General features: G+C 32.7%; 3 protein-coding genes, 7 long non-coding RNA genes and 2 pseudogenes across 12 annotated transcripts in view; 7 read left to right on the plus strand and 5 right to left on the minus strand.

Annotated features, from left to right (window-relative positions):
• The window catches only part of LOC126772003 (uncharacterized), a 2,542-nt gene extending 2,381 nt beyond the window's left edge, over window positions 1-161 (plus strand). For both annotated transcript variants that reach the window (XR_007669596.1, XR_007669597.1), the window contains exon 3: window positions 1-161. This exon is cut by the window's left edge. This is a non-coding gene — a long non-coding RNA (uncharacterized LOC126772003).
• A 6,129-nt stretch (window positions 162-6,290) lies between these two features.
• On the minus strand, window positions 6,291-7,397 carry LOC126771997 (uncharacterized). Its single transcript, XR_007669590.1, has 3 exons — window positions 7,289-7,397; window positions 6,998-7,193; window positions 6,291-6,546 (listed from the first exon to the last, which is right to left on the minus strand). It is a non-coding gene; the product is annotated as an uncharacterized LOC126771997 (long non-coding RNA).
• A 20,388-nt stretch (window positions 7,398-27,785) lies between these two features.
• On the plus strand, window positions 27,786-38,322 carry LOC126772061 (uncharacterized). Its single transcript, XM_050492236.1, has 5 exons — window positions 27,786-27,843; window positions 29,202-29,581; window positions 30,344-30,456; window positions 31,104-31,200; window positions 38,287-38,322. Exons 1-5 carry the CDS (start codon window positions 27,786-27,788, stop codon window positions 38,320-38,322), a joined length of 684 nt encoding a protein of 227 aa, XP_050348193.1.
• Window positions 38,323-39,945: 1,623 nt separating this feature from the next.
• On the minus strand, window positions 39,946-40,808 carry LOC126772063 (uncharacterized; annotated as a pseudogene).
• A 5,071-nt stretch (window positions 40,809-45,879) lies between these two features.
• LOC126772014 (uncharacterized) lies at window positions 45,880-47,148 on the plus strand. The gene is made up of 4 exons (XR_007669610.1): window positions 45,880-45,999; window positions 46,073-46,182; window positions 46,263-46,419; window positions 47,081-47,148. It is a non-coding gene; the product is annotated as an uncharacterized LOC126772014 (long non-coding RNA).
• Window positions 47,149-52,312: 5,164 nt separating this feature from the next.
• LOC126771987 (uncharacterized) lies at window positions 52,313-55,056 on the minus strand. Its single transcript, XM_050492189.1, has 3 exons — window positions 54,996-55,056; window positions 53,358-53,737; window positions 52,313-52,550 (listed from the first exon to the last, which is right to left on the minus strand). The coding sequence occupies exons 1-3, from the start codon at window positions 55,054-55,056 to the stop codon at window positions 52,431-52,433; spliced, it is 561 nt and encodes a 186-aa protein (XP_050348146.1). The 3' UTR covers window positions 52,313-52,430.
• Window positions 55,057-57,337: 2,281 nt separating this feature from the next.
• Window positions 57,338-58,301, plus strand: LOC126772010 (uncharacterized). Its single transcript, XR_007669606.1, has 3 exons — window positions 57,338-57,506; window positions 57,593-57,668; window positions 58,057-58,301. It is a non-coding gene; the product is annotated as an uncharacterized LOC126772010 (long non-coding RNA).
• Window positions 58,302-58,870: 569 nt separating this feature from the next.
• LOC126772002 (uncharacterized) lies at window positions 58,871-62,608 on the plus strand. The gene is made up of 3 exons (XR_007669595.1): window positions 58,871-59,447; window positions 62,121-62,253; window positions 62,450-62,608. It is a non-coding gene; the product is annotated as an uncharacterized LOC126772002 (long non-coding RNA).
• Window positions 62,609-65,166: 2,558 nt separating this feature from the next.
• Window positions 65,167-66,195, minus strand: LOC126771993 (uncharacterized). The gene is made up of 3 exons (XR_007669587.1): window positions 66,084-66,195; window positions 65,793-65,988; window positions 65,167-65,393 (listed from the first exon to the last, which is right to left on the minus strand). It is a non-coding gene; the product is annotated as an uncharacterized LOC126771993 (long non-coding RNA).
• Window positions 66,196-89,897: 23,702 nt separating this feature from the next.
• LOC126772064 (uncharacterized) lies at window positions 89,898-117,944 on the plus strand. The gene is made up of 12 exons (XM_050492237.1): window positions 89,898-89,955; window positions 91,298-91,680; window positions 92,439-92,551; window positions 92,982-93,078; window positions 102,029-102,086; window positions 103,421-103,803; window positions 104,562-104,674; window positions 114,263-114,294; window positions 115,537-115,916; window positions 116,679-116,791; window positions 117,439-117,582; window positions 117,786-117,944. The coding sequence occupies exons 1-12, from the start codon at window positions 89,898-89,900 to the stop codon at window positions 117,922-117,924; spliced, it is 2,013 nt and encodes a 670-aa protein (XP_050348194.1). The 3' UTR covers window positions 117,925-117,944.
• An 11,399-nt stretch (window positions 117,945-129,343) lies between these two features.
• LOC126772018 (uncharacterized) lies at window positions 129,344-130,103 on the plus strand. Of its 2 annotated transcripts, none has more exons than XR_007669617.1 (2): window positions 129,344-129,542; window positions 129,940-130,103. It is a non-coding gene; the product is annotated as an uncharacterized LOC126772018 (long non-coding RNA). The 2 variants fall into 2 exon arrangements; XR_007669616.1 differs by having other exon boundaries at window positions 129,948-130,103.
• Window positions 130,104-136,707: 6,604 nt separating this feature from the next.
• Window positions 136,708-144,179, minus strand: part of LOC126772065 (uncharacterized) — a 10,175-nt pseudogene continuing 2,703 nt past the window's right edge.

Below are 144,179 nucleotides of genomic sequence, written 5' to 3' on the forward strand. Positions count from 1 at the left end.
CAAGCACGTATACATCAAGGCTCCCTCGAAAACTGGGTCCTCGTTTTTCAACTACAAAAAGAGGTTTTCTGTAGTATTGATGTGTTTAGCTGATGCCAGAAGAAAAATCATTATGATTGATGTGGGCTCTATGGGGAGATTTTCTGACGCAGGAATTTTTGATAACAGCGTTTTTGGGAAAAGTCTAAAAGAGAAGAGATTAAATTTACCTGCGCCGGCACCATTGTATCAAGGTGGCGCAAAAATTCCGTTCGTATTCATAGGAGACGAAGCTTTCCCATTAATTGAAAATTTTATGAGGCCATACCCACGTGATAAGACTAAACACAGAAAGAAAAATATTTAATTACCGATTATCTAGAGCACGTCGCATTGTTGAGGCAACTTTCGGTGTATTGACGAGAAAATGGTACGTGTATCGTAAAGACTTCGAATGCAAAATAGAAACTGTTGACAAGGCAATAAAAGCAATATGTGTTTTGCACAATTTTTTAATTCAAAGACAACCAGATTATATAAACAATATTGAAAGTAACATGGAGCAAACATTATTATCTGTTGATGATATTACAGAAACACAACATTCTAGTAACGATGGATATGAAGTTCGCGAAATGTATTGTTCATACTTCAATAATCAGGGGAAGGTTCCATGGCAAGATTCTAGAATTTTGAAAAGAATCTCTAATCAGTAATATGGTTTAGGTATCGGATATTATTTAGGTATTCTTCAGTTAAATAAAAAAAAATATAGTTTAGTTAGCATCATATTTTAACTCGACTTGTATGGCACTGAGCATCTTTTGTTTAAATGATCGAAAAAATATATGAACATACGCCTACTAGAGGGTATTATAGAATAAAGATTTATAATATTACTTACCATGCGATATTTTTGTTTCAATGATTATTTGGTTCCACGCAGCATCTTTTGTTTCATTGCATTTGTAAAATTTTGAAGACGTGTTCCAAATGCACGGAAACTTTTTCACACTATCGATAAGTTTTTCATCCATTTTCTTCACTACGTCGTCCACAAATGCACTAGTCAGACTACGCTGGTCACTGGCACACTGCGGGGCGCGAGCGCAGCCCGCACTCGCTTCCCCGCTCCACTTCCCCGCTCCGCTTCCCCGCTCCGCCACCCTACTCCGCATCTCCGCTCCGCTTACCGGTTTTGTATGAATTTTTAAACAAGTTCGCAATTCCCTGTCCACTAAAGAGGAGCGGAGATTTTGTGCAATCTTATTGGTTAATATTTATCCGTTTCTCCGCTCCGCTGCCTCGCTCCGCTCCGGTGGACAGGCAGCTATAATATTCAAGATGTAGGATATAATTAGTGTCACTTTGCCTCAAACTGAAAACTATTCTGCGACACCAAATGGTAAAATAAAGGATATTAATAAAAATGATTAAATTAAAAATAAAACTCTTTATAATTCTAGCTACTCATTCCTTAACTGGAAAGCAAGCACCGGCGTTTGTGAACAAACCACCGAAAAAGCAATTGGGCCCCAAATTAGTAGACGATATTGTCAACACCGTCGCTGAAAAGTGCAATGTTCCTAAAAGGATTAGGTTGGTATTCATATTTTAATCCCATAACTTTTGTACCTTTCAACTTTTTAATTTTAAGATATTTTATTAATGGAATATTTTTGTGTTATACCATCTAACAAAAGAAACAGATAACATAAAACTAATTATTAGAATTAATTAAGTAAATGAAAAAATATGTTTTTGTAGTCCGAAGACTGTGTTAATAAAATTACAGGAGCGCCATTACGACGAAATGTTCGGACGAAGCAAAGTTATATAAAAATCGTCAAAGGTTCAGAAAAAGCACGAACAACAAAACTGAGAGAACGTTCCGCCATCTTCTGAGAAGCGGACGAATCCACCACAGTTGAGATTAAAGAGACAAAGATCTAATATCAATTTGTACCATTTATTAATCAATTAAAATATGTAATTACTTTTAAATAAAGTATAAAATATACTAATAGCTTTTTTGACAAAATAATAAATCAAGTTTAAATTTAAATGTCATGACCAAAAAACTGCGGTTAACTGTAGCTATGTATATGAAAATAAAGCATAACGGTATCTTTTATCAAACATTGTAAAGCAGTGTGATGGATTAATCTTGAAACTTTCTCTGTATAAAAAGAGTCGTACGTACTTAGTTACTTAACTCAAAATAATATTAAAATTTTCGCAATTCGTAGCACTGGTACAGGTACGATACGAATAAAATAATAGCTTTACAATTTTACCTATATTTTTATTATACATTTGCCCTCCATAGATTGGAGACATATTTGAGGCTACAACAATGTTCGTTAAGATTTGCTTATAGTAGGTATGCCCTAGTAACCATGTTATAAAGTTCGATGTAATTATTAGTATGTTACAATAATAATCAATGAATCGGTAATCTAAAGTTATAGCCAGACAGTTGTCTGACTATACATTTTCTTTTTTACGTAGAAGGCCATTCTATTATGCATTTTTTATACTTCGTCACTAGATGGCGTCGCAGAACATCGATATCTACGCCGTTCAACCGAATTCCGTCCAATTATTATATGTGTGTAAATCTTTTGTCCCTTATCGCGTAATTAGTTTTATCAAGGTCGGATACTCAAGTAGCGAAACAAACTGGACAGTTGGTGCGTTCATTGTGTGACAAACGATTCTAACCCTGTGAAAAGACAGAAATAATCCTTATATGGAAGATTATACAATCTTCGATATAAAAACGACCACGGTTTTATCCCTAAATGTAGTTTCTCAGTGATGATTTTTTATGCCATAGCATGACGCAACCTTATATTGCATTAAAATCCTGAAGATAATAGGATTTTCCAGTTTTTATCATTCATAACTTATAACTATTTATCATGTAAGTTGCTGACAGCGAAACCTAATAAAATGTCTCGATTTTAGATTTAAAATTGCGACTCGATGACAATGTAAACAAATAAATACGGAGTCCAATAATAAAATTAAATGCTTCGTTATCTATAAATATGTTATTTTAATTTATTCTTTATCCTATTTAACATTCTCTTTGAATTTATTAAATATGCATTCCAACTCAAGAGGTTAACAAAGAATATATGTGGCAAACATGTTTTATAAATAATTTAATTGAGTGTTTTAGATTGCAACATCTGAGGAGAATGCTAATCCAGTACCATATATAGATACTGAAACACTATTGATAACGGAAACAAAAACAAACAATGCAACGGTTTTTGGGTGTAGTTGGAAAACCAAAAATATTTTAATTAAAAAATAAATAAAAAGTAAAATTTAACCTCATTTTGTTTTAATTAAATCCTGAAAATTATTTATCTCCCAAAACAGGGAATGCAGTTACTATGACAACATTATATGCATAAATTGACATACTATCTTTGTTTCAATCGCGGTTGCACGGGGACTTGGTCCGTTAGTTTCTTTGTCGACGTCAAGAATCTAACGTTTTAGTTTTCCAAATATACTGTTAACCACCCATGGTGGGACAAGGAATGTTGGCATTTATGATCTGTAAAAAGTTAAATGTTAATATTTTCAATTTAACTTTTTAGCTTTTATTTGATAGTTTGCTCTTTTACATAATACTATGTTTTAAGAACGAATTATGATAACATATGAAGAGTTTTCTATCAATGAGATAGGCCTGCCATACCAAATTTTAATTAATGTATTTAATATAGAAAAAAAATCAGATCAGATTTAAAAACGGCGTTATTCCCGTGCCCATAATGAATATCACAGATTATTTTATATCTCAACCGTAGGCAGACAAACTAATGCTATGATCTCAACCAATTATATCATGTCTATTGAACGTCAAAAATTGGTTATTTGTATTTACTCCTCTAGTAGTTAGATTAGGCTATCGGTAGATGTAATGTAAGGAGTAAAACTTAATATATTGAAACAAAAGGTGAGCCAGGATAGCGAAAGAAGTGTTGTGTTGTTATAAACAATATTCATTAAAGAGGCAGAGTAACCACCCTGTTCAAGTTCAACAATAATTATGATTGTTCATTGTAAATACATCGCTTTTTATACAAAAGTTAAATCATTATAATGTCGGTCGTTGTAAAAATCATATCACGAAGTTAAATAACATTAAAACAAAATTTATAATCAAATTAACTTCAATAAATATTAGGTTATTCTAAATTATATACGCGTTGGTCGTAGCGTTGTGTTTAACACTCGGCCATCCTGAAACTGCCGTGCCCCACGGCTGGTAGAGTTTTCACCGGCATCGGATATCTGGAAAAAAAATGCAGGCCAAAAGTATATCGTTTCATATTAATGTTACTAATTAGTAATATGTTATTTTTCTGTTACTTATTATTGAAGCCTTTACCAGTGACACATATTTTTAGTCACACAGACGCTTTTAGTCAAACAGACGCTTTTAGTCACGCAGACGCTTTTAGTCACACAGACGCTTTTAGTCACACAGACGCTTTTAGTCACACAGACGCCTTTAGTCTCACAGACGCTTTTTGTCACACAGACGCTTTTTGTCACACAGACGCTTTTTGTCACACAGACGCCTTTAGTCACACAGACGCTTTTTGTCACACAGACGCTTTTTTCATGAAATTTCATCATTTCATACATTAATTACTTTGATAAAACAATCTTTACAATTAATTAAACATTCTGGTATGTAATAAGATGTACCTCCTAACTCGTAATAGACCCCGTGTATCAAATACGATTTGTTCTCCGTGTATAAATAATCAATAACCCGTTAGGGTCCGTGTCTATGTCCGTTAGGACACGAAGGCATAATTACATTTTTTATATTAATATTTTCAGTTAAGAGTACAGGAAAACTATTTATAAAGTCATTTGAATCTAAATTAATACCTATAACGTCAATGTTCAATTTATTTGTCGTGCAAAACGAAACACATGCGGCGGTGGTCACTAAGCTAACATGATTTTGATTAATCAACGTATGGCCTATTATTAAATCTATGTCGGGAAGATGATATCTCAACTTGTCCATTAGTACAATATTATCAACATTTACTTCTATCTCACATTTACCTAAAGAATGTAATTGACTGCTCCCAAAGCCCAAATTATATTAGAGGGTTAAAGTTGTAGTTTTTTTTTTTTTTGCTATTGCGAGGGAAAGTAAATTTAATTTGCTGCCTGTATATATGCGATTCAACCGTGACCTTTCATAAGCAATTATCATACCATACATAACCATACATAAGCAATTTTCTTAAATAAGTCTAACAAAATATCGTAGGTACTTTGTAAAACGTTGCTGACCTTTTGTGTGGGCTGGCTTGAACCGCTTGAAGAAAACCAGCACGTCGCGATGCTGTGCCACCAGCGATGACAGTACTCGCAGCGCGTTGTCGCCTTATAATCCTTCGTCTCGTGCCCCGTTCGACGACATCTGCGAGTTCTTGTGTGCTTGAAATAGTATTCGACGAAACACCTTCAGCGCGGCCTCTTCTCCAAGTAGATCGTCTAGCGGAATTCTCTAGTGGAATTCACCATTTCAATCCACCTCTTATTATACAGGATATAGCATCTTCACCACTAATCTTGCATTTCTTAAGTAATGACATTTTTCCGTGAAAGTTCTTAGTCATTGTCTCAGATTCATTTTTCTTTCTTGCCAACATTTCTTCTTCTTCTTCAGATGATATAGATGGATCACTGTTCCTTTTTTAGTTCCCAAGACCAGATGTACGGTCCTGATATATTTTTAGGCCGATCCCAATTCTGAGATGAAACAGAAGGTGAGCCAGGATAGCGAAAGAAGTGTTGTGTTGTTATATACAATATTCATTAAAGAGGCAGAGTAACCACCCTGTTCAAGTTCAACAATAATTATGATTGTTCATTGTAAATACATCGCTTTTTATACAAAAGTTAAATCATTATAATGTCGGTCGTTGTAAAAATCATATCACGAAGTTAAATAACATTAAAACAAAATTTATAATCAAATTAACTTCAATAAATATTAGGTTATTCTAAATTATATACGCGTTGGTCGTAGCGTTGAGTTTAACAATATATAAATATTCGTATCACAATTTATAATGGTATATCACTCACACTATAGTAGTACCGTAGACAGATAAGCTTAGTTTCTCTGTCTACGAGTAGGAATAATTAATCAATTAATTATTACTAATTTCACTGCAGTCCATGTTAACCATATTAAAAATGAAGTTGTTTTGATTAATTTTATTAAGTATTTCGTAAATATTAATGTTTGATTAAAATAAAACGACAGCATCCGTGTCTGTCTTAAAAATTCAGTTGGTTGGCGAAAATATTATTCAATTAAAAAATTAAATTTTAATAGTTATGTTAAACAAATGATATCACACGTTCTCAACTATTGCATACGGCCAACTCTCCTCCTTGTTCCAAGCTTGGGACTGGCACTATGAGTCCCTATCCAGCGGCGGAGCTACGTAGCGTCCAGACGTCCACGATCCACGTTAAGAGGATACTGCATTTTATGCATTTTTTCTGAAACATTAGATACCGTAACAGCCTGTGAATGTCCCACTGCTGGGCTAAAGGCCTCCTCTCCTCTTTTTTGAGGAGAAGGTTTTGGAGCTTATTCCACCACGCTGCTCCAATGCGGGTTGGTAGAATTCACATGTGGCAGAATTTCAGTGAAATTAGACACATGCAGGTTTCCTCACGATGTTTTCCTTCACCGTAAAGCACGAGATGAATTATAATCACAAATTAAGCACATGAAAATTCAGTGGTGCTTGCCCGGGTTTGAACCCACGATCATCGGTTAAGATTCACGCGGTCTTACCACAGGGCCATCTCGGCTTATGAAACATTAGATAACATAATCGGTATTCTAAATTTTCAGAACTTATTTTTTTAAAATTATTTATTGGAGCCCGCAACTTTTCTTAAAACAAATAAAATAGTCACATAATAGATTGATAATCTCACATACCTGTAACTTGTGTCCCGGTTCCCTTGACCCCATTACCTAATTCTAATTTTTAGTTTACTATTAATTAGATGAATTTGAGCAATCGGAGTTATAGGGAGAAATATTTTCTTTCTTAACTTTTTAGCGCTTCTTCTTATTTTGTACGCGTGTTCTAAACATTTTGCTTTCGTCAGCACATTTTGTTGTAATACTGGTTCTAAACACAAGAAACAAGAAAAATTAATATAAACTGATATAAAATCAATATATCTTTTGTAAGAATACCCCAGTAAAACAATCCTTCATATTTACTTTAAACATTTTATTCTCTTCCACACGTATCTTGTTATATAATTTTTTACTAATTAATATTTTACAATTCAATTACAATTTTTATTTGAATTCCTGCAATCACCCTGGCAACCATCGAACGAGTCGATCTTCCCGTGTTTTTTCTTTTTTTATATATCGCGTAGTTTTATACGCTCAATAATTTCCAACCAGTGTTAATTTAGTTAAAAATATTACAATTATTTTCTAAAAATCTCAAAATAATTATTAAAAATCAGTCAAACCTTACACTCGACTATCCGGATAACGTGTATGACCCCATACACGTCTCAGGTGAGAACCTTACACTCGGTAAACTGACTTATCGATTGCATGAAAAATAAATAAATTAAAAAAAAAATTAAAACCGTAAATTAAACTATCGTAATTCATATTACTTACATATACAAAAAAATACAATACATTACGATAAAACTTTTAGGATTCAAACTTTAGATAATTACATTACATCAAAACAACCATATCACAGTATAAACAAAAACTCATAGATTTACTAAACATTTGTCAACCATTGTCCGTAATTAACTCAATTTTATATTTTTTCTTTAACCCTTAAAACTAAATTATTATCAACAATTTTACCATAAAACAACCAACTTTTTCAACATTTTCAATCCTTAAAATTAGGTATGTACGTGACGAATACAGGTAGCGATCCATTCTCACCCATCCATTCTCACTCCCGTCTCTCGCCAGTACATACAACCATAGAAAAAAGTAAAGTCGTGAACCAATCCGAACTCCAATAGAAAATCAAAGGTCAAGTTGCGAATCCATCCATTCTCGCTCTTGACCTGTAACAATACAAACACATTTTGTAGCCAAAATATCAATCAATCAATAATATCAATTACAAATATCCGAAAAACATGGCAAAATAGAATTAATTACTCTGATTCTTCGTTGTCATCATCATCGCATTTCATATCACTATTATATCAAGTTCTAACGAAGCAATACGGCTGCATTCGATCTGGTGCTACAGTAGTTTTACCCTTGTTTTCATTCCCTTAAAACCAAGAATAGGCTATAACCAGCCTCTTTATATCAATCATCTATACATATAACAAAAATGTAACCGATCGCTGTCTCTACATGAAAAAAATAGGAGTAAAACTATTATTGGGGGCCTTTATCAATGCAATAGAACCCAAAACAATGTTTGTTTGTCTGTCCGTTTGTTGCGGCTTGATTGATTTGCATGCGGTTTTCACTAATATATTGTGGAAAACTTCACATAAAATTTAGTATTTGCTTAATTCAATCGGTTTATAAATAGATAAAAAGTTATGTCAATTTCAAGAATCACGTTGAACATTTATTCGATAAAAAATGCTACAAAACAACTGTTCAGTTGAATTAGCTGAAACTCTAGCTTAAGCTTATAAATGATAGTCTTTAAAATGGTGATGATTGAAAGTTGAAAGGAAAAAAAACAAATTAAAAAAATATATCAGTTTCAGATATTCAGATTCTTCCAATGTAACTTACATTCAGATCTATATGATCAAACACATAAAATAGCTTCATGCAGGATTCAGCTTATGCAGGTCCATTGTCGGTTAAACGCGCCTACGCTTATATATATAAAGCACGCCGATTGCCGCGCTGTAGTGTGCATCAAAATGACTGTACAAAGTGATAGATCAGCTTTAAAATACTACCAGCATGTAGTACCCATTTAGTATCTTTATTTAAATATTTGGTAGCTATGCATACTTTTTTTAACAGATCACTAACTCAAAAATAAAGATTTTGTTTATTATATATGCTGTTGACTTCAACTGTTGACGTTATTTGCATCGAACACACGTATATCGGAGACGCATGGCGTTTCCTGGTAACAGGGACCTGGTTAATCTCTGTCCGTATTCGTTGTAATACATTCTATTATATTAGGGTAGTAGCTTATTTAAATAAACTGTATATTTATTACGAAATAAAAACAAATTATACCAATATATTTAAATTATTAGGATTTGACTTAAGAAATACCAAAGATTTTATGAAGCCGCCCACCAAAATTATATTATTTAACACACTTGTCCGTCCTATCCTTGAATACAACAATATAATCTAGAACCCACATTAAAATGGACACATTAAATGACTAAAAAGCATCCAAGAACGTTCTCTCTTCCACCTGTCATACAGTGAATCTGACCTTAAAAGTATTCCTACCTACTGAGATAGGCTTCAGCACTATAAGATGACCTCCCTAAACTCCAGAAGAATAATAACTGACATGCTTATGTTGCATAAAATAATAAATGGAACATTAGATTGTAGCAACTTTCTTCAACAAATTAATCTTAATGTATCTTCTCTCTTATCTCTCAAAAACGTCTACAATCACTTTTATATTTCTACATACAATTCAAATCTCGGACACTATGCTGCTAAGGAAGGATCTGCAGACTATATAATGCGCTTTCTAAACAGCACACTAACCTATATATATTAACCTTAGAATTATATAAGTTTAAATAATTGTTTCTCAATACATAATGTTTTGTTTAAAATTGTATTATTATTATTTTCATTATTTTAGTTTTTACAGTAACAGTACAGTAATAGCCTGTTAATGTCCCACTGCTCGGCCATGGCCTCCTCTCCCTTTCGAGGAGAAGGTTTGGAGCTTATTCCACCACGCTGCTCCAATGCGGGTTGGTAGAATACATAGGTGGCATAATTTGAATGAAATTAGTAATTTTTATTACTATTGAAATACATTTTATATTTTGTTCTGTACTTAACTCATATTTGCACAAAAACATTATTCCATGATGTAATGTACTTTTAAGTGTGTATCCTTTATTGTAGATACTTAATAAATACATAAATATATGTAATACACATTTATTTTGTTTTTCGATACTATATATTTAACTAGCTATCCTACAGGTATAGGATAAATGGTTGTATGGATGTCTGTGATTTTAAAGTAAGAAGCATGAAATATCATTCTGATGTGAAAAAGTATATTAAGGCGTTCTTTTTTATCAGGGGACTTCCAGTGATGCTTATAGTTTTACTTAATATATTTGATTGTGACCTAAATGGGTTGAACCAAAATTTATTTTATACATGATCATATGCACAATTTTTTCAAAATATTCAGGTTAAACAAAACTATTTAACCAACAAAACTTTATTTTTCTATACTAACGTAATAAGGCTTAAGAGTTTGTTTGGTCGGACGCGCTAACCTCAGGAACTGCTGGTTTTATTTAAAAAAATATTTTAGTGTTGGATAGCCCATTTATCGAGGAAAATTTTTGGGCTATAATATAACATCACGCTACGACCAATAGGATTGGAGCATCAATTAAAATGTTAAAAATACATGAAGATGTATACACTTTAGCTTCCGTTGAGTGCGCTGCGTAAACGGTTACACTCTTGAAAGAAAAAAAAAGTTGTTCTAAAAAAAGTCACGATAGCATACGTTTATCTTTTAAGGTTAACTTACTATAACCTTTTCTATAGTAACCAAATTTGTTTTAAAATAATACATTATTTGCGAAGTCATTTTTATAAACATGGCATTAATTCTTATGAAATATACCGAGGTAAAATTATAGACAGTTTTTATTACTTTTGTACGTTTTGAAATATTTCAACAGCTGGTTAAGTAAGTTGTTTGAAAATACAAATTTAAATTTCAGTTTTAATATACTCAGTTTGAATAGACACAATTTTCTGCTTCTCAAAAATTCTGTTTTTTACAAGCCCAACCTTATGTTGTCCTATCTAAATCCAGGCAAAAAACAATAAATACTAATATCCTACGAAAATAAAACTAAAAATGTTGTATACCTATTCTGAAATATTAAACTTCGTAAATGAGTTCACAGTATGTGAGTATTTTAGTCTTAACGAACAGCCCGAAATGGTCGATGTACAAGCGTGGCAAGGAATTTCTATTTTGTCAATAGCTTGGAGTAAGCCTTCTCTAGTTTTAACTTTTTTTTTCATAAACACAATCTACTCAAGTCTTAACATATTCCTTTATGAAACGGGACATTTTTAGAAACTAAAAAATTTTAAAAACGCTAACTTAACCTAACCCACATATTCGATATCATCGTGATTCATTTACACACCTTATACTTCGCGCCTTTAGGAAATACCCATCAAAAATTACTTTGTCTTTGTATAAATTATTGCTCAAAATATCACAGATTCTTTGTAATTCAGTAAGCAGCCAGTTATCGTTGATAATGGCCAAGATACTAGAAGTCTGTGCTGAGATTAATTTTACCGTGTCTGTTATCATTTCTATTTCCTGTTGGATCTCTGTCTCTTATTGCCATTGATAAGACTATTCCCTAGTACTCCAACAAAACTAGTAGTTAAGTAGCTGATCAGGTTCTATGCATCGTAATAGTCTTACGCGCTTAACGCACATACATCTGTGCATTGATTGTACACCGTAGGATCGAACTCCGGCGAAATGTTTTTGTAATCAAGTTTATTGTTACTAGAATGTTCACTCTGTTGAAAAGAGCATACTCATTCCTTAAAGGCCGGCAACGCACCCGCAAGCCCTCGGGTATTTTTAATAATATCAAGTATTGCTATTTTGCGGTAGAATATTTGATGAGTGGGTGGTACCTACCCAGACGAGCTTGCACAAAGCCCTACCACCAATGCTTATATTTTACCTTTACTTCTTATAAATCTCGTTGTTTGACTGCAATTGATATAATAGCCAAATATAGAACAAATATTTTGTTATATTTCAAACATACTTGTAAATATAGTACTTGTAAATATAGGTAGTTTCAAGCATACTTTGAAAATATTAATAAAAATGATTAATTTAAAAATAAACCTTTTTAGAATTCTAGCTACTCATTCCTTAACTGGAAAGCAGTCACCAGCGTTTGCGAATAAACCACCGAAAAAGCAATTGGACCCCAAATTAGTAGACGATATTGTCAACACCGTTGCTGAAAGGTGCAATGTTTCTAAAAGGATTGTTAGGTTGGTATTCATATTTTAATCCCATAAATTACCGTACTACCGTACCGTACTATCGTATTACCGTACCTTTTAACTTTTAAATTTTTAGATATTTTATTAAGAAATTGGAATATTTTTTGTATTATAACATCTAACAAAAAATCAGATAACATAAAACCAATTATTAACAGTAATTAAGCAAATGACAAAATATGTTTTTGTAGTCCGGAGACTAAGTGTTAATAAAATTACAGGAGCTCCATTACGACGAAATGTTCGGACGAAGCAAAGTTATATAGAAATCGTCAACGGTACAGAAAAAAGCGCGAACAACAAAACCGAGAGAACGTCCCGCCATCTTCTGCGACATCGGACGAATCCACCACTGTTTGAGATTAAGTTCAAATAAGCTTCCGATAGCAATTGTCAGCAGCTATTCAAAATACCATTCTTTTCAATTGTCCTTTCCAGGTATAAAATATAAGGTTTTCGGCTAAACTCTTAATATTTCTATCTGTATCTTTTTAATCTAGTAAGTATATTAAATTTGTACTAAATAATATAACTGATTGAGTCCAAATATACAAATTTCATTATTTAGTAATAATATTTTGTCTGAAAAAATACATGTTTAATATAATATTTTCATAAAATCAATTAAGAAATTTGAACGTAAACATTTTTTATTAAAAAAAAAATATTTAAGCGGGCGGCATAGCTGATACATTCATGATTAGTTTATGTTATGTAGGTACGATAACCCACATAACATAATGTCAGAGAGAATACTGTAAGTCTGTTCAGCTAGAGTTCCCATTACATTTTAGTCTATTTTTCAAATAATTTGCAAAAAAAATTCCATTAATTTTTTTTCTGTCTCATTACTTACCACTCTTTTTTAATCCCTGTACATATTTCTATATTTAAACATAGTGAATTAAATCTTCTCACGGTCTAGTAAATCACTAATATAACATCTAATTTAAATAAATTTGTTTGCTTTATAATAAATACAAATTATATAAATAAATATTAAATCATCTCGCATGAGTACATATAAAATTTGCGAGGCGAAAAGGTTTTCTACGGAAAGGATAACGGAACTTTGAAATCGAATCAATATAGGTGTAGCAGTACGCATAGCAACAAGAATACACACGCCACGCATGCCTCATTATACAACATCATCGTTTGAAACAATGAATAGTTCTGAAAAGAACTGTTTATTTGAAACAAGAAGCAGCATGCAATGACGTAGTATGACGTAATGTCAAGCTCTTAAAAGAGCTATTTTATATTAATATAATAATCTTCGCTTCAATTGACTTCACTTCTTCAACGAAAACAACTCAACTTGCTGACTTCTTGAAACACGTCTTACTCCCGCGCTTAATTCCCCACTACCGACGATGCGCGGCTGATTTTACAAATAATCGTTTTACAGCGGCGTCGCGTTCAGTCAGTTCGAGCGGCGCAAACAGTTATTAATTTTATAATGAACCAAACATTTTAGGTCGGTCCTAAATACGTATGAAAGTAAAAAATAAAAAATAAAACAATATGAGGAAATAGTTGAGAATCTCCTTAGCTATTTTCAAGATGCTTAAATAAATAAATAATATTTTAAATAACATTAAACACTATATAAATAAATAAATTCTCACCGATATTGCCAATTTAGTGTCTCAGTTATTCTTGCAAGAATGTCACTTAAACCTAGATAGGTAATGTTATGTACATATATAGTTAGTTATATGGGCGCTGGACCGTGCTGCCGTCTGGTTTCATTGTAAGTAATAAATTAAACCAAATTTTTATATATATTTGTAAAGCGATATCTAATTCAGAACTTAGACAACACGGGAAATATTATTAACAACTTTTTGCTATAAAGTGAATAAAATGTGGAATAATAAATTATAATTCATAATTTAAAGAACTTTCTCATTAAAATAATTTTGGTATGATCAATGAATTAAGCAAGTCACTAACATTTTGTACTTACGGTGTTAACATTATGATTTCCTTACAGATTATTATAAGTAACGAATTAAATTAAATAAGATTTAATAGATATTTTGGGTATGTTTTATGATTATCTAATATTGTTTTAATAATTTTGAAATGTAAATATGATTTATTTTTGTCACGACTCTGTAAACTCGATATTTCCGGTGCATGTTTTTATTATAGTGAGTAATAAATAATTAAGCTAATTGAAATATATTTCGACTTTTAATTAAGATAAAAATAATTTAATATTGTTTTTATAATTATAAAACGTTAATATTAATTATATTTGTAATAAAGTACATATGGTATATTATTGCTAAAAATAAACATGTCGTAATTTAGTTATTTAAAAAGTAAGGATTTGCTGGCGGCTGGCATTCTTTTGACGATTGTTGTACTGAGTAGTTGATCAAAAATATAATTAAATTCATTTATATTATATTGTCTCATTATTATGGATCCTGGGGACAATTCTGGCGAGTCGCTGACATACGCTATCACTCAACGTAGATGGACGAAAATTTGCAACCCGATTAAAAAATCAACTCGCTCGAGGGGCTGTTTTTTAACCAGCAGACGATCCCATTGTTTTGAAATCAGGTAAATAAGCTGGCTTTACTTTCGGCTCCTTTCTGTTATTTTCTTTTGTTTCATATTGAATGAAATTTTGTTTCACAGCGGCTTAAGGTACCAAGAACTTGCATTTATAAAAAATAATCTTTTTTAGCCTTCAGGTTTCCTATCTTCTTTCTTTGTCCAGTACCCTAAAAGGGATCATAAAAAATAGGACTAAGTTATTGATTATCTTTGAAACAATTAATGTTTAAGCACTTTACTGCTGTATTATTTTAGACTTATCTTATACATTTTCTGGACAATAAGAAGTCTTTAAAATCCTAATATCTTGAATAAAATGTATTAAAGTTGTAAAATGTTACTATTTCTAAAATATATTTTTTTCATCTTCAATCGCTTTTGTTAGTTTAAGGAGATAATCTTAAAACAGGGTTAGGAGGTTTTAAACATTATTAAATAAAATTAAGATTTTGTAATTGAATGAAAACTTATCTTACCAATCGGATACCTATCGATTCCTTATTATTATTATCCACATATTTAACCCAGTAATCTTCATACACAATACAACTACTCATGTTGTCTTTGAAGAGGGTTGCTACGTTTTCTTACATGTAGGTAGATACGTTTATTTTGGTAAATTAAATTACGTCAAAACGTAAATTAACATACTTTTTTGACATCATAAAATAATGTAATAATAATATGAATGTTGAGTTATTATACGTGTATAATATGTGTGTATGTCAGTATTAATAAACTACCCCACAAGCTCATTCGTTTGTCTCCGTTACCATGGCAACGATACTATAAATACCGACCCGAGCAGAGAGGTCAGTCGTTGTTGGACCGTGGATGGAAGCACTATTACGTCACTATACAAGAACAACGTATTATACATTGGCGACGAGGATTTAAACTTTTTTTTCTTACAAAAAAGGAAGAAGGTACCTTTTAATTCGGAATTAAACCTAGTGAGTACGTAAGTAAAGGCAATAGTAAGCAGTAGTATAGCTACTGGTCATTAAATTGACAGTCATGCGAGAATGACAAAATTAATATGCAGTAGTATAACTAGTGGTCATTAAATTGACAGTCATGCATGAATGACAAAATTAATAAGCAGTATTATAGCTACTGGTCATTAAATTGACAGTCATGAAAGAATGACAAAGTTAATATGCAGTAGTATTAATAAACAGTGGTATATAGCCACGGTCAATAAGTTGACATATCATCAGACGTCAAACATAGTTAACAATTATAGTTAAAATACATTTATCAGTTTCAGGTTCTAAATGATGAGCTCTCAATTAACATTGGATAAATTTGATTGTGAAGGAGAGCCTACTTCGGTAGGGGCAAGATGGGAGCGCTGGAAGAGGGCACTGCTTTTTTATCTCGATGCTGCTGGTATCGAGACGAATGAAAAGAAACGAGCGTCTTTACTACATTTTGGAGGAATTGAGCTACAAGAAATATTTTATAACATACCAGGAGCAAATTTGTCACCAGATGATGGAGTTGATGTTTTTGAAGTGGCTATAGCTAAACTTGATACATTCTTTCTACCGAAACAAAGTAAGGTCATATTTTCCGATTAATAAAGCAGGAAACAAATGAGAAATTTGAAATTTTTTTGGTACGGCTGAGAAAACAAGCCGATAAGTGTCAGTTTAAAGATAAAGAAGACCAAATAATTGATCAAATAACCGAAAAATGTTCCTCAAAAGAGCTCAGGAAGAAAATACTACAAAATGGAGATACATTCTCATTAACAAACATAATAGCCGAAGCGAATACTCTTCAGGCTGTGCTGTCTCAACCATTAAGGAGGATACCTATACCACTTGAAGAAAAGGTTGAGAGGAAAATTCAGGAACTCATAGAGAGAGACATTATTGAAGAGGTTCAAAGGTCTTCGAGATGGGTATCTCCAATAGTGCCGGTCTTCAAAACCACTGGAGAAATTAGGCTTTGCGTAGACGTGAGACGGGCTACTAAAACCATATTACGTGAAAATCATCCATTACCCACTATGGACAAACTGCTTCCGAAAATGAAAAATGCAAAATACTTTTCAAAACTGGACATTAAAGACGCTTTTCATCAAATTGGACTCCATCCTACTTCTAGACATATAACTGCCTTCATAACAACTAAAGGTCTTTTTAGATATAAGCGACTAATGTTTGGGATCTCGAGTGCTCCGGAAATTTTTCAAAAGACCTTAGAACGAATATTATTAAGGTGTGAAGGTGTAATTAATTTCGTTGATGACATATATGTATATGGAAAGATTATAGAAAGTTATGGAGACTCTCAGACAAAATAATGTGGTTCTTAGAAAAGACAAATGTGTCTTCAGAGAACAAAACGTACAATTTCTAGGACATGAACTGTCCTACAAAGGAGTTAAACCTTTAGACAAATATATATCAACTATATATATATATATGTTCAATGGAGAATGAACACAGGTGAGCTTCAGAGCTTCTTGGGATTAATAAACTACGTTGGTAAATGGATTCCAAACTTGGCGACAACTACGGAACCGCTGAAAATGCTACTGAGAAACAAACAAAATAAAACCACAGAAATCACCACTTTATGGTGGACCAAACAGGAATATGCGTTTAACAAACTAAAAATGGCATTGTCCGACATTTCCACCTTAGGATATTATGACGTCAATGACCGAACTGTAGTCATAGCAGATGCCAGTCCAGTAGGACTGGGATCTGCTATTAGTTCAAATTAACGATCACGGACCACGAATTATAGCATATGGTCATCGGACTTTAACTGATTGCGAGAGAAGATATTGTCAAACAAAAAAGAAGCCTTAGCTTTGGTCTTGCCCAGACCAGTCGAACATTTTTATGTATTTTTATTTGGGAAAGAGTGAGCTAGTGATGGATCATAAACCACTAGAGGTTATATTTGGCCCTAAATCCAAACCATGTGCAAGAATAGAAAGATGGTTATTACGCCTTCAAGCGTATAGATTCAAAGTAGTTTATAAACCCGGAAAAGAAAACATTGCAGATTGCTTATCAATATTATACAAATCGGAAAAACTACCACAATACGTTTCAGAAAGCTATATACATCAAGTTGTCGAAGCTAGCCGACCAATTGCGCTATCCTTCAAAAAAATTTCAGAGGCATCAAAACAGGACGAAGAAATTTTGAAAGTAAGAGAAGGCCTGTATAATAACAATTGGGAAGAAGTAAAAAATTACAAAATATTTCAAAGTGAACTATGTTTTTATGAAGATATTTTAAGAGGGACAAGGATCGTAATTCCAAAGAAACTGCGAAGTAAAGTATTGGAAGTTGCTCATGAAGGACACCCGGGAAAAGTTTCCATGAAGGCGTGGCTAAGGTCCAAAGTGTTGTAGCCTGGTATGACAAGGAAACGGAAAACTTAATAAAATGCTGCAAGGGAGTTGAGACTATAGTGCACCACATTAGTCTCAACTCCCAATCCTCCTAACCCCTTAAAAAGAAGGGCATTACCAAGCGAACCCTGGGTAGATACATGTATCGATTTGCTAGGGCCCCTACCAAGCAACGATTACATATTTGTAATCGTAGATTATTTCAGCCGGTATAAGGAAGGAATAAGGAAGTAAAGATTCTTCGCAAAATAACAAGTATGGACATAATACGAATAATTGAGGAAATTTTTAGTAGATTAGGGAATCCAATAATAATAACAGCTGATAATGGACGACAATTTTGTAGTGATGATTTAAAAAAAAATTGTTCTGAATAAACTACCATACAAGCTCATTCGTTTGTCTCCGTTACCATGGCAACGATACTATATAAATACCGACCCGAGCAGAGAGAAGTCAGTCGTTGTTGGAGTGTGGATGGAAGCACTACTACATGACTATACAAGAACAACGTATTATACAATACGATAATAATAGTCTGTCTGGTTCTTACGCTTTATACATGATATTTCGTATTAAGCTGAAACCCCAAGGAAGGACATAGGCTGTACTATACTACATTTATACCTAATATTGTAATAAATAAGTTAAAAAAATTCAAGCGCGCCACCAAGGTTAATTGAAAAGCCGAGATGGTCCAGTGGTTAGAACGCGTGAATCTTAACCGATGATCGTGGGTTCGTACCTGGCAAGCACCACTGAATTTGAATGTGCTTAATTTGTGTTTATTAATATATCATCAGGCTGTTACTGTGTATATAAGTGTAAAAATACCTACATATATTCTAAACCTAAATTTATTTAACTGTGACCAGGCTTATGGATATTAAGATTTATAAAATGTCGTATATTTTACGAATATTATAAAATAGTAAGAAGATCGTACATCGATATCGAGATCGTATATCGAATGATCGTGTCGTAGTATACATTTTTGAAGTATTTATTTTTCGACAGAAACAATCTCAAATTATTCAATACGGTTTTTTTCAATCTTTACTATATTCTCGTGTATAAAATATATATATAGGCTACCTATGTTTAATATATACCTACCGAGGTACTAGTTAGTATTTGCGTACTTCAAAAATTTGTATAAGTTTACAGCTCCTGGAGCTGCACAACAACCCCCGTCAAGGTAATTACGAAAATATTTGTAAGTGATAGCTTCTTATTATAGATAGATAACAAATCTGAATAAGGATTAATTTTAATTTATAACGTTTAAATTTTAACAGTCGAAACAAGATCTGTTGGCGTCGCAACACAGGTAACGATAAACCTAAAATGGCTTCTTTTGAACTAAGGATACTCAAGTACCCGACATTTTACCTCCCAATAAATATCAAACAAAAGATTTCGTTACATATGAGACAGTACGCAACCGATGCATTTCTCAAATGTTTTAGATCAAATAATAACTGAAGTAAAATATTATTAGAGTATTATAACCACGATACTATTACTGGCTGTACTATACTATATTTAAACCTAATATTGAATCCTCCCTTGAATACGCGGGGAAAATTTGTAAAAATAATTTAAAAATTTTCAAGCGAGCCTATTTAGTTTAATTTAGGTGAATCATATAAGTGAATGACCTGTACATATTCTCTAAACCTAAATTTATTTAACTATGATCAACCTTATAGTTATTAAAATTTATTAAACCTCTCACTTTTTATGAATATAATAAATTGTAAGAAGAACGTAGATCGATATCGAGATCGCACCTTAGTATACATTTTTGTCATCAGCGTTTGCGAATAAACCACCGAAAAAGCAATTGGACCCCAAATTAGTAGACGATATTGTCAACACCGTCGCTGAAAGGTGCAATGTTCCTAAAAGGATTGTTAGGTTGGTATTCATATTTTAATCCCATAACGTTTGTACCCTTAAACTTTTTAATGTTTAGATATTTTATTAAGAAAATAGAATATATTTGTATTATACCATCTAACAAAAATTTTTTTACCTAAAACTAATTATTAAAAGTAATTAAGCAAATGACAAAATATGTTTTTGTAGTCCGGAGACTTAGTGTTAAAAAAATTACAGGAGTTCAATTACGACGAAATGTTCGGACGAAGCAAAGTTATATAGAAATCGTCAACGGTACAGAAAAAAGCGCGAACAACAAAACCGAGAGAACGTCCCGCCATCCTCTGCGACATCGGGCGAATCCACCACTGTTTGAGATTAAGGAGACAAAGATCTAAAATCAATTTTTACCATTTATTCACTTATATATTATTCTATTATAAGTTAGTTATCATAAAACTAAATCGTTTTTAAATTAATTTTCAAATTAAGCTTTTAAAATTGTCGCAATTCGTACCACTGGCACGACTTACACGACTACCACTGTTGCGAATAAAATAATACCTTTACAATTTTACCTATATGTTTACAATACATTTGCACTCCATAGATTGGAGACATATTTGAGGCTGCAACAATGTTGGTTAAGATTTGCTTTTAGTAGGTACGCCTTAGTAACCTTGTTATGGAGTTTGATGTAATCTAATAATCGGTAAGTTACAATAATAATCAATGAATCGGTAATCTAAAGTTATAGTCAGACAATCATCATTGTTTAAATAAAATTACTAGGTAACTAAAATTCACTAAAGATTTACGAAAAAATGGCGTATAGATTCATATCGTAGACAGAGAAAGTAATAGACGCAATGACGATTTCCTTCTTACTTATACAAGAAAGAGAACGAAAATTACGTTACAAAAGACAAAGATAGAATTATAAAATCTTTTGTTCCTTATCGCATAACTAGTGCATTATCATATATTTATATATCAATTCATTGTGTTTATTGTTCAATTTTTGCTTATTTTTATGTTAGAAAACTATTCTAACCCAGTGAAAACCATCCTTATATCATATCGAAGATTATCCAATGGTGCATTGTCGTTTTATTTCATGTTAAAGCGATAGCAAGTAGCAAATTGCCGGCGTGTATTATCACGCGTAAGAACGACGGTTTTATCCCTAATTATAGTTTATCAGTGATGATTATTGATGTTATAGTACGCAACCTTATGTCGCATTAAAATCCTGAACATAATAGGATTTTCTGTTGTTTATTAATCATAACCTATAATTATTTATCACCTAAGTGCTGGCAGCGTCAGCTAATGAAATGTCTGTGAATGCAGTTATTATGGCAACATTATACGCACACATTGACATACTAATTCTGTCTCAATCGCGGTTTGACGGCCCCTTGGTCTATTAGTTTCTCTGTCTAAGTCAAGTATCTAATGTTTCAATTTTCCAACTATGCTGTTAACCACCCTAGGTGGGACAAGGAATGTTGGCATTTATTATCTGTAATAAGTTAAATGTTAATATTTTCAATTTAACTTTTTAGCTTTTATTTGATAGTTTGCTCTTTTACATAATACTATGTTTTAAGAATGAATTAGATAACATATGAAGAATTTTCTATCATTGAGATAGGGTGGGGCTGCGGCCTATCATAGTAAATTTTAATTAATATATTTAATATAGAGAAAAAGAATCATGAAAAAATCAGATTCAAAACGCAATTTTTCCCGTACCCATAATGAATATCATAGTTTATTTTTTATCTCAACCGTAGACAGAGAAACTAGTCTATGATCTCAAACAATTATATCATGTCAATTGAATGTCAAAGTTTGTTTATTTGTCTTTACTCCTCTAGTGATTAGAAGAGGCTTTAACTATTAAAGTACATCTACATGTAATGTAAGGTGTAAAACTTAATATATATAAATATTCATATCACAATTTATAATGGTATATCACTCACACTACAGTAGTACCGCAGGCAGATAAGCTTAGTTTCTCTGTCTACGAGTAGTACCCTTAATTTCACTGCACTCAATGATTACCACATTAAAAATGAAGTTGTTTTGATTCATTTTATTGTTTTGTAAATATTAATGTTTGAGTAAATTAAAACGACAGCACCCGTGTCTATGTTTTATTGAAAATTTTAAGTTGGTAGGTGAAAATATTATTCAATTAAAAAATTAAATTTCAATAGTTTATGGTTAAAAAATGATATGACACGTTTTCAATATTGCATGCAGCTAACTCTCCTCCTAGTTCCAGGCTTGAGACTGGCACTACGAGTCCCTATCCAGCGGCGGAACTACGTAGCGTCCAGACGTTCACGATCCACGTTAAGAGGATACTGCATTTTATCTGAAACATTAGATAACATAATCGGTATTCTAAATTTTCAGAACTTAATTATTTTTTAATATTATTTATTGGAACCCACTACATTTATTGGACAAATAAAATAGCCACATATTAGATTGATAATCTTACATACCTGAAACTTGTGTCCCGGTTCCCCTGACCCCAAATAACTAATTCTAATTTTTAGTTTACTATTAATTAGATGTATTCGAGCAATCGGATTCATAGGGAGAAATATTTTCTTTCTCAACTATTTTGCGCTTCTTCTTATTTTGTTCACGGGTTCTAAACATTTTGCTTTCGTCAGCACATTTCGTGGTTATGCTGGTTCTAAAAACAAGAAATAAGAAAAATGAATACAAACTGATATAAAATCTTTACATTAATGAATGTTACTTAAACTACCTTACTACATTCTCTGGTACAGAACAATTTTCTACCACAGTTTAAACAATATCATATCAGGTTTGTCAGGAAAAGCTGGTGAAGGCTTTCCTGTTAGCGAATGAGTTGCCAATGCCCTGAAAAGAATATTGTTCCATGATAATATGAATATCGACTGAAGTGGTGAACATATCCAAGAATGTCACTTAAACCTACTTTCTTGAAAAGACAGCTGCCAAAAATTTACGAGTGCGATTCGTACAAGATGTCCAGTCCATGTTTTTGAAAAGTCTGGCTGGAACTGATGGATTTTCGTCTCCAATTAAAATCTAAAAGTATTAAGTTTATCTTCTTCTTCGTCGTGACACTCTTGTCAGAGCGGTCGTGGTCGCCATGAAGTATTATGAATTATTCGGCGCAGATGTGAAAATTATTCGCCTCACGAGCCTTCTCCATATGTCCCTGTTAGTGGTAAGCCTCGTGCATTCATGCAAAGGACCGCCAACAGTTGTTTTTATTTGGCCGGTCAGACATCAGTTCATTCTTGACATATTTTAAATTATTTTTCTTAGATTTTTCATTACAATATTTGGGTGAATACTCTTTGGGGTGCTTGTATTAGGAAGTGGCAGTGGCGCTGGCTGCAAAAATGTAGTATTAGATTATTAATTCGAATATTTAAAAAAATATTTATCTTAAATATTACCTACTGTAGAGCTAATAAAGCTGCTTAAAATGCTTACCACAGTTCTTGTCCCGTGATGAAGGTCCAGTAAGGCTTGCGCAGCGTCCATATCAGATATTACAAATGAAGTAATCATTTTAACTGGTAATTAAATAATTAAATAAATATTTCTTTAAACAGTAATCGACTATCGACAAACTACATCGATTACTGTTTATCGATTCGATTTTGTTTAGGTTATAGTTCAAATAAGCTTCCGATAGCAATTGTCAGCAGCTATTTAAAATACCATTCTTTTCAATTGTCCTTTCCAGGTATAAAATATATGGTTTTCGGCTAAACTCTTAATATTTCTATCTGTATCTTTTTAATCTAGTAAGTATATTAAAGGTGTACCAAATAATATAACTGATTAAGTCCAAATTTCATTATTTAGTAATAATATTTTGTCTGAAAAAATACATGTTTAATATAATATTTTCATAAAATCAATTAACAAATTTGAACGTAAACATTATTTATTAAAAAAAAATTATTTAAGCGGGCGGCCTAGCTGATAATGTCATGATTAGTTTATGTTATGTAAGTACGATAACCCACATAACATAATGTCGGAGAGAATACTGTAAGTCTGTTCAGCTAGAGTTCCCATTACATTTCGTTTGTTTAATAATAAATACAAATTATATAAATAAATATTAAATCATCTCGCATGAGTACATATAAAATTTGCGAGGCGGAAAGGTTTTCTACGGAAAGGATAACGGAACTTTGAAATCGAATCAATATAGGTATAGCAGTACGCATAGCAACAAGAATACACACGCCACGCATGCCTCATTATACAACGTCATCGTTTGAAACAATGAATAGTTCTGAAAAGAACTGTTTATTTGAAACAAGAAGCAGCATGCTATGACGTAGTATGAGGTAATGTCAAGCTCTTAAAAGAGCTATTTTATATTCATATAATAATCTTCGCTTCAATTGGCTTCACTTCTTCAACGAAAACAACTCAACTTGCTGACTTCTTGAAACACGTCTTACTCCCGCGCTTAATTCCCCACTACCGACGATGCGCGGCTGATTTTACAAATAATCGTTTTACAGCGGCGTCGCGTTCAGTCAGTTCGAGCGGCGCAAACAGTTATTAATTTTATAATAAACCAAACATTTTAGGTCTGTCCTAAATACATATGAAAGTAAAAAATAAAATATAAAATAATATGAGGAAATAGTTGAGGATCTCCTTAGCTATTTTCAAGATGCTTAAATAATATTTTAAATAACATTAAACACTATATAAATAAATAAATTCTCACCGATATTGCCAATTTAGTGTCTCAGTTACTCTTGCAAGAATGTCACTTGAACCTAGATAGGTAATGTTATGTACATATATAGTTATATGGGCGCTGGACCGTGCTGCCATCTGGTTTCATTGTAAGTAATAAATTAAACCAAATTTTTATATATATTTGTAAAGCGCTATCTAATTCAGAACTTAAACAACACAGGAAATATTATTAACAACTTTTTGCTATAAAGTGAGTAAAAAGTGGAATAATAAATTATAATTCATAATTTAAAGAACTTTCTCATTAAAATAATTTTGGTATGATCAATGAATTAAGCAAGTCACTAACATTTTGTACTTACGGTGTTAACATTATGATTTCCTTACAGATTATTATTATAAGTAACGAATTAAATTAAATAAGATTTAATAGATATTTTGGGTATGTTTTATGATTATCTAATATTGTTTTAATAATTTTGAAATGTAAATATGATTTATTTTTGTCGCGACTGTGTAAACTCGATATTTCCGGTGCATGTTTTTATTATAGTGAGTAAGAAATAATTAAGCTAATTGAAATATATTTCGACTTTTAATTAAGATTAAAAATAATTTAATATTTTTTTTATAATTATAAACAAATATTGATTTCATTGTCAGTATAAGTAGGTAGTTATTAATTTGTTTCATTATTCACTTATTTATGTTAGAATTTATATTAGTCAATAATGGCTTTTATTTATTGATTGATTTTTTCCATATAAGTAGGTGATTAAAGTATTATATTGTCAGCACCACATTACAGCGCCACGCACAATATAGACCATAGAATAAATAAAATCGCTGTCTACAAATAATCGAGTATAATAATTTATTAAATATTTTGTATCGTAATTAATGTTAGTCTATTTGGATCATTAGCTTAGTGCGTGTCAGTATTTTAATAAATATCTTTGTGTTAAAATAAAAAAAAAAAACTTATATGTAAAGCCTAGATCGAGAGACAGAGAAATATGTGTAAGGTTCCATTTTATAAAAAAATAATTCGATTGGTAAGAAATAAGTCTTTATTCAATTACAAAATTCTTAATGTTGTCTAATAATGTCTAAAGCCTCCTAACCCCGTTTTAAGATTATCTCCTTAAGATAACAAAAGCGATTGAAGATGAAGAAAATATATTTTATAAATAGTAACATTTTACAACTTCAATAAATTTTATTCATAATATTAGAATTTTAAAGATTTCTAATTGTCGAGAAAAGGTATAAGATAACTCTAAAATAATAGAGCAGTAAAGCGCTTAAACATTAATTGTTTCAAAGACAATAAGTAACTATAGTCGTAATTTTTATGATCCCTTTTAGGGTACTAGACAATGAAAGTAGATAGGAAATTACCTGAAGGCTATAAAACATTATTTTATAAATGCAAATTTCTTGGTAGCTTAATCCACTGTAAAACAAAATTTTATTCAATATTAAACAAAAGAAGATAACAGAAAGGAGCCGAAACTACAGCCAGTTTAGGTACCTGATTATGAAACAATGGGAGTCGTGTGATGGTTAAGAAACAGCCCCTCGACTCGAGTTGCAAATTTTCGTCAGTCTTGAGTCAGACGTTGACGTTGACGTTGTGATATTGTAAAGTGACCACCTAATTGGCAATATCAGTGAGTATATATATTGATTTATGTAGTGTTTAATCTCGAAAATAGCTAAGGAGACCCTTAACTATTTTCATATATTATTTTATTTTTTACTTTCATATGTATTTAGGTCAGATCTAAAATGTTTGGATACATTAAAATTAATAACTGTTTTTGCTTAATCAAAATGCCGTAGTGGATTTTGAGAAGACAAATGTAAAAAAATCCAAAACTCATTTAATATAAAAAACTGTTGCCAATTTTCTATAAAAACATGATAAACCTATATTGATTCGATTTTAAGGTTCCGTTGTCCTTTCCGTAGAAAACCTTTTCGCCTCGCAAGTTTTATATATACTCATGCGAGATGATTTAATATTCATTTATATAATTTGTATTTATTATGAAACGAACAAATATTTAATTTTTATTGTTTATTAGTGATTTACTAGATGATGAAAAGATTTAATTCACTATTTTTAAATATAGAAATGTGTCCAGGGAGAAAAAAAGTGGTATGCAATGAGACCTCATTATTTTTAATTTTATTTTGCAAATGATTTAAAAAATAGACTTTAAAATTTAATGGGAACTCTAGATGAAGACTCTCCGGCATTCCAATTACCCACATAACATAAAATAATCATGACCTTATAGGCTAGGCCACCCGCTTAAATTTAGTTGTTTAATTAATAAATGTTTGCGTTCAAATTTATTGTTAGTAGATTTAATAAAAATATTGTATTAAACATGTATTTTTTCAGACAAAATATAATTACTAAATAATGAAATTTGTATAATAAGGGTTAACAAACATTTCAAAAAATGATTTCATTTAACTTTATTTGGAATTAATCGGTTATATTGCTTAGTACAACTTTAGTATAATACCTACTAGTTTAAAAAGATACAAGTAGAAACATTCGTTCTAGAAAAGAGCATCCAAAAGGATAAGGAAAATAAACAATAGGTTTATTGAGGTTGCCTTGTTATACAAAGTAATGCATAAAACATGTACCTTATATTTTATACCTGAAATGGACAATTTAAAATCACGGTACCTTGAATAACTGCTGACAATTGCTATCGGAATCTTATTTGAACTGTAACTACTAAACAAAATCGAATCGATAATTTTACTGTTTCTTAGTGAGCTTTTATTAAGAAATATTTATTTATTTTAAATTGCAATTCATTTCCCTTTACAAGATGTTCACCGATATCGAGGCGGCTGAAGCGCTGCTTGAGCTTCGCTACAACACACGTGGTAAGTGATAGCTTCTTTTATTATAGATAGATAACAAATCTGAATAAGGATTAATTTTAATTTATAACGTTTAAATTTTAACAGTCGAAACAATATCTATTGGCGTCGCAACGCAGGTAACGATAAAACTAAAATGGTTTCTTTTGAACTAAGGATACCTAAGTACCCGACATTTGTCTCCCAATAAATATCAAACAAAAGATTTCGTTACACATGAGACACTACGCAACCGATGCATTTCTCAAATGTTTTAGATCAATTAATAACTGAAGTAAAATATTATTAGAATATTATAACGATACTATTACTGACCGAACTATACTATATTTATAACTTATATACCTCCCTTGAATACACGGGCGAAAATTTGTAAAAAATAATTTAAAAATTTTCAAGCGAGCCACCTAGCTTAATTTAGGGGAATCATATAACTGTAAAAACGGTCATTATATATCTAAGCCTAAATTTATTTAACTGTGACCAGCCTTATAGTTATTAAGACTTATAAAATCTCGTATATTTTATGAATATAATAAATTGTAAGAAGATCGTGTATCGATATCGAGATCGCGTCGTAGTATACATTTTTGAAGCATTTATTTTTCGACAGAAGCAATCTCACATTAATCAATACGGTTTTTTTAATCTTTACTATATCCTCGTATATAAAATATATAAATGGAGTACCTATGTTTAATATATACCTACCGAGGTACTAATTAGTATTTGAGTTCTTCAAAAAGTTGTATAACTATTAAGTATGTATACCACATAAAATAATAATCGACAAATAACAGATGTGCTTAAATAATTAAAAAAACAATAATCTTCTGCGAAATCGTGAACAATATTATTTTGTCATGCATTGATTGTGTGTAAAAAGTGAGCTCGTCGGGAAAGAACGCGTAAACCTTAAGGCCCAAGATAATAGTTTTACTCAAATATATTCCATGTACAGACAGTGATCAGTTACATTTTATTATATATATATAGGTATAGGTATAGATATAGTAAAAGACTAAGTGTTCGAAATATACGATTAAATTAAATTAAAAAGTTTTTTGTTTTACCTTGAAAACTTTCAACGCTAGGCGAGTCAGCCAACTGACGATGATTGGTCGGCCGCCGAGTTACAGCACTGATTCAAACATTTACAATTATTTCAATAGGTTACGATTAAAAGTGGTATATTAGCTTTGGGTTACCTTCTCCTGTATATAACGTATTCCCTTTTGACAATAGAAAATCAAAAATAGGAAAGAAGCAATGCAATGCTGAATGTTCTATTAAGCCAGTCATAATAGGTTTACTCTTAGCCATTTAAGTCATAAATAACAAGATTTTCTTTTATTTCTCAGCCGCAAATCAGAGGAACGTTCAGAATCTTAAACTGACATTCGATCAAGGAACGCAGACCGATCCTGTTCTCGATTATCCTTCAAGTGTCAATTTAGAAGAACTGGAAACGGCATTAAAACGCTTGTACCAGCAGGTCCTAGTCTTGTTATCTAATGTTGAAATAAATGAAAGTCGATCAATAATGGATAGGACATCTGAAGATCGAGGACTAGATGAGAATGAAGAGATTTTAGCAGTAGAAGAACCGACCGTTGTTCTTCAAAATACGTCAAGTGTTGAGCTCGAAATGGATGAGATGGCTGGTGGCTTAAAAATACGTAGAGTATCAGCGCAGACTACTAACGCATGTTTGCCATTGTCAGTTAACAATGTTGATATGGTTTGTATGTTTATATATTATTCATGTGTATACATAAGTAGTTAAGTATATAAAATTTAATTACCTCTAAAGTTTGACGTAAACTTGACCTAATGATCCAAATCGACTTTAACATTAGCACAGAATATATAATGTATCTCTCTATTCCTTCACTGGCGTCCAATGGGTAAAAGTAATTTACTGAAAGAGACCAGGTACAGATCTAAAGTCTTTGTGCTTTCCGAGGCAAGGGTGTTAAAACTGCTAACTTCGGAAGTCCGAGCTGCTACTGACAATTTCTTTAAAAAAATCCAGCAACATTATTATTGGTCCATCCGGGATCTTTATATATGTGCTTCCACAACTTAAAGGCTGCAAACATATTTATATTACATAGGACTCATAATCAACTGAATTATAGAATTTCTATGGTCCTAATTTGATTTCAAAATTATTAAATAAAAACAAATTGCATTAGACTAAAGTTATTTTTTATTATGAATTACGATACAAAATATTTAATAAATTATTATATTCGATTATTTTAAAGACAGCAATTATATTTATTCTATGGTCTATTTTGTATGTGGCGCTGTAATGAGGTGCTGACTATATAATACCTTAATCACCTGTTTATAGGGAAAAGATCAATCAATAAATAAAAGCCATTATTGATTAATATAAATTCTAACATAAATAAGTGAATAATGAAAAAAGTTAACAACTACCTACTTATACTGACAGTGAAATCAATATAATTATTAAAGTATTTTTAATTCGTAGGTTTCAATTGGAAACGGCAATGTCACCGTGCCTGCCAGACTAATGACAGAAATCGATTGGACTTCCCACACCTCAGCGACGAGACGATTGTTGCTAGCCGTCTTTCCTAGAAGGTAATTACTAATTCCGGTTAACATTTAAACAGAAATTAATCAAATGCATTATTTCTTACATTGTCCTTGTATTATGCTCCGTTTTAATTATTTTTAGTGAAATTAAAATATATTTAAAAAAATATATAGATTAATTAATAACGTATAAATAACCGAGATTAATATTTGAAAGCATTTTCCATTTAGATTAAGCCTAATAAAATATGGTACGTAAACGAATTGCCTCGGTGGTCAAGTTCGTTTAATCCGCTGCTGATCCCGACGTCCCAGGGTAGACAATGACTGACAAACTAGCAATGTACAGTTTTTTTAATCCGATCCTATACGGGGAAAAATATAACGATTTGAGACAATACTTAAGTCGATCGTCGATTTGCGATTACCTATCTACAGAATAAATAAATGTACCTTGAGATGTAAAAACATTATTCGAAACAGATTATACATTAATTTAAAAAATGTCCCTAATAAACGAAGTTGATACTTATACACGTTTAAATATTCAAGATGTAGGATACTATTAGAGTCACTTGCCTCAAACTGAAATCTGCGGCACCAAATGTTAAAATAAAGGACTATGTCTTAATACATTAAGTATCTTTGAAAATATTAATAAAAATGATTAAATTAAAAATAAACCTTTTTAGAATTCTAGCTACTCATTCCTTAACTGGAAAGCAGTCACCAGCGTTTGCGAATAAACCACCGAAAAAGCAATTGGATCCCAAATTAGTAGACGATATTGTCAACACCGTCGCTGAAAGGTGCAATGTTTCTAAAAGGATTGTTAGGTTGGTATTCATATTTTAATCCCGTAACTTTTGTACCCTTAAACTTTTTAATGTTTAGATATTTTATTAAGAAAATAAAATATATTTGTATTATACCATCTAACAAAAAATCAGATAACATAAAACTAATTATTAAAAGTAATTAAGCAAATGACAAAATATGTTTTTGTAGTCCGGAGACTAAGTGTTAATAAAATTACAGGAACTCCATTACGACGAAATGTTCGGACGAAGCAAAGTTATATAGAAATCGTCAACGGTTTAGAAAAAAGCGCGAACAACAAAACCGAGAGAACGTCCCGCCATCTTCTGCTACATCGGACGAATCCACCACTGTTTGAGATTAAGGAGACAAAGATCTAAAATCAATTTTTACCATTTATTCAATTATATATTATTCAATTGAAAATATGTAATTACTATTAAATAAAATATATTTTATAGCTTTTTTTTTGACCAAATAATGAATCAAGTATTTCTTAATAAAATCTAAGAAACACAAGAAACAGTAATTGACTATCTACAAACTATATCGATTACTGTTTATCGATTCGATTTTGTTTAGGTTATAGTTAAAATAAGCTTCCGATAGCAATTGTCAGCAGCTATTCAAAATACCATTCTTTTCAATTGTCCTTTCCAGGCATAAAATATAAGGTTTTCGGCTAAACTCTTAATATTTCTATCTGTATCTTTTTAATCTAGTAAGTATATTAAAGTTGTACTAAATAATATAACTGATTGAGTCCAAATATACAAATTTCATTATTTAGTAATAATATTTTGTCTGAAAAAATACATGTTTAATATAATATTTTCATAAAATCAATTAAGAAATTTGAACGTAAACATTTTTTATTAAAAAAAAAATATTTAAGCGGGCGGCATAGCTGATACATTCATTATTTTATGTTATGTATTATATGTATGATTAGTTTATGTTATGTAGGTACGATAACCCACATAACATAATTTAGGAGAGAATACTGTAAGTCTGTTCAGCTAGAGTTCCCATTACATTTTAATCTATTTTTCAAATAATTTGCAAAAAAAATTAATACCGTACCGTAACCGTAACAGCCTGTGAATGTCCCACTGCTGGGCTAAAGGCCTCCTCTCCTCTTTTTGATGAGAAGGTTTGGAGCTTATTCCACCACGCTGCTCCAATGCGGGTTGGTAGAATTCACATGTGGCAGAATTTCAGTGAAATTAGACACATGCAGGTTTCCTCACGATGTTTTCCTTCACCGTAAAGCACGAGATGAATTATAATCACAAAGTAAGCACATGAAAATTCAGTGGTGCTTGCCCGGGTTTGAACCCACGATCATCGGTTAAGATTCACGCGTTCTTACCACTGGGCCATCTCGGCTTTTTTTTTTTTTTTTTAAATAATGGGGTCTCATTACTTACCACTCTTTTTTAATCCCTGTACATATTTCTATATTTAAAAATAGTGAATTAAATCTTTTCACGGTCTAGTAAATCACTAATATAACATCTAATTTAAATAAATTTGTTTGCTTTATAATAAATACAAATTATATAAATAAATATATAGTCATCTCGCATGAGTACATATAAAATTTGCGAGGCGAAAAGGTTTTCTACGGAAAGGATAACGGAACTTTGAAATCGAATCAATATAGGTGTAGCAGTACGCATAGCAACAAGAATACACACGCCACGCATGCCTCATTATACAACGTCATCGTTTGAAACAATGAATAGTTCTGAAAAGAACTGTTTATTTGAAACAAGAAGCAGCATGCAATGACGTAGTATGACGTAATGTCAAGCTCTTAAAAGAGCTATTTTATATTCATATAATAATCTTCGCTTCAATTGGCTTCACTTCTTCAACGAAAACAACTCAACTTGCTGACTTCTTGAAACACGTCTTACTCCCGCGCTTAATTCCCCACTACCGACGATGCGCGGCTGATTTTACAAATAATCGTTTTACAGCGGCGTCGCGTTCAGTCAGTTCGAGCGGCGCAAACAGTTATTAATTTTATAATAAACCAAACATTTTAGGTCTGTCCTAAATACATATGAAAGTAAAAAATAAAATATAAAATAATATGAGGAAATAGTTGAGGATCTCCTTAGCTATTTTCAAGATGCTTAAATAAATAAATAATATTTTAAATAACATTAAACACTATATAAATAAATAAATTCTCACCGATATTGCCAATTTAGTGTCTCAGTTACTCTTGCAAGAATGTCACTTGAACCTAGATAGGTAATGTTATGTACATATATAGTTATATGGGCGCTGGACCGTGCTGCCATCTGGTTTCATTGTAAGTAATAAATTAAACCAAATTTTTATATATATTTGTAAAGCGCTATCTAATTCAGAACTTAAACAACACAGGAAATATTATTAACAACTTTTTGCTATAAAGTGAGTAAAAAGTGGAATAATAAATTATAATTCATAATTTAAAGAACTTTCTCATTAAAATAATTTTGGTATGATTAATGAATTAAGCAAGTCACTAACATTTTGTACTTACGGTGTTAACACTATGATTTCCTTACAGATTATTATAAGTAACGAATTAAATTAAATAAGATTTAATAGATATTTTGGGTATGTTTTATGATTATCTAATATTGTTTTAATAATTTTGAAATGTAAATATGATTTATTTTTGTCACGACTGTGTAAACTCGATATTTCCGGTGCATGTTTTTATTATAGTAAGTAATAAATAATTAAGCTAATTGAAATATATTTCGACTTTTAATTAAGATTAAAAATAATTTAATATTGTTTTTATAATTATAAAACGTTAATATTAATTATATTTGTAATAAAGTACATATGGTATTTTTATTGCTAAAAATAAACATGTCGTAATTTAGTTATTTAAAAAGTAAGGATTTGCTGGCGGCTGGCATTCTTTTGACGATTGTTGTACTGAGTAGTTGATCAAAAATATAATTAAGTTCATATTTCAGTGCGTGATTTCGATCGCATCGTTTATCAAATAATGTCAAACGAAACGGATCTGTTTATATCAGTTCTGTTAACAAGTGTGGCTTATAATAACTACTCCCAATGATATTTATCTTCGTGATTTATTTACCTATACGTTATTATGTCTATAATTCATTATTAATAATTTCGTTAATCATCATATTATAAAATTACGATGTAAACAATAATTTAACTTTATTAGTTCGTAAACTGACTTCTGATTATTTTTTGTATAAAGTGGGTAGGACGCACGAAATAAGCTCAATCATTTTAAATAATTCCTGGCACAACGTTACGCTGTCTGAATATTATAAATTGAGTGTATTAATTATTGGACTGTTTTTCATTAACTCATTTAACCCACATAAAACACACAAGTGTTAACAGTTCCTCGGTCATGTTTAAACGTATAGTTATTTATTATTATTATTTATTTATTAAGGTTTACCAACAGTTGTTTTCACTGAATATAACACATAATACATTTTAAAATATATATATACATAGAATAGCGCAACAACTAATTATAGGTAAACACCGCTTGTAATACTTACATTACATAAAAAGAAATAAGTAGCTACAGCAAATTCATTTAACACTAATCATAGATAAACGAAAATTTAATTACGATACACGAAAAAAAAAAATGAATAACAAGAATATGTATATCTGAAAGTGTCTTATAAAAGTAGTTATTTTACTAATCAAAGTAAGATAAGCCAGTACAAGTTGATTTCAATCATAATGTAGATCGATTTGATCACTGCAAGTATTTATCACTTTACATAATCTCGAACAGGAAGAGTTGGCACCTAACGCAGTCTTTCTAAGAGGTGGACAGAGTGGTGTGATCGAGCTGCGAGGGAGCCTAGTACCATACCAGCACCATAGTATGAGCCTATTGATGTCGCTTTGTAAACGTATAGATCTTCATTTGACTTAATTACACTGACAAACTTTAAATCATCAGCAAACATAAAACGTCAGAGAAAAGAAAACAGTTTGGAAAATCATTAATAAAGTAATTGAACAACACTGGTCCCAAATGGGAACCTTGAGGAACACCTGACGATATTTTTTGTATATTCGATTCATAACCATTCATTACCACAAAGAATTGTCTGTCTTGTAGATATGAACTCAATCGCTTTAGGAAACAACCAGAAATACCGTAAGCACGTAGTTTGGAAATTAAAATATTGTGTGGAACTTTATCAAAGGCCTTGCTGAAGTCGGTGTTTATTACATTAGCTTGATGGCCCGAGTATTGCACCAATTAATAATTCTGTAAATGGAACCAGATTTGAATCGGTGGATCGGAAATCAACAAATCCGTGCTGATGATCGCTTAAATATAATTTGAGGTGCTTATAGATGTAAGGACAAATTAATGATTCGAATATTTTTGCGAATTTTGATAAAATTGAGATTGGTCTGTAGTTGAATATAGATTCTTTGTCGTCTGATTTATAAATAGGAACCACCTTTGCAACTTTCCACACTGATGGAAAAACCCCAGACACTAAAGACTTATTATAAATTATTGACAGTGGGTGAACTAATTCAGAGGAGCATGCAACGATAAACATCGGTGGAATTCCATCAGGAACGGCACCCTTATTGATACCTACACTTTTTAGTTTTTTAAGTATAGTATCTTCGTCTAAAACAGGCTGATTTAAACATATACTATAAACTATAATTTTCTAATAATTTAAGATAGTTTGAATTGAATAGAATATAATAATAGACAGAGGAAAAGTAATTTGAAAATAGCTTACAAATTTCTGTAGCATCTGAAGTGGTAGTTTTTCCATATCTTCTAAAGATTTTATTTAATTATTATAGCATACGGTGGCTAGTCTATCACATTTTTTACTAATATATTTTAAATCTACTTCATCTAACGGGTTTTCATATTTTCTGTAACGTATTCTTATCCTATATTTCACTTTTATTATTTTAATAAATCTGTAGTTAAGCCAGACAGTATATGTGTTACTCTTAGGCACACGAAATGGTATAAATTCTTTGATGACTGCGTTCAGTGTATCATAAAAGATCCGTAACATCCCATTCACATCAAACTGTCCCCTAAATATAGCATCCCAGTCTATGTTTTTAATTTTTCACAAATTGATAGATAATCTCCCTTCTGAAAAATTGGTCTTGCTTTAATGTTTTCATACGGAAGCCTTGTTACAATTTTCAAGGGAATTACAATATCAAGAGGTGGATACTGTTGGTCAACATTACTTAAGGGGGTTAACAGATTGCCTGATATAACATAAAGAATTCGTCGAGAGGATAAGATCTAGTATCCGATCAGCAGTGTTCTTCACAAAATTAAACTGATTGAGTCCATTGATATGAATAAAATCTAACAAAATTTCACTTGTACTGGTACAATATTATTGCTTGAACTCTCTGCTAATTGCCAATCAATGTTACTTAAATTAAAATCTCCCACAATACTCACAAGAGAGTCTGTCGATTGCTCAAAAACTGTATTGCAGTGATCCAGAAAGCATTAGTGTAGAACGGCGCACTGGCGGAGGGAGATACATTGCACAGAAAGCTGCATGACAAGCAGAACGTAATCCAGGAATATCCATGACCACTCAGAGATCCTCACAACTACTTTCCCAGGCTTTAACTCGTTTTGATTTAATGGTTTTCTTAATAGCAATTAAAACTCCCCCTTCCTCTTTACACTGCAAACTAGAAGTATCTCTGTCCCTCCTATAAACCAAGTAACGGTTGTCAAACAGTTCACTGCAGAGTACAGAATTATTGAGCAAGGTCTTTGTGAGAATTATAGCGTCATTGTTGGAGCGCCTGATTATTATTTAAAGCAATGACGTAAACCTGTGTACCGACAACTTAATTTTACTTATAGTTACCGCTCACCGTCACCGTTTGATGATGATTTTTATTGTTTATTAGTGCTTTACTAGACCGTGAAAAGATTTAATTCACTATTTTCAAATATAGAAGTATGTACAGGGATAAAAAAGTGGTATGCAATGAGACCTCATTATTTTTAATTTTATTTTGCAAATGATTTAAAAATAGACTAAAAATTAATGGGAAGTCAAGGTGTAGTCTCTCCGGCATTACAGTTACCCACATAACATAAAATAATCATGACCTTATAGGCTAGGCCTCCCGCTTAAATTTATTTCTTTAATTAATAAAGGTTTGCGTTCAAATTTATTGTTAATAGATTTAATGAAAATATTATATTAAACATGTATATTTTCAGACAAAATATAATTAATAAATAATGAAATTTGTATAATAAGGGTTAAACAAACATTTCAGAAAATGATTTTATTTAACTGTATTTGGACTTAATCGGTTATATTGCTTAGTACAACGTTAGTATAATACTAGTTTAAAAAGATACAGGTAAAAACATTGGTTCTAGAAAAGAGCATCCAATAGGATAAGGAAATAAACAATAGGTTTATTGAGGTTTCCTTGTTTTTTTTTTTTTTTTATAGAATAGGAAGGCGGACGAGCATATGGGCCACCTGATGGTAAGTGGTCACTAAGGGTCCGTTCACACAGACCGGCTCGGAGAGGAGAGCAGATTTTTATCACGTTGGAAACAGTGTTTTGAGTGATTGTAGTAAAGTTTATTTTTGCATTTGCACCTTTTTTGTCATTAAAAATGCCTGAACGCGCTTCGTGTGAAGTAATAAAAGGAGCCGACCGGCTCCGCTTGCGTGCTCTTTCTCGCTCGCACCCGCTTTCAGATCTCTTCCAGCCGGTCGATGTGAAATAGTTGGCGGCTCCGCTCCGGCCAATTCCAAGCGTATACGACCCGGTCTGTGTGTACAGTTTCTTAGTGAGCTTTTACTAAGAAATATTTATTTATTTTAAATTGCAATTTATTTCCCTATACACAACCCCCATCAAGCTGCACAACAACCCCCATCAAGGTAATTACGAAAATATTTGTAAGTGATAGCTTCTTATTATAGATAGATAACAAATCTGAATAAGGATTAATTTTAATTTATAACGTTTAAATTTTAACAGTCGAAACAAGATCTATTGGCGTCGCCACGCAGGTAACGATATAACTAAAATGGTTTCTTTTGAACTAAGGATACCTAAGTACCCGACATTTGTCTCCCAATAAATATCAAACAAAAGATTTCGTTACACATGAGACAGTACGCAACCGATGCATTTCTCAAATGTTTTAGATCAAATAATAACTGAAGTAAAATATTATTAGAATATTATAACGATACTATTACTGACTGAACTATACTATATTTATAACTTATATACCTCCCTTGAATACACGGGCGAAAATTTGTAAAAAATAATTTAAAAATTTTCAAGCGAGCCACCTAGCTTAATTTAGGTGAATCATATAACTATAAAAACGGTCATTATATATCTAAGCCTAAATTTATTTAACTGCGACCAGCCTTATAGTTATTAAGATTTATAAAATCTCGTATATTTTATGAATATAATAAATTGTAAGAAGATCGTATATCGATATCGAGATCGCGTCGTAGTATACATTTTTGAAGCATTTATTTTTCGACAGAAGCAATCTCACATTAATCAATACGGTTTTTTTAATCTTTACTATATCCTCATATATAAAATATATAAATAGAGTACCTCTGTTTAATATATACCTACCGAGGTACTAGTTAGTATTTATTTATTTATTTAACACTTTTTGCACAACATATACATTAGATGAGAGAAGTAGGAAACAATCAAAGAAAAAGAAAATAAAAAAATGGTGCGCAAAGGCAGTCTTATCGCTTATAGCGATCTCTAACAGACAAACTTTGGTGAAAGAATTTTTGTAAGAGAACAGGTAAGTGCATTTACATATAAAAAGGAGATACTAAATATTACGGGCTTAGCCCGCGGAGGCCGTATTCCATAGGATAAATAAATTAAGTCATGGTTAGAAAAGGCTTCAGCGGGAAGCTGACCATGCGCATCAACATGACTAGGCGAGGAAACAACCATTAAGTCCAACAGCGATGGCAAACAATTCGGAAAAAAATGAGTTGCGTTCGTATGAAGTACATTAAGGTTACAGCTATTAATTATATTTTTAAAACGTTTGGCGCGTTGATCATCTTTAATTAAACAAGTATTGAAATCTCCCATAATTATTGCGTGATCAACAGACGCACTAAATTGTTCCAACAAATTTTCAAAATTATCAAAATAATTAATAGTAAGGGACGGACTATAAAAAACGCCCAGTAGTAGTTTGAGATGGTCGAATAAGACTTCAATAAAAATATATTCAGATGACTCGCAGTATTGTGTAGGAGATTTATTTAAAATAGTAAAGGGGATATGACTACAGAGATATATTGCCACTCCACCACCACCTTTACCGGTACGATCATTCCGGATCAGATGAAAGCCAGGCAAACAGTAAGAAGTTGAAGGTAAGCAGGGTTTCAGGAAAGATTCGGATATAAGGACGGCATGAATATTTTTACTATCGAAGGAAGACAGCAAATCGGGGTAATGAGAAGGTATACTCTGTGCATTTATATACACTACATTAAAGTTTCTAGTGAAACCGGAGAAAGTTGAATCTAAAAGAGAGTTTAGTGGAAGAGAAGCACTATGAAAACTATCTTAGTGACGTACTAAGATACTCACTATTGTCTTTCGAGTCGCTTAAACTGAGAGTGTTTGAAATCATGCTGGTTATATTAACAACCAACTATTATATGTATGTATAAAATACTAAAAATAATAATAATTAAAAAATAAATATATATAAAAATGGATAAAAAGTTAAAATATATATGAATAAAAAAAAAAAAAAAAAACAAAATATATATTAGTAGGTTTAGCAATTGAGTCTACAGAACTGGTACTGGGAATAGCAGCAGGAATAGTAGCCAAAGTAATATCATTTTGTGTGCATTTAATTGAATTAAGTTCAGCTGTTGTGACAAGACGATGGCGCTTACCGTCTGACCCAGTAACAATAACGGCACCATCCTTCGTCCAGCATTTAGATATTCCAAACTTCCGTCTCGCAGCCATAAACAGTTCATGTCTCTCCTTAGTAAGGAATTCCGAAAGAGTCACACCTGTATTTTTGGAGATGTTTTCGAGTACCAGATTTTATTACAAAGCAACGCATCATGGAATTTGACAAGAATAGCTCGAGGCTTATCTCGCGTGGATTGACCCAATCGCTGGCATCGGCTGAGCTTATCCATGGTAAGCTCAGGCAACTTGAGATGATCTGATAAAACCCTCGACACCACAGTTGGTACATTCTCCTTTACTTCTTCAGGAATTCCATGCAAGAGCATCTTCCTTCTACTAACTAACTCCATTTGGATGTATTGCTTTGACAGGAGTTCAACTTGCTTCTGAAGGCTCTCCAACGCAGTTAAAACAAAGACTCTAAATGTATTAAACTGAGCCGCTATGTTGGTGGTTGGACTTGATGCTGGGATAGAACTCTGAAGAGTCTTTTGAAATTCAGCCATCCGTGAGTTGAAGTGTTCAGTCAGTTCTTGAATTGAGTGCTTGATGGACTTCATAGTGCAAGTATTTTTTTTTTTTTAAATATTTCAATGTTTCTGTTTCTGGGGGATTAAATCCGTGTTATGGAGATTTAGCTGGCAGGTAGGGAGAACAATTAGAACATTTGTATTAGTGTAATTATTGATCTTCCAATTTATTTAATAAAAATTAACAAGAGCTCTTATAAAACCGTGTTATCTTTTATTTGACACCTACCCAAAACCTATTTGAGTTCTTCAAAAAGTTGTATAAGTAGTAAGTATGTATACCACATACAAATACATCGACAAATAACAGATGTGCTCAAATAATTATAAAAACAATAATCTTCTGCGAAATCGTTAACAATATTATTTTGTCATGCATTGATTGTGTGTAAAAAGTTAGCTCGTCGGGAAAGAACGCTAGACCTTAAGGCCCACGATAATAGTTTTACTCAAATATCTTCCATGTACAGACAGTGATCAGTTACATTTTATTATATATATATAGGTATAGATTATATGATTTTCAACTACCGACATGCTCATACATACATATATATATATATATATATATATATATATATATATATATATATATATATATATTATATCTCATATAATTATGTACATTTTCAGATAACAAACGGGTCCAAACGGGTCCAAACGGGTGAAACGGGTCCAATGGTGAGTGTAAGATTAATCATTTTTCACAGATAATAATTATTTATACAGGTATTTATTATTCCTCCGTCAATTTGTATTTATTTACAGCAATGATAAAACTATTTGCTCCTACGAATTATTCTCTCTTTAGGCACAAGCCAAGATTGTAGACACTACAGACGGCGGCCATATATTTGGCACGTTCGTTTGTTTAACTTATATTGTTTGAAGAAAAAACATTTTACATAATTTCATATAGATATAATAGATCAAACGAAACTTAGCTTTTATAAAAATACTATCTTACCTTACCTATATTTTACCTTTACGTCTTATAAATTTCGTTGTTTGACTGTCATTGATGTAATAGCCAAATATAGAACAAATATTTAGTTATATTTAAAGCATACATGTAAATGGTGAATCATCAGGCGATCGTCGATTTACGTTTACCTATTTACAGAATAAATAAATGTACCTTGAGATGTAAAAACATTACTCGGAACAGATTATACATTAATTTAAAAAATGTCCCTAATAAACGAAGTTGATTTATATACACGTTTAAATATTCAAGATGTAGGATACAATTAGTGTCACTTGCCTCAATTTGAAATCTATTCTGCGACACAAAATGTTAAAATAAAGGACTATGTTTTATACGTTAAGTATCTTTGGAAATCCCTACATACAGACATAGATACAGACACTAGTCTGCGGACCGTTGACTCAATCGAGTCAGCAGCAGGAAGAGGACGACTCTGGAGAGCCAGAAAACGGCCTAGAACTGGACCAGCTTCGTCCAGCGATGAAGATGAAGGCGAAGATACAAACCTGAAATCGTTGAAGTCGAATAGTTCAAAAACGACGTCGCGAGCAAAGAAGCGTGAAGCTGCAAGCCTAGAGGCGGAAAAAGAGCTTGAAGAGCGAACACGCTCTGCAAACGAGAACCGACAAGCTCTAGGTTTGCATACGGTGGAGGGTGACGATGCTCGAACTGCTGTTGCCCTAAATAAACAGGTTGTTGATGATGTCGATATCATACTTAAAGTAGCAACAAGGTCGAAAAACTTAAAGGGCACATTCCAACGTGCCCTAAAAGAAGCAGCGGCCTCTATCAAAGCTGCAGTAGAAGCTCTACACAGTAGGACGTCAACATCGGAGACATAAAAGCTACAGGTGGAAATCGGCCAACTTATGAGGCAAGTTAATGATCTTCGAGGGGAAAGTTATGAACTGCGGGAAGAAATCACGCGACTTAAACAGAGTTCTCCCGAATATCTTGCTTCTGCCGAGATCAATCGGAAAGCAAACGATTCAACAAACGGAGAAAGCACCAAAGAAGACGCTGACAGACGAATTCGTACGTTCGATAATGATTCAAGTGGGGACCATAATGGATGCGATCGAGATAGAATCCCTAAATGACAGGCTTCTACCGAGAAGACTCTACGGCCGCCACTAGCTGCGGACCGTGCAAACAACGTGAATAAGACGGGCACGAACACTTCTTCGCAAACAAAAGGCAGAACCGAGTGCCTGATGGCTAACCTTCTTTTTTGATGGTTAGCCATCAAAAAAGAAGAAAAAGAAGAAGTTGACAAAAAAGAAAACGACCCTTGCCGCTCAAGATGCAGCTGCAGCAAGAGCCATGCAACATGGAGAGTCTTCTGTACCATCTGAGGAACCGGAATCCACGAATCAAACTTGGGCCACGGTATTGAAGAAAGGCGCTAAAAAACAAGTAACAATAGCTACAGAGAAAAACGTGGAGAGCAAGAAACGAGTGAAACTTCGCACTCCAAAATCTTCAGCGGTGGTCATAACGCTGCAACCGGGAGCAGAGGACAGAGGTATAACCTACGCAACAACACTAACCGAGCTCGAATTCTTGAGGTGCCGAGCATAGCCAGTGCCGAGCAGGCAGATGCCTTGGCCAAAAAGCTAAGGGAACACCTGAATGAGGGTAATGTCCGGATAACTACACCGACAAAGTGTGCTGATATCTCCATTTCAGAGGTAGCAGTAGCAGTAGCTCAGGCTGGGAATTGCCCAGTGGAAACCATAAAAAACCTGGTGTAATCCGGGTTATGCCAACTGGGCTAGGATCTGTATAGGTTCGATGCCCTATAAAAGCAGCGAAAACGATCGTCAATTCTGGTCGGCTACAAGTTGGATGGGTATCGGCTAAGGTCAAACTCCTAGAACCCAAGCAATTCCGTTATAGGGCACAAAGGGGCGAAATGCACAGCACAGGTTGACCGCAGTCAGTCACGCATCGGGGTGCAAAGCTTGCAATGCATCTGTTTCTGATAAGAATAGGCCTAGGAACGCTGTTACCTTGAAGCCCTCACAGACGACATGTCAGGCAAGTGACGTCGTAGCCATGGAGGAAGACAATTAGCCATAAAACGACTATGAACCTTAAGGTGTTACAAGATAACATCAACCACTGTGCCCGAGCGCAAGATCTACTCGTACAGAGTATGCTCGAGTGGTCCACACATGTGGCCGACGGTTATAATTGGGTTGGGGATGCAAATAATACGGTAGCCCTGGTCCTACAGAACCCTGGTGCCCTTCATTTTGGCAGTGTTCAAAGGTTGTGGATGGATTGCGGCATACGTCGGGAAAGTTCTAGTCATCGGGACATACTTTTCTCCGAACAAAACCGTGGCAGAATTTGAACAATTTCTGAATGGGGTCGAGGCCGTGTTCAGTCACACCAACCACATTTCCGTGGTTCTTGCGGGTGATCTGAACGCAAAATCAGTGATGTGGGGATGTCCAACTACTGACGCCCGTGGAAAACTCGTGGAAGAATGGTTGTCAGAAGTCGATCTTAGCATCAACACATGTGTGAGGCAACAAGGCGGGTCAATTGTTGATATCACATTCGCGAGTACCACTTTGATAAACCGCGTTCAGAACTGGAGGGTCGCTGAGGACATAGAAACCCTATCTGATCACCGGTATATTCTTTTCGAAATCACTGGAAGTCAAATAACAAAGAATGCGCAAGCTGGAAGACTGACCAAACTTCGATGGAGCTCGAAACGTCTGAACAAGGATGTATTGATCGAAGCCGCAATTGTTCAGACATGGATATTCAGTCCGATAGAGCAACCTGTCGATATTGATGAGATAGCTAGCTCACTGCGTAGCGCTATGGCTGACATCTGTGACGCTTCTATGCCTCGGGTCGAGGCAACTCCCTCCAGACAGCAAGTTTATTGGTGGTCGGACGAAATTGCCGCATTGCGTAAAACCTGCGTTAAAGCCCGACGGAGATACACAAGACATCGCAGACGACGGCGACGACAACAGTCTCAATTAGAAGCTGGAGAAGAACAATTCTATGCGGCCTACAAAGATGCAAAAAAGGCTCTAAAGCTTGCCATTCAAAGTGCGAAAGAGACTGCATACCATCACATGATAGACCTGGTCAATCGAGACCCATGGGGGCAGTCCATATCGATTGGTTCGAGGTAAGCTCCACCCTTGGGCGCCGCCGATAACACTCAGCCTGCAACCGCAAGTATTGAGAAGTGTTATCGAGGCATTATTCCCAGATAGAGCGGACTACTCCCCCACTTTTATGTCGACGCCTCACATAGAAGAAAATGTAGACACCTTGGTGCCTGGTTGGTTGATGGTCACTCAAGATGAGCTTGAAGCAGCTTTGTCAAGTCTGCGTTCCAAAAATGCAGCCCCTGGACCGGATGGGATCTCAGGCTGAATCTGGCTCAACGTCCTGATGTTAGAAGCATTTGCAACGAAGCTCAGGTGTATTTTTTCGTCCTACTTAGAGCAAGGCCGATTCCCGGTGACATGGAAGGAGGGTCACTTAGTCCTACTTCGTAAGGATGGACGGCCGGCCGATAGCCCATCTGCATATCGTCATCTTGAACATTTATTTATCAATTAAAAATATGTAATTACTTCTAAATAAAGTATATTTTATAGCTTTTTTTGACAAAATAATGAATCAAGTACAAATTTAAATGTCATGACCAAAAAACCGCGGTTAACTGACAATAATGAAGATAGAATAATGAGAAATGACAATAAATCATAATGGTGTCTTAGTTTTTTTTTGCTCAAAAATATAACAGCATCAAAATAACCCAATGGGAACATGTTAAGTTTAATCTAAGATCGAGGGTACATATTTGAACATTTGTAGTAGCAGGGTCAAGTAGGTATCTACCACTGAGTTTTCATGTTTAATTTATGTCTGTCGTTCGCGACTGTCAACCATGTACTTAGTTAATTAAATCAAAATCATATTAGAATTTTAATAAAGACGAGAGGATTAAAATAATTCGATTCATACAGAGTTTTCGTAATGTGTGTATATGTAATATAGTTTTTTTTAATGTTAACTATGAGACATTACTAAATAACTTCTATTTATAATTAATTTTAGAGTCCTCTTGGAGACTGTGATTGAACATTTGCAAAAGAACGCGATGTCTTTACAAACAGTAACATGAGAGCTCATAAAGAAGAGAAAGGAACTTTAAAACTAAGAAATTCGAATAAGTCAAATAACGAAATGGTATGGGTTTTGGCGCCTTAGTTTATTTTACATGGAATATATTTAATAATTAATATAAACATAATCATTTTAGGTTTTAATTGGAGACGGAAATGCATCAGTTCCAGCCAGACTTCTCGAGAACATGGACTAGACTTATACGAATGGCACTCGTAAACTTTTGACAGCTGCCTTTTCAAGAAAGTAGGTTTAAATGACATTCTTGGACATGTTCACCACTTCATGTCGATATTCATATTAACATGGCACAATATTCTTTTCAGGGTATTGGCGGCTCATTTAGCATCTCTGTTAGCGAACAGGAAAGCCTTCACCGGCTTTTCCTGACAAACCTGCTAAAAAGAAACTAGACGCAGCTCTAGTAAATGATATTGTTTAAACTGTGGTAGAAAATTATTCTGTACCAGAGAATGTAGTAAGGTAAAGTTTAACTAACTTTCATTAATGTAAAGATATATTGATTTTATATCAGTTTGTATTCATTTTTCTTATTTCTTGTGTTTAGAACCAGCATAACCACGGAATGTGCTGACGAAAGCAAAATGTTTAGAACCCGTGAACAAAATAAGAAGAAGATTTAATGAAAATATTATATTAAACATGTATTTTTTCAAAGAAAATATTAATACTAAATAATGAAATTTTTATAATAAGGGTTAACAAACATTTCAGAAAATGATTTTATTTAAATGTATTTGGACTTAATCGGTTATATTGCTTAGTACAACTTTAGTATAATACCTACTAGTTTAAAAAGATACAAGTAGAAACATTCGTTCTAGAAAAGAGCATCCAAAAGGATAAGGAAAATAAACAATAGGTTTATTGAGGTTGCCTTGTTATACAAAGTAATGCTTAGCGGCCGAGTTTAGCCGAAAACATGTACCTTATATTTTATACTAGGAATGAAAAGCACGGTACTTTGAATAACTGCTGACAATTGCCATCGAAAGCTTATTTGAACTTCTAAACAATAACGAATCGATAAACAGTTTTACAGTTTCTTAGTGAGCTTTTACTTAGAAGTATTTATTTATTTTAAATTGCAGTTAATTAAGCGTTAAAATGACTACGTTTTCAGATATCGACGCTGCGTAAGCTTTACTGGAGTTGCACATAAACCCCCACCGGAGTCATCATGATAATACTTGTAAGTGATAGCTTCTAATTGTATATAGATAACGAATCTAAATAAGGATTTATTTTAATTAATTACGTTTAAATTTTTACAGTCGAAACCAGATCTATTGGCGTCGAAACACAGGTAAAGATAAAACTAAAATGGTATGGTGGATAAACTTCTATTGAACTGAGGACACCCAAGTACCCGACGGTTGTCCTCCAATAAATATCAAACAAAAGATTTCATTATGCGTGACCACAGTATGCAACCGATGCATTTCTCAAATGTTTTAGATCTAATAATAACTGAAGTAAAATATTATTAGAGTATTATAACCACGATACTATTACTGGCTGTACTCTATTTATACCAAATATACCGCTTAAAATTTTTAAAATTATTTATTACAAGTTTTCGCCCGCGTATTCGGGGAGATATATTCGGAATAAATATTTATTTATTTGTAATAGCATACTTACAACATACATATAAAGCATTAAAAATAATTATTTTATTAAACAGGAATAGTAAATCTAATATGCATGTCAATTACAATAGCACTTCCAGATTCCATCTAATCTAATTTAAATTAAAAGTAACAAAAAATCATCTGTAACTATTAAAAATGTCAAAATTAAATAATAAATAATGTCATTGTTATTATAAAGAATCAATCGTCGAAATCATAATTAAAATTATTAAAAGTAATAATTAAAACGAATCATGCATTTTATAATAATTAAGTAACTTATTTCTGAAGATTAAGGTAGAGTCATAAAAAATGTCAATCTCGGTATTGATCTAACGATATTATTATATTTACTATACAACCGTACTAAGGGAGCTTGTTTACCAATATGAGACTTTACGCAAGGAGTATGAAATATTTTGTGTGTGTGAGTACTTCTGTGTGACTTAGACGGAACTGATATCAGTATTCTCTCAATTAAGTCTGAGTTGGTTACCTTATAGTTAATAATACTGTGTAGGAATTTAAGTTCTAACATTTCGCGCCTACTCCGAAGAGAAATCGTATAAATTTTGCCAAACGTTCTTTGGCAAAATTTATACGAAAAATCCTTTTCATGAAAAAGCAAGATGTTTCGTAATGGCTCGCTGAATACTCTCAATACGCTGAGATTGTACGCTATACAGTGGGTTCCATATAACACTAGCATACTCAAGACTAAGCTACGCACCAATGAATTGTACAAGAGTAATTTAGTTTTCCTTGAAAAGCCTTGAGTGTTCCGCTTGATAAAACCAAGATTTTGAGCCGCTTTAACAAATATGTTATCAACATGAGTTACAAAGGTTAGACGCCTGTCAATAGTGACTCCTAAGTCTTTAATTTGCGATAATTCTTGTAATATTTTATTTTCAATTGAGTAACTAGAAACAAGCGGTTTTTTCTTACAGGTAAATTTTATATGAAAACATTTGCCTACGTTAACAGTCATATTTTTGAGATGACAGCATGCAATAATATTGTTGAGGTCGTACAATACGACCGTATTTTACTGTTTTGTATATTTTGAGATCGTCTGCAAACACAAATGAACACATACAATACTTTATATTCTCAGTAATATCGTTTATAAAAACGAGAAACAAGAGGCGACCCAAATGTGAGCCATTAGAACCCCACTTTTAGCTAAATATATCTGAGATTCAAACCCAGTTACGGCAACTGTAAGAGATCTTTATGCCAAATATGACTGAAACCATCTAAGTAGAGTGGTTCCAAGGCCATACTGATGTAATTTATTAAGAAGTATTTGATGGTTTACTTTGTCAAATGCGCTACTGAAATCAGCATGTATAGCATCTATCTGGTCCCCCCTGTCCATCGCTAATGCCAAGTCTGAAGTAAAATGTGTTAGATTAGTTTGAACTGTGCTGCGAGTGTGTGATGATGTTGTTAAAATGTTTATTAAGCAAGGGATACACTAGGCTCTCTAACAGCTTAGAAAGACAGGAAAGGATAGAGATTGGACGGTAGTTATTCGATCGGTCTCCATATTTGTGAACTGGTACTATTCGCGCTTTATTCCATTCCTCGGGGAAAATACCGTCCTTTATAGAATTATTAAAAATTAACGTCAATGGAAAAGCTAGAGCAGAGCCGCATCTTTTTATTCAAATAGGTGGAATTTCGTCTGGACCCGCTCCTTTTTCAGGATCTAATGATTTAATTTTTTTTAACACCTCTTCGTTAAATGTTATTTTAGTAAGTGTTGTAATGTGAGTTATATGTGTGTGAAGTGTAATGTATATTATTTGGAGTTATCGTGTGTGTAGATTCATTAGGATAGACAGAAGAAAAGTGGCTAGCGAAAAGGTTGGCTATTTCTACGCCTGAACTAGCGCTAATGCCACCCAACGACATAGATGCAGGCAAAAAATTTACATTACGTTTGCTTTTAAAGTAATTCCAAAATAAAGTCTGATTCTTTTGAATATTATATTCGACGTTTCTTTTGTAGTTATTATAACAACTATCAAATAAATCATGGCAGCAGTGACTACGCAATATTTGAAATTCAAGTTTATCCCTAGGGTTACCATATTTTCTCCTTTTCCTTGAGTAACTTAGTAAGGTTGTGTTTGAACCATTTAGTATACTTAGAATTCCGTAATTTTCGCTTAGGTACTAATCGCTCTATTATTTCATACAGAGTGCTGTAAAGTATCTCTATCATGGCATTAACATTATTACAATTGGAAAATTTGTAATACCAATCCATATCACTTAATTCGTTACCAATCTCTGCATAATCAGCCTTATAAAAATTGTATCGTATACAGACTTTGGGTCGGATGTATGATATATGAGGATACGAGAGACTTATTAACAGATTAGGATGATACAGAATCAAATACGTACAATCATCACCTGCATTCCATTCAATAAGGCCCATATTAAAACCGCCTACTACTATTACATCATCAATTTGATTAGTAACAACATATATATTTTCAAAAAAAAATTTAGTATTTTCTACTTTTACCGGAGGTGGTAGGTATACAACACAAACACCGCCTTTTTTAACAGAATAATCACTGGTTATGTCTAATTTAACCCACATCATTTCATTGTCGGTCTCCCAATGACATACTCGGCAAGAAGAAATATCTTTAGATATAGTAATTAATACGTTTCCTCCGTCTTTTTTTGAGAGTTCTGAACAAAAACGATCCTTCCTGTACACTATATAGCGTGAATCAAACAGCTCATTACTAGAGATTGCGAAGTTCAACCATATTTCAGTAAAAATTACAACTTTATAATTAGAATTTAGGAAATTTTTTAGGATATCGTACGTTTTTGTTGCCTCTTACGTTTTGATAGTATATATCTAACATTTTGCTAACCCATAATACTGGTAGAAATAATGATGTTAGCTTATAAGCTTCAGACAATCTTCATTCTTGATTTGTTTTGCCTGGCTCAATTCATCCTTACGTACAAAACTTTTTCCATTTCTCACCCAAGTGAAGCGGTATTTCATTTCCTTGGCTCTAGTGTGTGTGGCTGCGTGAAGTGCTTTATTTTCTGGCGATAAATATTCCGAAACATATATAGGTTTACATGTCCCTCATTCCGAGGTGATGTGATTTAGTTTTTCTTTAGATTTTTTTTATTAAATTGAGCAACAACCGCTAACATCGCGTCTCGATGTCTTGCACTTTGTAGCTTGACGATGACTGATCGCGGTTTTTCGTTTTCGGTGTTTCGGTTACATTGCGCAACTCTAGTAACATGTTTTATGTCGTCTTCCGTCAAAGGATTTACAATAACATTACTTATTGAACAATTACATTTGATAAATTTTCATTTCCATGCTCAGGAATACCATTTATCTCAACATTGCACTCTCTCATATGCACTTCAACAATATTTAATCTAGAGGTAAGGTCTTTTACAGAGGATTAAAGATTATCATTTTCACGTTTTAGTTGGTCACCAATGTTTAATTTTTTCTCAAGTTTTGATTTCATTTGCTCATACTGCGCATTAATAAAGTTAAGTGATTCACAAAAACCTTTTATTTGATCATTAATAGTATTTAGCTGCGTGGTTACTAAATTATGTATTGTTAAAGCTAAATCTTGCTGTATAATGTTACGAAGTTTACTTTCTGTGAGGTCTATATTATCGACTTTATATTGAGTATTGGTATATTGCGTTTGATTGATTGACTCAGCTTTTTACGTTTCGTAAAAAGCTTTCGTCCCTTTGTACTCAATTCTTTTGTATTAGTTAATGATCGGTAGATAGTGAAATGCTTATAGCAAAACACCCACCACACAAAAAAGTCACACTGTTTTGTTCAGATTAGATTGTATAGTATGTTAACTTTACTAAAAACACAATTGTTTACTCTGTGAATATTGATTTAATTTATGTTATGATGTAATATTGATACAAATATATAATAATGATAATATTGGTTTCTTGGTCATGACATTTAAATTTGTACTTGATTAATTATTTTATCAAAAAAAAAAAAAAACTATTAGTATATTTTATACTTTATTTAAAAGTAATTACATATTTTAATAGATTAACAAATGGTACAAATTAATAAAAGATCTTTGTCTCCTTAATCTCAAATATTCGGATTCGTCCGCTTCGCAGAAGATTGCGAGACGTTCTCTCGGTTTTGTTGTTCGTGCTTTTTTCTGTACCGTTGACGATTTCTATATAACTTTGCTTCGTCCGAACATTTTGTCGTAATTGAACTCCTGTAATTTTTTTAACACTAAGTCTCCGGACTACAAAAACATATTTTGTCATTTACTTAATTTTTTACTTTATGTTATCTGATTTTTTGTTAGATGGTATAATACAAAAAATATTCCATTTTCTTAATAAAATATCTAAAAAGTTAAAAGGTACAAAAGTTATGGGATTAAAATATGAATACCAACCTAACAATCCTTTTAGGAACATTGCACCTTTCAGCGACGGTGTTGACAATATCGTCTACTATTTACAATTAAATAATACAATTTTGCATTGAATGCAAGTATTACCTCTTGGTCGTCAGTTTGAGTTATTATATTATTATTACTTAGTGCGCTCTGACTTGGCATGGCTAATGATTGATTTGCGGCTGAAAAATAAAAGAAAATCTTGTTATATATGACTTAAATGGCTAAGAGTAAACCCATTACGACTGGCTATTGAATGTTCTATCATTCAGCATTGCATTGCTTCTTTCCTATTTTTGAAATTCTATTAACTGACAAAAGGGAATACGTTATATTCAGGGGAAGGTAACCCAAAGCTAATATACCACTTTTAATCGTAACTTATTGACATAATTGTAAATGTTCGTCTCGTCGCTAAAGTGTGGGAAGTCCAATCGATTTCTGCCATTAGTCTGGCAGGCACGGTGACATTGCCGTTTCCAATTGAAACCTACGAATTAAAAGTACTTTAATAATTATATTGATTTCACTGTCGGTATAAGTAGGTAGTTGTTAATTTTTTTCATTATTCACTTATTTATGTTAGAATTTATATTAATCAATAATGGCTTTTATTTATTGATTGATCTTTTCCCTATAAACAGGTGATTAAGGTATTACATAGTCAGCACCTCATTACAGCGCCACATACAAAATAGACCATAGAATAAATATAATAGCTGTCTTTAAAATAATCGAGTATAATAATTTATTAAATATTTTGTATCGTAATTCATACTAAATAATAACTTTATAGTTTAATGTGTTTAAGCTTTTTAACAATACGTCAAGCGTTCTTTAAAAATAATTGCAATTCGTTTTTATTTAATCGTTTTGAAATTAAATTAGGACCATAGAAATTCTACAATTCAGTTGATTATGAGTCCTATGTAATATAAATACGTTTGTAGCCTTTGAGTTGTGAAAGCACATATTTAAAGATCCCGGATGGACCAATAATAATGTTGCTGGATTTTTTTTGAGAAATTGTCAGTAGCAGCTCGGACTTCCGAAGTTAGCAGTTTTAACACCCTTGCCTCGGAAAGCACGAAAGCCTTTAGATCTGCACCTGGTCTCTTTCAGTAAATTACTTTTACCCATTGGACGCCAGTGATAGAGAGATACGTTATATATTCTGTGCTAATATTAAAGTCTATTTGGATCATTAGGTCAAGTTTACGTCGAACTTTAGAGGTAATTAAATTTTATATACTTAACTACTTATGTATACACATGAATAATATATAAACATACAAACCATATCAACATTGTTAACCGACAATGGCAAACATGCGTTAGTAGTCTGCGCTGATACTCTACGTATTTTTAAGCCACCAGCCATCTCATCCATTTCGAGCTCAACACTTGACGTATTTTGAAGAACAATGGTCGGTTCTTCTACTGCTAAAATCTCTTCATTCTCATCTAGTCCTTGATCTTCAGATGTCCTATCCATTATTGATCGACTTTCATTTTTTTCGGAATTATATAATACGGCTAGGACCTGCTGGTACAAGTGTTTTAATGCCGTTTCCAGTTCTTCTAAATTGACAATTGAAGGATAATCGAGAACAGGATCGGTCTGCGTTCCTTGATCGAATGTCAGTTTAAGATTCTGAACGTTCCTCTGATTTGCGGCTGAAAAATAAAAGAAAATCTTGTTATTTATGACTTAAATGGCTAAGAGTAAACCTATTATGACTGGCTTAATAGAACATTCAGCATTGCATTGCTTCTTTCCTATTTTTGATTTTCTATTGTCAAAAGGGAATACGTTATATACAGGAGAAGGTAACCCAAAGCTAATATACCACTTTTAATCGTAACCTATTGACATAATTGTAAATGTTTGAATCAGTACTGTAACTCGGCGGCCGACCAATCATCGTCAGTTGGCTGGCTCGCCTAGCGTTGAAAGTTTTTTAATTTAATCGTATATTTCGAACGCTTAGTCTTTTACTATATATATATATATATATACATACTTAACTACTTATGTACTTTTTACACACAATCAATGCATGACAAAATAATATTGTTCACGATTTCGCAGAAGATTATTATTTTTAAATATTTAAGCACATCTGTTATTTGTCGATACATTTGTATGTGGTATACATACTTAATAATTATACAACTTTTTGAAGAACTCAAATACTAACTAGTACCTCGGTAGGTATATATTAAACATAGGTACTCCATTTATATATTTTATATACGAGGATATAGTAAAGATTAAAAAAACCGTATTGATTAATGTGAGATTGCTTCTGTCGAAAAATAAATGCTTCAAAAATGTATACTACGACGCGATCTCGATATCGATATACGATCTTCTTACAATTTATTATATTCATAAAATATACGAGATTTTATAAGTCTTAATAACTATAAGGCTGGTCACAGTTAAAGAAATTTAGGCTTAGATATATAATGACCGTTTTTACAGTTATATGATTCACCTAAATTAAGCTAGGTGGCTCGCTTGAAAATTTTTAATTTTTTTTTTACAAATTTTCGCCCGTGTATTCAAGGGAGGTATATAAGTTATAAATATAGTATAGTTCAGTCAGTAATAGTGTCGTTATAATATTCTAATAATATTTTACTTCAGTTATTATTTGATCTAAAACATTTGAGAAATGCATCGGTTGCGTACTGTCTCATGTGTAACGAAATCTTTTGTTTGATATTTATTGGGAGACAAATGTCGGGTACTTAGGTATCCTTAGTTCAAAAGAAACCATTTTAGTTTTATCGTTACCTGCGTTGCGACGCCAATAGATCTTGTTTCGACTGTAAAAATTTAAACGTTATAAATTAAAATTAATCCTTATTCAGATTTCTTATCTATCTATAATAATAAGCTATCACTTACAAGTATTTTCGTAATTACCTTGACGGGGGCTGTTGTGCAGCTCCAGCAGCGCTAGAGCGGCGTCAATATCGGCGAACATCTTGTAAAGGGAAATGAATTGCAATTTAAAATAAATAAATATTTCTTAATAAATGCTCACTAAGAAACAGTAAAATTATCGATTCGATTTTGTTTAGTAGTTACAGTTCAAATAAGAATCCGATAGCAATTGTCAGCAGTTATTCAAAGTACCGTGCTTTTAAATTGTCAATTCCAGGTATAAAATATAAGGTACATGTTTTGGGCTCAACTCGGTCGCTAAGCATTACTTTGTATAACAAGGAAACCTCAATAAATCTATTGTTTATTTCCTTATCCTATTGGATGCTCTTTTCTAGAACCAATGTTTTTACCTGTATCTTTTTAAACTAGTATTATACTAAAGTTGTACTAAGCAATATAACCGATTAAGTCCAAATACAGTTAAATAAAATCATTTTCTGAAATGTTTGTTAACCCATATTATACAAATTTCATTATTTAGTAATTATATTTTGTCTGAAAAAATACATGTTTAATATAATATTTTCATTAAATCTATTAACAATAAATTTTGAACGCAAACATTTATTAATTAAAGAACTAAATTTAAGCGGGTGGCCTAGCCTATAAGGTCATGATTATTTTATGTTATGTGGGTAATTGGAATGTCGAAGAGACTTCACCTAGTTCCCATTAAATTTTAGTCTATTTTTTAAAACATTTGCAAAATAAAATTAAAAATAATGAGGTCTCGTTGCATACCACTTTTTTATCCCTGGTCATATTTCTATATTTAAAAATAGTGAATTAAATCTTTTCACGATCTAGTAAATCACTAATAAACAATAAAAATTTAATATTTGTTCGTTTCATAATAAATACAAATTATATAAATGAATATTAAATCATCTCGCATGAGCATATATAGAACTTGCGGTGAGGCGAAAAGGTTTTCTACGGAAAGCACAACGGAACCTTAAAATCGAATCAATATAGATTTAGCATGTTTTTATAGAAAATTGGCAACAGTTTATATTAAATGAGTTTTGGATTTTTTTACAAATAATGTAAAATTTTCATTAGTATTCTCAAAAAATCCACTATGGCATTTTGATTAAGCAAAAACAGTTATTAATTTTAATGTATCCAAACATTTTAGATCTGATCTAAATATATTATCTTCTTTTGTGAAATAATTTTTTATAGCCTTCAGGTAATTTCCTATCTACTTTCATTGTCCAGTATCCTAAAAGGGAACATAAAAATTACGACTATAGTTACTTATTGTCTTTGAAACAATTAATGTTTAAGCGCTTTACTGCTGTATTATTTTAGACTTATCTTGTACATTTTCTGGGCAATTAGAAATCTTTAAAATCCTAATATTATGAATAAAATTTATTGAAGTTGTAAAATGTTACTATTTATAAAATATATTTTCTTCATCTTCAATCGCTTTTGTTATCTTAAGGAGATAATCTTCAAACAGGGTTAGGAGGCTTTAGACATTATTAGACAACATTAAGAATTTTGTTATTGAATAAAGACTTATTTCTTACCAATCGAATTATTTCTTTATAAAATGGAACCTTACACATATTTTTCTGTCTCTCGATCTAGACTTTACATATAAGTTTTTTTTTAAATTATAACACTAAGATATTTATTAAAATACTGACACGCACTAAGCTCTTCGATCTTACTTCGAAAACTCTAAAGTTTGACGTAAACTTGACCTAATGATCCAAATAGACTAATATTAATTACGATACAAAATATTTAATAAATTATTATACTCGATTATTTATAGACAGCGATTTTATTTATTCTATGGTCTATATTGTGTGTGACTCTGTTATGTGGTGCTAACAATATAATACCTTAATCACCTACTTATATGGAAAAAATCAATCAATAAATAAGGCTTTTATTGCCTTATATAAATTCTAACATAAATAACGAAAAAAATTAACAACTACCTACTTATACTGACAATGAAATCACCGTGCCTGCCAGACTAATGGCAGAAAACGATTCGACTTCCCACACTTCAGCGACGAGACAATTGTTGCAAGCCGTCTTTCCTAGAAGGTAACTACTAATTCCCGTTAACATTTAAATAGAAATTAATCAAGTGCATTCCTTCTTACATTGTCCTTGTATTATGCTTTGTTTTAAATTTTGTAACCCTAAAAATTTTAATTTTTCAATATTTTAATTTTATTAAAATGTTGTATTTATTTTACCTAACCTAACCGGTTTATAAAATAAATTACGGTTATCGAATCGGCATTCATTGTTTCGACATTTATTATCTATGCTGTTTGAGAGATGGCAGCACTACGTTGTTCGCCGGTCAAACATCTTTTTGATCGTTGAGCAAGCGCCGGTCGCTTACCGATGCCTGTCAGTTTAAACGATTAAATATATTCCTTTTTGTAAGTATATTCGTTGAATATACGTCATCTACTTTGTAAAACTTATTTAAGAGGTTCGAGTTACCAAGCCGTAAGTAAAACACATTGTATTCGTTTAGTCGAGGCATATTATTTGTTATTTGAGTAGTATTTAATCGATTCTTCGTTTAATTCCAGTCTTTGTATCGAAACCGTGCCTCTTGCAATATAAGTCATATATTGCCTTATTTCTACATATTTAAACACTCCTGAGGTGAGTTGATGCATAAATTACATTCAATTCAATATATCACGTGGTTCAATATTTATTTTTATCAATTTCTTAATATTTTGTTCAAAAACTGAACATAGACCTTGTCAATGTACTAGGTGACCTGGGTCGAATCCTAATGTGATTCGAATTGTTTAAAAGCTTTGTTCCATTAAATTAAGTATAGTTCATGCTTTCTAATAATATTTTATTGCTAATTAAGCAATAATTTGCCATATTCTGACACTTTAAAAGTTAACTTTAATAACCTCAATTGTTTAGGTTATTACTTGATTTTATTAACTTATTTTTCTTTGTACCTGTGTCTAGGGCATTCTTAGGACCTTCTTAGTATTTATGCAAGATAGGTAATAAGTTGTTTTGTTCACAGGGAGTGTTTATTTTTCTTTAATTTTATATATACTTTGTATATTGCATTACAAAGTAATATAATATTTTTCGGTGAACTCAACCTAGGAATTGTGGCTGATTTGGGGCTGTTGGAGGCTCCGCTGTTTTGTGAAGGAGAGGCTGCTTGTCCTGTGGCCTGCTGTTACTGCTGGTGCTTTTTGCTGCTTCGCACTGCTTTTATTTATTTGTTCACTCATTGTGACAATGCGTTCGGGGTTTGCACTATCCTGCTTTTTTCTTTATTTAAGTCTATTACTTAATTTTAACCGATGCCAACTCGCCTACAACTAACTTGTAATATTTTATTGCATGAATGTTAACTTAATTGACCAGATGCTGTCAAGGGCCCACCCCCTGATTTTTTATGTTGTAAATTTTATAATTAAAATTTTATAATCTTTATGATCAGTTTTATTAATGTAACGGTAACTTGGTGGAACGAACACCGTGACAATATTCTTAGTGAAATTAAAATACATTAAAAAAATATAATTTAATTATTAACGTATTAATAATCGAGATTAATATTTGAAAGCATTGTCCGATTTATTTCCATTTAGATTAAAACTTTAATAAAATATGGTACGTAAACGAACCTTTACGTCTTATAAATTTCGTTGTTTGACTGTCATTGATGTAATAGCCAAATATAGAACAAATATTTAGGCGATCGTCGATTTACGTTTACCTATTTACAGAATAAATAAATGTACCTTGAGATGTAAAAACATTACTCGGAACAGATTATACATTAATTTAAAAAATGTCCCTAATGAAAGATGTTGATTCTTATACACGTTTAAGGCTGCCTGTCCACCGTAGCGGAGCGAGGCAGCGGAGCGGAGTAACAGAGTAATGCGGAGCGGAGTTGCAGTCTGTGTATGTCCACCAGAGCGGAGCTAGAAAGTAATGCGGAGCGGAGTTGCGGACTATTTTTCATACGCGGGGATATGAGTACGCGACGAGTTATTTCGAGCTCTCGGCGGCAAGCGATTGATTTAGTGCTACGCGAAATGTCAGTGACAGCAGACATGTTGTCGAAACAGTTAATACGTTATTACTTTACATTACTCGAGGCAGAAGAGTTGGAGTCAGAAGAAACAGAATTATATACCATTTGAACAATTCTATAAGGAAACATAGATTTTGGTTAAGAAATCATATCAAACATCGTTCAGAACACAGTGAATATTTTACCTTTTTCCAAACTGCTGATGAAGAAACATTCGAAATTCTTATAGAGCTTTAAGATGTACTTTTCATGAACTTAATGAAGTTCATGAAAACTCTGATAGAACCATATATTCGGAAACAAGACACAAATTACAGGAAATCAATCAGTAGCTGTGAAAGATTAGCAGTGTGTTTAAAGTAAGTACACATTTAGAAGTCAAAATAACTTTTATTTTACTAAAAATCATAATCCATCTCACATTCTCGCATTTTCATTGGCTCCTGTTCGCTCTAATACAGATGTGTCTATGTCCTGGATTGTTTGAATTTGTGAAGCGCTAGGAGTATCAGTACTAGTGTTGATATTAATTAGAGCACTAGGAGTATCGATACTAGTGTTGATATTATTTGGAGCACTAGGAGTATCGATACTAGTTTCGATATCATTTGGAGCAGTAGGAGTATCGATACTAGTTTCGATATCACTTGGAGCAGTAGGAGTATCGACACTAGTGTTAACATTTTCGGGAGTAGGTGTTGATCCTGTAGAATAACCATAATTATTTGGAGAATACCAATTATTTTGAAGATTACTTTCTTCAGCTAATATTACCGCATTAAAGCAGGATTTTTTAATTTGAAGTTGTAAATAATACGGTAGTTTTTTCGTCGACGCAGCCAAATTAAAAAAAAATAGTCTATTTCATCGTATTTATTACTGGCTGACATCATATTTTTAAGTTCTATCCGTTCTCGTTCTAACAGTTCACGACGTTCTTGATTTTTTTTCAATAGATCTAGAATTTCATCATTCTTTCTTTTTTTGGATGTGGACGGGAGAGGCTCAAGAGCTGTTGAATTATTAGGAACACCAACAGAAGGAAGACTATTTGAATTTGACGGCAACAAATTGCATGAATCCCGTGAACTCTCATCAATGGTATTTGGTGGATTTGAAGATGACCGGTCTCTGTTGCACATGTAAGGCAACAGAAACGACATGGCTTTGTGATATTTCCATTCTTTTTGTTGTTTTCTAGCCTGTTGACAAAATGCAACACTCCGTGTTGCATTTTGTCTTTTTAAGGCATCTCGATGGTTACCTCTTAGTTGTTTCCATCGCGATTTTGCAGTTTTCACTGAAACAGTTAACATACACAATGTATTCTATGGTCTATTTATAAAAAAATAATAGATGCACATACGTTACGTATAATTAAATAGGTTTATTTTTAGGTATTTAGCAACCGGTCAGTCATTTACAACGATGGGAGAGAATTTTAAAATTGGATTGAAAAGTGTATCGAGAATAGTTGATGAGGTTTGTGATGCTTTATGGAATGTATTGCAACCTCTTGTTATGCCGCAACCAACCGAAAAGGACTGGAAAGAAATCGCAAAAGATTTTGATGAACTATGGCAATTTAAAAATTGTACAGGTGCTCTTGATGGCAAGCACGTATACATCAAGGCTCCCTCGAAAACTGGGTCCTCATTTTTCAACTACAAAAAGAGGTTTTCTGTAGTATTGATGTGTTTAGCTGATGCCAGAAGAAAAATCATTATGATTGATGTGGGCTCTATGGGGAGATTTTCTGACGCAGGAATTTTTGATAACAGCGTTTTCGGGAAAAGTCTAAAAGAGAAGAGATTAAATTTACCTGCGCCGGCACCATTGTATCAAGGTGGCGCAAAAATTCCGTTCGTATTCATAGGAGACGAAGCTTTCCCATTAATTGAAAATTTTATGAGGCCATACCCACGTGATAAGACTAAACACAGAAAGAAAAATATTTAATTACCGATTATCTAGAGCACGTCGCATTGTTGAGGCAACTTTCGGTGTATTGACGAGAAAATGGTACGTGTATCGTAAAGACTTCGAATGCAAAATAGAAACTGTTGACAAGGCAATAAAAGCAATATGTGTTTTGCACAATTTTTTAATTCAAAGACAACCAGATTATATAAACAATATTGAAAGTAACATGGAGCAAACATTATTATCTGTTGATGATATTACAGAAACACAACATTCTAGTAACGATGGATATGAAGTTCGCGAAATGTATTGTTCATACTTCAATAATCAGGGGAAGGTTCCATGGCAAGATTCTAGAATTTTGAAAAGAATCTCTAATCAGTAATATGGTTTAGGTATCGGATATTATTTAGGTATTCTTCAGTTAAATAAAAAAAATTATAGTTTAGTTAGCATCATATTTTAACTCGACTTGTATGGCACTGAGCATCTTTTGTTTAAATGATCGAAAAAATATATGAACATACGCCTACTAGAGGGTATTATAGAATAAAGATTTATAATATTACTTACCATGCGATATTTTTGTTTCAATGATTATTTGGTTCCACGCAGCATCTTTTGTTTCATTGCATTTGTAAAATTCTGAAGACGTGTTCCAAATGCACGGAAACTTTTTCACACTATCGATAAGTTTTTCATCCATTTTCTTCACTACGTCGTCCACAAATGCACTAGTCAGACTACGCTGGTCACTGGCACACTGCGGGGCGCGAGCGCAGCCCGCACTCGCTTCCCCGCTCCACTTCCCCGCTCCGCATCTCCGCTCCGCTTACCGGTTTTGTATGAATTTTTAAACAAGTTCGCAATTCCCTGTCCACTAAAGAGGAGCGGAGATTTTGTGCAATCTTATTGGTTAATATTTATCCGTTTCTCCGCTCCGCTGCCTCGCTCCGCTCCGGTGGACAGGCAGCTATAATATTCAAGATGTAGGATATAATTAGTGTCACTTTGCCTCAAACTGAAAACTATTCTGCGACACCAAATGGTAAAATAAAGGATATTAATAAAAATGATTAAATTAAAAATAAAACTCTTTATAATTCTAGCTACTCATTCCTTAACTGGAAAGCAAGCACCGGCGTTTGTGAACAAACCACCGAAAAAGCAATTGGGCCCCAAATTAGTAGACGATATTGTCAACACCGTCGCTGAAAAGTGCAATGTTCCTAAAAGGATTAGGTTGGTATTCATATTTTAATCCCATAACTTTTGTACCTTTCAACTTTTTAATTTTAAGATATTTTATTAATGGAATATTTTTGTGTTATACCATCTAACAAAAGAAACAGATAACATAAAACTAATTATTAGAATTAATTAAGTAAATGAAAAAATATGTTTTTGTAGTCCGAAGACTGTGTTAATAAAATTACAGGAGCGCCATTACGACGAAATGTTCGGACGAAGCAAAGTTATATAAAAATCGTCAAAGGTTCAGAAAAAGCACGAACAACAAAACTGAGAGAACGTTCCGCCATCTTCTGAGAAGCGGACGAATCCACCACAGTTGAGATTAAAGAGACAAAGATCTAATATCAATTTGTACCATTTATTAATCAATTAAAATATGTAATTACTTTTAAATAAAGTAAAATATACTAATAGCTTTTTTGACAAAATAATAAATCAAGTTTAAATTTAAATGTCATGACCAAAAAACTGCGGTTAACTGTAGCTATGTATATGAAAATAAAGCATAACGGTATCTTAGTTTTTTTTGCTCATTTATCAAACATTGTAAAGCAGTGTGATGGATTAATCTTGAAACTTTCTCTGTATAAAAAGAGTCGTACGTACTTAGTTACTTAACTCAAAATAATATTAAAATTTTCGCAATTCGTAGCACTGGTACAGGTACGATACGAATAAAATAATAGCTTTACAATTTTACCTATATTTTTATTATACATTTGCCCTCCATAGATTGGAGACATATTTGAGGCTACAACAATGTTCGTTAAGATTTGCTTATAGTAGGTATGCCCTAGTAACCATGTTATAAAGTTCGATGTAATTATTAGTATGTTACAATAATAATCAATGAATCGGTAATCTAAAGTTATAGCCAGACAGTTGTCTGACTATACATTTTCTTTTTTACGTAGAAGGCCATTCTATTATGCATTTTTTATACTTCGTCACTAGATGGCGTCGCAGAACATCGATATCTACGCCGTTCAACCGAATTCCATCCAATTATTATATGTGTGTAAATCTTTTGTCCCTTATCGCGTAACTAGTTTTATCAAGGTCGGATACTCAAGTAGCGAAACAAACTGGACAGTTGGTGCGTTCATTGTGTGACAAACGATTCTAACCCTGTGAAAAGACAGAAATAATCCTTATATGGAAGATTATACAATCTTCGATATAAAAACGACCACGGTTTTATCCCTAAATGTAGTTTCTCAGTGATGATTTTTTATGCCATAGCATGACGCAATCTTATATTGCATTAAAATCCTGAAGATAATAGGATTTTCCAGTTTTTATCATTCATAACTTATAACTATTTATCATGTAAGTGCTGACAGCGAAACCTAATAAAATGTCTCGATTTTAGATTTAAAATTGCGACTCGATGACAATGTAAACAAATAAATACGGAGTCCAATAATAAAATTAAATGCTTCGTTATCTATAAATATGTTATTTTAATTTATTCTTTATCCTATTTAACATTCTCTTTGAATTTATTATATTATGCATTCCAAGTCAAGAGGTTAACAAAGAATATATGTGGCAAACATGCTTTATAAATAATTTAATTGAGTGTTTTAGATTGCAACATCTGAGGAGAATGCTAATCCAGTACCATATATAGATACTGAAACACTATTGATAACGGAAACAAAAACAAACAATGCAACGGTTTTTGGGTGTAGTTGGAAAACCAAAAAATATTTTAATTAAAAAATAAATAAAAAGTAAAATTTAACCTCGTTTTGTTTTAATTAAATCCTGAAAATTATTTATCTCCCAAAACAGGGAATGCAGTTACTATGGCAACATTATGTGCATAAATTGACATACTATCTTTGTTTCAATCGCGGTTGCACGGGGACTTGGTCCGTTAGTTTCTTTGTCGACGTCAAGAATCTAACGTTTTAGTTTTCCAAATATACTGTTAACCACCCATGGTGGGACAAGGAATGTTGGCATTTATGATCTGTAAAAAGTTAAATGTTAATATTTTCAATTTAACTTTTTAGCTTTTATTTGATAGTTTGCTCTTTTACATAATACTATGTTTTAAGAACGAATTATGATAACATATGAAGAGTTTTCTATCAATGAGATAGGCCTGCCATACCAAATTTTAATTAATGTATTTAATATAGAAAAAAAATCAGATCAGATTTAAAAACGGCGTTATTCCCGTGCCCATAATGAATATCACAGATTATTTTATATCTCAACCGTAGGCAGACAAACTAATGTTATGATCTCAACCAATTATATCATGTCTATTGAACGTCAAAAATTGGTTATTTGTATTTACTCCTCTAGTAGTTAGATTAGGCTATCGGTAGATGTAATGTAAGGAGTAAAACTTAATATATTGAAACAAAAGGTGAGCCAGGATAGCGAAAGAAGTGTTGTGTTGTTATAAACAATATTCATTAAAGAGGCAGAGTAACCACCCTGTTCAAGTTCAACAATAATTATGATTGTTCATTGTAAATACATCGCTTTTTATACAAAAGTTAAATCATTATAATGTCGGTCGTTGTAAAAATCATATCACGAAGTTAAATAACATTAAAACAAAATTTATAATCAAATTAACTTCAATAAATATTAGGTTATTCTAAATTATATACGCGTTGGTCGTAGCGTTGAGTTTAACAATATATAAATATTCGTATCACAATTTATAATGGTATATCACTCACACTATAGTAGTACCGTAGACAGATAAGCTTAGTTTCTCTGTCTACGAGTAGGAATAATTAATCAATTAATTATTACTAATTTCACTGCAGTCCATGTTAACCATATTAAAAATGAAGTTGTTTTGATTAATTTTATTAAGTATTTCGTAAATATTAATGTTTGATTAAAATAAAACGACAGCATCCGTGTCTGTCTTAAAAATTCAGTTGGTTGGCGAAAATATTATTCAATTAAAAAATTAAATTTTAATAGTTATGTTAAACAAATGATATCACACGTTCTCAACTATTGCATACGGCCAACTCTCCTCCTTGTTCCAAGCTTGGGACTGGCACTATGAGTCCCTATCCAGCGGCGGAGCTACGTAGCGTCCAGACGTCCACGATCCACGTTAAGAGGATACTGCATTTTATGCATTTTTTCTGAAACATTAGATACCGTAACAGCCTGTGAATGTCCCACTGCTGGGCTAAAGGCCTCCTCTCCTCTTTTTTGAGGAGAAGGTTTTGGAGCTTATTCCACACATGACACATGCAGGTTTCCTCACGATGTTTTCCTTCACCGTAAAGCACGAGATGAATTATAATCACAAATGTAATGTAATGTAATGTAATTACAGGCACAAGGGACATAAAATCTTAGTTCCCAAGGTTGGTGGCACGCGGTCTTACCACAGGGCCATCTCGGCTTATGAAACATTAGATAACATAATCGGTATTCTAAATTTTCAGAACTTATTTTTTTAAAATTATTTATTGGAGCCCGCAACTTTTCTTAAAACAAATAAAATAGTCACATAATAGATTGATAATCTCACATACCTGTAACTTGTGTCCCGGTTCCCTTGACCCCATTACCTAATTCTAATTTTTAGTTTACTATTAATTAGATGAATTTGAGCAATCGGAGTTATAGGGAGAAATATTTTCTTTCTTAACTTTTTAGCGCTTCTTCTTATTTTGTACGCGTGTTCTAAACATTTTGCTTTCGTCAGCACATTTTGTGGTAATACTGGTTCTAAACACAAGAAACAAGAAAAATTAATATAAACTGATATAAAATCAATACATCTTTTGTAAGAATACCCCAGTAAAACAATCCTTCATATTTACTTTAAACATTTTATTCTCTTCCACACGTATCTTGTTATATAATTTTTTACTAATTAATATTTTACAATTCAATTACAATTTTTATTTGAATTCCTGCAATCACCCTGGCAACCATCGAACGAGTCGATCTTCCCGTGTTTTTTTTCTTTTTTTATATATCGCGTAGTTTTATACGCTCAATAATTTCCAACCAGTGTTAATTTAGTTAAAAATATTACAATTATTTTCTAAAAATCTCAAAATAATTATTAAAAATCAGTCAAACCTTACACTCGACTATCCGGATAACGTGTATGACCCCATACACGTCTCAGGTGAGAACCTTACACTCGGTAAACTGACTTATCGATTGCATGAAAAATAAATAAATTAAAAAAAAAATTAAAACCATAAATTAAACTATCGTAATTCATATTACTTACATATACAAAAAAATACAATACATTACGATAAAACTTTTAGGATTCAAACTTTAGATAATTACATTACATCAAAACAACCATATCACAGTATAAACAAAAACTCATAGATTTACTAAACATTTGTCAACCATTGTCCGTAATTAACTCAATTTTATATTTTTTCTTTAACCCTTAAAACTAAATTATTATCAACAATTTTACCATAAAACAACCAACTTTTTCAACATTTTCAATCCTTAAAATTAGGTATGTACGTGACGAATACAGGTAGCGAACCCATCCATTCTCACTCCCGTCTCTCGCCAGTACATACAACCATAGAAAAAAGTAAAGTCGTGAACCAATCCGAACTCACGCTTTACACTTGTTTAACCATCAACCATAGAACTAAGCAAAGTCGCACGCTCACGCTTTACACTTGTTTAACCATCCAATAGAAAATCAAAGGTCAAGTTGCGAATCCATCCATTCTCGCTCTTGACCTGTAACAATACAAACACATTTTGTAGCCAAAATATCAATCAATCAATAATATCAATTACAAATATCCGAAAAACATGGCAAAATAGAATTAATTACTCTGATTCTTCGTTGTCATCATCATCGCATTTCATATCACTATTATATCAAGTTCTAACGAAGCAATACGGCTGCATTCGATCTGGCGCTACAGCAGTTTTACCCTTGTTTTCATTCCCTTAAAACCAAGAATAGGCTATAACCAGCCTCTTTATATCAATCATCTATACATATAACAAAAATGTAACCGATCGCTGTCTCTACATGAAAAAAATAGGAGTAAAACTATTATTGGGGGCCTTTATCAATGCAATAGAACCCAAAACAATGTTTGTTTGTCTGTCCGTTTGTTGCGGCTTGATTGATTTGCATGCGGTTTTCACTAATATATTGTGGAAAACTTCACATAAAATTTAGTATTTGCTTAATTCAATCGGTTTATAAATAGATAAAAAGTTATGTCAATTTCAAGAATCACGTTGAACATTTATTCGATAAAAAATGCTACAAAACAACTGTTCAGTTGAATTAGCTGAAACTCTAGCTTAAGCTTATAAATGATAGTCTTTAAAATGGTGATGATTGAAAGTTGAAAGGAAAAAAAACAAATTAAAAAAATATATCAGTTTCAGATATTCAGATTCTTCCAATGTAACTTACATTCAGATCTATATGATCAAACACATAAAATAGCTTCATGCAGGATTCAGCTTATGCAGGTCCATTGTCGGTTAAACGCGCCTACGCTTATATATATAAAGCACGCCGATTGCCGCGCTGTAGTGTGCATCAAAATGACTGTACAAAGTGATAGATCAGCTTTAAAATACTACCAGCATGTAGTACCCATTTAGTATCTTTATTTAAATATTTGGTAGCTATGCATACTTTTTTTAACAGATCACTAACTCAAAAATAAAGATTTTGTTTATTATATATGCTGTTGACTTCAACTGTTGACGTTATTTGCATCGAACACACGTATATCGGAGACGCATGGCGTTTCCTGGTAACAGGGACCTGGTTAATCTCTGTCCGTATTCGTTGTAATACATTCTATTATATTAGGGTAGTAGCTTATTTAAATAAACTGTATATTTATTACGAAATAAAAACAAATTATACCAATATATTTAAATTATTAGGATTTGACTTAAGAAATACCAAAGATTTTATGAAGCCGCCCACCAAAATTATATTATTTAACACACTTGTCCGTCCTATCCTTGAATACAACAATATAATCTAGAACCCACATTAAAATGGACACATTAAATGACTAAAAAGCATCCAAGAACGTTCTCTCTTCCACCTGTCATACAGTGAATCTGACCTTAAAAGTATTCCTACCTACTGAGATAGGCTTCAGCACTATAAGATGACCTCCCTAAACTCCAGAAGAATAATAACTGACATGCTTATGTTGCATAAAATAATAAATGGAACATTAGATTGTAGCAACTTTCTTCAACAAATTAATCTTAATGTATCTTCTCTCTTATCTCTCAAAAACGTCTACAATCACTTTTATATTTCTACATACAATTCAAATCTCGGACACTATGCTGCTAAGGAAGGATCTGCAGACTATATAATGCGCTTTCTAAACAGCACACTAACCTATATATATTAACCTTAGAATTATATAAGTTTAAATAATTGTTTCTCAATACATAATGTTTTGTTTAAAATTGTATTATTATTATTTTCATTATTTTAGTTTTTACAGTAACAGTACAGTAATAGCCTGTTAATGTCCCACTGCTCGGCCATGGCCTCCTCTCCCTTTCGAGGAGAAGGTTTGGAGCTTATTCCACCACGCTGCTCCAATGCGGGTTGGTAGATTACACAGGTGGCATAATTTGAATGAAATTAGTAATTTTTATTACTATTGAAATACATTTTATATTTTGTTCTGTACTTAACTCATATTTGCACAAAAACATTATTCCATGATGTAATGTACTTTTAAGTGTGTATCCTTTATTGTAGATACTTAATAAATACATAAATATATGTAATACACATTTATTTTGTTTTTCGATACTATATATTTAACTAGCTATCCTACAGGTATAGGATAAATGGTTGTATGGATGTCTGTGAGTTTAAAGTAAGAAGCATGAAATATCATTCTGATGTGAAAAAGTATATTAAGGCGTTCTTTTTTATCAGGGGACTTCCAGTGATGCTTATAGTTTTACTTAATATATTTGATTGTGACCTAAATGGGTTGAACCAAAATTTATTTTATACATGATCATATGCACAATATTTTCAAAATATTCAGGTTAAACAAAACTATTTAACCAACAAAACTTTATTTTTCTATACTAACGTAATAAGGCTTAAGAGTTTGTTTGGTCGGACGCGCTAACCTCAGGAGCTGCTGGTTTTATTTAAAAAAATATTTTAGTGTTGGATAGCCCATTTATCGAGGAAAATTTTTGGGCTATAATATAACATCACGCTACGACCAATAGGATTGGAGCATCAATTAAAATGTTAAAAATACATGAAGATGTATACACTTTTCCGTTGCGTGCGCTGTGTAAACGGTTACACTCTTGAAAGAAAAAAAAAGTTGTTCTAAAAAAAGTCACGATAGCATACGTTTATCTTTTAAGGTTAACTTACTATAACCTTTTCTATAGTAACCAAATTTGTTTTAAAATAATACATTATTTGCGAAGTCATTTTTATAAACATGGCATTAATTCTTATGAAATATACCGAGGTAAAATTATAGACAGTTTTTATTACTTTTGTACATTTTGAAATATTTCAACAGCTGGTTAAGTAAGTTGTTTGAAAATACAAATTTAAATTTCAGTTGTAATATACTCAGTTTGAATAGACACAATTTTCTGCTTCTCAAAAATGCTGTTTTTTACAAGCCCAACCTTATGTTGTCCTATCTAAATCCAGGCAAAAACCAATAAATACTAATATCCTACGAAAATAAAACTAAAAATGTTGTATACCTTTTTTTTTTTTTTCTCGCTGGAAAAACACATTTATGTGTTTCCCCCACATAAGGTGGGGGGGTATGTGGGACTCGCCGGCGCTGAAGGCGCCGGAATACCCACTAAAAACCAGCGGTACCCACTCCATCTTGTCGGGGGACGTCACGGGATCGCTTGCGCATACTACCGTGCCGTCCCGACGGTTGGCCCGCTTCTGCGGGCCTCCAAATCCTAGGGGGTACTCGGGGTACAGAGACCCTCTGGCCCCGGCGACACTCACGGCGGGAGGAGAAGATGCGCATAGCGCTGGCGTCTTCTCCCCGGTCTTCTTCGACGAAGCGGGTCAGCGGTTACACTCTCCTCGCGCTCCCGTTCCGCGGCCTCCTTCTGCGACATGACATTTTCGCAGAAGGAGACCATCTCCATCCAGCACCTTTCGCTACCAAGCATGGCATTTATCACGCTCGGCAGCAAAAGGTCTCCGCCGATTAAAGTCGCCAGGGAAAGGCGCTGAGGCCCCCAAGCGCCCACAAGCACACTCCATCAGAGTGTGGCATGCCGTGTCCGTAGGCGCACCACACTCGTGGCAGGAGGGCGTTACCTCCCGCCTGACTATTCCGTGCAGGTACTTACCGAAGCACCCATGTCCAGTAAGCACCTGAGTCAGTCTGAAGGTCAGTGTGCCGCCTTTTCTCGTTACCCAGCGACTCAAGTGGGGACGGATCGCCTCCACTATCGCCAGGCCTGCTGATGGGGACCTCAGATCCTCCTCCCACCTGCAAATCAGGGCTTGCTGGGCGAGAGTCCTGATTCGCAGCACCTCCTCCAACCCTGGACGGTCGCCACGCGACCTCACTTCCGCCCGGAACCGGTACACTTCCGCGAGCACCTCCGCCTGGAGCTCCCAAGGCGGATCGCCCGCGAGAAGTGTTGCCGCCGTCCACGACACCGTACGATATCCGCGTATCACCTTCACCGCTATGATTCTCTGCGGCCTTCGCAAGAGAACCTTGTTCCGAGCGGTGAGAGCGTCCACCCAGATGGGAGCACCGTACAGAGCCATGGACCGCACAACACCGGCGTATAATCGCCGGCATGGCGTTTCCGGCCCTCCTACATTTGGTAGGAGCCGGCTTAAGGCAGCAGCAGCGTTGATGAGCTTCGGGCCAAGTTGGACAAAATGCTGCCCGAAGCTCCATCTTCCGTCCAGGGTCAGGCCCAGATACTTCATGTGGGCCTGCACCTTAATCACCGTCCCCTGGACGGTGATATACGCCCCTCGAGGGGGGCCTCGACGTGGACCGTGGAATAAGAGGGCCTCCGTTTTTGAGATGGAGACCCTCAAGCCCAACATTCCTATGCGGTCCACTGTGAGCGACGTACCGACTTCGGCCAGGCGAGCCGCCTCCTGATAATTCCGCCCTTTCGCCGTGATGAGAGTGTCGTCCGCATAGCACAACACCCCCATTCTGGGAAGGACGGATGTCCGCAGGAGCCAGTCGAAGCCAACGTTCCACAGAATTGGGCCGAGAACTGACCCCTGTGGAACGCCACAGCCTACCCGACGCCGGACAAGACGCCCATCGCCCCCCTCCCAGAGGACTACCCGGTCCTGGAGGTATGCCCCCAACAGCCTCCTGAGATAGGAAGGCACCCCGTGGTATCGGAGTGCCTCCCCAATAGTCTCGAAAGAAAGACTATTGAAGGCGTTCGCAACATCTATCGATACCGCCAGAACTACGTCCCCTCGGGCCACCGCATCCGTGGTCCGGGTTTTCAGGGCGTCCAGGGCGTCGATAGTTGATCGACCCGCCCTGAACCCGTACTGAGCCTCTGACAGACCCGGCCCCACCTCGTCGAGGTGCTGAATAAGACGGGCAGCGAGAATTTTTTCGAAGAATTTGCCCGTCTCGTTCAGCAGCACAATCGGCCTGTATGCCGAGGAAGAATCTGGCGGTCGACCTTGCTTTGGCAACAAGACCAACTTTCCCTCTTTCCAAGGCTTCGGAAACTGTCCGCTGCACAGACATTGGTCGAACAGCTCCCGAAGCCTTACGCCTAGGTATTCCAGAGCGTCACATAGAACACGCCCTGGAATCCCGTCTGGGCCCTGCGCAGTGTTTTTGGCCCTCAAGCGGTCGAAGGCCACCTCCATCTCCCGCTCCGTGATCAGTGGTGGAGCCACTGTGTCGTCAATCATAGAGCGAGGGACCATCTGTGGAGGGACATGCTCACCTGGATGGGGGAAAAGTTCCCCGACCAGGCGCAGGAGGAGATCCGATGACATTGTCTCTGTCACGGGGGCACCCTGCGTGCGGAATTTTCCACGCACACCGCGGAACGGACGCCCCCAGGGGTCCCGGTTCAGGCCCGCCAGTAGTTCTTCCCTAGCTTTCTCCTTGGCCTGACTTATCGCCAGCTGTAGGTCTTTTTTCAGCTGACGATAAGCGGCCAATAGCTGTCCCTCCAAGTCCGCATCAAAACCGTTGCGCCTCCTACAACGGACGTAAGCCCTTCGCGCCCGGCTGCACGTCGCCCGAAGCTCTGCTATTTCGGGCGACCACTAATACACCTAACCTACGGAACCTAGGCATGGCAGCATCGCAGACCTCTTTGAGGGCACTGCGCATGTGGCCCGCTAGCTCTTCTGCACTGGCGCCCTCCCACCTTCCTGTGGAACCCCATCGCTGTACGATGGCAGCCTCCCTGGCCAGCTCACGATCTAGCTGGCTAAGAGACCACCTTGGAAGCGTGGTTGGCACCCTAGAGGGTTCCACCGACCTGCGAAAAAAAAAATGTTGTATACCTATTCTGAAATATTAAACTTCGTAAATGAGTTCACAGTATGTGAGTATTTTAGTCTTAACGAACAGCCCGAAATGGTCGATGTACAAGCGTGGCAAGGAATTTCTATTTTGTCAATAGCTTGGAGTAAGCCTTCTCTAGTTTTAACTTTTTTTTTTCATAAACACAATCTACTCAAGTCTTAACATATTCCTTTATGAAACGGGACATTTTTAGAAACTAAAAAATTTTAAAAACGCTAACTTAACCTAACCCACATATTCGATATCATCGTGATTCATTTACACACCTTATACTTCGCGCCTTTAGGAAATACCCATCAAAAATTACTTTGTCTTTGTATAAATTATTGCTCAAAATATCACAGATTCTTTGTAATTCAGTAAGCAGCCAGTTATCGTTGATAATGGCCAAGATACTAGAAGTCTGTGCTGAGATTAATTTTACCGTGTCTGTTATCATTTCTATTTCCTGTTGGATCTCTGTCTCTTATTGCCATTGATAAGACTATTCCCTAGTACTCCAACAAAACTAGTAGTTAAGTAGCTGATCAGGTTCTATGCATCGTAATAGTCTTACGCGCTTAACGCACATACATCTGTGCATTGATTGTACACCGTAGGATCGAACTCCGGCGAAATGTTTTTGTAATCAAGTTTATTGTTACTAGAATGTTCACTCTGTTGAAAAGAGCATACTCATTCCTTAAAGGCCGGCAACGCACCCGCAAGCCCTCGGGTATATTTAACAATATCAAGTATTGCTATTTTGCGGTAGAATATTTGATGAGTGGGTGGTACCTACCCAGACGAGCTTGCACAAAGCCCTACCACCAGTGCTTATATTTTACCTTTACTTCTTATAAATCTCGTTGTTTGACTGCAATTGATATAATAGCCAAATATAGAACAAATATTTTGTTATATTTCAAGCATACTTGTAAATATAGTACTTGTAAATATAGGTAGTTTCAAGCATACTTTGAAAATATTAATAAAAATGATTAATTTAAAATTAAACCTTTTTAGAATTCTAGCTACTCATTCCTTAACTGGAAAGCAGTCACCAGCGTTTGCGAATAAACCACCGAAAAAGCAATTGGACCCCAAATTAGTAGACGATATTGTCAACACCGTTGCTGAAAGGTGCAACGTTTCTAAAAGGATTGTTAGGTTGGTATTCATATTTTAATCCCATAAATTTCGTACCTTTTAACTTTTAAATTTTTAGATATTTTATTAAGAAATTGGAATATTTTTTGTATTATAACATCTAACAAAAATCAGATAACATAAAACTAATTATTAACAGTAATTAAGCAAATGACAAAATATGTTTTTGTAGTCCGGAGACTAAGTGTTAATAAAATTACAGGAGCTCCATTACGACGAAATGTTCGGACGAAGCAAAGTTATATAGAAATCGTCAACGGCACAGAAAAAAGCGCGAACAACAAAACCGAGAGAACGTCCCGCCATCTTCTGCGACATCGGACGAATCCACCACTGTTTGAGATTAAGGAGACAAAGATCTAAAATCAATTTTTTACCATTTATTCAATTATATATTATTCAATTGAAAATATGTAATTACTATTAAATAATATATATTTTATAGCTTTTTTTTTTTGACCAAATAATGAATCAAGTATTTCTTAATAAAATCTAAGAAACACAAGAAACAGTAATCGACTATCGACAAACTATATCGATTACTGTTTATCGATTCGATTTTGTTTAGGTTATAGTTAAAATAAGCTTCCGATAGCAATTGTCAGCAGCTATTCAAAATACCATTCTTTTCAATTGTCCTTTCCAGGTATAAAATATAAGGTTTTCGGCTAAACTCTTAATATTTCTATCTGTATCTTTTTAATCTAGTAAGTATATTAAAGTTGTACTAAATAATATAACTGATTGAGTCCAAATATACAAATTTCATTATTTAGTAATAATATTTTGTCTGAAAAAATACATGTTTAATATAATATTTTCATAAAATCAATTAAGAAATTTGAACGTAAATATTTTTTATTAAAAAAATAAAAATAAAATATTTAAGCGGGCGGCATAGCTGATGATACATTCATGATTAGTTTATGTTATGTAGGTACGATAACCCACATAACCTAATTTCGGAGAGAATACTGTAAGTCTGTTCAGCTAGAGTTCCCATTACATTTTAGTCTATTTTTCAAATAATTTGCAAAAAAATTAATGGGGTCTCATTACTTACCACTCTTTTTTAATCCCTGTACATATTTCTATATTTAAAAATAGTGAATTAAATCTTTCACGGTCTAGTAAATCACTAATATAACATCTAATTTAAATAAATTTGTTTGCTTTATAATAAATACAAATTATATAAATAAATATTAAGTCATCTCGCATGAGTACATATAAAATTTGCGAGGCGAAAAGGTTTTCTACGGAAAGGATAACGGAACTTTGAAATCGAATCAATATAGCAGTACGCATAGCAACAAGAATACACACGCCACGCATGCTTCATTATACAACATCATCGTTTGAAACAATGAATAGTTCTGAAAAGAACTGTTTATTTGAAACAAGAAGCAGCATGCAAGAGTGGTAAGAATGACGTAGTATGACGTAATGTCAAGCTCTGAAAAGAGCTATTTTATATTCATATAATAATCTTCGCTTCAATTGGCTTCACTTCTTCAACGAAAACAACTCAACTTGCTGACTTCTTGAAACACGTCTTACTCCCGCGCTTAATTCCCCACTACCGACGATGCGCGGCTGATTTTACAAATAATCGTTTTACAGTTCGAGCGGCGCAAACAGTTATTAATTTTATAATGAACCAAACATTTTAGGTCTGTCCTAAATACATATGAAAGTAAAAAAAAAATAATAATATGAGGAAATAGTTGAGGATCTCCTTAGCTATTTTCAAGATGCTTAAATAAATAAATAATATTTTAAATAACATTAAACACTATATAAATAAATAAATTCTCACCGATATTGCCAATTTAGTGTCTCAGTTACTCTTGCAAGAATGTCACTTAAACCTAGATAGGTAATGTTATGTACATATATAGTTAGTTATATGGGCGCTGGACCGTGCTGCCGTCTGGTTTCATTGTAAGTAATAAATTAAACCAAATTTTTATATATATTTGTAAAGCGCTATCTAATTCAGAACTTAAACAACACAGGAAATATTATTAACAACTTTTTGCTATAAAGTGAATAAAATGTGGAATAATAAATTATAATTCATAATTTAAAGAACTTTCTCATTAAAATAATTTTGGTATGATCAACGAATTAAGCAAGTCACTAACATTTTGTACTTACGGTGTTAACACTATGATTTCTTTACAGATTATTATAAGTAACGAATTAAATTAAATAAGATTTAATAGATATTTTATGATTATCTAATATTGTTTTAATAATTTTGAAATGTAAATATGATTTATTTTTGTCACGACTCTGTAAACTCGATATTTCCGGTGCATGTTTTTATTATAGTGAGTAATAAATAATTAAGCTAATTGAAATATATTTCGACTTTTAATTAAGATAAAAATAATTTAATATTGTTTTTATAATTATAAAACGTTAATATTAATTACATTTGTAATAAAGTACATATGGTATCTTTTGTTTCATATTGAATGAAATTTTGTTTCACAGCGGCTTAAGGTACCAAGAACTTGCATTTATAAAAAATAATGTTTTTTAGCCTTCAGGTTTCCTATCTTCTTTCTTTGTCCAGTACCCTAAAAGGGATCATAAAAATTAGGACTAAGTTATTGATTATCTTTGAAACAATTAATGTTTAAGCACTTTACTGCTGTATTATTTTAGACTTATCTTATACATTTTCTGGACAATAAGAAGTCTTTAAAATCCTAATATCATGAATAAAACGTATTAAAGTTGTAAAATGTTACTATTTCTAAAATATATTTTTTTCATCTTCAATCGCTTTTGTTAGTTTAAGGAGATAATCTTAAAACAGGGTTAGGAGGTTTTAAACATTATTAAATAAAATTAAGATTTTGCAATTGAATGAAAACTTATCTTACCAATCGGATACCTATCGATTCCTTATTATTATTATCCACATATTTAACCCGTTAATCTTCATACACAATACAACTACTCATGTTGTCTTTGAAGAGGGTTGCTACGTTTTCTTACATGTAGGTAGATACGTTTATTTTGATAAATTAAATTACGTCAAAACGTAAATTAACATACTTTTTTGACATCATAAAATAATGTAATAATAATATGAATATTGAGTTATTATACGTGTATAATATGTGTGTATGTCAGTATTAATAAACTACCCTACAAGCTCATTCGTTTGTCTCCGTTACCATGGCAACGATACTATAAATACCGACCCGAGCAGAGAGGTCAGACGTTGTTGGACCGTGGATGGAAGCACTATTACGTCACTATACAAGAACAACGTATTATTTTTCTTACAAAAAAGGAAGAAGGTACCTTTTAATTCGGAATTAAACCTAGTGAGTACGTAAGTAAAGGCAATAGTAAGCAGTAGTATAGCTACTGGTCATTAAATTGACAGTCATGCGAGAATGACAAAATTAATATGCAGTAGTATAACTAGTGGTCATTAAATTGACAGTCATGCATGAATGACAAAATTAATAAGCAGTATTATAGCTACTGGTCATTAAATTGACAGTCATGAATGAATGACAAAGTTAATATGCAGTAGTATTAATAAACAGTGGTATATAGCCACGGTCAATAAGTTGACATATCATCAGACGTCAAACATAGTTAACAATTATAGTTAAAATACATTTATCAGTTTCAGGTTCTAAATGATGAGCTCTCAACTAACATTGGATAAATTTGATTGTGAAGGAGAGCCTACTTCGGTATGGGCAAGATGGGAGCGCTGGAAGAGGGCACTGCTTATTTATCTCGATGCTGCTGGTATCGAGACGAATGAAAAGAAACGAGCGTCCTTACTACATTTTGGAGGAATTGAGCTACAAGAAGTATTTTATAACATACCAGGAGCAAATTTGTCACCAGATGATGGAGTTGATGTTTTTGAAGTGGCTCTAGCTAAACTTGATACATTCTTTCTACCGAAACAAATTAAGGTCATATTTTCCGATTAATAAAGCAGGAAACAAATGAGAAATTTGAAAATTTTTTGGTACGACTGAGAAAACAAGCCGATAAGTGTCAGTATAAAGATAAAGAAGACCAAATAATTGATCAAATAACCGAAAAATGTTCCTCAAAAGAGCTCAGGAAGAAAATACTACAAAATGGAGATACATTCTCATTAACAAACATAATAGCCGAAGCGAATACTCTTGAGGCTGTGCTGTCTCAACCATTAAGGAGGATACCTATACCACTTGAAGAAAAGGTTGAGAGGAAAATTCAGGAACTCATGGAGAGAGACATTATTGAAGAGGTTCAAAGGTCTTCGAGATGGGTATCTCCAATAGTGCCGGTCTTCAAAACCACTGGAGAAATTAGGCTTTGCGTAGACATGAGACGGGCTACTAAAACCATATTACGTGAAAATCATCCATTACCCACTATGGACAAACTGCTTCCGAAAATGAAAAATGCAAAATACTTTTCAAAACTGGACATTAAAGACCCTTTTCATCAAATTGAACTCCATCCTACTTCTAGACATATAACTGCCTTCATAACAACTATGGGTCTTTTTAGATATAAGCGACTAATGTTTGGGATCTCGAGTGCTTCGGAAATTTTTCAAAAGACCTTAGAACGAATATTATTAAGGTATGATGGTGTAATAAATTTCGTTGATGACATATTAGTATATGGAAAGAATTTGGAAGAACACGATCTAAGATTATAGAAAGTTATGGAGACTCAGACAAAATAATGTAGTTCTTAGGAAAGACAAATGTGTCTTCAGAGAACAAAACGTACAATTTCTAGGATATGAACTGTCCTACAAAGGAGTTTAGACAAATATATATCAACTATATATATATGTTCAATGGAGAATGAACACAGGTGAGCTTTAGAGCTTCTTGGGATTAATAAACTACGTTGGTAAATGGATTCCAAACTTGGCGACAACTACGGAACCGCTGAAAATGCTACTGAGAAACAAACAAAATAAAACCACAGAAATCACCACTTTATGGTGAACCAAACAGGAATATGCGTTTAACAAACTAAAACTGGCATTGTCCGACATTCCCACCTTAGGATATTATGACGTCAATGACCGAACTGTAGTCATAGCAGATGCCAGTCCAGTAGGACTGGGATCTGCTATTAGTTCAAATTAACGATCACGGACCACGAATTATAGCATATGGTCATCGGACTTTAACTGATTGCGAAAGAAGATATTGTCAAACAAAAAAGAAGCCTTAGCTTTGGTCTGGGCAGTCGAACATTTTTATGTATTTTTATTTGGGAAAGAGTGAGCTAGTGACGGATCATAAACCACTAGAGGTTATATTTGGTCCTAAATCCAAACCATGTGCAAGAATAGAAAGATGGTTATTACGCCTTCAAGCGTATAGATTCAAAGTAGTTTATAAACCCGGAAAAGAAAACATTGCAGATTGCTTATCAATATTATACAAATCGGAAAAACTACCACAATATGTTTCAGAAAGATATATACATCAAGTTGTCGAAGCTAGCCGACCAATTGCGCTATCCTTCAAAAAAATTTCAGAGGCATCAAAACAGGACGAAGAAATTTTGAAAGTAAGAGAAGGCCTGTATAATAACAATTGGGAAGAAGTAAAAAATTACAAAATATTTCAAAGTGAACTATGTTTTTATGAAGATATTTTAAGAGGGACAAGGATCGTAATTCCAAAGAAACTGCGAAGTAAAGTATTGGAAGTTGCTCATGAAGGACACCCGGGAAAAGTTTCCATGAAGGCGTGGCTAAGGTCCAAAGTGTGGTAGCCTGGTATGACAAGGAAACGGAAAACTTAATAAAATGCTGCAAGGGGTGCACATTAGTCTCAACTCCCAATCCTCCTAACCCCTTGAAAAGAAGGGCATTACCAAGCGAATCCTGGGTAGATACATGTATCGATTTGCTAGGGCCCCTACCAAGCAACGATTATATATTTGTAATCGTAGATTATTTCAGCCGGTATAAGGAAGTAAAGATTCTTCGCAAAATAACAATTATGGACTTCGCAAAATAATACGAATAATTGAGGAAATTTTTAGTAGATTAGGGAATCCAATAACAATAACAGCTGATAATGGACGACAATTTTGTAGTGATGATTTAAAAAAAAATTGTTCTGAATAAACTACCATACAAGCTCATTCGTTTGTCTCCGTTACCATGGCAACGATACTATGTAAATACCGACCCGAGCAGAGAGAAGTCAGTCGTTGTTGGAGTGTGGATGGAAGCACTACTACATGACTATACAAGAACAACGTATTATACAATACGATAATAATAGTCTGTCTGGTTCTTACGCTTTATACATGATATTTCGTATTAAGCTGAAACCCCAAGGAAGGACATAGGCTGTACTATACTACATTTATACCTAATATTGTAATAAATAAGTTAAAAAAATTCAAGCGCGCCACCAAGGTTAATTGAAAAGCCGAGATGGTCCAGTGGTTAGAACGCGTGAATCTTAACCGATGATCGTGGGTTCGTACCTGGCAAGCACCACTGAATTTGAATGTGCTTAATTTGTGTTTATTAATATATCATCAGGCTGTTACTGTGTATATAAGTGTAAAAATACCTACATATATTCTAAACCTAAATTTATTTAACTGTGACCAGGCTTATGGATATTAAGATTTATAAAATGTCGTATATTTTACGAATATTATAAAATAGTAAGAAGATCGAACATCGATATCGAGATCGTATATCGAATGATCGTGTCGTAGTATACATTTTTGAAGTATTTATTTTTCGACAGAAACAATCTCAAATTATTCAATACGGTTTTTTTCAATCTTTACTATATTCTCGTGTATAAAATATATATATAGGCTACCTATGTTTAATATATACCTACCGAGGTACTAGTTAGTATTTGCGTACTTCAAAAATTTGTATAAGTTTACAGCTCCTGGAGCTGCACAACAACCCCCGTCAAGGTAATTACGAAAATATTTGTAAGTGATAGCTTCTTATTATAGATAGATAACAAATCTGAATAAGGATTAATTTTAATTTATAACGTTTAAATTTTAACAGTCGAAACAAGATCTGTTGGCGTCGCAACACAGGTAACGATAAACCTAAAATGGCTTCTTTTGAACTAAGGATACTCAAGTACCCGACATTTTACCTCCCAATAAATATCAAACAAAAGATTTCGTTACATATGAGACAGTACGCAACCGATGCATTTCTCAAATGTTTTAGATCAAATAATAACTAAAGTAAAATATTATTAGAGTATTATAACCACGATACTATTACTGGCTGTACTATACTATATTTAAACCTAATATTGAATCCTCCCTTGAATACGCGGGGAAAATTTGTAAAAAATAATTTAAAAATTTTCAAGCGAGCCTATTTAGTTTAATTTAGGTGAATCATATAAGTGAATGACCTGTACATATTCTCTAAACCTAAATTTATTTAACTATGATCAACCTTATAGTTATTAAAATTTATTAAACCTCTCACTTTTTATGAATATAATAAATTGTAAGAAGAACGTAGATCGATATCGAGATCGCACCTTAGTATACATTTTTGTCATCAGCGTTTGCGAATAAACCACCGAAAAAGCAATTGGACCCCAAATTAGTAGACGATATTGTCAACACCGTCGCTGAAAGGTGCAATGTTCCTAAAAGGATTGTTAGGTTGGTATTCATATTTTAATCCCATAACGTTTGTACCCTTAAACTTTTTAATGTTTAGATATTTTATTAAGAAAATAGAATATATTTGTATTATACCATCTAACAAAAATTTTTTTACCTAAAACTAATTATTAAAAGTAATTAAGCAAATGACAAAATATGTTTTTGTAGTCCGGAGACTTAGTGTTAAAAAAATTACAGGAGTTCAATTACGACGAAATGTTCGGACGAAGCAAAGTTATATAGAAATCGTCAACGGTACAGAAAAAAGCGCGAACAACAAAACCGAGAGAACGTCCCGCCATCCTCTGCGACATCGGGCGAATCCACCACTGTTTGAGATTAAGGAGACAAAGATCTAAAATCAATTTTTACCATTTATTCACTTATATATTATTCTATTATAAGTTAGTTATCATAAAACTAAATCGTTTTTAAATTAATTTTCAAATTAAGCTTTTAAAATTGTCGCAATTCGTACCACTGGCACGACTTACACGACTACCACTGTTGCGAATAAAATAATACCTTTACAATTTTACCTATATGTTTACAATACATTTGCACTCCATAGATTGGAGACATATTTGAGGCTGCAACAATGTTGGTTAAGATTTGCTTTTAGTAGGTACGCCTTAGTAACCTTGTTATGGAGTTTGATGTAATCTAATAATCGGTAAGTTACAATAATAATCAATGAATCGGTAATCTAAAGTTATAGTCAGACAATCATCATTGTTTAAATACAATTACTAGGTAACTAAAATTCACTAAGGATTCACGAAAAAATGGCGTATAGATTCATATCGTAGACAGAGAAAGTAATAGACGCAATGACGATTTCCTTCTTACTTATACAAGAAAGAGAACGAAAATTACGTTACAAAAGACAAAGATAGAATTATAAAATCTTTTGTTCCTTATCGCATAACTAGTGCATTATCATATATTTATATATCAATTCATTGTGTTTATTGTTCAATTTTTGCTTATTTTTATGTTAGAAAACTATTCTAACCCAGTGAAAACCATCCTTATATCATATCGAAGATTATCCAATGGTGCATTGTCGTTTTATTTCATGTTAAAGCGATAGCAAGTAGCAAATTGCCGGCGTGTATTATCACGCGTAAGAACGACGGTTTTATCCCTAATTATAGTTTATCAGTGATGATTATTGATGTTATAGTACGCAACCTTATGTCGCATTAAAATCCTGAACATAATAGGATTTTCTGTTGTTTATTAATCATAACCTATAATTATTTATCACGTAAGTGCTGGCAGCGTCAGCTAATGAAATGTCTGTGAATGCAGTTACTATGGCAACATTATACGCACACATTGACATACTAATTCTGTCTCAATCGCGGTTTGACGGCCCCTTGGTCTATTAGTTTCTCTGTCTAAGTCAAGTATCTAATGTTTCAATTTTCCAACTATGCTGTTAACCACCCTAGGTGGGACAAGGAATGTTGGCATTTATTATCTGTAATAAGTTAAATGTTAATATTTTCAATTTAACTTTTTAGCTTTTATTTGATAGTTTGCTCTTTTACATAATACTATGTTTTAAGAATGAATTAGATAACATATGAAGAATTTTCTATCATTGAGATAGGGTGGGGCTGCGGCTTATCATACTAAATTTTAATTAATATATTTAATATAGAAAAAAAGAATCATGAAAAAAACAGATTCAAAACGCAATTTTTCCCGTACCCATAACGAATATCATAGATTATTTTTTATCTCAACCGTAGACAGAGAAACTAGTCTATGATCTCAAACAATTATATCATGTCAATTGAATGTCAAAGTTTGTTTATTTGTCTTTACTCCTCTAGTGATTAGAAGAGGCTTTAACTACTTAAAGTACATCTACATGTAATGTAAGGAGTAAAACTTAATATATATAAATATTCATATCACAATTTATAATGGTATATCACTCACACTACAGTAGTACCGCAGGCAGATAAGCTTAGTTTCTCTGTCTACGAGTAGTACCCTTAATTTCACTGCAGTCAATGATTACCATATTAAAAATGAAGTTGTTTCGATTCATTTTACTGTTTTGTAAATATTAATGTTTGAGTAAAATAAAACGACAGCACCCGTGTCTATGTTTTATTGAAAATTTTCAGTTGGTAGGCGAAAATATTATTCAATTAAAAAATTAAATTTTAATAGTATATGGTTAAAAAAATGATATGACACGTTTTCAATATTGCATGCAGCCAACTCTCCTCCTAGTTCCAGGCTTGAGACTGGCACTACGAGTCCCTATCCAGCGGCGGAACTACGTAGCGTCCAGACGTTCACGATCCACGTTAAGAGGATACTGCATTTTATCTGAAACATTAGATAACATAATCGGTATTCTAAATTTTCAGAACTTAATTATTTTTTAATATTATTTATTGGAACCCACTACATTTATTGGACAAATAAAATAGCCACATATTAGATTGATAATCTTACATACCTGAAACTTGTGTCCCGGTTCCCCTGACCCCAAATAACTAATTCTAATTTTTAGTTTACTTTTAATTAGATATAAGATATAATAATCGGATTCATAAATCCGATTGCTCGAATTCATGGAGAAATATTTTCTTTCTCAACTATTTTCCGCTTCTTCTTATTTTGTTCACGGGTTCTAAACATTTTGCTTTCGTCAGCACATTTCGTGGTTATGCTGGTTCTAAACACAAGAAATAAGAAAAATGAATACAAACTGATATAAAATCAATATATCTTTACATTAATGAAAGTTAGTTAAGCTTTACCTTACTACATTCTCTGGTACAGAACAATTTTCTACCACAGTTTAAACAATATCATATCAGGTTTGTCAGGAAAAGCTGGTGAAGGCTTTCCTGTTAACGAATGAGTTGCCAATACCCTGAAAAGAATATTGTTGCATGATAATATGAATATCGACTTTGAAGTGGTGAACATATCCAAGAATGTCACTTAAACCTACTTTCTTGAAAAGACAGCTGTCAAAAATTTACGAGTGCGATTCGTACAAGATGTCCAGTCCATGTTTTTGAAAAGTCTGGCTGGAACTGATGGATTTTCGTCTCCAATTAAAACCTAAAAGTATTAAGTTTATCTTCTTCTTCGTCGTGACACTCTTGTCAGAGCGATCGTGGTCGCCATGAAGTATTATGAATTATTCGGCGCAGATGTGAAAATTATTCGCCTCACGAGCCTTCGCCATATGTCCCTGTTAGTGGTAAGCCTCGTGCATTCATGCAAAGGACCGCCAACAGTTGTTTTTTAATGGCCGGTCCATCGCATGGGCGTCCTTCCACGTGGTCTGGTGCCATCCACCTTGCCTTGAATGACAAGGCGCTCTATGGAGTTATTTCCTTGCCTTGATTAAGTTTATATTAATTATTAAATATATTCCGTGTAAAATAAACTAAGGCGACAAAACCCATACCATTTCTTTATTTGACTGATTCGTATGTCTTAGTTTTAAAGTTCTTTTCTCTTCTTTACGAGCTCTCATGTTACTGTTTGTAAAGTCATCGCGTTCATTTGCAAATGTTGAATCACAGTTTCGAAAAGGACTCTAAAAATAATTATAAATAGAAGTTATTTAGTGATGTCAAATAATTAACATTAAAAAAAACTATATTATTAAGCAAGTAATATTTTACTAACAAAGTCAGTAGTAGTAGTTTGTTTTGTTTTACTTTTGTAGGATTTTCGGAGGTATGTGTTTTCCGAATATTCGTTACTAGAAACACCCGATTTATTACATGTTTATTACATATGAAACGGTAATTGAGGATGTTTCCTGTTTTTTTCTTTTCAGCTTTTACTTAAGACATTCTATTTCAGCGTGTAATTCTTTTATAATATACGTCTTTTTAATTTCGGGTAAATTCAACTCAGTCAGTTTGCGTTTCTTTGTCACAAATCAGTTTATTCTTGACATATTTTAAATTATTTTTCTTAGATTTTTCATTACAATATTTGAGTGAATACTCTTTGGGGTGCCTGTATTAGGAAGTGGCAGTGGCGCTGGCTGCAAAAATGTAGTATTAGATTATTAATTCGAATATTTAAAAAAATATTTATCTTAAATATTACCTACTGTAGAGCTAATAAAGCTGCTTAAAATGCTTACCACAGTTCTTGTCCCGTGATGAAGGTCCAGTAAGGCTTGCGCAGCGTCCATATCAGATATTACAAATGAAGTAATCATTTTAACTGGTAATTAAATAATTAAATAAATATTTCTTTAAACAGTAATCGACTATCGACAAACTACATCGATTACTGTTTATCGATTCGATTTTGTTTAGGTTATAGTTCAAATAAGCTTCCGATAGCAATTGTCAGCAGCTATTCAAAATACCATTCTTTTCAATTGTCCTTTCCAGGTATAAAATATATGGTTTTCGGCTAAACTCTTAATATTTCTATTTGTATCTTTTTAATCTAGTAAGTATATTAAAGTTGTACTAAATAATATAACTGATTGAGTCCAAATATACAAATTTCATTATTTAATAATAATATTTTGTCTGAAAAAATACATGTTTAATATAATATTTTCATAAAATCAATTAACAAATTTGAACGTAAACATTTTTTATTAAAAAAAAATTATTTAAGCGGGCGGCCTAGCTGATAATGTCATGATTAGTTTATGTTATGTAAGTACGATAACCCACATAACATAATGTCGGAGAGAATACTGTAAGTCTGTTCAGCTAGAGTTCCCATTACATTTCGTTTGTTTTATAATAAATACAAATTATATAAATAAATATTAAATCATCTCGCATGAGTACATATAAAATTTGCGAGGCGGAAAGGTTTTCTACGGAAAGGATAACGGAACTTTGAAATCGAATCAATATAGGTATAGCAGTACGCATAGCAACAAGAATACACACGCCACGCATGCCTCATTATACAACGTCATCGTTTGAAACAATGAATAGTTCTGAAAAGAACTGTTTATTTGAAACAAGAAGCAGCATGCAATGACGTAGTATGACGTAATGTCGAGCTCTTGAAAGAGCTATTTTATATTCATATAATAATCTTCGCTTCAATTGGCTTCACTTCTTCAACGAAAACAACTCAACTTGCTGACTTCTTGAAACACGTCTTACTCCCGCGCTTAATTCCCCACTACCGACGATGCGCGGCTGATTTTACAAATAATCGTTTTACAGCGGCGTCGCGTTCAGTCAGTTCGAGCGGCGCAAACAGTAATTAATTTTATAATGAACCAAACATTTTAGGTCTGTCCTAAATACATATGAAAGTAAAAAATAAAATATAAAATAATATGAGGAGATAGTTGAGGATCTCCTTAGCTATTTTCAAGATGCTTAAATAAATAAATAATATTTTAAATAACATTAAACACTATATAAATAAATAAATTCTCACCGATATTGCCAATTTAGTGTCTCAGTTACTCTTGCAAGAATGGCATTTAAACCTAGTTAGGTAATGTTATGTACATATATAGTTATATGGGCGCTGGACCGTGCTGCCATCTGGTTTCATTGTAAGACATAAATTAAACCAAATTTTTATGTATATTTGTAAAGCGCTATCTAATTCAGAACTTAGACAACACAGGAAATATTATTAACAACTTTTTGCTATAAAGCGAATAAAATGTGGAATAATAAATTATAATTCATAATTTAAAGAACTTTCTCACTAAAATAATTTTGGTATGATCAATGAATTAAGCAAGTCACTAACATTTTGTACTTACGGTGTTAACATTATGATTTCCTTACAGATTATTATAAGTAACGAATTAAATTAAATAAGATTTAATAGATATTTTGGGTATGTTTTATGATTATCTAATATTGTTTTAACAATTTTGAAATGTAAATATGATTTATTTTTGTCGCGACTGTGTAAACTCGATATTTCCGGTGCATGTTTTTATTATAGTGAGTAAGAAATAATTAAGCTAATTGAAATATATTTCGACTTTTAATTAAGATTAAAAATAATTTAATATTTTTTTTTATAATTATAAACAAATATTGATTTCATTGTCAGTATAAGTAGGTAGTTATTAATTTGTTTCATTATTCACTTATTTATGTTAGAATTTATATTAGTCAATAATGGCTTTTATTTATTGATTGATTTTTTCCATATACGTAGGTGACTAAGGTATTATATTGTCAGCACCACATTACAGCGCCACGCACAATATAGACCATAGAATAAATAAAATCGCTGTCTACAAATAATCGAGTATAATAATTTATTAAATATTTTGTATCGTAATTAATGTTAGTCTGTTTGGATCATTAGCTTAGTGCGTGTCAGTATTTTAATAAATATCTTTGTGTTAAAATAAAAAAAAAAAACTTATATGTAAAGTCTAGATCGAGAGACAGAGAAATATGTGTAAGGTTCCATTTTATAAAGAAATAATTCGATTGGTAAGAAATAAGTCTTTATTCAATAACAAAATTCTTAATGTTGTCTAATAATGTCAAAAGCCTCCTAACCCTGTTTTAAGATTATCTCCTTAAGATAACAAAAGCGATTGAAGATAAAGAAAATATATTTTATAAATAGTAACATTTTACAACTTCAATAAATTTTATTCATAATATTAGGATTTTAAAGATTTCTAATTGCCCAGAAAATGTACAAGATAACTCTAAAATAATACAGCAGTAAAGCGCTTAAACATTAATTGTTTCAAAGACAATAAGTAACAATAGTCGTAATTTTTATGATCCCTTTTAGGGTACTGGACAATGAAAGTAGATAGGAAACCTGAAGGCTATAAAACATTATTTTATAAATGCAAGTTCTTGGTAGCTTAATCCGCTGTAAAACAAAATTTTATTCAATATTAAACAAAAGAAGATAACAGAAAGGAGCCGAAACTACAGCCAGTTTAGGTAACTGATTATGAAACAATGGGAGTCGTGTGGTGGTTAAGAAACAGCCCCTCGACTCGAGTTGCAAATTTTCGTCAGTCTTGAGTCAGACGTTGACGTTGACGTTGTGATATTGTAAAGTGACCACCTAATTGGCAATATCAGTGAGTATATATATTGATTTATGTAGTGTTTAATCTCGAAAATAGCTAAGGAGACCCTTAACTATTTTCATATATTATTTTATTTTTTACTTTCATATGTATTTAGGTCAGATCTAAAATGTTTGGATACATTAAAATTAATAACTGTTTTTGCTTAATCAAAATGCCGTAGTGGATTTTGAGAAGACAAATGTAAAAAAATCCAAAACTCATTTAATATAAAAAACTGTTGCCAATTTTCTATAAAAACATGATAAACCTATATTGATTCGATTTTAAGGTTCCGTTGAAAACCTTTTCGCCTCGCAAGTTTTATATATACTCATGCGAGATGATTTAATATTCATTTATATAATTTGTATTTATGATGAAACGAACAAATATTTAATTTTTATCGTTTATTAGTGATTTACTAGATGGTGAAAAGATTTAATTCACTATTTTTAAATATAGAAATGTGTCCAGGGAGAAAAAAAGTGGTATGCAATGAGACCTCATTATTTTTAATTTTATTTTGCAAATGATTTAAAAAATAGACTTTAAAATTTAATGGGAACTCTAGATGAAGTCTCTCCGGCATTCCAATTACCCACATAACATAAAATAATCATGACCTTATAGGCTAGGCCACCCGCTTAAATTTAGTTGTTTAATTAATAAATGTTTGCGTTCAAATTTATTGTTAATAGATTTAATAAAAATATTGTATTAAACATGTATTTTTTCAGACAAAATATAATTACTAAATAATGAAATTTGTATAATAAGGGTTAACAAACATTTCAAAAAATGATTTCATTTAACTTTATTTGGACTTAATCGGTTATATTACTTAGTACAACTTTAGTATAATACCTACTAGTTTAAAAAGATACAAGTAGAAACATTCGTTCTAGAAAAGAGGATCCAAAAGGATAAGGAAAATAAACAATAGGTTTATTGAGGTTGCCTTGTTATACAAAGTAATGCATAAAACATGTACCTTATATTTTATACCTGAAATGGACAATTTAAAATCACGGTACCTTGACAATTGCTATTGCTAACAATTGCTATCGGAATCTTATTTGAACTGTAACTACTAAACAAAATCGAATCGATAATTTTACTGTTTCTTAGTGAGCTTTTATTAAGAAATATTTATTTATTTTAAATTGCAATTCTTTTCCCTTTACAAGATGTTCACCGATATCGAGGCGGCTGAAGCGCTGCTTGAGCTTCGCTACAACACACGTGGTAAGTGATAGCTTCTTTTATTATAGATAGATAACAAATCTGAATAAGGATTAATTTTAATCTATAATGTTTAAATTTTAACAGTCGAAACAATATCTATTGGCGTCGCAACGCAGGTAACGATAAAACTAAAATGGTTTCTTTTGAACTAAGGATACCTAAGTACCCAACATTTGTCTCCCAATAAATATCAAACAAAAGATTTCGTTACACATGAGAGTACGCAACCGATGCATTTCTCAAATGTTTTAGATCAATTAATAACTGAAGTAAAATATTATTAGAATATTATAACGATACTATTACTGACCGAACTATACTATATTTATAACTTATATACCTCCCTTGAATACACGGGCGAAAATTTGTAAAAAATAATTTAAAAATTTTCAAGCGAGCCACCTAGCTTAATTTAGGGGAATCATATAACTGTAAAAACGGTCATTATATATCTAAGCCTAAATTTATTTAACTGTGACCAGCCTTATAGTTATTAAGACTTATAAAATCTCGTATATTTTATGAATATAATAAATTGTAAGAAGATCGTATATCGATATCGAGATCGCGTCGTAGTATACATTTTTGAAGCATTTATTTTTCGACAGAAGCAATCTCACATTAATCAATACGGTTTTTTTAATCTTTACTATATCCTCGTATATAAAATATATAAATGGAGTACCTATGTTTAATATATACCTACCTACCGAGGTACTAATTAGTATTTGAGTTCTTCAAAAAGTTGTATAAGTATTAAGTATGTATACCACATAAAATAATAATCGACAAATAACAGATGTGCTTAAATAATTATAAAAACAATAATCTTCTGCGAAATCGTGAACAATATTATTTTGTCATGCATTGATTGTGTGTAAAAAGTGAGCTCGTCGGGAAAGAACGCGTAAACCTTAAGGCCCACGATAATAGTTTTACTCAAATATCTTCCATGTACAGACAGTGATCAGTTACATTTTATTATATATATATAGTAAAAGACTAAGTGTTCGAAATATACGATTAAATTAAATTAAAAAGTTTTTTGTTTTACCTTGAAAACTTTCAACGCTAGGCGAGTCAGCCAACTGACGATGATTGGTCGGCCGCCGAGTTACAGCACTGATTCAAACATTTACAATTATTTCAATAGGTTACGATTAAAAGTGGTATATTAGCTTTGGGTTACCTTCTCCTGTATATAACATATTCCCTTTTGACAATAGAAAATCAAAAATAGGAAAGAAGCAATGCAATGCTGAATGTTCTATTAAGCCAGTCATAATAGGTTTACTCTTAGCCATTTAAGTCATAAATAACAAGATTTTCTTTTATTTTTCAGCCGCAAATCAATCATTACCCATGCCAAATCTACCCGAGAGGAACGATCAAGGAACGCAGACCGATCCTGTTCTCGATTATCCTTCAAGTGTCAATTTAGAAGAACTGGAAACGGCATTAAAACGCTTGTACCAGCAGGTCCTAGCCGTATTATCTAATTTTGAAAAAAATGAAAGACGATCAATAATGGATAGGACATCTGAAGATCGAGGACTAGATGAGAATGAAGAGATTTTAGCAGTAGAAGAACCGACCATTGTTCTTCAAAATACGTCAAGTGTTGAGCTCGAAATGGATGAGATGGCTGGTGGCTTAAAAATACGTAGAGTATCAGCGCAGACTACTAACGCATGTTTGCCATTGTCGGTTAACAATGTTGATATGGTTTGTATGTTTATATATTATTCATGTGTATACATAAGTAGTTAAGTATATAAAATTTAATTACCTCTAAAGTTCGACGTAAACTTGACCTAATGATCCAAATAGACTTTAATATTAGCACAGAATATATAACGTATCTCTCTATCACTGGCGTCCAATGGGTAAAAGTAATTTACTGAAAGAGACCAGGTGCAGATCTAAAGGCTTTCGAGCTTTCCGAGGCAAGGCTGTTAAAACTGCTAACTTCGGAAGTCCGAGCTGCTACTGACAATTTCTTGAAAAAAATCCAGCAACATTATTATTGGTCCATCCGGGATCTTTATATATGTGCTTTCACAACTTAAAGGCTGCAAACATATTTATATTACATAGGACTCATAATCAACTGAATTATAAAATTTCTATGGTCCTAATTTGATTTCAAAATTTTTAAATAAAAACAAATAGCATTAGACTAAAGTTATTTTTTATTATGAATTACGATACAAAATATTTAATAAATTATTATACTCGATTATTTTAAAGACAGCTATTATATTTATTCTATGGTCTATTTTGTATGTGGCGCTGTAATGAGGTGCTGACTATATAATACCTTAATCACCTGTTTATAGGGAAAAGATCAATCAATAAATAAAAGCCATTATTGATTAATATAAATTCTAACATAAATAAGTGAATAATGAAAAAAATTAACAACTACCTACTTATACCGACAGTGAAATCAATATAATTATTAAAGTATTTTTAATTCGTAGGTTTCAATTGGAAACGGCAATGTCACCGTGCCTGCCAGACTAATGGCAGAAATCGATTGGACTTCTCACACCTCAGCGACGAGACGATTGTTGCAATCCGTCTTTCCTAGAAGGTAATTACTAATTTCGGTTAACATTTAAATAGAAATTAATCAAATGCATTATTTATTACATTGTCCTTGTATAATGCTCCGTTTTAATTATTCTTAGTAAAATTAAAATATATTTAAAAAAATATATAGTTTATTTAATAACGTAATAATAACCGAGATTAATATTTGAAAGCATTTTTCATTTAGATTAAGCCTAATAAAATATGGTACGTAAACGAATTGCCTCGGTGGTCAAGTTCGTTTAATCCGCTGCTGATCCTTATTATACATTAATTTAAAAAATGTCCCTAATAAACGAAGTTATTAGAGTCACTTGCCTCAAACTGAAATCTGCGGCACCAAATGTTAAAATAAAGGACTATGTCTTAATACGTTAAGTATCTTTGAAAATATTAATAAAAATGATTAAATTAAAAATAAACCTTTTTAGAATTCTAGCCACTCATTCCTTAACTGGAAAGCAGTCACCAGCGTTTGCGAATAAACCACCGAAAAAGCAATTGGACCCCAAATTAGTAGACGATATTGTCAACACCGTCGCTGAAAGGTGCAATGTTCCTAAAAGGATTGTTAGGTTGGTATTCATATTTTAATCCCATAACTTTTGTACCCTTAAACTTTTTAATGTTTAGATATTTTATTAAGAAAATAGAATATATTTGTATTATACCATCTAACAAAAAATTTTTTACCTAAAACTAATTATTAAAAGTAATTAAGCAAATGACAAAATATGTTTTTGTAGTCCGGAGACTTAGTGTTAAAAAAATTACAGGAGTTCAATTACGACAAAATGTTCGGACGAAGCAAAGTTATATAGAAATCGTCAACGGTACAGAAAAAAGCGCGAACAACAAAACCGAGAGAACGTCCCGCCATCTTCTGCGACATCGGGCGAATCCACCACTGTTTGAGATTAAGGAGACAAAGATCTAAGATCAATTTTTACCATTTATTCAATTATATATTATTCAATTGAAAATATGTAATTACTATTAAATAAAATATATTTTTTAGCTTTTTTTTTGACCACAATGACCATAATGAATCAAGTACAAATTTAAATGTCATTACCAACAAACCGCGGTAACTGTAACTATAGATATGAAAATAAAGCATAACGGTATCTTAGTTTTTTTTTTGCTCATAAATATAACAGCATCGAAATAACCCAATGTAAACATGTAAAGTTTAATCTAAGATCGAGGGTACACATTTGAACATTTGTAGTAGCAGGGTCAACTAGGTACCTACCACTGAGTTTTCATTTTTTGTGTCAGTCGTTCGCGACTGTCAACCATTGTAAAGCAGTGTAATAGATTAATCTTATGACTTTCTCTCTATAAAAAGAGTCGTACGTACTTAGTTACTTAACTCAAAAAAAAATATTAAATTTATTATTATTTTAGTAAAGACGAGAGAATTAAAAAAAAAAATTCGATTCATACAGAATTTTCGTGTCATATAAACTACATTCATTGGATGTTTATTCAGGGTTTAGTATTTTTAGTATCGTCTATTATAAGTTAGTTATCATAAAACTAAATCTTTTTTAAATTAATTTTCAAATTAAGCTTTTAAAATTGTCGCAATTCGTACCACTGGCACGACTTACACGACTACCACTGTTGCGAATAAAATAATACCTTTACAATTTTACCTATATGTTTACAATACATTTGCACTCCATAGATTGGAGACATATTTGAGGCTGCAACAATGTTGGTTAAGATTTGCTTTTAGTAGGTACGCCTTAGTAACCTTGTTATGGAGTTTGATGTAATCTAATAATCGGTAAGTTACAATAATAATCAATGAATCGGTAATCTAAAGTTATAGTCAGACAATCATCATTGTATAAATACAATTACTAGGTAACTAAAATTCACTAAGGATTCACGAAAAAATGGCGTATAGATTCATATCGTAGACAGAGAAAGTAATAGACGCAATGACGATTTCCTTCTTACTTATACAAGAAAGAGAACGAAAATTACGTTACAAAAGACAAAGATAGAATTATAAAATCTTTTGTTCCTTATTGCATAACTAGTATTATCATATATTTATATATCAGTTCATTGTGTTTATTGTTCAATTTTTGCTTATTTTTATGTTAGAAAACTATTCTAACCCAGTGAAAACCATCCTTATATCATATCGAAGATTATCCAATGGTGCATTGTCGTTTTATTTCATGTTAAAGCGATAGCAAGTAGCAAATTGCCGGCGTGTATTATCACGCGTAAGAACGACGGTTTTATCCCTAATTATAGTTTATCAGTGATCATTATTGATGTTATAGTACGCAACCTTATGTCGCATTAAAATCCTGAACATAATAGGATTTTCTGTTGTTTATTAATCATAACCTATAATTATTTATCACGTAAGTGCTGGCAGCGTCAGCTAATGAAATGTCTGTGAATGCAGTTACTATGGCAACATTATACGCACACATTGACATACTAATTCTGTCTCAATCGCGGTTTGACGGCCCCTTGGTCTATTAGTTTCTCTGTCTAAGTCAAGTATCTAATGTTTCAATTTTCCAACTATGCTGTTAACCACCCTAGGTGGGACAAGGAATGTTGGCATTTATTATCTGTAATAAGTTAAATGTTAATATTTTCAATTTAACTTTTTAGCTTTTATTTGATAGTTTGCTCTTTTACTTTTTAAGAATGAATTAGATAACATATGAAGAATTTTCTATCATTGAGATAGGGTGGGGCTGTGGCCTATCATACTAAATTTTAAATAATATATTTAATATAGAAAAAAAGGAAAAAAACATGAAAAAAACAGATTCAAAACGCAATTTTTCCCGTACCTATAACGAATATCATAGATTATTTTTTATCTCAACCGTAGACAGAGAAACTAGTCTATGATCTCAAACAATTATATCACGTCAATTGAATGTCAAAGTTTGTTTATTTGTCTTTACTCCTCTAGTGATTAAAAGAGGCTTTAAGTAGGTGTAATGTAAGGAGTAAAACTTAACTTAACTTAACTTATATATAACTAAACTTATATATTAACTTAACTTAACATATATATATATATATATATATATATATATATATATATATATAAATATTCATATCACAATTTATAATGGTATATCACTCACACTACAGTAGTACCGCAGGCAGATAAGCTTAGTTTCTCTGTCTACGAGTAGTACCCTTAATTTTACTGCACTCAATGATTACCACATTAAAAATGAAGTTGTTTTGATTCATTTTATTGTTTTGTAAATATTAATGTTTGAGTAAATTAAAACGACAGCACCCGTGTCTATGTTTTATTGAAAATTTTCAGTTGGTAGGCGAAAATATTATTCAATTAAAAAATTAAATTTTAATAGTATATGGTTAAAAAAATGATATGACACGTTTTTAATATTGCATGCAGCCAACTCTCCTCCTAGTTCCAGGCTTGAGACTGGCACTACGAGTCCCTATCCAGCGGCGGAACTACGTAGCGTCCAGACGTTCACGACCCACGTTAAGAGGATACTGCATTTTATCTGAAACATTAGATAACATAATCGGTATTCTAAATTTTCAGAACTTAATTATTCTTTAATATTATTTATTGGAACCCACTACATTTATTGGACAAATAAAATAGCCACATATTAGATTGATAATCTTACATACCTGAAACTTGTGTCCCGGTTCCCCTGACCCCAAATAACTAATTCTAATTTTTAGTTTACTATTAATTAGATGAATTCGAGCAATCGGATTCATAGGGAGAAATATTTTCTTTCTCAACTATTTTGCGCTTCTTCTTATTTTGTTCACGGGTTCTAAACATTTTGCTTTCGTCAGCACATTTCGTGGTTATGCTGGTTCTAAATACAAGAAATAAGAAAAATGAATACAAACTGATATAAAATCAATATATCTTTACATTAATGAAAGTTAGTTAAGCTTTACCTTACTACATTCTCTGGTACAGAACAATTTTCTACCACAGTTTAAACAATATCATATCAGGTTTGTCAGGAAAAGCTGGTGAAGGCTTTCCTGTTAACGAATGAGTTGCCAATACCCTGAAAAGAATATTGTTCCATGATAATATGAATATCGACTTTGAAGTGGTGAACATATCCAAGAATGTCACTTAAACCTACTTTCTTGAAAAGACAGCTGTCAAAAATTTACGAGTGTGATTCGTACAAGATGTCCAGTCCATGTTTTTGAAAAGTCTGGCTGGAACTGATGGATTTTCGTCTCCAATTAAAACCTAAAAGTATTAAGTTTATCTTCTTCTTCGTCGTGACACTCTTGTCAGAGCGATCGTGGTCGCCATGAAGTATTATGAATTATTCGGCGCAGATGTGAAAATTATTCGCCTCACTAGCCTTCGCCATATGTCCCTGTTAGTGGTAAGCCTCGTGCATTCATGCAAAGGACCGCCAACAGTTGTTTTTATTTGGCCGGTCCATCGCATGGGCGTCCTTCCACGTGGTCTGGTGCCATCCACCTTGCCTTGAATGACAAGGCGCTCTATGGAGTTATTTCCTTGCCTTGATTTAGTTTATATTAATTATTAAATATATTCCGTTTAAAATAAACTAAGGCGCCAAAACCCATACCATTTCTTTATTTGACTAATTCGTATTTCTTAGTTTTAAAGTTCTTTTCTCTTCTTTACGAGCTCTCATGTTACTGTTTGTAAAGTCATCGCGTTCATTTGCAAATGTTGAATCACAGTTTCCAAGAGGACTCTAAAAATAATTATAAATAGAAGTTATTTAGTGATGTCAAATAATTAACATTAAAAAAACTATATTATTAAGCAAGTAATATTTTACTAACAAAGTCAGTAGTAGTAGTTTGTTTTGTTTTACTTTTGTAGGATTTTCGGCGGTATGTGTTTTCCGAATATTCATCACTAGAAACACCCGATTTATTACATGTTTATTACATATGAAACAGTAATTGAGGATGTTTCCGTTTTTTTTCTTTTCAGCTTTTACTTAAGACATTCTATTTCAGCGTGTAATTCTTTTATAATATACGTCTTTTTAATTTCGGGTAAATTCAACTCAGTCAGTTTGCGTTCCTTTGTCAGACATCAGTTTATTCTTGACATATTTTAAATTATTTTTCTTAGATTTTTCATTACAATATTTGGGTGAATACTCTTTGGGGTGCTTGTATTAGGAAGTGGCAGTGGCGCTGGCTGCAAAAATGTAGTATTAGATTATTAATTCGAATATTTAAAAAAATATTTATCTTAAATATTACCTACTGTAGAGCTAATAAAGCTGCTTAAAATGCTTACCACAGTTCTTGTCCCGTGATGAAGGTCCAGTAAGGCTTGCGCAGCGTCCATATCAGATATTACAAATGAAGTAATCATTTTAACTGGTAATTAAATAATTAAACAAATATTTCTTAATAAAATCTAAGAAACACTAAGAAACAGTAATCGACTATCGACAAACTACATCGATTACTGTTTATCGATTCGATTTTGTTTAGGTTATAGTTCAAATAAGCTTCCGATAGCAATTGTCAGCAGCTATTCAAAATAGCATTCTTTTCAATTGTCCTTTCCAGGTATAAAATATAAGGTTTTCGGCTAAAATCTTAATATTTCTATCTGTATCTTTTTAATCTAGTAAGTATATTAAAGTTGTACTAAATAATATAACCGATTAAGTCCAAATGTACAAATTTCATTATTTAGTAATAATATTTTGTCTGAAAAAATATATGTTTAATATAATATTTTCATAAAATCAATTAACAAATTTGAACGTAAACATTTTTTATTAAAAAAAAATTATTTAAGCGGGCGGCCTAGCTGATAATGTCATGATTAGTTTATGTTATGTAAGTACGATAACCCACATAACATAATGTCGGAGAGAATACTGTAAGTCTGTTCAGCTAGAGTTCCCATTACATTTTGTTTGTTTTATAATAAATACAAATTATATAAATAAATATTAAATCATCTCGCATGAGTACATATAAAATTTGCGAGGCGAAAAGGTTTTCTACGGAAAGGATAACGGAACTTTGAAATCGAATCAATATAGGTATAGCAGTACGCATAGCAACAAGAATACACACGCCACGCATGCCTCATTATACAACGTCATCGTTTGAAACAATGAATAGTTCTGAAAAGAACTGTTTATTTGAAACAAGAAGCAGCATGCAATGACGTAGTATGAGGTAATGTCAAGCTCTTAAAAGAGCTATTTTATATTCATATAATAATCTTCGCTTCAATTGGCTTCACTTCTTCAACGAAAACAACTCAACTTGCTGACTTCTTGAAACACGTCTTACTCCCGCGCTTAATTCCCCACTACCGACGATGCGCGTCTGATTTTACAAATAATCGTTTTACAGCGGCGTCGCGTTCAGTCAGTTCGAGCGGCGCAAACAGTTATTAATTTTATAATGAACCAAACATTTTAGGTCTGTCCTAAATACATATGAAAGTAAAAAATAAAATATAAAATAATATGAGGAAATAGTTGAAGATCTCCTTAGCTATTTTCAAGATGCTTAAATAAATAAATAATATTTTAAATAACATTAAACACTATATAAATAAATAAATTCTCACCGATATTGCCAATTTAGTGTCTCAGTTACTCTTGCAAGAATGGCACTTAAACCTAGTTAGGTAATGTTATGTACATATATAGTTATATGGGCGCTGGACCGTGATGCCATCTGGTTTCATTGTAAGTAATAAATTAAACCAAATTTTTATGTATATTTGTAAAGCGCTATCTAATTCAGAACTTAAACAACACAGGAAATATTATTAACAACTTTTTGCTATAAAGTGAGTAAAAAGTGGAATAATAAATTATAATTCATAATTTAAAGAACTTTCTCATTAAAATAATTTTGGTATGATCAATGAATTAAGCAAGTCACTAACATTTTGTACTTACGGTATTAACACTATGATTTCCTTACAGATTATTTTAAGTAACGAATTAAATAAAATAAGATTTAATAGATATTTTGGGTATGTTTTATGATTATCTAATATTGTTTTAATAATTTTGAAATGTAAATATGATTTATTTTTGTCGCGACTGTGTAAACTCGATATTTCCGGTGCATGTTTTTATTATAGTGAGTAAGAAATAATTAAGCTAATTGAAATATATTTCGACTTTTAATTAAGATTAAAAATAATTTAATATTTTTTTTATAATTATAAACAAATATTGATTTCATTGTCAGTATAAGTAGGTAGTTATTAATTTGTTTCATTATTCACTTATTTATGTTAGAATTTATATTAGTCAATAATGGCTTTTATTTATTGATTGATTTTTTCCATATAAGTAGGTGATTAAAGTATTATATTGTCAGCACCACATTACAGCGCCACGCACAATATAGACCATAGAATAAATAGAATCGCTGTCTATAAATAATCGAGTATAATAATTTATTAAATATTTTGTATCGTAATTAATGTTAGTCTATTTGGATCATTAGGTCAAGTTTACGTCAAACTTTAGAGTTTTCGAAGTAAGATCGAAGAGCTTAGTGCGTGTCAGTATTTTAATAAATATCTTTGTGTTAAAATAAAAAAAAAAACTTATATGTAAAGTCTAGATCGAGAGACAGAGAAATATGTGTAAGGTTCCATTTTATAAAAAAATAATTCGATTGGTAAGAAATAAGTCTTTATTCAATTACAAAATTCTTAATGTTGTCTAATAATGTCTAAAGCCTCCTAACCCTGTTTTAAGATGATCTCCTTAAGATAACAAAAGCGATTGAAGATGAAGAAAATATATTTTATAAATAGTAACATTTTACAACTTCAATAAATTTTATTCATAATATTAGAATTTTAAAGATTTCTAATTGTCGAGAAAATGTGTAAGATAACTCTATATAACTATAAAATAATACAGCAGTAAAGCGCTTAAACATTAATTGTTTCAAAGACAATAAGTAACAATAGTCGTAATTTTTATGATCCCTTTTAGGGTACTGGACAATGAAAGTAGATAGGAAACCTGAAGGCTATAAAACATTATTTTATAAATGCAAGTTCTTGGTAGCTTAATCCGCTGTAAAACAAAATTTTATTCAATATTAAACAAAAGAAGATAACAGAAAGGAGCCGAAACTACAGCCAGTTTAGGTAACTGATTATGAAACAATGGGAGTCGTGTGATGGTTAAGAAACAGCCCCTCGACTCGAGTTGCAAATTTTCGTCAGTCTTGAGTCAGACGTTGACGTTGACGTTGTGATATTGTAAAGTGACCACCTAATTGGCAATATCAGTGAGTATATATATTGATTTATGTAGTGTTTAATCTCGAAAATAGCTAAGGAGACCCTTAACTATTTTCATATATTATTTTATTTTTTACTTTCATATGTATTTAGGTCAGATCTAAAATGTTTGGATGCATTAAAATTAATAACTGTTTTTGCTTAATCAAAATGCCGTAGTGGATTTTGAGAAGACAAATGTAAAAAAATCCAAAACTCATTTAATATAAAAAACTGTTGCCAATTTTCTATAAAATCATGATAAACCTATATTGATTCGATTTTAAGGTTCCGTTGAAAACCTTTTCGCCTCGCAAGTTTTATATATACTCATGCGAGATGATTTAATATTCATTTATATAATTTGTATTTATGATGAAACGAACAAATATTTAATTTTTATTGTTTATTAGTGATTTACTAGATGGTGAAAAGATTTAATTGACTATTTTTAAATATAGAAATATGTCCAGGGATTAAAAAAGTGGTATGCAATGAGACCTCATTATTTTTAATTTTATTTTGCAAATGATTTAAAAAATAGACTTTAAAATTTAATGGGAACTCTAGATGAAGTCTCTCTGGCATTTCAATTACCCACATAACATAAAATAATCATGACCTTATAGGCTAGGCCACCCGCTTAAATTTAGTTGTTTAATTAATAAATGTTTGCGTTCAAATTTATTGTTAATAGATTTAATAAAAATATTGTATTAAGCATGTATTTTTTCAGACAAAATATAATTACTAAATAATGAAATTTGTATAATAAGGGTTAACAAACATTTCAAAAAATGATTTCATTTAACTTTATTTGGACTTAATCGGTTATATTACTTAGTACAACTTTAGTATAATACCTACTAGTTTAAAAAGATACAAGTAGAAACATTCGTTCTAGAAAAGAGCATCCAAAAGGATAAGGAAAATAAACAATAGGTTTATTGAGGTTGCCGTAATTTTTACAAAGTAATGCATAAAACATCTACCTTATATTTTATACCTGAAATGGACAATTTAAAATCACGGTACCTTGAATAACTGCTGACAATTGCTATCGGAATCTTATTTGAACTGTAACTACTAAACAAAAACGAATCGATAATTTTACTGTTTTTAGTGAGCTTTTATTAAGAAATATTTATTTATTTTAAATTGCAATTCATTTCCCTTTATAAGATGTTCACCGATATCGAGGCGGCTGAAGCGCTGCTTGAGCTTCGCTACAACACACGTGGTAAGTGATAGCTTCTTTTATTATAGATAGATAACAAATCTGAATAAGGATTAATTTTAATTTATAACGTTTAAATTTTAACAGTCGAAACAATATCTATTGGCGTCGCAACGCAGGTAACGATAAAACTAAAATGGTTTCTTTTGAACTAAGGATACCTAAGTACCCAACATTTGTCTCCCAATAAATATCAAACAAAAGATTTCGTTACACATGAGACAGTACGCAACCGATGCATTTCTCAAATGTTTTAGATCAATTAATAACTGAAGTAAAATATTATTAGAATATTGTAACGATACTATTACTGACCGAACTATACTATATTTATAACTTATATACCTCCATTGAATACACGGGCGAAAATTTGTAAAAAATAATTTAAAAATTTTCAAGCGAGCCACCTAGCTTAATTTAGGGGAATCATATAACTGTAAAAACGGTCATTATATATCTAAGCCTAAATTTATTTAACTGTGACCAGCCTTATAGTTATTAAGACTTATAAAATCTCGTATATTTTATGAATATAATAAATTGTAAGAAGATCGTATATCGAGATCGCGTCGTAGTAAACATTTTTGAAGCATTTATTTTTCGACAGAAGCAATCTCACATTAATCAATACGGTTTTTTTAATCTTTACTATATCCTCGTATATAAAATATATAAACGGAGTACCTATGTTTAATATATACCTACCGAGGTACTAATTAGTATTTGAGTTCTTCAAAAAGTTGTATAAGTATTAAGTATGTATACCATATAAAATAATAATCGACAAATAACAGATGTGCTTAAATAATTATAAAAACAATAATCTTCTGCGAAATCGTGAACAATATTATTTTGTCATGTATTGATTGTGTGTAAAAAGTGAGCTCGTCGGGAAAGAACGCGTAAACCTTAAGGCCCACGATAATAGTTTTACTCAAATATCTTGCATGTACAGACAGTGATCAGTTACATTTTATTATATATATATAGTAAAAGACTAAGTGTTCGAAATATACGATTAAATTAAATTAAAAAGTTTTTTGTTTTACCTTGAAAACTTTCAACGCTAGGCGAGTCAGCCAACTGACGATGATTGGTCGGCCGCCGAGTTACAGCACTGATTCAAACATTTACAATTATTTCAATAGGTTACGATTAAAAGTGGTATATTAGCTTTGGGTTACCTTCTCCTGTATATAACATATTCCCTTTTGACAATAGAAAATCAAAAATAGGAAAGAAGCAATGCAATGCTGAATGTTCTATTAAGCCAGTCATAATAGGTTTACTCTTAGCCATTTAAGTCATAAATAACAAGATTTTCTTTTATTTTTCAGCCGCAAATCAATCATTACCCATGCCAAATCTACCCGAGAGGAACGATCAAGGAACGCAGACCGATCCTGTTCTCGATTATCCTTCAAGTGTCAATTTAGAAGAACTGGAAACGGCATTAAAACGCTTGTACCAGCAGGTCCTAGCCGTATTATCTAATTTTGAAAAAAATGAAAGACGATCAATAATGGATAGGACATCTGAAGATCGAGGACTAGATGAGAATGAAGAGATTTTAGCAGTAGAAGAACCGACCATTGTTCTTCAAAATACGTCAAGTGTTGAGCTCGAAATGGATGAGATGGCTGGTGGCTTAAAAATACGTAGAGTATCAGCGCAGACTACTAACGCATGTTTGCCATTGTCGGTTAACAATGTTGATATGGTTTGTATGTTTATATATTATTCATGTGTATACATAAGTAGTTAAGTATATAAAATTTAATTACCTCTAAAGTTCGACGTAAACTTGACCTAATGATCCAAATAGACTTTAATATTAGCACAGAATATATAACGTATCTCTCTATCACTGGCGTCCAATGGGTAAAAGTAATTTACTGAAAGAGACCAGGTGCAGATCTAAAGGCTTTCGAGCTTTCCGAGGCAAGGCTGTTAAAACTGCTAACTTCGGAAGTCCGAGCTGCTACTGACAATTTCTTGAAAAAAATCCAGCAACATTATTATTGGTCCATCCGGGATCTTTATATATGTGCTTTCACAACTTAAAGGCTGCAAACATATTTATATTACATAGGACTCATAATCAACTGAATTATAAAATTTCTATGGTCCTAATTTGATTTCAAAATTTTTAAATAAAAACAAATAGCATTAGACTAAAGTTATTTTTTATTATGAATTACGATACAAAATATTTAATAAATTATTATACTCGATTATTTTAAAGACAGCTATTATATTTATTCTATGGTCTATTTTGTATGTGGCGCTGTAATGAGGTGCTGACTATATAATACCTTAATCACCTGTTTATAGGGAAAAGATCAATCAATAAATAAAAGCCATTATTGATTAATATAAATTCTAACATAAATAAGTGAATAATGAAAAAAATTAACAACTACCTACTTATACCGACAGTGAAATCAATATAATTATTAAAGTATTTTTAATTCGTAGGTTTCAATTGGAAACGGCAATGTCACCGTGCCTGCCAGACTAATGGCAGAAATCGATTGGACTTCTCACACCTCAGCGACGAGACGATTGTTGCAATCCGTCTTTCCTAGAAGGTAATTACTAATTTCGGTTAACATTTAAATAGAAATTAATCAAATGCATTATTTATTACATTGTCCTTGTATAATGCTCCGTTTTAATTATTCTTAGTAAAATTAAAATATATTTAAAAAAATATATAGTTTATTTAATAACGTAATAATAACCGAGATTAATATTTGAAAGCATTTTTCATTTAGATTAAGCCTAATAAAATATGGTACGTAAACGAATTGCCTCGGTGGTCAAGTTCGTTTAATCCGCTGCTGATCCTTATTATACATTAATTTAAAAAATGTCCCTAATAAACGAAGTTATTAGAGTCACTTGCCTCAAACTGAAATCTGCGGCACCAAATGTTAAAATAAAGGACTATGTCTTAATACGTTAAGTATCTTTGAAAATATTAATAAAAATGATTAAATTAAAAATAAACCTTTTTAGAATTCTAGCCACTCATTCCTTAACTGGAAAGCAGTCACCAGCGTTTGCGAATAAACCACCGAAAAAGCAATTGGACCCCAAATTAGTAGACGATATTGTCAACACCGTCGCTGAAAGGTGCAATGTTCCTAAAAGGATTGTTAGGTTGGTATTCATATTTTAATCCCATAACTTTTGTACCCTTAAACTTTTTAATGTTTAGATATTTTATTAAGAAAATAGAATATATTTGTATTATACCATCTAACAAAAAATTTTTTACCTAAAACTAATTATTAAAAGTAATTAAGCAAATGACAAAATATGTTTTTGTAGTCCGGAGACTTAGTGTTAAAAAAATTACAGGAGTTCAATTACGACAAAATGTTCGGACGAAGCAAAGTTATATAGAAATCGTCAACGGTACAGAAAAAAGCGCGAACAACAAAACCGAGAGAACGTCCCGCCATCTTCTGCGACATCGGGCGAATCCACCACTGTTTGAGATTAAGGAGACAAAGATCTAAGATCAATTTTTACCATTTATTCAATTATATATTATTCAATTGAAAATATGTAATTACTATTAAATAAAATATATTTTTTAGCTTTTTTTTTGACCACAATGACCATAATGAATCAAGTACAAATTTAAATGTCATTACCAACAAACCGCGGTAACTGTAACTATAGATATGAAAATAAAGCATAACGGTATCTTAGTTTTTTTTTTGCTCATAAATATAACAGCATCGAAATAACCCAATGTAAACATGTAAAGTTTAATCTAAGATCGAGGGTACACATTTGAACATTTGTAGTAGCAGGGTCAACTAGGTACCTACCACTGAGTTTTCATTTTTTGTGTCAGTCGTTCGCGACTGTCAACCATTGTAAAGCAGTGTAATAGATTAATCTTATGACTTTCTCTCTATAAAAAGAGTCGTACGTACTTAGTTACTTAACTCAAAAAAAAATATTAAATTTATTATTATTTTAGTAAAGACGAGAGAATTAAAAAAAAAAATTCGATTCATACAGAATTTTCGTGTCATATAAACTACATTCATTGGATGTTTATTCAGGGTTTAGTATTTTTAGTATCGTCTATTATAAGTTAGTTATCATAAAACTAAATCTTTTTTAAATTAATTTTCAAATTAAGCTTTTAAAATTGTCGCAATTCGTACCACTGGCACGACTTACACGACTACCACTGTTACGAATAAAATAATACCTTTACAATTTTACCTATATGTTTACAATACATTTGCACTCCATAGATTGGAGACATATTTGAGGCTGCAACAATGTTGGTTAAGATTTGCTTTTAGTAGGTACGCCTTAGTAACCTTGTTATGGAGTTTGATGTAATCTAATAATCGGTAAGTTACAATAATAATCAATGAATCGGTAATCTAAAGTTATAGTCAGACAATCATCATTGTATAAATACAATTACTAGGTAACTAAAATTCACTAAGGATTCACGAAAAAATGGCGTATAGATTCATATCGTAGACAGAGAAAGTAATAGACGCAATGACGATTTCCTTCTTACTTATACAAGAAAGAGAACGAAAATTACGTTACAAAAGACAAAGATAGAATTATAAAATCTTTTGTTCCTTATCGCATAACTAGTATTATCATATATTTATATATCAGTTCATTGTGTTTATTGTTCAATTTTTGCTTATTTTTATGTTAGAAAACTATTCTAACCCAGTGAAAACCATCCTTATATCATATCGAAGATTATCCAATGGTGCATTGTCGTTTTATTTCATGTTAAAGCGATAGCAAGTAGCAAATTGCCGGCGTGTATTATCACGCGTAAGAACGACGGTTTTATCCCTAATTATAGTTTATCAGTGATCATTATTGATGTTATAGTACGCAACCTTATGTCGCATTAAAATCCTGAACATAATAGGATTTTCTGTTGTTTATTAATCATAACCTATAATTATTTATCACGTAAGTGCTGGCAGCGTCAGCTAATGAAATGTCTGTGAATGCAGTTACTATGGCAACATTATACGCACACATTGACATACTAATTCTGTCTCAATCGCGGTTTGACGGCCCCTTGGTCTATTAGTTTCTCTGTCTAAGTCAAGTATCTAATGTTTCAATTTTCCAACTATGCTGTTAACCACCCTAGGTGGGACAAGGAATGTTGGCATTTATTATCTGTAATAAGTTAAATGTTAATATTTTCAATTTAACTTTTTAGCTTTTATTTGATAGTTTGCTCTTTTACTTTTTAAGAATGAATTAGATAACATATGAAGAATTTTCTATCATTGAGATAGGGTGGGGCTGTGGCCTATCATACTAAATTTTAAATAATATATTTAATATAGAAAAAAAGGAAAAAAACATGAAAAAAACAGATTCAAAACGCAATTTTTCCCGTACCTATAACGAATATCATAGATTATTTTTTATCTCAACCGTAGACAGAGAAACTAGTCTATGATCTCAAACAATTATATCACGTCAATTGAATGTCAAAGTTTGTTTATTTGTCTTTACTCCTCTAGTGATTAAAAGAGGCTTTAAGTAGGTGTAATGTAAGGAGTAAAACTTAACTTAACTTAACTTATATATAACTAAACTTATATATTAACTTAACTTAACTTATATATATATATATATATATATATATATATATATATATATATATATATATATATATATATATATATATATATATAAATATTCATATCACAATTTATAATGGTATATCACTCACACTACAGTAGTACCGCAGGCAGATAAGCTTAGTTTCTCTGTCTACGAGTAGTACCCTTAATTTTACTGCACTCAATGATTACCACATTAAAAATGAAGTTGTTTTGATTCATTTTATTGTTTTGTAAATATTAATGTTTGAGTAAATTAAAACGACAGCACCCGTGTCTATGTTTTATTGAAAATTTTCAGTTGGTAGGCGAAAATATTATTCAATTAAAAAATTAAATTTTAATAGTATATGGTTAAAAAAATGATATGACACGTTTTTAATATTGCATGCAGCCAACTCTCCTCCTAGTTCCAGGCTTGAGACTGGCACTACGAGTCCCTATCCAGCGGCGGAACTACGTAGCGTCCAGACGTTCACGACCCACGTTAAGAGGATACTGCATTTTATCTGAAACATTAGATAACATAATCGGTATTCTAAATTTTCAGAACTTAATTATTCTTTAATATTATTTATTGGAACCCACTACATTTATTGGACAAATAAAATAGCCACATATTAGATTGATAATCTTACATACCTGAAACTTGTGTCCCGGTTCCCCTGACCCCAAATAACTAATTCTAATTTTTAGTTTACTATTAATTAGATGAATTCGAGCAATCGGATTCATAGGGAGAAATATTTTCTTTCTCAACTATTTTGCGCTTCTTCTTATTTTGTTCACGGGTTCTAAACATTTTGCTTTCGTCAGCACATTTCGTGGTTATGCTGGTTCTAAATACAAGAAATAAGAAAAATGAATACAAACTGATATAAAATCAATATATCTTTACATTAATGAAAGTTAGTTAAGCTTTACCTTACTACATTCTCTGGTACAGAACAATTTTCTACCACAGTTTAAACAATATCATATCAGGTTTGTCAGGAAAAGCTGGTGAAGGCTTTCCTGTTAACGAATGAGTTGCCAATACCCTGAAAAGAATATTGTTCCATGATAATATGAATATCGACTTTGAAGTGGTGAACATATCCAAGAATGTCACTTAAACCTACTTTCTTGAAAAGACAGCTGTCAAAAATTTACGAGTGCGATTCGTACAAGATGTCCAGTCCATGTTTTTGAAAAGTCTGGCTGGAACTGATGGATTTTCGTCTTCAATTAAAACCTAAAAGTATTAAGTTTATCTTCTTCTTCGTCGTGACACTCTTGTCAGAGCGATCGTGGTCGCCATGAAGTATTATGAATTATTCGGCGCAGATGTGAAAATTATTCGCCTCACTAGCCTTCGCCATATGTCCCTGTTAGTGGTAAGCCTCGTGCATTCATGCAAAGGACCGCCAACAGTTGTTTTTATTTGGCCGGTCCATCGCATGGGCGTCCTTCCACGTGGTCTGGTGCCATCCACCTTGCCTTGAATGACAAGGCGCTCTATGGAGTTATTTCCTTGCCTTGATTTAGTTTATATTAATTATTAAATATATTCCGTTTAAAATAAACTAAGGCGCCAAAACCCATACCATTTCTTTATTTGACTAATTCGTATTTCTTAGTTTTAAAGTTCTTTTCTCTTCTTTACGAGCTCTCATGTTACTGTTTGTAAAGTCATCGCGTTCATTTGCAAATGTTGAATCACAGTTTCCAAGAGGACTCCAAAAATAATTATAAATAGAAGTTATTTAGTGATGTCAAATAATTAACATTAAAAAAACTATATTATTAAGCAAGTAATATTTTACTAACAAAGTCAGTAGTAGTAGTTTGTTTTGTTTTACTTTTGTAGGATTTTCGGCGGTATGTGTTTTCCGAATATTCATCACTAGAAACACCCGATTTATTACATGTTTATTACATATGAAACAGTAATTGAGGATGTTTCCGTTTTTTTTCTTTTCAGCTTTTACTTAAGACATTCTATTTCAGCGTGTAATTCTTTTATAATATACGTCTTTTTAATTTCGGGTAAATTCAACTCAGTCAGTTTGCGTTCCTTTGTCAGACATCAGTTTATTCTTGACATATTTTAAATTATTTTTCTTAGATTTTTCATTACAATATTTGGGTGAATACTCTTTGGGGTGCTTGTATTAGGAAGTGGCAGTGGCGCTGGCTGCAAAAATGTAGTATTAGATTATTAATTCGAATATTTAAAAAAATATTTATCTTAAATATTACCTACTGTAGAGCTAATAAAGCTGCTTAAAATGCTTACCACAGTTCTTGTCCCGTGATGAAGGTCCAGTAAGGCTTGCGCAGCGTCCATATCAGATATTACAAATGAAGTAATCATTTTAACTGGTAATTAAATAATTAAATAAATATTTCTTTAAACAGTAATCGACTATCGACAAACTACATCGATTACTGTTTATCGATTCGATTTTGTTTAGGTTATAGTTCAAATAAGCTTCCGATAGCAATTGTCAGCAGCTATTTAAAATACCATTCTTTTCAATTGTCCTTTCCAGGTATAAAATATATGGTTTTCGGCTAAACTCTTAATATTTCTATCTGTATCTTTTTAATCTAGTAAGTATATTAAAGGTGTACCAAATAATATAACTGATTAAGTCCAAATTTCATTATTTAGTAATAATATTTTGTCTGAAAAAATACATGTTTAATATAATATTTTCATAAAATCAATTAACAAATTTGAACGTAAACATTTTTTATTAAAAAAAAATTATTTAAGCGGGCGGCCTAGCTGATAATGTCATGATTGGTTTATGTTATGTAAGTACGATAACCCACATAACATAATGTCGGAGAGAATACTGTAAGTCTGTTCAGCTAGAGTTCCCATTACATTTCGTTTGTTTTATAATAAATACAAATTATATAAATAAATATTAAATCATCTCGCATGAGTACATATAAAATTTGCGAGGCGAAAAGGTTTTCTACGGAAAGGATAACGGAACTTTGAAATCGAATCAATATAGGTGTAGCAGTACGCATAGCAACAAGAATACACACGCCACGCATGCCTCATTATACAACGTCATCGTTTGAAACAATGAATAGTTCTGAAAAGAACTGTTTATTTGAAACAAGAAGCAGCATGCAATGACGTAGTATGACGTAATGTCGAGCTCTTGAAAGAGCTATTTTATATTCATATAATAATCTTCGCTTCAATTGGCTTCACTTCTTCAACGAAAACAACTCAACTTGCTGACTTCTTGAAACACGTCTTACTCCCGCGCTTAATTCCCCACTACCGACGATGCGCGGCTGATTTTACAAATAATCGTTTTACAGCGGCGTCGCGTTCAGTCAGTTCGAGCGGCGCAAACAGTTATTAATTTTATAATGAACCAAACATTTTAGGTCTGTCCTAAATACATATGAAAGTAAAAAATAAAATATAAAATAATATGAGGAAATAGTTGAGGATCTCCTTAGCTATTTTCAAGATGCTTAAATAAATAAATAATATTTTAAATAACATTAAACACTATATAAATAAATAAATTCTCACCGATATTGCCAATTTAGTGTCTCAGTTACTCTTGCAAGAATGTCACTTGAACCTAGATAGGTAATGTTATGTACATATATAGTTATATGGGCGCTGGACCGTGCTGCCATCTGGTTTCATTGTAAGTAATAAATTAAACCAAATTTTTATATATATTTGTAAAGCGCTATCTAATTCAGAACTTAAACAACACAGGAAATATTATTAACAACTTTTTGCTATAAAGTGAGTAAAAAGTGGAATAATAAATTATAATTCATAATTTAAAGAACTTTCTCATTAAAATAATTTTGGTATGATCAATGAATTAAGCAAGTCACTAACATTTTGTACTTACGGTGTTAACATTATGATTTCCTTACAGATTATTATTATAAGTAACGAATTAAATTAAATAAGATTTAATAGATATTTTGGGTATGTTTTATGATTATCTAATATTGTTTTAATAATTTTGAAATGTAAATATGATTTATTTTTGTCGCGACTGTGTAAACTCGATATTTCCGGTGCATGTTTTTATTATAGTGAGTAAGAAATAATTAAGCTAATTGAAATATATTTCGACTTTTAATTAAGATTAAAAATAATTTAATATTTTTTTTATAATTATAAACAAATATTGATTTCATTGTCAGTATAAGTAGGTTATTATTAATTTGTTTCATTATTCACTTATTTATGTTAGAATTTATATTAGTCAATAATGGCTTTTATTTATTGATTGATTTTTTCCATATAAGTAGGTGATTAAGGTATTATATTGTCAGCACCACATTACAGCGCCACGCACAATATAGACCATAGAATAAATAAAATCGCTGTCTACAAATAATCGAGTATAATAATTTATTAAATATTTTGTATCATAATTAATGTTAGTCTATTTGGATCATTAGCTTAGTGCGTGTCAGTATTTTAATAAATATCTTTGTGTTAAAATAAAAAAAAAAAAAACTTATATGTAAAGCCTAGATCGAGAGACAGAGAAATATGTGTAAGGTTCCATTTTATAAAAAAATAATTCGATTGGTAAGAAATAAGTCTTTATTCAATTACAAAATTCTTAATGTTGTCTAATAATGTCTAAAGCCTCCTAACCCCGTTTTAAGATTATCTCCTTAAGATAACAAAAGCGATTGAAGATGAAGAAAATATATTTTATAAATAGTAACATTTTACAACTTCAATAAATTTTATTCATAATATTAGAATTTTAAAGATTTCTAATTGTCGAGAAAATGTATAAGATAACTCTAAAATAATAGAGCAGTAAAGCGCTTAAACATTAATTGTTTCAAAGACAATAAGTAACTATAGTCGTAATTTTTATGATCCCTTTTAGGGTACTGGACAATGAAAGTAGATAGGAAATTACCTGAAGGCTATAAAACATTATTTTATAAATGCAAATTTCTTGGTAGCTTAATCCACTGTAAAACAAAATTTTATTCAATATTAAACAAAAGAAGATAACAGAAAGGAGCCGAAACTACAGCCAGTTTAGGTACCTGATTATGAAACAATGGGAGTCGTGTGATGGTTAAGAAACAGCCCCTCGACTCGAGTTGCAAATTTTCGTCAGTCTTGAGTCAGACGTTGACGTTGACGTTGTGATATTGTAAAGTGACCACCTTTATTGGCAATATCAGTGAGTATATATATTGATTTATGTAGTGTTTAATCTCGAAAATAGCTAAGGAGACCCTTAACTATTTTCATATATTATTTTATTTTTTACTTTCATATGTATTTAGGTCAGATCTAAAATGTTTGGATACATTAAAATTAATAACTGTTTTTGCTTAATCAAAATGCCGTAGTGGATTTTGAGAAGACAAATGTAAAAAAATCCAAAACTCATTTAATATAAAAAACTGTTGCCAATTTTCTATAAAAACATGATAAACCTATATTGATTCGATTTTAAGGTTCCGTTGTCCTTTCCGTAGAAAACCTTTTCGCCTCGCAAGTTTTATATATACTCATGCGAGATGATTTAATATTCATTTATATAATTTGTATTTATTATGAAACGAACAAATATTTAATTTTTATTGTTTATTAGTGATTTACTAGATGATGAAAAGATTTAATTCACTATTTTTAAATATAGAAATGTGTCCAGGGAGAAAAAAAGTGGTATGCAATGAGACCTCATTATTTTTAATTTTATTTTGCAAATGATTTAAAAAATAGACTTTAAAATTTAATGGGAACTCTAGATGAAGTCTCTCCGGCATTCCAATTACCCACATAACATAAAATAATCATGACCTTATAGGCTAGGCCACCCGCTTAAATTTAGTTGTTTAATTAATAAATGTTTGCGTTCAAATTTATTGTTAGTAGATTTAATAAAAATATTGTATTAAACATGTATTTTTTCAGACAAAATATAATTACTAAATAATGAAATTTGTATAATAAGGGTTAACAAACATTTCAAAAAATGATTTCATTTAACTTTATTAGGAATTAATCGGTTATATTGCTTAGTACAACTTTAGTATAATACCTACTAGTTTAAAAAGATACAAGTAGAAACATTCGTTCTAGAAAAGAGCATCCAAAAGGATAAGGAAAATAAACAATAGGTTTATTGAGGTTGCCTTGTTATACAAAGTAATGCATAAAACATGTACCTTATATTTTATACCTGAAATGGACAATTTAAAATCACGGTACCTTGAATAACTGCTGACAATTGCTATCGGAATCTTATTTGAACTGTAACTACTAAACAAAATCGAATCGATAATTTTACTGTTTCTTAGTGAGCTTTTATTAAGAAATATTTATTTATTTTAAATTGCAATTCATTTCCCTTTACAAGATGTTCACCGATATCGAGGCGGCTGAAGCGCTGCTTGAGCTTCGCTACAACACACGTGGTAAGTGATAGCTTCTTTTATTATAGATAGATAACAAATCTGAATAAGGATTAATTTTAATTTATAACGTTTAAATTTTAACAGTCGAAACAATATCTATTGGCGTCGCAAGGCAGGTAACGATAAAACTAAAATGGTTTCTTTTGAACTAAGGATACCTAAGTACCCGACATTTGTCTCCCAATAAATATCAAACAAAAGATTTCGTTACACATGAGACACTACGCAACCGATGCATTTCTCAAATGTTTTAGATCAATTAATAACTGAAGTAAAATATTATTAGAATATTATAACGATACTATTACTGACCGAACTATACTATATTTATAACTTATATACCTCCCTTGAATACACGGGCGAAAATTTGTAAAAAATAATTTAAAAATTTTCAAGCGAGCCACCTAGCTTAATTTAGGGGAATCATATAACTGTAAAAACGGTCATTATATATCTAAGCCTAAATTTATTTAACTGTGACCAGCCTTATAGTTATTAAGACTTATAAAATCTCATATATTTTATGAATATAATAAATTGTAAGAAGATCGTATATCGATATCGAGATCGCGTCGTAGTATACATTTTTGAAGCATTTATTTTTCGACAGAAGCAATCTCACATTAATCAATACGGTTTTTTTAATCTTTACTATATCCTCGTATATAAAATATATAAATGGAGTACCTATGTTTAATATATACCTACCGAGGTACTAATTAGTATTTGAGTTCTTCAAAAAGTTGTATAACTATTAAGTATGTATACCACATAAAATAATAATCGACAAATAACAGATGTGCTTAAATAATTATAAAAACAATAATCTTCTGCGAAATCGTGAACAATATTATTTTGTCATGCATTGATTGTGTGTAAAAAGTGAGCTCGTCGGGAAAGAACACGTAAACCCTAAGGCCCACGATAATAGTTTTACTCAAATATCTTCCATGTACAGACAGTGATCAGTTACATTTTATTATATATATATAGGTATAGGTATAGATATAGTAAAAGACTAAGTGTTCGAAATATACGATTAAATTAAATTAAAAAGTTTTTTGTTTTACCTTGAAAACTTTCAACGCTAGGCGAGTCAGCCAACTGACGATGATTGGTCGGCCGCCGAGTTACAGCACTGATTCAAACATTTACAATTATTTCAATAGGTTACGATTAAAAGTGGTATATTAGCTTTGGGTTACCTTCTCCTGTATATAACGTATTCCCTTTTGACAATAGAAAATCAAAAATAGGAAAGAAGCAATGCAATGCTGAATGTTCTATTAAGCCAGTCATAATAGGTTTACTCTTAGCCATTTAAGTCATAAATAACAAGATTTTCTTTTATTTTTCAGCCGCAAATCAGTGGAACGTTCAGAATCTTAAACTGACATTCGATCAAGGAACGCAGACCGATCCTGTTCTCGATTATCCTTCAAGTGTCAATTTAGAAGAACTGGAAACGGCATTAAAACGCTTGTACCAGCAGGTCCTAGTCTTGTTATCTAATGTTGAAATAAATGAAAGTCGATCAATAATGGATAGGACATCTGAAGATCGAGGACTAGATGAGAATGAAGAGATTTTAGCAGTAGAAGAACCGACCGTTGTTCTTCAAAATACGTCAAGTGTTGAGCTCGAAATGGATGAGATGGCTGGTGGCTTAAAAATACGTAGAGTATCAGCGCAGACTACTAACGCATGTTTGCCATTGTCAGTTAACAATGTTGATATGGTTTGTATGTTTATATATTATTCATGTGTATACATAAGTAGTTAAGTATATAAAATTTAATTACCTCTAAAGTTTGACGTAAACTTGACCTAATGATCCAAATCGACTTTAACATTAGCACAGAATATATAATGTATCTCTCTATTCCTTCACTGGCGTCCAATGGGTAAAAGTAATTTACTGAAAGAGACCAGGTACAGATCTAAAGTCTTTGTGCTTTCCGAGGCAAGGGTGTTAAAACTGCTAACTTCGGAAGTCCGAGCTGCTACTGACAATTTCTTTAAAAAAATCCAGCAACATTATTATTGGTCCATCCGGGATCTTTATATATGTGCTTCCACAACTTAAAGGCTGCAAACATATTTATATTACATAGGACTCATAATCAACTGAATTATAGAATTTCTATGGTCCTAATTTGATTTCAAAATTATTAAATAAAAACAAATTGCATTAGACTAAAGTTATTTTTTATTATGAATTACGATACAAAATATTTAATAAATTATTATATTCGATTATTTTAAAGACAGCAATTATATTTATTCTATGGTCTATTTTGTATGTGGCGCTGTAATGAGGTGCTGACTATATAATACCTTAATCACCTGTTTATAGGGAAAAGATCAATCAATAAATAAAAGCCATTATTGATTAATATAAATTCTAAGATAAATAAGTGAATAATGAAAAAAATTAACAACTACCTACTTATACCGACAGTGAAATCAATATAATTATTAAAGTATTTTTAATTCGTAGGTTTCAATTGGAAACGGCAATGTCACCGTGCCTGCCAGACTAATGACAGAAATCGATTGGACTTCCCACACCTCAGCGACGAGACGATTGTTGCTAGCCGTCTTTCCTAGAAGGTAATTACTAATTCCGGTTAACATTTAAACAGAAATTAATCAAATGCATTATTTCTTACATTGTCCTTGTATTATGCTCCGTTTTAATTATTTTTAGTGAAATTAAAATATATTTAAAAAAATATATAGATTAATTAATAACGTATAAATAACCGAGATTAATATTTGAAAGCATTTTCCATTTAGATTAAGCCTAATAAAATATGGTACGTAAACGAATTGCCTCGGTGGTCAAGTTCGTTTAATCCGCTGCTGATCCCGACGTCCCAGGGTAGACAATGACTGACAAACTAGCAATGTACAGTTTTTTTAATCCGATCCTATACGGGGAAAAATATAACGATTTGAGACAATACTTAAGTCGATCGTCGATTTGCGATTACCTATCTACAGAATAAATAAATGTACTTTGAGATGTAAAAACATTATTCGAAACAGATTATACATTAATTTAAAAAATGTACCTAATAAACGAAGTTGATTCTTATACACGTTTAAATATTCAAGATGTAGGATACTATTAGAGTCACTTGCCTAAAACTGAAATCTGCGACACCAAATGTTAAAATAAAGGACTATGTCTTAATACGTTAAGTATCTTTGAAAATATTAATAAAAATGATTAAATTAAAAATAAACCTTTTTAGAATTCTAGCTACTCATTCCTTAACTGGAAAGCAGTCACCAGCGTTTGCGAATAAACCACCGAAAAAGCAATTGGACCCCAAATTAGTAGACGATATTGTCAACACCGTCGCTGAAAGGTGCAATGTTTCTAAAAGGATTGTTAGGTTGGTATTCATATTTTAATCCCATAAATTTCGTACCTTTTAACTTTTAAATTTTTAGATATTTTATTAAGAAATTGGAATATTTTTTGTATTATAACATCTAACAAAAAATCAGATAACATAAAACTAATTATTAACAGTAATTAAGCAAATGACAAAATATGTTTTTGTAGTCCGGAGACTAAGTGTTAATAAAATTACAGGAGCTCCATTACGACGAAATGTTCGGACGAAGCAAAGTTATATAGAAATCGTCAACGGTTTAGAAAAAAGCGCGAACAACAAAACCGAGAGAACGTCCCGCCATCTTCTGCGACATCGGGCGAATCCACCACTGTTTGAGATTAAGGAGACAAAGATCTAAAATCAATTTTTACCATTTATTCAATTATATATTATTCAATTGAAAATATGTAATTACTATTAAATAAAATATATTTTATAGCTTTTTTTTTTGACCAAATAATGAATCAATTATTTCTTAATAAAATCTAAGAAACACAAGAAACAGTAATCGACTATCGACAAACTATATCGATTACTGTTTATCGATTCGATTTTGTTTAGGTTATAGTTAAAATAAGCTTCCGATAGCAATTGTCAGCAGCTATTCAAAATACCATTCTTTTCATTTGTCCTTTCCAGGCATAAAATATAAGGTTTTGCGGCTAAACTCTTAATATTACTATCTGTATCTTTTTAATCTAGTAAGTATATTAAAGTTGTACTAAATAATATAACTGATTGAGTCCAAATATACAAATTTCATTATTTAGTAATAATATTTTGTCTGAAAAAATACATGTTTAATATAATATTTTCATAAAATCAATTAAGAAATTTGAACGTAAACATTTTTTATTAAAAAAAAATATTTAAGCGGGCGGCATAGCTGATACATTCGTGATTAGTTTATGTTATGTAGGTACGATAACCCACATAACATAATGGAGAGAATACTGTAAGTCTGTTCAGCTAGAGTTCCCATTACATTTTAGTCTATTTTTCAAATAATTTGCAAAAAAAATTCCATTAATTTTTTTTCTGTCTCATTACTTACCACTCTTTTTTAATACCTGTACATATTTCTATATTTAAAAATAGTGAATTAAATCTTTTCACGGTCTAGTAAATCACTAATATAACATCTAATTTAAATAAATTTGTTTGCTTTATAATAAATACAAATTATATAAATAAATATTAAGTCATCTCGCATGAGTACATATAAAATTTGCGAGGCGAAAAGGTTTTCTACGGAAAGGATAACGGAACTTTGAAATCGAATCAATATAGGTGTAGCAGTACGCATAGCAACAAGAATACACACGCCACGCATGCCTCATTATACAACGTCATCGTTTGAAACAATGAATAGTTCTGAAAAGAACTGTTTATTTGAAACAAGAAGCAGCATGCAATGACGTAGTATGACGTAATGTCAAGCTCTTGAAAGAGCTATTTTATATTCTTATAATAATCTTCGCTTCAATTGGCTTCACTTCTTCAACGAAAACAACTCAACTTGCTGACTTCTTGAAACACGTCTTACTCCCGCGCTTAATTCCCCACTACCGACGATGCGCGGCTGATTTTACAAATAATCGTTTTACAGCGGCGTCGCGTTCAGTCAGTTCGAGCGGCGCAAACAGTTATTAATTTTATAATAAACCAAACATTTTAGGTCTGTCCTAAATACATATGAAAGTAAAAAATAAAATATAAAATAATATGAGGAAATAGTTGAGGATCTCCTTAGCTATTTTCAAGATGCTTAAATAAATAAATAATATTTTAAATAACATTAAACACTATATAAATAAATAAATTCTCACCGATATTGCCAATTTAGTGTCTCAGTTACTCTTGCAAGAATGTCACTTGAACCTAGATAGGTAATGTTATGTACATATATAGTTATATGGGCGCTGGACCGTGCTGCCATCTGGTTTCATTGTAAGTAATAAATTAAACCAAATTTTTATATATATTTGTAAAGCGCTATCTAATTCAGAACTTAAACAACACAGGAAATATTATTAACAACTTTTTGCTTTAAAGTGAGTAAAAAGTGGAATAATAAATTATAATTCATAATTTAAAGAACTTTCTCATTAAAATAATTTTGGTATGATCAATGAATTAAGCAAGTCACTAACATTTTGTACTTACGGTGTTAACACTATGATTTCCTTACAGATTATTATAAGTAACGAATTAAATTAAATAAGATTTAATAGATATTTTGGGTATGTTTTATGATTATCTAATATTGTTTTAATAATTTTGAAATGTAAATATGATTTATTTTTGTCACGACTGTGTAAACTCGATATTTCCGGTGCATGTTTTTATTATAGTGAGTAATAAATAATTAAGCTAATTGAAATATATTTCGACTTTTAATTAAGATTAAAAATAATTTAATATTGTTTTTATAATTATAAAACCTTAATATTAATTATATTTGTAATAAAGTACATATGGTATTTTTATTGCTAAAAATAAACATGTCGTAATTTAGTTATTTAAAAAGTAAGGATTTGCTGGCGGCTGGCATTCTTTTGACGATTGTTGTACTGAGTAGTTGATCAAAAATATAATTAAGTTCATTTATATTATATTGTCTCATTATTATGGATCCTGGGGACAATTCTGGCGAGTCGCTGACATACGCTATCACTCAACGTAGATGGACGAAAATTTGCAACCCGATTAAAAAATCAACTCGCTCGAGGGGCTGTTTCTTAACCAGCAGACGATCCCATTGTTTCGAAATCAGGTAAATAAGCTGGCTTTACTTTCGGCTCCTTTCTGTTATTTTCTTTTGTTTCATATTGAATGAAATTTTGTTTCACAGCGGCTTAAGGTACCAAGAACTTGCATTTATAAAAAATAATCTTTTTTAGCCTTCAGGTTTCCTATCTTCTTTCTTTGTCCAGTACCCTAAAAGGGATCATAAAAATTAGGACTAAGTTATTGATTATCTTTGAAACAATTAATGTTTAAGCACTTTACTGCTGTATTATTTTAGACTTATCTTATACATTTTCTGGACAATAAGAAGTCTTTAAAATCCTAATATCATGAATAAAATGTATTAAAGTTGTAAAATGTTACTATTTCTAAAATATATTTTTTTCATCTTCAATCGCTTTTGTTAGTTTAAGGAGATAATCTTAAAACAGGGTTAGGAGGTTTTAAACATTATTAAATAAAATTAAGATTTTGTAATTGAATGAAAACTTATCTTACCAATCGGATACCTATCGATTCCTTATTATTATTATCCACATATTTAACCCAGTAATCTTCATACACAATACAACTACTCATGTAGTCTTTGAAGAGGGTTGCTACGTTTTCTTACATGTAGGTTATTTTGGTGGTAGTTATTTTGCTAAATTAAATTACGTCAAAACGTAAATTAACATACTTTTTTGACATCATAAAATAATGTAATAATAATATGAATGTTGAGTTATTATACGTGTATAATATGTGTGTTTGTCAGTATTAATAAACTACCCCACAAGCTCATTCGTTTGTCTCCGTTACCATGGCAACGATACTATAAATACCGACCCGAGCAGAGAGGTCAGTCGTTGTTGGACCGTGGATGGAAGCACTATTACGTCACTATACAAGAACAACGTATTATACATTGGCGACGAGGATTTAAACTTTTTTTTCTTACAAAAAAGGAAGAAGGTACCTTTTAATTCGGAATTAAACCTAGTGAGTACGTAAGTAAAGGCAATAGTAAGCAGTAGTATAGCTACTGGTCATTAAATTGACAGTCATGCGAGAATGACAAAATTAATATGCAGTAGTATAACTAGTGGTCATTAAATTGACAGTCATGCATGAATGACAAAATTAATAAGCAGTATTATAGCTACTGGTCATTAAATTGACAGTCATGAAAGAATGACAAAGTTAATATGCAGTAGTATTAATAAACAGTGGTATATAGCCACGGTCAATAAGTTGACATATCATCAGACGTCAAACATAGTTAACAATTATAGTTAAAATACATTTATCAGTTTCAGGTTCTAAATGATGAGCTCTCAATTAACATTGGATAAATTTGATTGTGAAGGAGAGCCTACTTCGGTAGGGGCAAGATGGGAGCGCTGGAAGAGGGCAGTGCTTTTTTATCTCGATGCTGCTGGTATCGAGACGAATGAAAAGAAACGAGCGTCTTTACTACATTTTGGAGGAATTGAGCTACAAGAAATATTTTATAACATACCAGGAGCAAATTTGTCACCAGATGATGGAGTTGATGTTTTTGAAGTGGCTATAGCTAAACTTGATACATTCTTTCTACCGAAACAAAGTAAGGTCATATTTTCCGATTAATAAAGCAGGAAACAAATGAGAAATTTGAAATTTTTTTGGTACGGCTGAGAAAACAAGCCGATAAGTGTCAGTTTAAAGATAAAGAAGACCAAATAATTGATCAAATAACCGAAAAATGTTCCTCAAAAGAGCTCAGGAAGAAAATACTACAAAATGGAGATACATTCTCATTAACAAACATAATAGCCGAAGCGAATACTCTTCAGGCTGTGCTGTCTCAACCATTAAGGAGGATACCTATACCACTTGAAGAAAAGGTTGAGAGGAAAATTCAGGAACTCATAGAGAGAGACATTATTGAAGAGGTTCAAAGGTCTTCGAGATGGGTATCTCCAATAGTGCCGGTCTTCAAAACCACTGGAGAAATTAGGCTTTGCGTAGACATGAGACGGGCTACTAAAACCATATTACGTGAAAATCATCCATTACCCACTATGGACAAACTGCTTCCGAAAATGAAAAATGCAAAATACTTTTCAAAACTGGACATTAAAGACGCTTTTCATCAAATTGGACTCCATCCTACTTCTAGACATATAACTGCCTTCATAACAACTAAAGGTCTTTTTAGATATAAGCGACTAATGTTTGGGATCTCGAGTGCTCCGGAAATTTTTCAAAAGACCTTAGAACGAATATTATTAAGGTGTGAAGGTGTAATTAATTTCGTTGATGACATATATGTATATGGAAAGATTATAGAAAGTTATGGAGACTCTCAGACAAAATAATGTGGTTCTTAGAAAAGACAAATGTGTCTTCAGAGAACAAAACGTACAATTTCTAAGACATGAACTGTCCTACAAAGGAGTTAAACCTTTAGACAAATATATATCAACTATATATATATATGTTCAATGGAGAATGAACACAGGTGAGCTTCAGAGCTTCTTGGGATTAATAAACTACGTTGGTAAATGGATTCCAAACTTGGCGACAACTACGGAACCGCTGAAAATGCTACTGAGAAACAAACAAAATAAAACCACAGAAATCACCACTTTATGGTGGACCAAACAGGAATATGCGTTTAACAAACTAAAAATGGCATTGTCCGACATTTCCACCTTAGGATATTATGACGTCAATGACCGAACTGTAGTCATAGCAGATGCCAGTCCAGTAGGACTGGGATCTGCTATTAGTTCAAATTAACGATCACGGACCACGAATTATAGCATATGGTCTTTAACTGATTGCGAGAGAAGATATTGTCAAACAAAAAAGAAGCCTTAGCTTTGGTCTTGCCCCGACCAGTCGAACATTTTTATGTATTTTTATTTGGGAAAGAGTGAGCTAGTGACGGATCATAAACCACTAGAGGTTATATTTGGCCCTAAATCCAAACCATGTGCAAGAATAGAAAGATGGTTATTAGGCCTTCAAGCGTATAGACTCAAAGTAGTTTATAAACCCGGAAAAGAAAACATTGCAGATTGCTTATCAATATTATACAAATCGGAAAAACTACCACAATACGTTTCAGAAAGCTATATACATCAAGTTGTCGAAGCTAGCCGACCAATTGCGCTATCCTTCAAAAAAATTTCAGAGTTGGGTTTCTCCCTTGGGAACATACATTGCTATGCAGATGATAGTACAGTGCATGGTGGATACCACGGACGCGCAGTAATTATAAGCAAAAATTGAACAATAAACACAATGAACGCACCTACTGTCAAGTTTGTTTCATACTTGAGTATCCGACCTTGATAAAACTAGTTACGCGATAAGGGACAAAAGATTTGATTATTCTATCTCTGTCTAAAACATTTATTTTCCATAGTGAATATCATAGATTATTCAAGATGTCGACCAATGTTATCGCGTCAATTGATATCGGTGACCAATGGTCGGTGTCTTATCTGGGTTTATTTGTTTTTTATTTGGGTTTACTCCTCTAGTGATTAGAATAGGCTATCGGTAGATGTAATGGAAGGAGTAATACTTAATATATGTATATAAATGTTGGAATAGGCTAATAAGTAGTACTTCAATGTGAAGTGTGATCCTCAGGTGTCACCGGTTAAGATATAATAGTTGACACTTTTTACATGGCCAGTAGATATAGCCTCCCGTATTTTACTAAAAATAATGAACGGTCCTGGGGTTGGGGTAGAGTGAAAGGAGCAAACGTGCCAGATAGCAAAGCGGGCCAAAATCTCAATTAATACGAAAAACAAATTCCAGTTAAAAAATTTGACGGCGCGGCGGGGGGTAAATTTCGTAATTATTAGGATGAAGAACATAATTAAGCATCTTTTTATTTTCATTTTATATTCCTTAAATAATGTAATTTCATTTTATTTATTGTGTAAATAAAACAAAATTGTAAATATAAAATTTGTTTATTAATAAAAAAGCAAATAGTAATAGTATACGATCGCAACTTTCATTATCATGATCCTACTAACTTAGTAGTTTTTTCTTTTTATATTTGGAGGATATATTCGCAGGCTTATGACAAACTTTTGATCGTTAATGTTTTTTTGTTCTGTTTTATGCCATTTCCATCTTAATTCTTGCTCTTATTACAGTTTCTCGCAGTTTCTAGTTCCCAATTGATTTTTACTGCGTTATATAGTTTTTTTAATAGTATTTATGATTGGAAGTATTTTTATAAATTCAAATATAATGCTACCAAATCTTGGCAGTCATTTAGCCTTCTTTTGAATGGCATAAAATGCGATGTTTTGCAACGCCATCTAGTGACGAAGTATAAAAAATGGATAATAGAAAATAAATTTCCTTCTTTTCCATAGAAGTCCTATGTAAAAGAAGGAAATGCATAGTCAGACAACCATAATTGTATTTATACAGTGATGATTGTCTGACTATAACTTTATATTACCGATTCATTGATTATTATTGTAACTTACTGATTATTACATCGAACTTCATAACAGGGTTACCTACTAGAAGCAAATCTTAACCAACATTGTTGCAGCCTCAAATATGTCTTCAATCTATGGAGGGCAAACGTATTGTAAAAATAAAGGTAAAATTGTAAAGGTATTATTTTATTCGTATCGTACCTGTACTAGAGTTACGCATTGGGACAATTATAAAAGCTTAATTTGAAAATAATTTAAAATCGATTTAGTTTTATGATAATTAACTTATAATAGACGATACTAAAATCACTAATCACTAAATAAATACCCAATGAATGAAGTTTATATGACACGAAAGTTCTGTTTGAATCGATTATTTTAATTCTCTCGGCTCGGATACCGTTATGCTTTATTTTCATATATATAGCTACAGTTAACCCCGGTTTTTTGGTTATGACATTTAAATTTGTACTTGATTCATTATTTTGTCCAAAAAAAGCTATTAATATATTTTATACTTTATTTAAAAGTAATTACATATTTTTAATTAATTAATAAATGGTACAAACTGATATTAGATCTTTGTCTCCTTAATTTCAAACAATGGGACGTCCTATCGGTTTTGTTGTTCGTGCTTTTTTCTAAACCGTTGACGATTTCTATATAACTTTGCTTCGTCCGAACATTTCGTCGTAATGGAGCTCCTGTAATTTTATTAACACTTAGTCTCCGGACTACAAAAACATATTTTGTCATTTGCTTAATTACTGTTAATAATTAGTTTTATGTTATCTGATTTTTTGTTAGATGGTATAATACAAATATATATTATTTTCTTAATAAAATATCTAAACATTAAAAAGTTTAAGGGTACAAAAGTTATGGGATTAAAATATGAATACCAACCTAACAATCCTTTTAGGAACATTGCACCTTTCAGCGACGGTGTTGACAATATCGTCTACTAATAATTTATTAATTTGGGGTCCAATTGCTTTTTCGGTGGTTTTTTCGCAAACGCTGATGACAAAAATGTATACTAAGGTGCGATCTCGATATCGATCTACGATCTTCTTACAATTTATTATATTCATAAAAAGTACAAGATTTGATAAGGTTGATCATAGTTAAATAAATTTAGGTTTAGAGAATTTGTACAGGTCATTCACTTATATGATTCACCTAAATTAAGCTAGGTGGCTCGCTTGAAAATTTTTAAATTATTTTTTACAAATTTTCGCCCGCGTATTCAAGGGAGGTATATAAGTTATAAATATAGTATAGTTCGGTCAGTAATAGTATCGTTATAATATTCTAATAATATTTTACTTCAGTTATTAATTGATCTAAAACATTTGAGAAATGCATCGGTTGCGTACTGTCTCATGTGTAACGAAATCTTTTGTTTGATATTTATTGGGAGACAAATGTTGGGTACTTAGGTATCCTTAGTTCAAAAGAAACCATTTTAGTTTTATCGTTACCTGCGTTGCGACGCCAATAGATATTGTTTCGACTGTTAAAATTTAAACGTTATAAATTAAAATTAATCCTTATTCAGATTTGTTATCTATCTATAATAAGAAGCTATCACTTACAAATATTTTCGTAATTACCTTGACGGGGGTTGTTGTGCAGCTCCAGGAGCTGTAAATTTATACAAATTTTTGAAGTACGCAAATACTAACTAGTACCTCGGTAGGTATATATTAAACATAGGTAGCCTATTTATATATTTTATACACGAGAATATAGTAAAGATTGAAAAAAACCGTATTGAATAATTTGAGATTGTTTCTGTCGAAAAATAAATACTTCAAAAATGTATACTACGACACGATCATTCGATATACGATCTCGATATCGATGTACGATCTTCTTACTGTTTTATAATATTCGTAAAATATACGACATTTTATAAATCTTAATATCCATAAGCCTGGTCACAGTTAAATAAATTTATTACAATATTAGATATAAATATTGTATAGTACAGCCTATGTCCTTCCTTGGGGTTTCAGCTTAATACGAAATATCATGTATAAAGCGTAAGAACCAGACAGACACAGTTCCATTTACATTTCGACGACTTTATATCGACTATATCTAATTTATTATCGTATTGTATAATACGTTGTTCTTGTATAGTCACATAGTAGTGCTTCCATCCACGGTCCAACAACGACTGACTTCTCTCTGCTCGGTTCGGTATTTATATAGTATCGTTGCCATGGTAACGGAGACAAACGAATGAGCTTGTATGGTAGTTTATTCAGAACATTTTTTTTTTAAATCATCACTACAAAATTGTCGTCCATTATCAGCTGTTATTGTTATTGGATTCCCTAATCTACTAAAAATTTCCTCAAGTATTCGTATTATGTCCATACTTGTTATTTTGCGAAGAATCTTTACTTCCTTATACCGGCTGAAATAATCTACGATTACAAATATGTAATCGTTGCTTGGTAGGGGCCCTAGCAAATCGATACATGTATCTACCCAGGGTTCGCTTGGTAATGCCCTTCTTTTTAAGGGGTTAGGAGGATTGGGAGTTGAGACTAATGTGCACCCCTTGCAGCATTTTATTAAGTTTTCCGTTTCCTTGTCATACCAGGCTACAACACTTTGGACCTTAGCCACGCCTTCATGGAAACTTGACAATATGTTTTTGTAGTCCGGAGACTAAGTGTTAATAAAATTACAGGAGCTCCATTACGACGAAATGTTCGGACGAAGCAAAGTTATATAGAAATCGTCAACGGTTTAGAAAAAAGCACGAACAACAAAACCGATAGGACGTCCCATTGTTTGAAATTAAGGAGACAAAGATCTAATATCAGTTTGTACCATTTATTAATTAATTAAAAATATGTAATTACTTTTAAATAAAGTATAAAATATATTAATAGCTTTTTTTGGACAAAATAATGAATCAAGTACAAATTTAAATGTCATAACCAAAAAACCGGGGTTAACTGTAGCTATATATATGAAAATAAAGCATAACGGTATCCGAGCCGAGAGAATTAAAATAATCGATTCAAACAGAACTTTCGTGTCATATAAACTTCATTCATTGGGTATTTATTTAGTGATTAGTGATTTTAGTATCGTCTATTATAAGTTAATTATCATAAAACTAAATCGATTTTAAATTATTTTCAAATTAAGCTTTTATAATTGTCCCAATGCGTAACTCTAGTACAGGTACGATACGAATAAAATAATACCTTTACAATTTTACCTTTATTTTTACAATACGTTTGCCCTCCATAGATTGAAGACATATTTGAGGCTGCAACAATGTTGGTTAAGATTTGCTTCTAGTAGGTAACCCTGTTATGAAGTTCGATGTAATAATCAGTAAGTTACAATAATAATCAATGAATCGGTAATATAAAGTTATAGTCAGACAATCATCACTGTATAAATACAATTATGGTTGTCTGACTATGCATTTCCTTCTTTTACATAGGACTTCTATGGAAAAGAAGGAAATTTATTTTCTATTATCCATTTTTTATACTTCGTCACTAGATGGCGTTGCAAAACATCGCATTTTATGCCATTCAAAAGAAGGCTAAATGACTGCCAAGATTTGGTAGCATTATATTTGAATTTATAAAAATACTTCCAATCATAAATACTATTAAAAAAACTATATAACGCAGTAAAAATCAATTGGGAACTAGAAACTGCGAGAAACTGTAATAAGAGCAAGAATTAAGATGGAAATGGCATAAAACAGAACAAAAAAACATTAACGATCAAAAGTTTGTCATAAGCCTGCGAATATATCCTCCAAATATAAAAAGAAAAAACTACTAAGTTAGTAGGATCATGATAATGAAAGTTGCGATCGTATACTATTACTATTTGCTTTTTTATTAATAAACAAATTTTATATTTACAATTTTGTTTTATTTACACAATAAATAAAATGAAATTACATTATTTAAGGAATATAAAATGAAAATAAAAAGATGCTTAATTATGTTCTTCATCCTAATAATTACGAAATTTACCCCCCGCCGCGCCGTCAAATTTTTTAACTGGAATTTGTTTTTCGTATTAATTGAGATTTTGGCCCACTTTGCTATCTGGCACGTTTGCTCCTTTCACTCTACCCCAACCCCAGGACCGTTCATTATTTTTAGTAAAATACGGGAGGCTATATCTACTGGCCATGTAAAAAGTGTCAACTATTATATCTTAACCTGAGGATCACACTTCACATTGAAGTACTACTTATTAGCCTATTCCAACATTTATATACATATATTAAGTATTACTCCTTCCATTACATCTACCGATAGCCTATTCTAATCACTAGAGGAGTAAACCCAAATAAAAAACAAATAAACCCAGATAAGACACCGACCATTGGTCACCGATATCAATTGACGCGATAACATTGGTCGACATCTTGAATAATCTATGATATTCACTATGGAAAATAAATGTTTTAGACAGAGATAGAATAATCAAATCTTTTGTCCCTTATCGCGTAACTAGTTTTATCAAGGTCGGATACTCAAGTATGAAACAAACTTGACAGTAGGTGCGTTCATTGTGTTTATTGTTCAATTTTTGCTTATTTTTATATTAGAAAACGATTCTAACCCAGTGAAAAGTAAAACAAACATAATGATATAAGGATTTATATTATATCGAAGATTATACAATGGTGCATTGTCGTTTTATTTCATGTTAAAGCGATAGCAAGAATAAAATTGCCAGCGTGTGTTTTCACAGGTAAGAAAGACCGTTTTATCCCTATATATAGTTTCTTATTGATGATTATTTATGCCATAGCATGACGCCACCTTATATCGCATTAAAATCCTGAAGATAATAGGATTTGTTGTTATCATTCATAACCTATAAATATTTATCATGTAAGGGCTGGCAGCGTCACCTAATAAAATGTCTCGATTTTTGATTAAAAGTTGCGAAATAAATTCGGAGTCTAATAACAGCCTACAATGCTTCGTTATCTATAAATATGTTATTTTAATTTATTCTTTCTCCTATTTGTAATTTCCTAATGACAATATTATTTAATATTCTTCTTGAATTTATTATTATTATAATTTATTATATTAACATAGATTACATGTGGCAAACATGCTTTATAAATAATTTAATTAAGTATTTTAGATTGCAACATCTGAGGAAAATGCTAATCCAGTACCATATAAAGATACTGAAGCACTATTGATAACGGAAACAAAAACAAACAATGTAACGGTTTTTGGGTGTAGTTGGAAAACAAAACAAAAATTAACTAAAAAATAAAAAGTAAAATTTAATAACCTCATTTTGTTTTAATTAAATCCTGAAAATTATTTATCTCCCAAAACAGGGAATGCAGTTACTATGGCAACATTATACGCACACATTGGTATATTGACTTGGTCAAAGTGAAATCATCTCATGTCGTATCTACATTTTGACACGTATATACGACTTACCGAGGAGACCAGGACCCCCTGTTAGTGGTTAGAACACGTGAATCTTAACCGACGATCGTGGATTCAAACCCGGGCAAGCACCACTGAATTTTCATGTGCTTAATTTGTGATTATAATTCATCTCGTGCTTTACGGTGAAGGAAAACATCGTGAGGAAACCTGCATGTGTCTAATTTCATTGAAATTATGCCACATGTGTATTCTACCAATACGCATTGGAGCAGCGTGGTGGAATAAGCTCCAAACCTTCTCCTCAAAAGGGAGAGGAGGCCTTAGCCCAGCAGTGGGACATTAACAGGCTGTTACTACTACTACTACTATTGGCATATTAGGTCCTTACATATGAAATTGGCGTTTTGTACGGGAGGAATATAAAGTCAATTTTTTTTTGTAAAATGTATTTAATAAACCAACGTTTGCACCGTTGAGTTGAATTTTTTTCCTTGTAAGAAGTTGTCCAAATTCCGGAAAAAATGGTAAGCTGTTGGAGCAAGGTCCGGGGAGTACGGTGAATATCGCAGACATTCCAATTGTAGCTCATCTAACTTAATGGTTGTTTGTTGTGCAGTGTGTGGTCTTGCGTTGTCGTGAAGCAGCAGTGGCCTAGAGCGATTGACCAATCTCGGTTGTTTAGCAGCTAGTTCTTCCTTCATTGTTTGCAGTTGCTGACAATAGATATCTGCCGTAATCGTTTGGCCAGATTTTAGAAAGCTGAAGTGAACGACACCGGCGCTAGTCCACCAACACTCACAAGTAACTTTTTCTGAGTCAATTTTCGTTTAGCGCAGGATTTGGCAGGGTCTCCAGGGCTCAGCCATTGCGACGAGCGCTTTCGATTATCGTACAGTATCCACTTAATTAAGGTTATTTGAAAAGCCGAGATGGTCCAGTGGTTAGACACGTGAATCTTAACCGATGATCGTGGGTGAAAACTTAATTTGTGTTTATAATTCATTTCGTGCTTGACGGTGAAGGAAAACATCGCGAGGAAATCTGCATGTGTATGATTTCATTGAAATTAAGCCTCATGTGTTTTCTACTAACCCGCATTCGAGCAGCGTGGTGGAGTAAGCTCCAAACCTTCTACTTAAAAGGAAGACGAAGCCTTTGCCCAGCAGTGGGATATTAACAGGTTGTTACTGTATACTGTGTATATAACTCTAAAAACGACCTACATATATTCTCTAAACCTGAATTTATTTAGCTGTGACAAGGCTTCTAGATATTAAGATTTATAAAATGTCGTATATTTTACGAATATTATAAAATAGTAAGAAGATCGTACATCGATATCGAGATCGTATATCGAATGATCGTGTCGTCATTTTTGAAGTATTTATTTTTCGACAGAAACAATCTCAAATTATTCAATACGGTTTTTTTCAATCTTTTCTATATTCTCGTGTATAAAATATATAAATAGGCTACCTATGTTTAATATATACCTACCGAGGTACTAGTTAGTATTTGCGTACTTCAAAAGTTTGTATAAGTTTTAAGTTTATAAAGAAAGTAAAATGCTGAGTGTTCGTAATCTGTTTATTCAAAAATCTGTCTGTGTTTCGACTACAAATGTTATTAGCTCCAACGATTACAATGATATGCCAAAGCGTCGTGTTTTTAAAGCACCAGTCCCAATCGTTAATTCTTCGTTCGCTCAACGCTTTGATCCATTCATTTCGCCTTTCATGTATAATAAAGTAATCAAATTATGCGACATCAAAGTCTGCACTATAAAAAAAAGCTAAACAGGCTCTCTATATTTGGTTAGTCACACTTTCGTATGATATGACAGAAAGTATTCTTACCGTGCTATCGTGATTAAAAAAATATATATAAATAAAATATAATATATATAAATAATGTATCTATATAGCACCCACATTATATTGTATTTATATATACATACATTTAATATTATTGACATTTTATATAGTTTTAATAGTCTTGCGTAGTTTGCTTAAAATTATATATATATCTATAAAGTTAACAACAATGTTTTAAGAACACGTTATTAACCGTAGGTAAAACGCTGTCTATAAATCGTAGCAAGGTATTCACGATACAAGCTTGCTTAGTGTGGAGTCCACCGAAAATACAATTATGATATCGTTTCAGCAAACAACCCAGCTATTGTATCAAGTGTGTAATATTTACTGTAAATTAAACAATTTTTTATTTTTAAGTATGTATACCTACATATATATCGACTTATAACAGATGTGCTTAAATAATTAAAAAACGGGTTTCTGCGAAATCGTTAACAATATTATTTTGTCATGCATTGATTGTGTGTAAAAAGTTAGTTCGTCGGGAAAGAAGACGTAAACCTTAACAGAAGATTGCTGGTTTGTTAACGGGTAGGACCTTTGATTTATCAATTAGTAGCAATAGTAGTGTACGATTGTTCATAGAATTAACTTTAGTTAAATGGTCACGTAAAATGCATACTTTTAACTTAATTTATTAAGGCTTTTACGAACATTTATTCTCATTACATCACCATACTACCGATTATATATTATATTATACTGATTCCGATAAGATATTTTTTGTCGAGTTGTAATTTATACCTCATTTAAGAAGAGAGAAATTTAAATATTTAGTTTACCGAGCGTGGGATTCTGATTACTTTATAGTCTTTGACAAAATGTATTGAAAACTGTAACATTCATTTTTAGATTAAAGGTGTCGTAAAAGGCCTATTAAGACAAATAAATGTCATCATGTATATAAATATATATATATATGGTTTAATATTTTTATTACTTATAATAAATATGGTGAACTTCTGCTAGTATCGTTGTTATAATATTCTAATAATATTTTACTTCAGTTATTAATCGATATAAAACATTTGATTTTTTTTTTTTATATCGCCGGGAGGGCAAATGACTCTACTCCACCTGATGGTAAGTGGTAGTAGAGTCCAAACGCGACGACGGCCAGTACAGACGGGAAAAACGTTCTGCACTAGCCGCCTTCGCCTTGCCGGCCCGCAAGATGCCTCTTCACGCCTCGTTTGAAGGAACCCGGGTTGTAAGAGGAGGGGAATACGTGAGCTGGTAAGGAATTCCATTTTTTGGAAGTGCGACAAAGAAAGGAGTTGCCAAATTTCTTTGTTCGCGATGGAATTGATGTCACAGTTAGGCGGTGACATCGAGAACCAGCTCGCGTGGTAAGTCCACGCGAAGGAAAGGAAAAAGGAAGAAGGAAGGAAGAAGGAAGGGGGAAGCAGGAATTAGAGAGAATAATTCCTCAGAGCACTCGCCGTGATACAGTCGATAGAAAGCGCTCAGTGCTGCTATCTCACGACGCAATTGTAAAGGTTCAAGGGTGTTTGTGACCTTTACGTCGTCTTTACCAATAATGCGTACGGCACGTCGCTGCAACCGGTCCAAGGCCTCAAGTAGGTACTTAGCGGAGCCATCCCAAAGGTGCGAGCAATATTCCACGCAAGACCGTACCTGTGTTTTGTACAGCAGGCACAGTTGTTGTGGCGTGAAAAAGCGCCGCACCTTGTTCAGAACTCCGAGTTTCCGTGAAGCTGTTTTTATAACAGCCTCGATGTAATCCCTTGGACTAAGGTCGCAGCGAACGTCAATCCCCAGCATGGCGATTTTGCTTTGCATCACCAGCGGAGTACCACAGAGGGAGGGAAGAGGGGAAAATGTTGACTTTTTCACCGTGAGAGCGCATACCTGTGTTTTCTTGGCATTAAACTCAACAAGATTATCAGAGCCCCATTTGGCGATGAGATCTAACGTCCTATCGAGTTCAATGACAAGATTCTCCCGCCTCTCCTCAGTTTCCGCCCGCCCAGCCACTGCGCGTCCGTGGTATCCACCATGCACTGTACTATCATCTGCATAGCAATGTATGTTCCCAAGGGAGAGCATATCATTGATATGCAAAAGAAAGAGTGTGGGAGATAGCACAGATCCCTGGGGGACCCCAGCATTCACTACATAGAATTGTGAAGCGCAACCATCTACTAAAACACGAAGGCTACGCTTGTGTAGGAAGCTGGCAATCCAGGTGCATAGCTGAGCAGGCAGACCATATGCCGGTAGCTTGGAGAGAAGACTTCTGTGCCAGACCCTGTCGAAAGCCTTGGAGATATCGAGGCTGACAGCCAACGATTCTCCATGCTTGTCTATAGCTTCACCCCAGAGGTGTGTTACGTACGCTAGAAGATCACCTGTGGACCGTTTTGGTCGAAACCCGTACTGACGATCATTAATTAGACAGTGATCTTCTAGGTAATGGATCAGTTGGTTGTTTAAAATCCGTTCCATCACCTTACAAAGTACTGAGGTGATAGCTATTGGCCGATAATTTGCCGGGTCAGACCGATCCCCTTTTTTGGGAACCGCTTGCACATTAGCTCTTCTCCAAGCCTCCGGCACACTTCCCGAAGAGAGAGAAAGTTGGAACAGGCGCGTTAACACAGGAGACAGCTCCGCTGCGCACTTCTTCAGCACTATGGCTGGTATTCCATCGGGACCGCTAGCTTTCCGTACATCAAGTGATTGCAGCTCCGCACGCACATCACGTTGCCTGATTTTAATGTCAGGCATCGTATGGCCACATGCAGGTATTGTAGGTGGCAGTGCACTACAATCATCGATGACGGAATTGTCGGCAAAGAGTTTAGCCAGGAGATCAGCTTGCTCTTGCGGACTGTGAGCTAGCGATCCGTCCGGATTTCTGAGCGGTGGCAGCGAAGGTTGGCAGAAATTGTTTTGCACAGACTTGGTCAGACGCCAGAAGCTACGGGAGCCCCTAGGATGCGAAACAAGGTCATGACCAATCTGTACAATGCGCTGTGCATCCGCTCTCGTGTATGCCTTTCTACAGGACTTGGAATTTTTATTATAGTTTGCTTTCAGTGAGTCAATGTTAGATGCCCCGCTAATGCAGCCGTTGATCCACTTGCGATATGCCGCCTGCTTAGCTGATACAGCATCGGCACATTCACGAGTGAACCAACGGTTACGCGTACTCCTACTGACGAGACCTGAGCTAGGAATGTAGTATTCCATTCCCAGCATGATCTCGCCAGCAACAGCAGCGGCACTAGCTGTCGGGTCATTCCCACTGAAGCAACGTTCCTTCCAAGGGACCGACGCATATTGAGAAATGCATCGGTTGCGTATTGCCTCATGTGTAACGAATTTGTTTGATATTTAGTGGGGGACAAATGTCGGGTACTTGGGTATCTTTAGTTCAATAGAAGCCATTGTATGATTGTAGCCATTTTATCTTTACCTGCGTACTGACACGCACCGCACCTACCCTCTACTGTTCGGTTAATTTTTGTACAGCATCGTGTTAGGAAGAAATTGCATATTACATTTTATTATATTAGATAGATATTGACTACGTCGTGTAGATTTAAATTTAATAGAACATGGATCAAAAGTTGTGGCTTCTCGTCGAAAGGGTAGACGAACAAAACATATTTTACTTCGTGACAAGCGTAACGATGGTGCACGCAGGGCGCGAATTCTTCGAGTTTCTGGTGAGTCACTTTCGTTATTTAATTTCGTTTTGTCTGTCTGTTCGTCTGTTTGTGCAGGCTAATCTTTGAAACGGCTGAATACCAAATTGACCGTACCCAAATCAGTTAAGCCGTTTCTAAGATTATCGTGCACAAGCAGACAAAAATTCTAACAATCATTGATTTGGGTTTTATTGCGTTGATAAAGGCCCACGATAAAAGTTTTACTCAAATATCTTCCATGTACAGACAGTGATCAGTTACATTTCTATTGTATATGTATGTATAGGTATAGATTATATGATTTTCAACTACCGACATGCTCTATAGGTAAAGAGAGGTAAGTACCTCCTTTTTTTCAATCAATTATTATAAAATAAGTGTATTTGACACAGCTGTTCCGACAGAAGTATTTTTTTTAGATATTATTTGGAGATTTTAGATTTTAAATATCGTATGAATTTTTATGTTCATATATTATATCTTGTTATCATATAATTATATACATTTTCAGATAACAAACATTATGTCAAAGAGTTGAAAGTGATGTTGAAAGACAAGACCATCAAGTGAAAACTGTTCTTTCATTGTGTGTGAATACTATAAAAGAGATGAAAACGGGTCCAATGGTGAGTATAAGATTATTCATTTATTACAGATAATACTTATTTATATATGTAATTATTATTCCTCCGTCAATTTGTATTTATTTACAGCAATTATAAAACTATTTGCTCATACTACATACATTATCCTCTTTAGGCGTAAGCCAAGATTGTAGATACTACAGACGGCGACCATAAGATTTGGCCCGTCCATTTGTTTAATGTATATTGTTTGAAGAAAAAACATTTTACGTAATTTTATATACATATAAATCAAACGAAACTTTGAGATTATAAAAACGAAGCGATTATAAAAATACTATCTTACCTTACCTTACTTATACTATACTAGATTCGCCTTTCGGACGTCGTTGAGCGAGGTTGTGTTTCTTAGTGCGATAAGATTGTTCGAATTGGCGAATTTTAACATCTAGTTCGAAACCGAGGGTCGCCTGTTAAAAATAAACTTTTATTGTTGAAAGTTTAGATATTCTTTTTATATACTTAGCATTATAAGAATGTAAAATCAGGAAACCTTGTATGTATATAATGCAATAGGTAAATTCTAAAACGCAGTGGGATAATATGGTAGAATGGGCTCAAAGTGAAGAAGATCTTTGAAAATGTTAAATATGGCTTATAAGAACCGACTGATATTTTACTTTAATAAATACCTACTTAACATTTTTCGTGGAATTATTACACATTGTAATAAATAAATCTTAACAAAAGATAAAAATATATACACAGAAATACAAAACCAACAATCACCAAGAAAACAAAATTTAGAAACACCAATGACATAAAACTATCAAAGCCTCGTACTATTAACTATGCGAAGAAAAATATTATGTTTGACGGAGCGAAACATTTTTATAGTTTACCAAAAAATATTAAAGAAGCAAAAAGTATGCGTCAGTTTATGAGACTATTAAAAATATATGTTCGAAGCAATATAAAATAACACAGGTACATAAAATGAAACAAACTGTATAATTATGTACAATAATTTATTACATTTAATAAAAAAAAATTAATAAATAAAATAAAACAAATAATAATAAAGTCATAAATTCTCTCTCTTTCACTCATACCACTTCCTAGCTGTACTTAATCCGTGTATTTGCGATAAGACCAGTCTATCGACAATAATGCAGGGTTTTCACAGATACCCTCTTCGAAACTGTATTTTTTTTCATTTTTTACTAATATTCTTTATACATTATATAATTATACTTTACTACGCTGATGTTATTGTAATTATCTTATGTTCTCATGTCAGTTAATTTGATTCTTAATGAGAAATAAAGTTGCATTAACCCTTATCAATTTATTATGGTAATAAACCTTTTTAGTAAGATTTAAATTAACATTATATAATCTTCAATAACTAAACCAAGCTCGCCTACTAATATAATCAGTATCTTTTTAGGATTGACATGAAAGATTAAGGATTCTGTGCGGATTTTTTTGAATTTTAACTTTTTTAAATTCTTGTCTTGATATTCTTGCATTAGAAATAGTCGGTGATCCTGACTGCATTCAAGTTTTGTGTTTCGATTGGTTTATAATAATTTCATCCAGAAGCGTAGGATTTTGGACGAAATTCTCACCTAGACTTTACGGTCAAAATCAATTAAATCACGGGTATTTAGATCAGGCTTGTGATGAGACCAGCACACCGAGAGTCTTGGATATATTATATACGCAGGCTGATTGGCTTCAGCCACTATTTATAGGTTCTGGTCGGTCCGTCAAAATTGACGGAAGGAAGTCGGTCATCGAAAAAGTTTCTATTTTGTGTAAATTCCTGTGGAAAAAGATCTATTTAGAGCGTTGTGCGAACTAGCCAGTTTTAAATAGGGCCTCCAAATAATATTGCCACCTCATTGAGAAACTATGCGTCTAACGTGGCTTCGTTACGTTACGTTACGTTTACGTTTTTTAATAATTTTCAAATATTTTAGTGTAAATGAAATTAAAAAGTTTTTTGTTTTAATTTGAAAACTTTTAAGGCTTGGCGAGCGAGCCAACTCATGATGATTGGTCGACCGCCGAGGTACAGTACTGCATTCAAACATTTACAATTATGTCAATAGCTTACGGGTAAAAGTGGTGTGCCCGCTTTGGGCATTCCCCTATATATTCCCCCTTCACTATTACCCCTTCACTGGTGGTAGGGCTTTGTGCAAGCTCGTCTGGGTAGGTACCACCCACTCATCAGATATTCTACCGCAAAACAGCAATACTTGATATTGTTGTGTTCCGGTTTGAAGGGTGAGTGAGCCAGTGTAATAACAGGCACAAGGGACATAAAATCTTAGTTCCCAAGGTTGGTGGCGCATTGGATATGTAAGCGATGGTTGACATTTCTTACAATGCCAATGTCTAAGAGCGTTGGTGACCACTTACCATCAGGTGGCTCATATGCTCGTCCGCCTTTCTATTCTATAAAAAAAAAAAATATTACGTATTCCCTTTGGCAATTAATCGAAAATCAAAAATAAGGAAAGAAGCAATACAATGATGAATGTTCTATTAAGCCAGTCGTAATGAGTTTACTCTTAAGCCATTTAAGTCATATATAACAAGATTTAATGTTGAAATTAATCAGATGTCCTATCTATAATGGATAGGACTCTGCGGCAGCGTCCGGCCTGCGTAAGCACGTCGCCGTCGATGAGGTCTCCTTCTTCGTTGCGGGAGTGAGTACACGTCGTCCTCCCACTCCCGCTCTGCTTCCTCCTTTTGCGACATGACGCATCCGCTGAACCGGGACACTGCCACCCAGATCTCTTCGCTTCCGGCCATCTTCTCGACGACCGAACCGTGAACCGTGGCCGGTCAAAAGCTGTGTCAGGTGATACGTGGGTGGGCCACGCTTGCGCTCGACCCACTTCCTCAGCACCGGCCGAATGGCCGCAACGAGGTCCCGGCTAGCACCCAGTTTCTCCGACCACTCGGCGAATACCCTTTCGCGGGCCTCCTCCCGCCACATCCGTCCGACACCGTGCGGTACGCCCGAGCTGCTCTGAGCGCCATCGCCGACGTTACGGTTGTTCAGAGCCCTACCTAGCGCCCCGGCTGCAGTCACCAACTTTGGGGCCAAGCGCCGGAAGTGCTATTCGAACTTCCACCTGCCGTCGAGTACGAGTCCCAGGTACTTCATCGTCGACCCGACGGCGATGGAAATTCCGCCCACCGTTATCGCCGCCCCCGGAGGTGGCGCATTCCGAGGCCCGTGAAAGACGAGGGCCTCGGATTTGTGTAGGGCCACCTCGATTCCCAGCGCGCGTATTCGGTGGACCACGTGCGCCACCCCAGCCGTGGCGAGATAAGCCGCCTCCCGGTATGATCTGCCGCGGGCCGACACGAGGGTGTCGTCAGCGTAGCACGTGACGCTGACCCCCCACAACGTGGCCCCGCGCAGCACCCAGTCGTAGCCGATGCACCACAGGAGCGGTCCTAGTACCGACCCCTGCGGAACACCGCACGACGACGACCTGACGGCCCATCCGTCCGCAGTCGGGAAGGCCACCGCCCTGCCCGAGAAGTAATCGGCCACGGTACGCCGCAGGTAGCCCGGCACAACGTGGAACCGCAGGGCCTCCATCACCGTATGGCAGGGTGTTGAAGGCATTGGAAATATCCAGCGACACTGCCAACACCACCCCGCCCCGAGACACTTCCTCCTCGGCCAGGGCCCTCACCCTGGCGATTGCATCGAGCGTCGAGCGGCCGGGACGGAACCCGTATTGCCGCTCGTCGAGTCCCGGCTCCATGCTGCCGACGAGACGGGCAGCGGGCATCTGCTCGAAGAGCTTGCTCACCTCGTCGAGCAACACGATTGGGCGGTAGGCCGACGGCTGATCGGGCGGACGCCCGTCCTTGCGGATCAGAACGAGCGTGCCCGTTTTCCACAGAGTATGTTCTAACCTTAGCTAAGATAGCAAAAGTCAGAATAAGTCATAAGTTTGGTGGCAGACCACAATACCTACTCTGTTTAGATTTCGGAACTAAGAAACGTCAAACGTGAATTTTGACTTCTGAGGATTGTGATAGATATGTTACAATTAAGAACTACGAATTTGTTTTGATATGAATTATGCAATTATACTGCGATTATAGTGCGTGATTTCGATCGCATCGTTTATCAAATAATGTCAAACGAAACGGATCTGTTTATATCAGTTCTGTTAACAAGTGTGGCTTATAATAACTACTCCCAATGATATTTATCTTCGTGATTTATTTACCTATACCTTATTATGTCTATAATTCATTATTAATAATTTCGTTAATCATCATACTATTAAATTACGATGTAAACAATAATTTAACTTTATTAGTTTGTAAACTGACTTCTGATTATTTTTTGTATAAAGTGGGTAGGACGCACGAAATGAGCTCAATCATTTTAAATAATTCCTGGCACAACGTTACGCTGTCTGAATATTATAAATTGAGTGTATTAATTATTGGACTGTTTTTCATTAACTCATTTAACCCACATAAAACACACAAGTGTTAACAGTTCCTCGGTCATGTTTAAACGTATAGTTATTTATTATTATTATTTATTTATTAAGGTTTACCAACAGTTGTTTTCACTGAATATAACACATAATACATTTTAAAATATATATATATACATAGAATAGCGCAACAACTAATTATAGGTAAACACCGCTTGTAATACTTACATTACATAAAAAGAAATAAGTAGCTACAGCAAATTCATTTAACACTAATCATAGATAAACGAAAATTTAATTACGATACACGAAAAAAAAAAATGAATAACAAGAATATGTATATCTGAAAGTGTCTTATAAAAGTAGTTATTTTACTAATCAAAGTAAGATAAGCCAGTACAAGTTGATTTCAATCATAATGTAGATCGATTTGATCACTGCAAGTATTTATCACTTTACATAATCTCGAACAGGAAGAGTTGGCACCTAACGCAGTCTTTCTAAGAGGTGGACAGAGTGGTGTGATCGAGCTGCGAGGGAGCCTAGTACCATACCAGCACCATAGTATGAGCCTATTGATGTCGCTTTGTAAACGTATAGATCTTCATTTGACTTAATTACACTGACAAACTTTAAATCATCAGCAAACATAAAACGTCAGAGAAAAGAAAACAGTTTGGAAAATCATTAATAAAGTAATTGAACAACACTGGTCCCAAATGGGAACCTTGAGGAACACCTGACGATATTTTTTGTATATTCGATTCATAACCATTCATTACCACAAAGAATTGTCTGTCTTGTAGATATGAACTCAATCGCTTTAGGAAACAACCAGAAATACCGTAAGCACGTAGTTTGGAAATTAAAATATTGTGTGGAACTTTATCAAAGGCCTTGCTGAAGTCGGTGTTTATTACATTAGCTTGATGGCCCGAGTATTGCACCAATTAATAATTCTGTAAATGGAACCAGATTTGAATCGGTGGATCGGAAATCAACAAATCCGTGCTGATGATCTCTTAATTATAATTTGAGGTGCTTATAGATGTAAGGACAAATTAATGATTCGAATATTTTTGCGAATTTTGATAAAATTGAGATTGGTCTGTAGTTGAATATAGATTCTTTGTCGTCTGATTTATAAATAGGAACCACCTTTGCAACTTTCCACACTGATGGAAAAACCCCAGACACTAAAGACTTATTATAAATTATTGACAGTGGGTGAACTAATTCAGAGGAGCATGCAACGATAAACATCGGTGGAATTCCATCAGGAACGGCACCCTTATTGATACCTACACTTTTTAGTTTTTTAAGTATAGTATCTTCGTCTAAAACAGGCTGATTTAAACATATACTATAGACTATAATTTTCTAATAATTTAAGATAGTTTGAATTGAATAGAATATAATAATAGACAGACGAAAAGTAATTTGAAAATAGCTTACAAATTTCTGTAGCATCTGAAGTGGTAGTTTTTCCACATCTTCTAAAGATTTTATTTAATTATTATAGCATACGGTGGCTAGTCTATCACATTGTTTACTAATATATTTTAAATCTACTTCATCTAACGGGTTTTTATATTTTCTGTAACGTATTCTTATCCTATATTTCACTTTTATTATTTTAATAAATCTGTAGTTAAGCCAGACAGTATATGTGTTACTCTTAGGCACACGAAATGGTATAAATTCTTTGATGATTGCGTTCATTGTATCATAAAAGATCCGTAACATCCCATTCACATCAAACTGTCCCCTAAATATATATTAATTTTTCACAAATTGATAGATAATCTCCCTTCTGAAAAATTGGTCTTGCTTTAATGTTTTCATACGGAAGCCTTGTTACAATTTTCAAGGGAATTACAATATCAAGAGGTGGATACTGTTGGTCAACATTACTTAAGGGGGTTAACAGATTGCCTGATATAACATAAAGAATTCGTCGAGAGGATAAGATCTAGTATCCGATCAGCAGTGTTCTTCACAAAATTAAACTGATTGAGTCCATTGATATGAATAAAATCTAACAAAATTTCACTTGTACTGGTACAATATTATTGCTTGAACTCTCTGCTAATTGCCAATCAATGTTACTTAAATTAAAATCTCCCACAATACTCACAAGAGAGTCTGTCGATTGCTCAAAAACTGTATTGCAGTGATCCAGAAAGCATTCTAGTGTAGAACGGCGCACTGGCGGAGGGAGATACACTGCACAGAAAGCTGCATGACAAGCAGAACGTAATCCAGGAATATCTATGACCACTCAGAGATCCTCACAACTACTTTCCCAGGCTTTAACTCGTTTTGATTTAATGGTTTTCTTAATAGCAATTAAAACTCCCCCTTCCTCTTTACACTGCAAACTAGAAGTATCTCTGTCCCTCCTATAAACCAAGTAACGGTTGTCAAACAGTTCACTGCAGAGTACAGAATTATTGAGCAAGGTCTTTGTGAGAATTATAGCGTCATTGTTGGAGCGCCTGATTATTATTTAAAGCAATGTCGTAAACCTGTGTACCGACAACTTAATTTTACTTATAGTTACCGCTCACCGTCACCGTTTGATGATGATTTTTATTGTTTATTAGTGCTTTACTAGACCGTGAAAAGATTTAATTCACTATTTTCAAATATCGAAGTATGTACAGGGATAAAAAAGTGGTATGCAATGAGACCTCATTATTTTTAATTTTATTTTGCAAATGATTTAAAAATAGACTAAAAATTAATGGGAACTCAAGGTGTAGTCTCTCCGGCATTACAGTTACCCACATAACATAAAATAATCATGACCTTATAGGCTAGGCCTCCCGCTTAAATTTATTTCTTTAATTAATAAAGGTTTGCGTTCAAATTTATTGTTAATAGATTTAATGAAAATATTATATTAAACATGTATATTTTCAGACAAAATATAATTAATAAATAATGAAATTTGTATAATAAGGGTTAAACAAACATTTCAGAAAATGATTTTATTTAACTGTATTTGGACTTAATCGGTTATATTGCTTAGTACTAACTTTAGTATAATACTAGTTTAAAAAGATACATTGGTTCTAGAAAAGAGCATCCAATAGGATAAGGAAATAAACAATAGGTTTATTGAGGTTGCCTTGTTATACAAAATAATGCTTAGCGACCGAGTTTAGCCCAAAACATGTACCTTATATTTTATACCTGGAATTGACAATTTAAAAGGCACGTTACTTTGAATAACTGCTGACAATTGCTATCGGAATCTTATTTGAGCTGGAACTACTAAACAAAATCGAATCGATAATTTTACAGTTTCTTAGTGAGCTTTTACTAAGAAA

Source organism: Nymphalis io, chromosome 11 (genome assembly GCF_905147045.1).
Source record: "Nymphalis io chromosome 11, ilAglIoxx1.1, whole genome shotgun sequence".
NCBI lineage: Eukaryota > Metazoa > Arthropoda > Insecta > Lepidoptera > Nymphalidae > Nymphalis > Nymphalis io.

Excerpts from the sequence above, each read along its gene's own strand:
- LOC126772061 (XM_050492236.1), top strand. The coding sequence starts at position 27,786 with ATGTTCACCGATATCGAGGCGGCTGAAGCGCTGCTTGAGCTTCGCTAC. Across the intron at positions 29,582-30,343 it reads CAGTTAACAATGTTGATATG|GTTTCAATTGGAAACGGCAA; the intron begins GTTTGTATGTTT and ends TTTAATTCGTAG. Across the intron at positions 31,201-38,286 it reads CCAAATTAGTAGACGATATT|TCGAAACAAGATCTATTGGC; the intron begins GTCAACACCGTC and ends AAATTTTAACAG.
- LOC126771987 (XM_050492189.1), bottom strand. The coding sequence starts at position 55,056 with ATGTTCGCCGATATTGACGCCGCTCTAGCGCTGCTGGAGCTGCACAAC. Across the intron at positions 53,738-54,995 it reads GCACAACAGCCCCCGTCAAG|CCGCAAATCAGAGGAACGTT; the intron begins GTAATTACGAAA and ends TTTATTTTTCAG. Across the intron at positions 52,551-53,357 it reads CGGTTAACAATGTTGATATG|GTTTCAATTGGAAACGGCAA; the intron begins GTTTGTATGTTT and ends TTTAATTCGTAG.
- LOC126772064 (XM_050492237.1), top strand. The coding sequence starts at position 89,898 with ATGTTCACCGATATCGAGGCGGCTGAAGCGCTGCTTGAGCTTCGCTAC. Across the intron at positions 92,552-92,981 it reads CAATCCGTCTTTCCTAGAAG|AATTCTAGCCACTCATTCCT; the intron begins GTAATTACTAAT and ends AAACCTTTTTAG. Across the intron at positions 117,583-117,785 it reads GTTTCTAAAAGGATTGTTAG|GAGCTCCATTACGACGAAAT; the intron begins GTTGGTATTCAT and ends ATAAAATTACAG.